The 121,896-nt window shown below is 46.0% G+C and overlaps 5 protein-coding genes and 1 non-coding gene across 7 annotated transcripts; 4 read left to right on the top strand and 2 right to left on the bottom strand.

Annotated features, from left to right (window-relative positions):
• Positions 1 to 418: 418 nt before the first annotated feature.
• On the top strand, positions 419 to 6,757 carry PRDX3 (peroxiredoxin 3). The gene is made up of 7 exons (XM_075423828.1): positions 419 to 501; positions 588 to 663; positions 801 to 942; positions 2,058 to 2,193; positions 4,115 to 4,218; positions 5,244 to 5,409; positions 5,913 to 6,757. The coding sequence occupies exons 1-7, from the start codon at positions 466 to 468 to the stop codon at positions 5,964 to 5,966; spliced, it is 714 nt and encodes a 237-aa protein (XP_075279943.1). The 5' UTR covers positions 419 to 465; the 3' UTR covers positions 5,967 to 6,757.
• A 1,582-nt stretch (positions 6,758 to 8,339) lies between these two features.
• On the top strand, positions 8,340 to 21,859 carry SFXN4 (sideroflexin 4). Its single transcript, XM_075423827.1, has 14 exons — positions 8,340 to 8,423; positions 8,504 to 8,569; positions 11,034 to 11,093; positions 12,054 to 12,080; positions 12,177 to 12,231; positions 13,032 to 13,057; positions 14,482 to 14,532; positions 14,618 to 14,683; positions 14,799 to 14,867; positions 16,139 to 16,229; positions 17,892 to 18,007; positions 18,976 to 19,061; positions 20,149 to 20,263; positions 21,456 to 21,859. Exons 1-14 carry the CDS (start codon positions 8,385 to 8,387, stop codon positions 21,531 to 21,533), a joined length of 945 nt encoding a protein of 314 aa, XP_075279942.1. The 5' UTR covers positions 8,340 to 8,384; the 3' UTR covers positions 21,534 to 21,859.
• Positions 21,860 to 27,482: 5,623 nt separating this feature from the next.
• Positions 27,483 to 37,501, bottom strand: DENND10 (DENN domain containing 10). 2 transcript variants are annotated; one of them, XM_075423824.1, is made up of 9 exons: positions 37,427 to 37,501; positions 36,709 to 36,905; positions 35,437 to 35,516; positions 33,403 to 33,551; positions 33,101 to 33,212; positions 32,652 to 32,752; positions 31,400 to 31,507; positions 30,744 to 30,838; positions 27,483 to 30,111 (listed from the first exon to the last, which is right to left on the bottom strand). In XM_075423824.1, the coding sequence occupies exons 1-9, from the start codon at positions 37,470 to 37,472 to the stop codon at positions 29,935 to 29,937; spliced, it is 1,065 nt and encodes a 354-aa protein (XP_075279939.1). In that variant the 5' UTR covers positions 37,473 to 37,501; the 3' UTR covers positions 27,483 to 29,934. The 2 variants fall into 2 exon arrangements, with proteins under 2 accessions (XP_075279939.1, XP_075279940.1); XM_075423825.1 differs by lacking the exons at positions 36,709 to 36,905; positions 37,427 to 37,501 and having other exon boundaries at positions 35,414 to 35,456.
• A 2,915-nt stretch (positions 37,502 to 40,416) lies between these two features.
• EIF3A (eukaryotic translation initiation factor 3 subunit A) lies at positions 40,417 to 74,811 on the top strand. The gene is made up of 22 exons (XM_075423823.1): positions 40,417 to 40,553; positions 44,295 to 44,485; positions 44,688 to 44,824; positions 46,300 to 46,463; positions 47,747 to 47,946; positions 48,955 to 49,163; positions 50,164 to 50,335; positions 51,658 to 51,762; positions 52,560 to 52,658; positions 53,342 to 53,458; positions 54,487 to 54,672; positions 57,439 to 57,786; positions 58,326 to 58,430; positions 60,229 to 60,342; positions 60,557 to 60,679; positions 61,683 to 61,836; positions 62,881 to 63,065; positions 64,814 to 64,902; positions 69,317 to 70,209; positions 71,544 to 71,718; positions 72,164 to 72,333; positions 73,525 to 74,811. The coding sequence occupies exons 1-22, from the start codon at positions 40,505 to 40,507 to the stop codon at positions 73,764 to 73,766; spliced, it is 4,227 nt and encodes a 1,408-aa protein (XP_075279938.1). The 5' UTR covers positions 40,417 to 40,504; the 3' UTR covers positions 73,767 to 74,811.
• Positions 53,012 to 53,144, top strand: LOC142361826 (small nucleolar RNA SNORA19). Its single transcript, XR_012764444.1, has one exon. It is a non-coding gene; the product is annotated as a small nucleolar RNA SNORA19 (small nucleolar RNA).
• A 6,581-nt stretch (positions 74,812 to 81,392) lies between the features above and the next one.
• Positions 81,393 to 82,258, bottom strand: NANOS1 (nanos C2HC-type zinc finger 1). Its single transcript, XM_075424352.1, has one exon. The coding sequence runs from the start codon at positions 82,188 to 82,190 to the stop codon at positions 81,393 to 81,395; it is 798 nt and encodes a 265-aa protein (XP_075280467.1). The 5' UTR covers positions 82,191 to 82,258.
• Between the last annotated feature and the right edge of the window lie 39,638 nt (positions 82,259 to 121,896).

Here is a 121,896-nt window from a genome sequence, read left to right as displayed (position 1 = left end):
TTCGCAGGCTCAAGCGAGTTCACTGTCACAGAGGTGACCGGACCACGCCAGCCGGGTCAGTACCAGCCACAAGCCTGCGAATTTGCTCAGCAGCAGGGATCCAGCGTCCGCCGAGCTGGGCCCGGGGTGCAGCTGGCACCGCTCTGGGCACCCCGGGTCCCAGGTGCTGACGGCAGAGCTCGTCCCGCAGCGGAGCCGGGCTTCTCCCCAGTCCACAGGCTGGGACCTCCCCTTCGCCAAGATATTTATAAACATTAAGACAAAAATCACCCAGAAGTGAAACCGGGTTCAACCCGACCGCTCAGACGAGGTGGCAGCCAGAAAGGACCCGCGGGAAGAAATGCGGCCCCTCAGGGCACCGCTCCACCTCCAGCCGAGCGCGGCCCCGGGGGCGCGCCCCCGCGCACACACCGCCCCCGGCACCGCCCCGCAGGGCCCGGCCCGCTCCCGCCCGCCGCGCTCAAGATGGCCGCCGCGCTGGGAAGACTCCTGCGGACCGTGGTGAGTGGCCCTCCCGGACCCGACCCTCTTCTTCCCCGCCCGGCCCGGCCCGGCCCGCCGGCTCTGACCCTCCCGTCCCCCCGCAGGTGCCCGCTGCCGCCGCCGCCGGGAGGGGTCTGACGGCGCGGCCCCTGCCCTGCGCCCGCCGCCCGCTCAGCCTCGGTGAGTGCGGGGACGCGCGGGCCCCGGGGCTCGCCCCCGGCCGGGCGGCGGGAGCGGGAACGGGAACGCCTCCCGCGGCCGCCCTCGGCTCGGCCCCGGGGCTGGCGGCGCGGCCCTCAGCTCTGCTCTCCCCGCAGCCGCGGCGCGGTGTGCCCCGGCGGTCACGCAGCACGCCCCGTCCTTCAGAGGCACGGCCGTGGTGAACGGAGAGTTCAAGGAGCTGAGCCTGGATGACTTCAAGGGGAAGTACCTGGTCCTCTTCTTCTACCCCCTGGACTTGTGAGTGCGGGGCCCTCTCCCCGCGGGCGGGCCGCCTTGCGGAGGGTCACCCGTCGCTGGCTGTATCTCACCCGGGCCGGGCTCGCAAGGCGGAGATGGGGGTTTGTGGAGCGTGAGGGGTGAGGCTTGGGGGCTGAAGGCCGTCGTGTGCTACAGCAACGGATCTGGTGGCTGGAGAGCATCTCCTGGCTGCTGGGACCGCTGCAGGAGGTGGACATGTGTTTCCAAGTGTGGTTCACAGAATCACAGGATGGTCGGGTTGGAAGGGACCTCTGTGGGTCACCCAGTCCAACCCCCCTGCCGAAGCAGGGTCACCCAGAGCAGGCTGCACAGGATCTTGTCCAGGCGGGTCTTGAATATCTCCAGAGAAGGAGACTCCACAACCTCCCTGGGCAGCCTGTGCCAGGGCTCCGTCACCCTCAGAGGGAAGAAGTTCTTCCTCATGTTCAGACGGAACTTCCTCTGCTTCAGTTTGTGCCCGCTGCCCCTTGTCCTGTCGCTGGGCACCACTGAAAAGAGTTTGGCCCCGTCCTCCTGACACCCACCCTTCAGATATTTATAAGTATTTATTAGGTCCCCTCTCAGCCTTCTCTTCTTGTGGTCGGCTCCCGGGGGTGAGGGCGTTGCCGTGCGGTCCGGGATCGCGCTGGGGACTGTCCCCTTTTAAGCAGCAGGGCCAGCAGAACTGCAGCAAGATGGCTCCAAAGCGAAAGGTGACCAGGTGGGGCTGAGCCCGTCCAGAAGACTTGAGTTGTCAGGGGCATCCTGGGCTGTTCTGCTGAAGTTTGGTGCTGTGGGGCAGAATGTAACCCACAGACCTTGTTGCTGGGGCTTCCAAAAGCTTTCTGTCTAGAGAGTCCCTAGCAGAGACAGTTTCTCTACCCCCGGTAAAAATCTGTTTAGAACTGGGAGCTGAAAACCAGTGTGCCAGCGAGGTGGGCATGGCCATTGCTTTGGGACTGACTGAAACCAGTCCTCAGCACAAAACGTGGTTAAAATTATCTGGCTAAAGAAAACGGCCTGCTGCATTAGAGCCTGGAAACAGACATGAGGGTCTTTTCTAAAAAACAGAAGGTTTGCAGAATCGTTACAGCCTGCTCTCTCTTCCCGCCCAGCACCTTCGTCTGCCCCACAGAAATTGTGGCCTTCAGCAACAAAGCAAATGAATTTCGGGATGTGAACTGTGAAGTGGTGGCGGTTTCTGTGGATTCTCATTTTTGCCATCTGGCCTGGATAAACACGCCACGAAAGGTATGGATTGGGCGGCTCTCCGGGGTTTTCTTTGCTGGTTTGCTTTCTTTTCACAGGCGCTCCTGAGGAGAAGAGATGAATAAAGAATTGCGCAAGCACCCGTTGCAATCGGCAGATCCCTGTAGTGATACATTAGGGGATTACCTTCTACATCTGGTGACATAATTCTGACCTCTGCCTTTGTTTTCTTGATCTTTAATAATTTTTTTTGTCATTTTTGATTTGCTCTCTTGCTAGTCCTGTAGGTTATATCCTATCCTTACACGTTTATCTCAAAAGAGAAGTACTCGGCGTACACGTCTCTGTCCTGAGTCGCGTGTTACAGCCGGTGGCCTGTGTGCACCCTCACAGAAAATAACGGTGGCTTTTGAGTCCTCATTGTTAACCAGTACCTAACAGTGGTGGCTTCAGAATGGAAGCAGAAGAACAACCAGTTTATTGGAGCACTTATAATGGTTCCACTGAAATGGTTCCACTTCTGCACTACAAACGGAGGCCCGCAGCTTTCTTCAGGGGAAGAAAGTGATAGAGCAGATGGGCTTTACTGGGGAGAGGCCTCTTTCCCGTCTGTATAAGCATGTGTGCTGTTGCTCCTGTGGACCACCTTGCTGGTTTGGTTAGTTGTGGAGTGTCAGAAGGCTCACAGGAGGGTGCAGAAGCGCCTGTGCCGTCAGTCGGTCATTACCCGTGTGGACAGCAGCCCACAGGAGCATGCGCAGGCTGGGGCGCTTGCCCGGGGCGTAGCTCTGCCTTTGTAACGTACAGGGGAGGGAGGAGAGTTTGCTGGGCTTAATACGGCTTGTCTGAGCCTGTCGAGAGTATTTGGTTTTCTGCATGCTTCGTTCTAAAATGTGATGGTGGGCTGACTTCACCACTTCGTGCGAAAGCTGGTCAGCGAGCGCCAGCTGGGCACCGCTCGCTGTAAAACGCCCTGCGGAGGGCGGAAAGAATTCTGTGGTGGTGCAGGCGGGAACCTCGTGCCCGGAGCAGCCGAGGCCTTGGTTCCTCCGACCTCGGCGTTCAGAGCTCTGCGGACGAGAACTCCGTTGCAGACAAGCGTTGGCAGGATCAGGGTCTGAGTGGCTGAAGTTACACAATGATTCACTGATGATTCCAGGAACAGAAAAGCTAACGAACTCCGGGCTTGTGTCAAGGATACAGTGCTTATCGTCCTTGCAGTTCCAGCATGTTGCAAAACTGACAGAAATCTTGGTTGACTCTTCAAATAGTACTTAAATTGATTTGGGGGAGGAAAAAAATAATACATGCACTAAATAGAGAAAGCAGCAGATGTCTTGACATACCTAGTGTGGCTGTTAGAAGCCTTGTGTTTTGTCTGTTCGTAGTACGCAGGTTTGCTTTCCCTTCCCTCTCCACCGAGTTAGAGACATAGAATGGTTTGGGTTGGAAGGGACCTTAAAGATCATCTGGTTCCAACCCCCCTGCCATGAGCAGGGAGATCTTCCACCAGACCAGGTTGCTCACAGCTCCATCCAGCCTGGCCTTAAACACTTAAATATGCTCTTCTTGTTTAATTTTGAACACTTCAATATGCAGTAAAAATTTTTGTATTCAAAGCTCCTGCACAGGTTACAGGGGAAATCATTCTGAAAGTTTCTGACCGTTGTCATAGATAGCCTTTTACCACAAAAATAAGCAATTCTGAAGTGCTCAGTGCAAAAGAAGTTTTCATGTTCCAAAGAATCAAAATGTTCCTGACCACCTAAAAAAAAACCAAACAACCAAAACAAACCAAACAAAAAACATCTCCCTGCCCCTCCCTGTGGTTCCTGTCATGGACCAAACGGCGCGAATGTGTTTTGTTGTGAGTATACCTTCGAGAGCAGTGAATCCAGCGACTCAAGAAGGAGAATCTTAAGAAGCATTTTGTAACAAACCAGAATCTTACTCTTTTCTCTAGAGCGGTGGTTTGGGCAAAATGAATATTCCAGTTCTGTCGGACCTCACAAAACAAATCTCCCGTGATTATGGTGTGCTGCTAGAAGGACCTGGGATCGCACTAAGGTAACGCGTGATGGCCGACAGTTCGGTTATGACACAGCCCAGTCTAAACCAGCGTGAGCCATACTGTCCCCTCCTGCAGGGGAAGCTGCACAAGGATCACACAGAGATGTAAGATGCTGCTTTCTCTGCAGAACTTCCGCTGGATCCCACCCTAGCAAAGGGCACGTGGCCATTATGGCCATTAAGTTGAGAACGCATGCAGGGAAAAGCCAGCTGTTCTGTTCTGAGTGAGTCAGTGGGAGAACTCCATGTCACGAAGGAAAACAAGAGTAGGATAGAAGAACACTTCACAATTTTTGACATTTTTTCACACTTTAGGTTTGTCGCTTTTGTTTTGTGTTTTCTTTCTTCTGAAGGTCGAAGAGACTGCCTTAACTTCTGTGTGAGAAGTTTCTGAAGCAGAAGTCCTAGAGGCCACTAGAGTCAATCCCATAATTATCTAGAATAAAAAAAAATGACATTTCCTTCTCCACCATGGCAATACTTACTAAAAGCAAAAAGTGGTCCTTGAGATCCACTGCATTGGGTTGGAGTCTTCTGGAGGCCTTCGGTTCCTGGTCTGTTTGGATCAGGAACTTGTGATGTTTGTTGACAAATTAAGTTAATTAATATGGTAGGACTGGGACTTTGGTTTTCTCAAATGTTCATGTGCAACAGGATTTAATTTAGTAGCTTAATGTGTAAGCAACTCTTCACTCGATAGCTCCAGATTTTCATATCAATAAGACATGTGAGGGATGCCAGCTATCAACTTTGAAATATAGGTGGAATTAGAAGTTCTGCCTTTGTTACGCATCTGTCTCGATTTAATAGACTTGAAGCATACTTTGTCATTTCACAATACCATACCAGTTGACTGGTTCTTGCCTTTTGATCGCTTCACTAACAAATAATATACCAAATGCTGTCTCCTAACTCTGATGCGTACATCTAAGAATAACTGCCTTGCTCAAATAGTTAATCCAGTTTCTTCTGCTTGGTCTCAGAGCATGATTTGCATTCCTTAAATTCTTGCTTAATTACAGAGGCCTCTTCATCATTGATCCAAACGGGATCATCAAGCATCTGAGTGTCAACGATCTCCCCGTCGGTCGTAGCGTGGAAGAGACCCTCCGCCTGGTGAAAGCATTCCAGTACGTGGAAACACATGGGGAGGTTTGCCCGGCAAACTGGACTCCAGACTCCCCTACAGTAAGCGTCTGCTAAATATCACTGTTCTAAAAATAGCCACTGGCATGCTTTTGCATGTCTGAAGGGCTGAGAACCACTTTGACATGAGGTGCTTGACTGAATCTGTGACTGTTGTATAAATCCGAGGCTTCTATCGCTTGGACCACTTTAGTCTGTTTGTGGGATGCTGAATGTGTGAGTTCTGTGAAGAAAGTCACTGATTTTCTTTTAGAAGACACAAATTATATTTAAAATGCTAAATTTGGTTTGCACTGTCCACTAGTTGTCTTCGTTTTTTTTACTTATTTAATGCCCTGCTTGATATTTACCAGGAAAAATGTGTTACATTTGCAAGTAGGAGCTTGTACGTCATTGAGGCTTTCATCTTTCAACCGAGTGCAGAAACAGGAATAACCTATTGTTTTTATAAAGTATGCATGGATTTTCTTGAATAAAAATGTCAAATCTGTATTTTCTTAATCTTGGTTATAGCATATAATAACTACACTTTCTCTTCTTGACAGATCAAGCCAAGCCCAGAAGCTTCTAAAGAATATTTTGAGAAAGTGCACACATAAACACTCAAAATATGTGGATGAAACTCTTAATTACAATGCGCTGAAGACATGAAGAAAGCAGCCATGATTATAAAAAAAAAAAAATAAAGTTGTCATTTTCTGATGCTTAAAAAAAATAAGATGTTGAAATATTTACTGACTCCCTGGCTGTGTTTTAAAAAGAAGGGTAAAAAATAAGGCACCCCCCCCCCCCCCGCCCTGCAACTTGTTTCATGAATTTGTGACCACTAGTCTTCCTCAATCTGGGAAGTACTCAAAATACAGTTGTATTCCACTGGGTTTTCTCCTCTTTCCTTAACTAATTTTGGACCAGAAAGGCTCCTGTGTTTTATTTTCTCACGTGAAAAACTGGAAAATTCTGTAACAAGTGTTTGAAACAACGCGGACAATACAGAAAACAGAATTTTGGTACGTGGTTTGTTTTCACTGAATTTTGTTGAGGAAGAGATGAGTGTAACAATAACAAAAAATCCCTGGTTTTGTCTGTAAATGCACTATAACTTGAATGTAAATATGGGCCATTTTAGTCCTGCATTAGTGAAAGATGCAGTGAAGCTACACAGGAGTGTTAACAAGCATGAAAATCTTGCATTCTGCTGGGGAGATGGTAAAAACTTCAATGCCAATAGTGTACTTACTGGAGCTTAATGACAGCTCCCCATCATCTAAAGCATTGCTTATTTGCACAGTCAACTGTGTCTCCAGGAAAAACTTCAAGGTGAAAGGCCGTGCTGCTTGAAAACAATGTAGCTGTCTCTAGCTATAATAATAAATCTTAACCTTGACTGGCAGGAGGCGTGTTGGTTTGCTTTTCCTTCACTTTTCCCCTGGAGATTCCCGTTTCTCTCATTTGAAGAAGCTGGGCGAGTCGCGTGGCCTTAGATGCGCCCTTCTCCATCTGGGTCCATGGCCAGCGGTGAAGGGCGGGCGCTGCGGTTGTGCCTGCCCCGTGGCACGCAGGGCTGTGCCGCTGAGGGCTGGCTGCGTCCACACGGCCCTGAGGGGGTTTGCACGTCCCACCTTCTGCCCTCTGGAGACGGAGAAGGGGCAGAAGGCGAAGCGTGAGGGGAGCACCGTGGCGAAGCGGCTGTGGCGTGCCAGGTCAGCTGCGTAACGGCTACCGATGCTGCAATCCAAGTGAAAGGATGAAACAACGAGCCCGAGGCGCGATGCCTGGTGACGCTCTGCATTCAGTACTTGCAAATGGGAGGAACAACCCCATGCACCAGTACAGGCTTTGGGTGGACCTGCTGGAGAGCAGCTCTGTGGAGAGGGACCTGGGAGTGCTGGTGCATGACAGGTTGACCATGAGCCAGCAGTGTGCCCTGGCTGCCAAGAAGGCCAATGGCATCCTGGGGTGCATTAGGAGGAGTGTGGCCAGCAGGTGGAGGGAGGTTCTCCTTCCCCTCTACTCTGCTCTGGTGAGGCCCCATCTGGAGTACTGTGTCCAGTGCTGGGCTCCCCAGTTCAAGAAAGATGAGGAGCTGCTGGAGAGAGTCCAGCAGAGGGCTATGAGGATGATGAGGGGACTGGAGCATCTCTCCTACGAGGAGAGGCTGAGGGAGCTGGGCTTGTTTGGCCTGGAGAAGAGAAGGCTGAGAGGGGACCTTAGAAATGCCTGTAAATATCTGCAGGGTGGGTGTCAGGAGGACGGGGCCAGACTCTTTCCAGTGGTGTCCAGTGACAGGACAAGGGGCAATGGGCACAAACTGAAGCAGAGGAAGTTCCGTCTGAACAGGAGGAAGAACTTCTTCCCTCTGAGGGTAACGGAGCCCTGGCCCAGGCTGCCCAGGGAGGTTGTGGAGTCTGCTTTTCTGGAGATATTCCAGACCCGCCTGGATGCGGTCCTGTGCAGCCTACTGTAGGTGACCCTGCTTCGGCAGGGGGGTTGGACTGGGTGACCCACAGAGGTCCCTTCCAAACCCTACTGTCCTGTGATTCTGTGAAATCTCTCTTCCGTACCAGTGTTTCAGTTCTGTTTTGTGTTTAATCCACCTGCACCCACGAGATTTCTCCAATGAACCCGATCTCCTGGGCCCACAACACGCGGAGCTGAGCCCCCACGCTGCTCGGCGATGCCCGGTAACGCAGCCGCGGTGTCGGTGGCAGCTTTCGGGCCTGCGGAACCGCCGGGCACCGACCCACGGAGCTTCTCCCTGGCTGCGTCCTTCCCTCAACTCAGTTTAAGTCAACGCGGAGGGCGCCGGGGGGGCTTCTCTGCAGCCCCGCTCCTCGGCTCTGCCCGCCCGGGTGGCGCCGGGGAAGCTGCTGGCAGGGGGAAAGGCGAGCGGCCCTTTCCTCACAGAGCTCCCGGGGGCGGGCTCGGGGCGGAACCCCGGCGCGGCGGCGCGGCGCCCGGGCGGAGCGTGCAGCAGCCGCACCGTTCCCCCACGGCGCGTTTCCGGTGGCGCTGACCCCATGGACGCCAACCTGCGGTTCTGGAGGGCGGAGGGGCAGGTGAGGGGCCGGGCGCGGGCGGGCTCGGGCGGGCTGGTGCCGACATAACGCCTCGTCTCCCTGAACCGCGTCTCCGTCAGTCTTTTTTGCAGAGGTTTCTTCTGTGGGCGGACGTGTTGGACCCGCTGCTGCTGCTGAGATCCTCCGTGAGTACCGCGGCCCGGCCCCGCGAAGGCCCTGCCGGCCCCGGCGGGATCGGCACTCGGCCTCCGGAGCTTCGGCTCTGCCCAGGTGGAAAATAATAACGTTACAGGGCTGCTGAGGAAGCGCAAAATACATACGGAGGCGTAAGAAATAGAATGATACGCGTGTGCATTCCTATGTGTCGTGTGCATTTTCTGTATGGGAACGGCTCTAAATTAAAGGAGGGCAGATTTAGATTAGATATTAGGAAGAGATTCTTCACCGTGAGGGTGGTGAAACACTGGCACAGGTTGCCCAGAGAAGCTGTGGCTGCCCCCTCCCTGGCAGTGTTCAAGGCCAGGATGGATGGAGCTCTGAGCACCCTGGGCTGGTGGAAGGGGTCCCTGCTCATGGCAGGGGGGTTGGAACCAGATGATCTTTAAGGTCCCTTCCAACCCAAACCATTCTATGATTCTATATAACCCCAAGGGCTTCCGTTTGGCTGCGGTGCCAGTGGTTTAATTAGCTGAATTAAGGATTGGGAGGGCCCCAGAGAGGGGGGAGATGGAGCGAGCAGCTGAGCACACCGTCCCCAGCAACCATCCGCGGCTGGGGAATGAGGCGCGGGGCTGTCGGGGAGCACAGGCTTGCTGGGCAACTCCCGGCAACCCGAAATGTCAGCACCCTCACCCGTCCTCGGGGAGTAGCTTAAGCCAGGGGCCATGAAGCTCGCCGGTTCTCCTCCAAGGGGCGGTGCTGGAAGGCATCCCCCCAAGAGGAGGGGGCACACCTGATTTGTAGGGCCTTTTTATGCAGGAGAATGGTTATTAGCGTTTTAACAATAATTATGAGAAGTGTGACATGAAACACTTTGTCGGCCATAAAGTCTAGCTTCTAAATCTCGGGAACGTGTCCAGAGAAGAGCAACCAGGCTGGTGAAGGGTCTGGAGAAGAAGTCCTGTGAGGAGTGGCTGAGGGAACTGGGGCTGTTTAGCCTGGAGAAGAGGAGGCTGAGAGGGGACATTATTGCTCTCTACAACTATCTGAAAGGAGGTTGTAGTGAGGCAGGTGTTAGTCTCTTCTCCCAAGCAACTAGGGATAGGATGAGAGGCAATGGCCTCAAGTTCTGTCAGGGGAGATATAGATTAGATATTAGGAAACATTTCTTTACAGAAAGAGTGGTCAGACATTGGAACAGGCTGCCCAGGGAAGTGATGGAGTCGCCATCCCTGGAGGTGTTCAAAAAGCGTGTAGATGTGGCACTTCAGGACATGGTTCAGCAGGCGTGGTAATGATGGTTGGACTTGATGATCTTAGAGGAATTTTCCAACCTTAAAGATGCTATGATTCTATCGTAACTATCATGACAGCAAACTTCTGTCAAAGATGTGTTTGTCTGTTGATCCACTTCTGAATAGTTTTGTCAGTGGTGACAGAAAGCAGCACAGCACGTTGCATGGGAGTTGGTTGGCTGATCAATATGTTAAAGGAATTTCAGGTGATCAACCATTTTTTTTAAGGGAAAGCTCCATTAAAGTGAAAGAACACTGTCAAAATGTGTGTACGTGAGCCATTTCCTGGTCACTTGCAGAGTTAGGGTGTTGTGTGTATCTATTCATCTACCTCTATGTATGGGTAGATATGGTACAAATACATATCTCTCTATATATTTACTGGTACAAGTAATATAATTTAGTAAATGTACATTGTATATATGTAAATGCCAACAAGAAAATTTTGTAGTATGTTCAGGGATTTGAAGATCTGGGATTAGTTCACACTTCCTTGAATTAAAATATGCAGTTGAAAATGGAGATTTTCGTGTTGAACAAAAGTTAAATCATCTCACAAATTCTCCTAAGAGAAGCGGCTTTGTACGTAGACTGTGGATAACTACATGAGGTTACAGTTTTATTCTCTTTGTTTTAGTGTACCTGTTTTCCATAATTAAAAGCTTAAGCCAAGTTTAAAGGAAGAGTGTACGATCTGAAACTTGATCACACATTTGTGAACATGCAGGAACATCTAGTGTTGTTGTGACTCGTTTCTGGTAATTTTATAAGTCTGGTTTGGAATTTAATTTTAAAATCGTCATCTAGGTGCCTATGGGGATATCAGATGGTTGCCTTGGCAGCATATCTTTTGAGTTTGCCCGCACACGTGGATAGCTTCAAGTAACTTTTAAGTTAGCTTTAAGTAACACTCTTGATTTCAGTGAGGTTTTCGTATGCTTAAAGTTCCAGTGCATTTGTGTAATGGGTTGAGAGGCTGATCCTGGAAGGGGCCAAGGGAGCCTGAGTAATCTAACAGTTTCTGTGACTGCAAATTGGTTGTGCGTCTAGGTGCGTTCTTGCTTTTACTGCTGCCATGCATTGTTAGCTGGCCTTTCCAGGTTTGTATTTAGAGTGTCTTACAACTGATATATTGCACTTCAGAATACTGAAACCTGAGTTATTTTTTCTGTGTTTTGTTTTTTCTCAAATACAGGATGAAATCAGAAGAGCCAGGTTACTCATACAAAACAGTGAGCCCGTACAGAATGATCAGGTATTTTGGAGTGCAGTTTATGGAAAATAGAGGTGTCTTTTTTTTTCATGGCTGAAATAGTCAATATTGGTGTAAGATCTAGCAGACAGAATACTGAGATTCAGATACAAGGGATAACACAAGAAAAACTCATTACTACAGAGATTTCTCTAATCTGTGAATCTAGTAGAAATTTCTTTGGATTACTGCTGTCTTTAATGCCCAACTGCAGTATTATCCACCTGAAGAATGCTAGGTTGTGTGTCATATAGCTGAGTTTAAAAAATGCCCTCGCATCACTCTAGGAGTCATTGCTTTAAGTTTGTCTGTCCTCAGCTGGGATGGTATAGGTAGGTGATAAATATGCAAAAAGCTTAATGAGCTCATTTTGAACCGTAGGTGTTGCATCACCATGCAGAGGGCAGGCTGGTTTTGTTTCACGTCTCATAAAATGAGCAGTAGCGGTACTTGGGTGGGAAAACTACTCCCAGAGTTGCTGGAGAGTAGTGCTGAGCCCTTGCTTCATTAGGAGGAGTCTTTCTTTTGACCCTGTGTGGGCTCAGCTCTTGCTATGGGGCATTTAGTACTTTGTGTGTCCAAGTCTGAAAGGAGAAATAAAAACTTCTGTGATTCCAGAAAATCTAAAGTCTTAACATAAGTGTTTAGGCTTTTAACCATATTTAAATTATTGTTTTCTGTTTTAAAATACCTACTAGCTTAACTTTTTAAAATTAACTTTCTGTTCTGCCATAGTGTGTGCTTTGGTGGTGTTACATAGCGCATGGGATATGAGCGAGTTATATTCAACAAGGAGTATATGCAGAGAAATTTTAGGGAAAAAAATAATTAAAGAAGTGTATACATATGTAGCACTCCATATAAAAGTTATTGGAAAAAAAAAAGATACAATAAATTTAGAAGGAAGATTTTACCCAGTCTCTTCTGAAACTTGATTACTAACTTAATTTTCATGTTGTTTAGACAAAACAAGCTTTCCTGCTAAGTCTGGTAAGTTTACAGAATATTTAGAGATCTTGTTTTTTCTTTCTTTCTTATTCAGGTATGGCAAATGTGGTCTAATTTGCCTTTTTTTTTTCTTTTAAGTCCAGTGTACATCCTGATACAGACAAGATCATTCCTGTTATATTTAGACCTCCAGGTAAGTTCCCTCAAGCGAAGTTTTCTGTATGTGACTGAAGCATCAAAGGGGAATAGCTCATAGTAAATAGCCCCTGTGATACTACAGTGATACTCTTCTCCATGTAAGAAAAGCAAGTGGACTGCTGCTTCTGTTAGTTGCATTGTCATGTGTGCTGAAGACTAATTTATTCCTACGGTTCTGCTGAAGAATTTTTCCCACAGTTCATCGGCTCAGCTAGGTGGGATGAGTCTGAGCAGTCTCTGGTTTTTGTCGCTACAGAATGAGTTCCCAAATCCCTCCACATGTAAAACAGTCTACTGTAAGCTAAGTTTTCGCTTGATGGGTGTGGCTACTGTATGAATTTACTTGCGGTGGTGGCAGATGAAGTCTGCCTGGGGTGATGATAGGGAGCCAGGACGGCACAGGTTCATCAGATATAACCATGCTTAGGCTATTTACTCATTATCTCGTGTAACCACTCACAGCTGTGGCTGCCTTTGTTGCCACCTATCTCTTTTTGAACAGAGAGCTGAATTTATGTTCAAAACTCAGCTACAGAGTTTCCGAGTAGCCACGCTGAGTGGTTTGCAAGGGCTCCTTTTGGCTACAAGCTGTGACCGGGTGTTCTGGCTTCTTGAATGAGGAATGAGAGACAAAGGTTAGATTTGAAGTCCGTGGTGATGGTGGTTTTTTGTGGGCAGTGTTTTACTTAGAGTTGCAACTAGAGGAGGGAAGTTAGGGGAATTTTTCTGCTCAAAAACACCTATCTCGACTCACAGCAGTTATTTTTACTGAAATAAAGTTTTCTTTTGTTTCAGCCTTCCTGCCCATGTGTCTTCCATTGGTGAGTAATCATGAAAGATGCTAGTGTACTGCATGGCTTACATTTTTCCAAAGCCAGGTATTAGAGGGAGGGAATAGAAAGTTTTAGGCTTCTTAGTTGTATTTTCAGCACAAGCTTTTTAAAAAATATCTATTTTATAGGAACTGCTGACTAATCTAGAAATCGAGCCCTTAAGGAGTATCATTGGAAGTCCAGACCTGTCAGCTACCTTCCTTCGGCAGTACTCAAAGAGATTGTTCATGTGTGAAGGTCAGCGTTCTGATGCAAGGTGCAGTTTGCTAGGTGTTGAGAGCAAGGCCTGGTTTTTGTGTGTTTAACCTCAAAAAATGGAACTGCAGTAGGAAGGAGTCAGACCTTGTGTTCTGTGTTTCAGACCCAGAATACGATTTTTTTTCTTGCGTAGCTTGTGCATTTGCAAATAAGAAATTATGTTGTCAAGAAATTACAGAAGATAAAAATAAGCTCTTGTTACAGTGCTCATAAATGGCATAATTTGGTTTCATGAAATTTGTAGCTGCAATTAATGCTTATTCATTTATACAGCTATGTTTGTCTTTGGTTTTGGCATAGGAGTATACACACTGAGATATGTCATTCCTTGTAGACATTACAGCATGAACTTACATGGCACTACTACAAAGTGTAACAGCCTTCACGACTTTTATTAAATTTGTTAAGAACGGTAATAGAATTAACAGAAATACTTATTGTTAATATTTACAGCTTAGTGCTCTTCCATAGATGCGGTTAGATTCAGCGCTGGCATTAATAATAGAGGTAGCTGATTCGCTAATATTAAATGGATTACTGATCCTCCTCTGAGGCTTTGGACATTCCCTGCCCTCCTCTTACTCAATATTTGTCTTATCTTGGTTGACTCTGTACTTCAAGAGCGCTCTGCACCTGGTAGGCCAGACCTCAGGAAAGGCTGTGGTTTATTAAAACTGAAGTTCTTACTCACTGTCTGAGCTGGGAAGTAAATCCTAGAAGCTTTGTTCGTAGATCAGATGGATCTGGAATTTACATCCCCGCTAGCCAAAACAATTGGACCCTTTCTCATTCACTACTTTAATTACATTTTTATTAGCTTCGTTAGTTTATTTGCATCAATTTAAGCTTCACAGGTACAAATGCATTTTTTTATTCTGGGCAAGAAACCATCCTGCCCAAATATTCTTGCACACAGTGTTTTAGTCCCTGTGTCTCTGTGTTTTATATTGGATAAAAAAAGTGACTAGGTCACATTTGTGGCAAGAAAGTGTGTTAGCCTAGAAGCAAGGCCAATGGCTTCGGGTGCTGACTGGAGCCTTTGGTGCTGCTGCAAATAGTGATATAGCAGTTCTCTCCGTGCACTAGCCCACCACTGCTCACCAAAAACTTCTAGACTCATCAAACCTAATTTTTTTGTGGGGTTTTCCTCTTAGGTTATTGTTTCATCTCTTCAGCTCCAAGCAAAGCCAACTTTTTTTTGGCAGGTAATTACCTCTTCCTTTCTACATTTACAAGTCTTCTAGTCTCAATCTCAAATTAACTTTTGCATATAATCTCTCCTTTCTGCAGTTCGTGTTTCACACATATACCACTGGATTCACCCTATTAAATGGAAATGGTACTGCAAAGGCTGAAGTATGTGTCGTTTTTTATTTTTTAAATCATCTTAATTGTGCAAGACCATTTTGAACTCGATTTACAAGTGTTTTACAAATGCACTTACGGAGTATGTTTCTTCTGTCCTGTTTAGGAGTACTCAGTTCAACAAAAGCAGATTCTCTGCGGCTTGGGAGCCATTTCCTATGCAGCATGTGTTGGTGTATGTATTTGCTCGACGATTGCTTTCCTATTAAGCTCTCCTGAGAAGGAGTAGGCACTGAGATAATCACACTGCCAGATATCCTTCAGGATTGTGCTTTAATGCTCTTCTCTGATGTCTTGCCGCAGAACTGTCGAGAATAAGAATTTTTCTGATCATCTGTCAGTCAGTACGTTGCTTGGCTCCCTCTGATGCTTCATCTTCTGTCCTTTTCTTTATTATTCTGCAAGCTTAGAAAATGGGTGGTGAGAGGAAATGCCCAGGGTTTAGAAACACAAAAGAACTCACTGGGTTGCTATAGCTGATTTTTTGATGTGGTCCTGTGGAAGAGATCTGTCTAGCTCTGAAAAAGTGGTGAAATCCGCAGGCGTCTGTACTGGCTAGCGTTAGCTCAGATCCCCGAAGCAGCATAGCCATGAAAATACTGCACTGACTGCAGGTTAATTAGCCTTCCAGGAGGGCCTGGTAGCTGAGGGCTAGCTAGCTTTGTGCTGTGCTGGAATAGGAATTCGTGGTTTCCAGAGTTTGCTACATCAGAATTGAGCTCTGGTATCCTTGTGACACTCATGGCAAGTGTAGATGCCCCTATAACACACTTCCTCACCCTCCACACTAAACAGTGATTTTTATAAGCCTTATGGCAGAAAATTGTGGCTGTTCCTGCTTTTGTTAGATGGACATTCACCTCTGTCCACTAGGCAAACCAGCTGGGCCAGCAGTGCTCAGGATCTTTACAGAGGTCCAAGGAGGCAGCTGTGCCCATGGGTGAATGTGGGAGTTCTTCCCCTTTGTCCTCCAAGGCAGACCAAGCGCTCACTGGTGTCCTGGCCGTTTATTCCTAAATGAAACTTCCTGCAAGTGTATTGTGGGAATAGAGAAACTGCAGAGAATCGGGAACAAACCCACAAGTGCACCAGGGTTTGGGGGAGAGCGGTAAGTGACACAAGGCCGTTGGACAGAAGTCCAAGGAATATTATTCAGAACTAATTGTTTTCCTTTTTCTGTCTTTGTATGGCTGTTGTCCTGTGCTTAATAATGTTTAATGCTTTTTTTTATGATAATATTTTGTATTCTTATCTAAAAGAGTGATTACAAATACTTTCAGTAAAGAAAGAACATCTGTGTTTTGTTTGTTAAACCGAGGCATTTGTTTATTTTTATAGACGGTAACTGTGTACTGAGTCACAGTTTTATTTTCCTAAACTGCTGCATGTACTGAAATACTGCACGTTTTTTTAATAGAAGGTGCCTCTTTCCTCCCAATGCCTTAGGCTCTTCCTCTTGTCTTCGTGAATCGATACGCGTTGAAGACTTCGTTAACAGAACTAGTCGTCAGAAAACTTCTACCTGCACCTCTGCTTGGTGAGTATAAAGAAACCGTACGTGGTGCAGCTGGTCCGAGGGCCATTTGCTGCCCTCCGCTGACTGCAGAATTTTCTTGCCCTCGCACAGATGTGGTCCGATTGTTTCCTAACGACTGCCTTTGCTGGGTACCGTCCTCTCTGTGGGAGGGTTACCGCTCCCTGATCGGTGCAGCTGACCTCTATTTGATCCTTGCTGGGTTTTAGTTTTAGAGCTGCAGAGCACTCTGCTGACCTTTGTCTGTGTGACTGCAGCCGTTTCTCCAAAGATATCCAGGGATGCAGTCAGCATTTTCCTGTGGCCTGCACACTCTACCCAAAACCATCGGGGCTGCCAGGACAGATCAGGAGGGCGGTAGCACTGGAACCGGCACGACCCGGTGTGGCACATACGTGACACCAGAGTGCGACACAGCTCTGGGTGTGCACTGGCACGGTTCCTCACTCAGGCTGGGGCTGCTGCCGGCTACGTAACTGCTGACAGTGTAGAAAGTGAGAGCTGCTACAACAATATTACTAACATTGCAAGGTAGTGGGACTCAGTTCATTACTGGAAGAGCTCTACTGACGTGGTGAAGTTGCACCAGGAGAAGTTTAACGATTTGGTGTCATTAACTGTTCTTCTAATGCCATTAAAGAAATTTTTGGCCTTTCCTAGGGGGAAACTGGTAAAATTAAAATAATTGTCATCATCTCCTCTGTTGCAAGTTATGCGAGATGGCTACCCAAATCTTTCCGAGGTTCTGCATAAGAGTTTTCTGACTTGTTTCCCTTGGAACAGGTGTTAAAATGTGCTTCCATTTTCTTAAATACAGAGAGAAATCTGAGGGTAATTCATTAGTATTAGTCCAGCATTTGAAGTGTGACATCTGTTACACTGATGTCTTTATTGAACAGCCCTGCCAAAAACTAATAAAAAGATAAATCCACAGTTTCAGACAAGGTCAGTTTGACAGACTGCGCTGTTACGCCTAGACCTTGGTCTAGAAGAGGGAAAGGAGAAAACCAACTAGATGCTTAACTCCCATTTGATACGGCCTTTATGTGTGTCAGTGGTTTAGGCTTGTGTTTTCAGTGGCTGACTGTGGGATGGATGTTTTCAGGTACCTTGTAAGCTGGGTCTGGAGGAGGCTGAAACATTCTCATCTAGGATCCAGCTGAAGCACTGCCACTTGTGACAGACATGCAGCTGGGCAGAGAAGTGCCATAATGCCAGAACGGAACATATTAGAGCCAGTGTTCCCCTGGCACCTTTCAAATCAAATCAGAGATGCAGCCTTTACTTGGAGTCTGTTCCCTGCAGGGTCATCTTCTCTGTGCTGGATTTTGTGCTGACCAGTACAAAACCTATCCGCAACACAAACCCCTCCCCTTTCTCTTAAGAACGAAGTACTCTTGGTTTGAGCTGGATGGCAGTGATTGAAAGCTCCGAGTCCATAACGGTAGTGTACCTTTTAGGACTGGGCCTGAAAATCTCACTCAAACTTCTGAAACAAAAATTAAGATACCAGGTAGGTTTTTATGGGGCAGTCTCTTCTTAAGCTGCCAGGTTATTCAGTTGTGAACTGTTGAACTGGAAATGTAAAATACACATAATTATGAATGTTATTACTGAGGTAGTCCTTCTGCATCTTTAAAAGCACAGTCCTCTTTAACTCTGCAGGCTTGATGTGTGCATTTACTGCGGTGGTGGTGAGAAGCCCAGAATTTGAGAATGGAATCGAAGTGATGGACAGGAATGGCAAGGTTGTAGGACTGTCACAGAAGGCTGGTGAGAAGGTAGGCGAGGGGGTGGAGGCCTCTCTTGACTTGCCTTTCATTCCCTGCTGAACACGATGCTGAGAGTAGGTCGAGTTGGATGTATTGAAATGAGAAATCCCAGATGAGGTGCTGAATCTTTGGGTAGGCTTGGCCTAGGTCCCTGGAACCAGGCTGGCACTTGTCGTGTGTCTGCAAGGGCTGGCAGCCTCCGCAGCCCCACATACTGAATGCCGGAGTGGAGCCACAGAGACACCAGCGCAGGCATTTCTGCTTTCCCTGCCCACCTCAGAAGGAGACTCTTGGACCTTCTTCTGATGGGACACCTCACAGAGGAGCCCTGCATTGTACGTATCACATGCACCTTCTGTAGTGGGAATACCAGTTAAAGGCTGTGCCTCACAAAGGGTAATGCCCCTGATCTGCAGTCCATTTTATCCTTGAGCTCCAGTTGCTGACTCTGTATTTGCTCCTTGCCTTGTTCATCAACGTCCACTGTCAATCCTGGCATAGGAACTGGAGCAACAAGTCATATTTTATGTGCTGTCAGCGACCCCCCTCCTTTTCTATGCTGCTGTCCAGAGGGGAGGAAACAGCTAGATGAGCATAAAGATTTGTGGACAGCTGGAGAGAGAACTTCAGGATAGCTAGGATACCTAGAAGGTACAACCGTTTGGAAGAAGTTCAGCACAACGTAAAAAAAGCAAGCCTCAGCAAAATTATTGTTGTGGTAAGAAAACTTGATATGGCATCAGTAGTTTCACCTCCCTTTTAAGGTATTTCTTAGTCACAAGCAGAATATTTGCCACTTCTAGGAGTTTAGTTTCCATTTAAGAAAGAATTCCTCTCACTAATGTTTTTATCCCTCACAAACCTGTTGCTTGAATCTCCAGAGTGTTTGACAAAAAAGTGCTCACAGAAGCATGCAGTATTTGAAGCTGCACTGAACACTGCTTTAACAACATTCTTTTTCCTCTCTCTCCCTGGAGGCTGTTAAAGAAACAGCATTGTCAAGAGCGGTCTTGTTTGGGACAACGTTCTTCCTGCCAGCTGTGCTTATGCCCTTTGTGGAAAGGTAGGAAGTACTGCAAAAGGGCTGGTGGTGTGTGGTCAGTGTGTATTTTGGTTCGTAGTCTGGCTGTTACCACTTGCCAATTTTTCTTGGGTTTGGGGTATCACTTGCCTTGGTGGATGCAATTATCTGGGAAGTTTCTGTTCAGCTGATTGAGATAAGTAACTTGAATCTGGTGGTGTCCACATCCATGCTTTGAGGGTTTGCAGGAGGTTGTGTAAAACTATGAGGGTTTCCTATCCGCTCCCATCCCGGAAACCCATTTCTGCTCTCCTGACAAGCTGTTTCCCAGGACTTGGGTTCCCTAACTTGATTTGAGTCCCAGTGTCCGGTGGCAAGACTGTTCACAGCACTTGGCTTAGATTTGTTATTTCAGAAGAGGAAATAGGACACTTGAATTTGCAACTAAAACGGGATCCCAACTTCCAGATGGTTTTCAATATATTGTAAAACATGTTCTTGCTTTTGCAACATTTGGAAACCCTGTATCATCAGAAAAATTCATTGTATGCTTTACGAGAGAATTCTTAGCCTGCCCTGCGCTTTTGGTAGGGATCATCTATGTCATGTGATTCGGTATTGCCTAAATCAATTCCCTGTCCCCTTTTTTAGCTTAAAGGACCCCTGTTACCAGAAGATATAAATATAGACCTAAGATAAAATTTTAAATGTATATCAAGTCATAAATGTTTGCACAAGGCAAAGTAAGACTGCCAGGAGGAAATAAATCTGAAAGGAAAGAGGGTAGTGCAAGAAAAATCTCAGTCCAAGAACTGAGACACTTTAAAGCACTAACGCACCTTCTCTGCTTTTGTCACTTTGATCTTGCTACTTATTTTCTTGATCTTGTATTGACAATCTGGTCTTGGAAAATGTTGCAGCTAAATACAGAACAAAGGGAAAGAACAGGAAGTTAGGAGTAAGAACATCGGAAATAAAGTAAGGAAGCATCTTCAGGATTTGTAAGCCTAAGTTATTACTAATTTCAGTGCAATTTCTATGACTAAGACAGTATAGTGCTCTTTGTCTCACTGTTGTAGTATTTTTTGAGCCTAAACTGACATACTTTCTTTTTCAATGTCTTGGACAGAGCCAAAATTGCAAAAACTCCACGTGCTTTGGCGACAATGAGAATGCTTGCGGTTATGTCGGTACTAGCAGGGATGCTACCAGTTTCACTTAGTATGTTCCCGCAGTGTGGGGAGGTAAGTCCTTTCACAGGAAACGATTTAGGAGTGTTGCTATGTTGAATAGTCATTTCTGTAACTATGCCCAGCAGTCTTAAGGCCACATAGAAAAAATCAATAGGATTAATGTGGCTGTGCATGTAAAATGGGGCAGCGGAGAGGCTGCTTGTGAAGGGCTGTGTACTAGGCAGAGGCTTACAGGGCTTGCTAGGTCGAAGTTGCATTTTGTGTTATTTATATTTACACTTTTCACAACAGTCTGAAGCAAGCAAGGTCAGGAGAGCTATCTTAATGATTAAAACCAAGGCTCTTCCAGCACTGTTTTCAGTCCTGCTGGAGAAAGGAAGGATGTAGATGAGAATTCTTTCTTTCATGCAAAGTCAGCATGAGCTCATGAGAGGTAAAGCAACTCGCATGCAACATCTCTTCACCCTGTGTTACTGAACTGCCAGGTTCACCCTGGGAAAGCACGCCTTCCTGGCAGGTTTTAAATGGAGGATGTAGCCCTTGAACCTTGGGCTTTGTAGAAGACCAAGTGAGAGAGGAGCCTGGGGTTCCTTTCTGCATTTATTTCCTCTCCCTTATCAGCACTGTGTGAATATTCTCAGAAAATCACAGACTGGGCTCTTGCAATTTTCAGTGGTTTCTTTTATTTGCCTAAACATTCTGGCATTGTAATCTTTTTCTTTAGACTTCTTAATCTCTTATGGCAACAAGGGTAAACTGAACATAAGTGAGGGGACTTGTGAGAAAGTATGTACTGAGAGTATGGCTGGTTGGTTCTCTTTGAGCTTCCCAATTGCTCAGTCCACAGCAGAACTTCTCCTGGGTGAGTCGCCCAAGCGTATTTACAGTTGGACTCGATGAGCTTTGAGGTCTTTTCCAACCTAAAAGATTCTATGATTCTACAGTGAATGGAGGTAACATCACTAATGTTCTGTTTAGATCTCAGGAATACCTCTAATTTTAGATAAAATGTATTTCTTCCCCTATGTGTGCACATGTAGAAAATGTCAGAGAAGCAAAAAAAGAGCCTCAAACAAACAAAAAAATCCCTTAAACCCCCAAATAAACGAAGAACCCCAAATCCCATACAGTCTTGCTTCTGTATACAGCATTTCAATCTGTGCAAAGTCCAATGCAATAAGAGGACTTCACATATATTTACCAGGATATGGTGGTGTTGATTCCCTTTTTCTCTACCTTGCAGATAAAGCGGGCAGACCTTGAACCGGAAATTCTGTCATCTACAGAAGAAACGGAGTTATTCTACAACAGGGGAATTTAGAGATTGGCTTTCACGTGTAAATGTGTGCTCTGATTGAAGTGAATTCTGAATCCATCAACAAATTCAATTGGCATATGTGACCAGCTGAATCGTGAATTTATGGTGGCCTACATACCAGATTTGGTGTGTAAGGTGTGGTCTATAAAGAGGCAGACTTTGCAAAATGATTTGGCAGGCCCCAGCCCACAGGCAGATATGCACACATAACTTAATGCTGTAAATGATATTTGTACCAGCAAGCACTGTAACACAGTGTTTGTCCCAAACCGTGTTCTGTATGCTTCCTCCTGTGATTGACTTCTTAAGTAAAAGACTACTGAATACAAGAGTTTGTTCTGCTGCTGCTGCAGCTTTTGAGATGCTGCTTTCCAGGAGCACAGCTGTTAGAGGCATGAACGTCTGCAGTCCTTTGGCTGAAGTCAAGCTGGTTCTTCCCAGAACACTTTGCACGTTTCACTGTATTTAATAACACTCATTTCAAGGATGAGCCAGGTGTGAGGTAGCCATTAAAGTGGTATTAGACAAAGCAACCCTGATGGCAATATAATATTTCGTTAAATTTAGTTGTTTAAGAGATGTTGAGGCACCGGGTGTCAAACTTGGCTACAAAACAACTCCTGGCCTTCTCAACATCCTTGAAGGAGCTGTGAGGCCTGATGCCCCTTGAGCTTTAGAACTTGTTTTTTACACTGAAGCCACTGGGAACTTTCTGACCTTCTGGTGGACAATGAGGAATCCCCACTTTTGCAAGTTGACGAGGTTCATCCAAACAAAAAAAGCTGTCTTTCGAGATGTGGCATAAGGGTTAGCCTGTTGAGCAGCGCGGGGATAAATTTTGCTGTTCATACGAAATTATTCAGGGGACCAGGGCTGTCTGTGAAGAGCTGCAGAAGGATTTTACAGTACCAGATGTAAAAACAGGTGAAATACCAAATGGATAAGTGAAAAGTAATGAGCTTGGCAGAGGGGATAATCCAGCTTCACATCTGGGCTGTGAGCTGACTGTTAACACTAGGAGCGGAATTAGAGGTGGTGGCAGATAGCCCAACGTGTAGCCGAACTTCGATGATCTTACCAAAGGGCATTACAGATACTAAAATCTGACGTGAATTTAAGAGGAGAATGAGCATTTCCATCAAAGGGAATCCACTGAAGGACACCAAATTCATGGAAATTACACCAGCAAAAGAAGTTCAGGAGCTCCACGCTACTGGAGTAGTAAGTAAATAGCTTATTTGCCTGCTCACGCTCTCTTATGTCTACTTTTGGTGGCCGCTGGGATGTGACATTTGGCTGAAGAGATCTTTGGTCTGGCCCAGTACAGCTGCTTTCCTGTGGCTTGCTGACCTGCCACAAAATCAAGATCAGACCTTCTCCCGGCGGAAGAGGGTAGACAGAAGCTCCACAAGTGTAGTAGGAGACACTGTGGTTGAGGTAACTGTAGGCAGGGGTCATAGGAGAGATGGCTCCTGAAGGTGTTATGCGAGGTGCTGCTAAGGCTGGCTGTGTGCGACAAGGATAAATATGCACTAAATGATGTAATTATCACTTTCACAGAAATAATTTTACAAGTACAGCCTCTAAAGTCTGCCAGAATTTAACTTCCGTAGGGCGCAATACCCAGGTCCCTGCTCTCCAGTTGCTGCAGGATTAAATTTCTTTTCCTGGTGTGGGGGAACCAAGGGTTTCCCAGCCCACCCCATCCCTACAGGAAGACAGCAGCACAGAGGCCTGAGCTCTTGCAGGAAAACGGCTCCTGCCGTGTGTTTGGCACTGAACAAAAGCAGGAAGTTGGGGGCCGAGTTTAGTTTCTTGTTTGAGTTCTGCCTTTTTTGAGCCTTCCTCTAACAGCTCACTGCAGGGAGGGGAAGGGTCAGGCAGGGAAAGAGGACAGGGGAGCAGCAGCCTGTCCGAAGGACCTGGACGTTGAGAGGAGCACGCTGTAATTTGTTCCAGGAAGACAGCACGGATACTGTCTGTAAGCTGCCAAACCTTAGAGTGGCAGAGAGTCTGCACTACTTCAAGGATCATTTTCACCTGCTGAACTCAACAGGGTGTCGCAAATGGCTGATTAGGTCACTTAAATGATCAAAGGTTTTGCAAGAAAACATTTTACTGAAAATTTAGAAAAAGTGATCTTACAGAGTTTGTTGGCGAGGTTCACTCTCTTTCTTCTTAAATGAATGAAATAATACAAAATCAAAGGGGGGTTTGAGTACAAAATGGTTTATACAGAGTGGAAGAAAAGTGTAAGGGGTAAGGGAGACCCTCCGTTGAGTCACCAGGTTCGGAGTGGACCCCCTGGCCTTCTGAACTCCTTCTCAGAGAGGAGCCTGGGTGCGGCCGGATCCAGAACCGGCCTTAGACCACAACGGTTTATGACTACGGGATATGCTTAGCAGCAATTCATGGTGTGTTCACAGTTTAGAGAGAGAAAAAGAATCACAGGAATTTAGCAGCTATTAACCCCTGGTTAACTTTGCACTTGCAGAGTGATTAGAAAGAATTGGCTATTGCAATCACAGTAATAGGATATTATGTTTTGAATCACCTCACACACACAATCATAAAAATTCCCCTCGAGTTCAGTGAAATACTCACTTCAAATCCAGTGATTTCTCAAGGGGTGAAGGTTGAGTCTCAAGGAGATCAGCCCAGGTAGTTTGTGAGTTACTCTGAGCGGTGTCCGACCCAGAGGGAGCTCCTGGGCGCAGCCCGCTGCGGACCAGGCGAGCTCAAAGGGCCTTCCTTGGCACCGCTGTTTGTAGGGTCTCAAGATGACTGACTTCAGGCAGCAGTAATTTTCCATCCTGGTCACGATCCACATGATGTAATCTCGATGTTCAGACAGTAATTATACAATTCCAGTACCAGCCAGAAGGCACAGTTCTGCAGGCAGGTACAACTCCAACCATCAGTGGTTCCAGGTGTGGTCAGGGGGCACCTGATCGACCCAACTCACGGCTCTTGCACAAAGACGAGGAAAGGGCCAAGTTGTCCCAAATCACTGCCTTCCTTCAAGGACATGAAAAATGGCTGGTTACACCAGCCAGCCATTCTGGCACTGCAAGCCAGAATACAATGCTGGCTAATTTTGGGGTGCCAGGCGTGACCAGTTATGCCAGCTAGCGATGCTTGTAAGGCAAGCAAGAATACAGTGCTGGCTGGTTTCGGGATCGCCAGGTGAGGGAGGGGGGGGTTGCACTGAAGGTCACACAGTCTTGTCTTTGTGGGTCATGTTCTTAAATACATAGTAAAATCCTACCAGGGTCAACACCATAAAAGCAATTGTACCGTGTCAGACCAAAGGTCTGCCTGGCCAAATGTCATCACCGACGGCAGCCGAAAGGAGACACAAGAAGACAAGGTCACATCAGACTCAGTTCTCCTGAGCTGGAGGGACACCAAGGAGAAGGAGGCTTGCCCTGCTCTTTTTCCTTAGTTACCACAGGGTCAGGTGGAACAGGCTCACAGTCTCAGCCTGCCTCTCAATGAAGTGTTTGTCTCCTTCCAAATCTCTAGTAACGGTGGCACAGCTAACATCCTGCAGTTAAATTCTCTAAAACCCTGTTTCTCTATTAATCCTATTTCAATAACATACCAAAGGCAAACTCAGATGGGGTCTAATTCCGCTCTCAGTGAACATTAATTGGCACTACAATGAAGACCTACACATCTCCCCACTCCTTTTCTAAACATTATTTAAGAATGGCTACAGTAAATGCTAGTTACATGAATGACAGTGGAAGCAAATAGAAAAAAAAAAACACCACAAAAAACAACAGTAGAGCAAAGCCAACAAATTGAAGATAACACATTTGTGAACTTTGAATCGTCATGGTAACTGGACAAGCTATAAATTCTCCGGCACCACGCTTGCATGTTTTAAGCAAATTAATGTCATTACAAGTCTGTGAGTAAGGCTTACGGAATAGGCCTGGTAATAGTGTCTGTTATTACAGCTGCCCATTATCAAACTCTACCAGTTTCTTACTGAATACTGGAGTTGAAATTCGCCATATTAAACACAGTGCTCTCAGAGTTATTAAATACCTCTTTCCTTTCCCCCATTTTCCCTATATATTCTCTCCTATATTGCCCTACCCAGAATTTTCCAGAAGAGGATGGCAAGCACCTCCCATTTAAATTGTCACCCTGGGTGATTCAGCTGCTTCCCAAACCAGGGCAGGGCAAATACATTGCTAAAAAGGCCCTGGCATCCTTGGTCTTGAAATAAAGTCATTACGAGACCAGAACTAGAACTGCCAGGACCAGACACCTGGTAGTGCAGAGGAGTAAGCGAGGGGAACAAGACTGAGACAAGCCAAAAAGCATCACGATGGGTGAAGGCCTTGGGAGCACCTATAGGACAGCCTTGCCCTTCGTAACTTGGAATAGATTAACAACACACCAGCCCAAGGCAGGTCTGTCTCCTGCCTTTAGCACCGGACGGTGTGTTACGTGACAATGCATTAGTGGTGGAACCAGTTTAAGGTGTGGTAAACTACAATAGATGGAAGCCTTCAGCTCCAAGGAAAACCTAAGTCTTGGTAGAGCACAATATGGTAGCAGTTCCCCACCTACGCAGCTTGTCATCTTGAAATTTAGGAACAGACAATGAGGCTTCCACATCCCTTTAATGTAACTTTAAAAAAAGATAATAAAATCAGCCACTCCCACACTGGGAAATACCAAGATCAAAGCATTTCCCCAGCTGGAGCTCGTGTCCTCGTGTTACCCCCAAGGCCGTAGCACAGCCACCCTGTTTCTCCCTGCAGGGGGTAGGAGCTGAGGAAGGAAGGATGCAGACAGGGAGGGAGCCCTGTGCTGTGGCTGCTTCCCTGTCAGGCAGCAAAGACCACGCCATGTGCTGCGCAGTGCCACTCTGGAAGGAGCTGCTGCCCAGTCTCTGGAGCCTCCTCCCAAGTCTCGCCTCATCTGGCAGCTGCAAGGAGTGACCTCACCCCACCAGTGATCCCTCCAACTCGGGCTCCAGCCAGGCAGCTGCCTGGGGAGGGGGGTAAGGCAGTAAGAGGCAGCTGTGAACCTCCCACACTGAGCTTTACGGCTTGTTTTTTATCTAGAAATGTAGCTGCTTCAAGCGACATCTCGCAACACACTACTAATAAATCCTCCTTAGCCCCTTTGGTAGCAGTCAGAGGTTGAAAGCAGAAGCAGCCAGCGGTTTTGAGATGGATGCTGTCAGATGGCCTGCGTCCATTTTTTCCAGGCTACGCGGCATTATACTGCTCTCAGTCAGAACATTCCCCCCAACACTTGCTGGCAGAGGAAACAAGGCAGGCCAGCTCATAACAGGGACTAAAACCCCGGGGATGAAAGCATTAAAACCAACATAGAGTCAGTCTTAAGAGACTAGCCCAATTAACTCGGCAAAATCACAGCTGAAGGGATGGGCTGTCTACCCTGCTCCCCCTTGCCAGCCTTCTCTCGGTTCGCTATCCACCCTTCCGATCCCCACAGACGCAGTGGGGCTGTTCGCTACGGCGAGCGCGCCGACTGGTCCACGTGGGCAGTGAGCAAGGCGCCGTGCTCGGGGAGTGCCTTTTGCCTCAGCTGAGGAAGGAGGAGTGCCACAATTTTCATCTGAACTCAAGGCTTTCAATGATTCTGCGTGCTGCAGGCCTTCTGGAGGCATGTCTCTTAGCAGGCCAACAGGAACCAGCATTCATCGTTTTGTATTTATCCAGGAACTGAAAGGCAGTAAGATGAGTAAGGCAGGAATGACAATTTCATCTTACACCATCTTTGCTTCTAGGAGGAAGAAGAAAGTATGTCATCTGACTGCCAAACCAGCAACTGCACACAGTCTGCTTGTATGCGTCTTGGGGAAAGGGAAGTGAGAAATAAGCAGAAATCTTCCCCGTCCTGACCTTCCAGATTTTTCTATTTTATTCCAAACCTTTCTGAGAGGAAATAGTGTCAAAAATCATGAAGAAAATGCAAGCACATTAGGACAATCCTTTGAAAGTACTGACGCTGGGGGAGGCCAATACTTCTTTCACAGTGCTGACAGAAAGATCAGCACAGATGACAAAGCTGTTTGGACATGCAGAGTACATTTCCGACCTAAACATCGAGCCGCAGCTTAATCCCAGGACTGCACAACTGAGCTAAGGCCTGTGACTCAGTGGTCAGAACTCTTCAAGCATAAATTTACATAAATTAAAGGGTAGACTGTTCAGGATTTTTTTTTTAATAGGCATAAGCATGCTATGAGTCCAAAAATGTGCAAAATTACATTTCATTTGTTTCGCATGACATCTAACACAACATTGAGATTTTCAACTTAAACGCTTCCAAAACAGAAAGCAAAAGAGGCAATCAGTATTTAGTTTGTAATGGAGCTGCTCTGCTTTTTGTGGTTCTCTCTAACACCTGCACTACCCTAATGACACACCTTAAGGCTTTTTGTTAATAAGAAACTACATGAATTTCTTCCCAGTTACAGTGTGGTGTTAAGACAGCTGACTGAAAGCGCATTCAGGCTTTTCTTCGTGAAAGACTTCAGTTTCAGTGGACTTTCAAGTAGGTCCTGAACGGAATTTTCAGCACATTTTTTCAGTTCTGCTATTCTGTCTGTTGTAAGAGTCCCAAACCAGAAGCAGCAATATTAAAGAACCATTAAGAAAAATCATTAATGGGGAAAAAAGCTGCAGAGCACTTACAGGTAAACAAAGGCAACTGCAGTATTTTTCTCAGAAGTTTTTGGTTTTTTTTTTTGTTTTTTTTTTTTTTTTTTTTTTAAATGCACATGCTTCTGTGTTCAGCATTTAAACTACAGAGTAAGTGTTTAAAGTAGAATTTTACACCCCTGAAAATAGGGGATTATCCTGAAGGGCTTTCATTTACTGACTGTAATAACTAGCCATTTTATACACAGATGCCACATTCCTTAATCACATCCTAAAATAGATTTCCTTGACATACGATACATAGCAAGAGGACAACCCTTTTTCAAACCGTTATCGCTTGCACATAGTTATTGATGAGCTCTACCAGTTTCAGAATAGCAAACATCCAATTATGTAACAATATAAATATTGATTACTAAAGTTTTAATCATAAGTATAAAATCTCTGTGTAAAACCACATGCTACAGCCTACCTGTACACAGGCCAGGAAAAAGGTTATTTTTTCTTATAACAAAGTGCTACTGCAGAATTGACTGATTTGTTGTGGACATTTCTGAAGAAATATAGATTGTTTGGCTCAGAGTATTTCCCTACAAAGACGAAATTCTTCTCAGAAGATTACAAAGCAGTTAAGTTTTAGGCTGCTCAATGAAATAAAAAAAATCTCTTGAGTTACGGCTACACAACCAAACAAGTAGGCAAAATTTAATCTTCTCTAAACTATTTCCCATTTTTCACTATTATTTGAAAAGTTTCCATCTACATTTAGTCTACACAGAGCACCATCAGATAGTACCCGTGTTACAGCTCAAGCAGTTTAAGAGGCTGATGCTCTCTCTGTGGTACTTGGCCATTTGAACATTTCTAGTCCATCCAGCTTTAATTAATCTGATTTTCTGTCAAATGGATCAGGGATGAATGGCCAGGTACCTTCTCAGCAGAGAACCCTAAGAACTTCTTAAGTGACTCCACCTGTAAAGCAGCACTTGTCCATGACCCCCCTAGAAAGCCCCATTTTAAATATAGTAAACCTGTCCTATTTTCCCTCCATCAGAGGCACGGGATGGAGTAAAAGGGGGGAAAACCTCTAAGGCAAGAGTCCAAAAGAGGTGCTCAACTCCCAGTTGAGCTTTAAAATACCTCTTCCTTTATATACTAAGGCTACCACGTCAGCTTTTCCCAGACATCCTTTTTTACACCTAGACACTTTCAAGTAGAAAGAAGAGAACTTGTCCATCTATTTGGGATTGCCAGGTATCGGGCAGTCCGGAGCAAGAGCAGTATCTGACAGGCTGACACACCTGGAAGCTGAGAACGAGCCCTCAGACCAACTGCGCATTCAACTGAGCTGGTTTTACAGCCCGTGCGCCGCAGCCCGTGCTCCAGACCCCACGCAGACAAATCAGAGCAAGAACAGAGCTGCCCAACATCCGGAACCTGCAGGACAGATGGCCGCTATAATAATGCCTGGCACAGCCTGGACGCACGGCCCCATGCTACTTGTATATACACTCACCTTGTGATATGAAATACAAAGTTATAGCTGGGGAAACATAATGACACCAGGAATGTTCCCAAATATGCCTTCGTATGTTCCCGGTCAGGCTCTGATATTCAGCACTATATATCGGTAAATACGACATTTGCTCCTATACCTTTAATTTTTCCATATAAAATATCAGGTATACCTATCTGTATGGCAAAGACACTATTTTTGAATTGGTCCATAACACTGAAGTGCATCAACATCAGATTTTGAGCATTTGTTCAGCAGCTGCTAAATGAAAAAGAAAGTTTTCTGTAGCTGGTGGAAATCGCTTTTGTTTCAGGGCCTCAGAGTTAAGGGTTGGTTTTTCATTGCCATCGGAAACTTCAGTAAGTGAGACTAAAGTAGCCAAGATTTCTTTTGTCTTCAGAGAAATATCCTTGAAGAAAAGAAAAAAAAAGCAGCCATGAATATAGTACTAGGTATTATAATGTTTTAACGTACAAAAAAACCCAAACAATACAGAAGCAAAAGAAAATAATGATAAATAACTAGTTAATTTTAACTAAAGACCCCATTTATTTTAAGGCAAACTTGCACAGCTCTTCAGCCTGCTCTTGTGCAATGCTGAATAAAGAGCCGGCCTAACTGAGCTCTCCTGACTAAGCCGCTGCGTTGCGAGATGTCTAATAATCTATTAGATAGGGGAGGAAGTGAAATAAGCATCATCATGAAAATCAGGCTTTACAGCTGAGAAGCCATATCTCAGTAGGACTTTTTCAAAGGTATTGACAATACTGTTCACAAGGTATTGAGCAAAATAAAACTGGGAAATTAATTTTACTGGAAGTCCTACAATCAATACTAGTTTCTTCAGCAATGTGGCTACCCAAGAGATAATACAAACTTTACACTTGTATGAAGAATAAAAACGCTCATTTGTAAAAAGGCAGTCAGTAGAAGAGATTGACTGACTCTCAGGGACAATCCGTCTCCTACGCCCCCACTTCCACCAAGATACAGCAATAGAAGTAATTTAGCTACATTTCAAAATAAAACTAAAATATTAACCTTAATGACTTGGCTGTCTGATTTATCTGGATCTTCTGCAGATTGAACAATTAGTTGTCCAATTTCTTTGTGAAGTTTTCCCATTGTCATTGCCTCTGAGTAAGGGGGGGGGGGAGGGAAAGAAAACACATCACATAAAATGACCATTTCTGTGATATCTAGAAATGCCTATGAATAACAAGCCAAAACAAGGAGTCCTCTTCATCACCACCACTTGAAATCAGTCACTAAAGGCAGTAACCTGACGTATCAACCACCACGCCAGCACAGGCAAATCATCTACCTCTAAAGTGGCCCTAGGCAGATGACACGGAGCAGCAAGGTGACAAGCACCATACACAGTCTCCTTTCTATCTCCAAGTATTCAGTGCAATGTTTTTCTGAAGACTCATGTGATATCTCTGCATTCAGCTGAATGTCTCTTCCATGTAATTGTCTAACATGGATATTTTGGAATCTCAGTTGTACATCTGTTGGAACACTAAGCATGTCCTTCCAAATTCCAGCTTTCACCAGTCTTCCAGAGTCTCAACACAACTGAAAGACAGAAGCTGACATTCTGACTTTTCAGCACCTGGATGGACAGCGAGGTTCAGCAATTACTATCAACTCTGGAATGAACGGGCTATAAATCCAAAACAGAAAAAGCAACCAACCTTTTACTACAGGAGAAACAGTGATCTCGCTATCTGCCAAATTCACATACACGTCGTAGAGGTCTGGTCTGCTGTTCACTTCAGAATCCGTGAATCCAGCAATGTAACCTAGAGAGCAGAATTTTGGCAAGATTAGGATCAAAACCAAAACAAAACCAAGATACTGTGGAAAAATCACACTCCTAATATCTGTTCTACGAGTATTTGACACAATACTCGTTGGATCCAGGAGGCTGCTCTCCTGGTATTATCAGTCATTTAACAAGTCTGTCCAGCAGAATGCTTCACTTCCGAGGAGCTTAAACATCAACTTCTAAACTTGCCTTGAACATGCATGAACCGCTAACACTACATGCAACATGAAAAGGTTATCGATTTGAAATTTTAAACTCTCTTCCTACCTTGCTACTAAAATTATTCATTTGCAAATGGAAAAGCCACTGAACTTCCACTTTTAAAGAATCTCCACTCCGGAGCCCCTTGTCACTAAGTCAGTATGAGACTGGAACAGAGGAATAAAACCAGCAGATTTTCTTATTTATTGCACGCCAGGTGAGCAAACTCAGAGCAGCTTTTCTCTGTGGAAGATGTTTAGTGAGCTGAAACAAGCACTGTTGGTAAAGCAGTAGAAATATTGAAGATCAGTAGTCATCTTGCTCATTATTCTGTATAGAGAAGCCTCTTAATTGCCACATTATGTGTCATGCTGACCTTCGCATCAACCGAGGGCCTCTTCCTGGGTTATGCGTTAAGTACGCCACATACACAGCAATCTGTCACGCAGATAAACTACTATATAGCTGGTAAAGTCTACCTGTGATCAGGAGCCAGAGATTTCACTGGCAGCACTCAGAATAAAAATCTGGAACTTCAGAGTTAGGAACTGGAAAAAATAAAAATCCTACAAATTCAGTTATTAGCTATGTGTAGAAGTTGGGAAAAAAATGTAGCTTATCTAAAGTGAGCTGCTTCTGCACAGCAGTAAGACTTTCAACGTCAAAGAAGTCTCAAAGCTGCGCTGTATCTGTGGTTAGGGGTAGACTGATGCGGATCCACCCAGAAACACCAGATTAAACAGCTACCTTCTCACATACTTGCTTAGTTGATTTGCTTTCTTGTAAAGAAAATGATGCTGTTTTAATAACCCTTAAGTTACCATATTTTTCCCCAAAGAGCACTGGGGCAAGACCTTGCAGCAACAGAAACCAAAATTAAATTTTCTTTATATTTTTGATGAACAAATTATCACTACCTGTGCAGGCTTTTAAGGCTTCCACTTCCTCCTCATTTAGATGTACATATGAATGAAGAATTGACCAGTCTTGTCGATGCCACACTAAGGCAGGCAAAGTCCTAGGGAAATTAGATCGGTACTTGACACACAGACACTCACACTAATTAAAGTTTCACAGTATGAAATGTATGTCATAAGAAAGAGCTTGTATGACTAGGTCTCATTTGGCATGCACACACACGAACTATAGAGATTTGTACTATCAGTGGACGCAGAGTTTATCACTCATTCTACAGCTAAATTTCTCTGAGTTGACAAACACGTAGCTAAAGCCTTAAGAGCAGGATTTCAATAAACAGGTTTAAGAAATACTTTTTTCCCTAAAATATGGGCATTTCTCTCAATGAAGGTTCAAAATTTGTTGGGACTTTTAGGGGTGGGTGGGGAGGTAGGGATTGACAAAGTACCTGGTAAACTCCTGGATAGCTTCTATTCTAGGATGGTACACTACAATTCTCTTCTTTAACATCAGTGCCGTATATAAGATAACTGTTTCCATTCCAAACTGAGACACGATATCTAGAAAAGAGGAGAAAAATATTTTACAGAAGATATGCATGCTGATATTATAATTTGTTTTTTGAAGAAGCTTAATAATAACAGCACAGATAATACCATTAACGCTATTTACTTAAGTACACATAAAAACTGGGTTGCATTTTATATTGTACAAAAGAAATTAGAATAGAGACTTCTGGTATTAACTAACCTTTGATGGAACCAGCAAGATAAGCCTTCCGAGCATCAAAATCCTTGCTGAGGAAAGACCCGTTTTCTTCGCTCTGGCAGATCCCCTTTGTAAGGACTGCAATGTAACTCTCCATCATTTTAACTGGACTTCCGTGCTTCAGGTAGATTCTGTGCGAAAAGAAGAGAGTCTGGTATTTTGACTGCAATCAGTACCACCAGACACATTAAAAAAAAAAAAAATAATCACAGCATCACATATAGCAATATTATTGGCAAGAATTCTTATTTTGGACACCAGGTTGAGGTTTTAAATATTAAACTAGAAGTCTTTCAACATGCGCACAAACACATCTGTCTTTTAGGATAAAAAACTACCTTGTATTTTTATATGGGCTTCCTATTGTATGAAAGAACCAACATAGAAACAGCACAAAGGTGTAAGCAGGTGTCCAGACTAAGGATTCTTTGCAGATTTGGAAGGTACCTGCTTTATGAAAGAGCAACTACCACAGCAACTCCTGCTATTGCGTGCAGACCATGTGACTAGTTAGTTTTTCATTTTTTGTCAAAGTATCTTTAGACATTCTCTGTGGTTTTTGTTAAATGATGAAAGAAAAACATAAACATATGTTCTTGATACTCATTTAAAAAAACAAACAAACACCCAAAACCACCAAAAAACAACCACACACCAACAAAACCCATGCACTTTTAGCTCTCTTCCAGACAGCAGAGACACCACAACCCATTTTACAGGTTAAGGCACTTCAGCAACAGCACTGAAGCTCTCAAATGTTGTCCACATTAGCTATAGTACAAAGCTATGTCACATCTGAAACTCAGTTACCATGTTTAGAAGAATCCATCCTGGATTTGAAAAGAAGTATTAGCTGATACATTAACATTAATGTGATCCACAGAAAATTTAAATATTTTGTATATTAGTGAAAAAGAACAATCGCAGGTTTTCAATACCTTGCAGAACTGGTAAGCCTGACCGCACTCCCAAGTCTGTGACAGATAACCTCACAATTGCATCCAGTTAGCTGCAAAGTCACAGAATCACAGAATGCTTTGGGTTGGAAGGGACCTTTAAAGGCCACATAATCCACCCCCCCTGCAGTGAGCAGGGACATCTTCAAATGGATCAGGTTGCTCAGAGACCCCTCCAACCTGAACTGGAAAGTTCCCAGGGATGGGGCATCAACCACCTCTCTGAAGGTGCTGAAGCACCCTCATTGTAAAAATTTCTTCATATATCCAATGTAAATCTACTGTCCTTTAGTTTAAAACCATCACCTCTTGTCCTGTCGCTACAGGGCCTGCTAAAATGTTTGTCCCCATCTTTCTTACAAGCCCCCTTTAAGTACTGAACAGCTGCAATAAGGTCTCCCTGGAGCATTCTTGAAGGGAAGAAGGGAAAATCTTAGGGAATACTCTTGGTGCCAAGAACTGGGACTCAACTAATTTGGGAACCAAAGGAAAAGCAAAGAAAGATGCAGAGAGTGATCATGAGAACGGGGCTGTGGAGGAAAGTGAATAAATAGGACAAGGGAAGGAGAAGACAGCAGTCTGGCTGGAAGAAGGCAGAGCCACAGACCTTGAGAGGCAGAGGGCTCTCATTTTTCTAGAGGAAAAGCAAAAATGTCCCTGGGTGCTGTGCTTAGTTCAGAGAATCTGTAGTAGAGTTGGTGTGGAGGGATGCAAGCTGTCCACACGGTGACATTTGACTGCACAGCACTGACCTCTTCTCAAATGTTTATACTTTAAAAAAATACGTTCTCAAGAGAAAATGAGTGGGTGAGTGGTGGTGTGTGTCTGGAGGAGATGCATTAAAACCTACTGGGCATCTGACGCTCACCCCACACTTACTGCACGAACTCAAGATAAGTTCAAATCAAGGATTTGTATAATCTGATTCACAGTTTGTAGCACGGTGTTTCCAGCATATTGTTCAACCAAATGCAAACACAACACAATGAGATTTAATCTTTTGCCTTGGCAAGATCTACACAAGCACAGAGCAGTACCTCAAAACCGCTTTTATACAGACCTACACAGTATCCTAGTGAAGGCTGCATATTTCTCTGGGTTGAAGTCTTTGGCTGTCAGAACAATGGAGAAGTGGGTCACCTGGGTGAGAGACGAGCACACAAGAATATACAGCTTATTTAATGACCCCATATGAACAGTCTTTTTCACATTAGTGAACTTATTGCAGAACTCTGACAAGGTTTTTCAATTAAAAAAAGTGAGCGATCCAGCAGCAGATCCACGTTGCTAACTGCATAAAACGCCCGGTTAACAGATTTCTGATGTGACTCAATGGAAATGAGTCTAGCTCTAGTACATACCATCTATAAGAGCTGCTTTCCTTTAATATCATCAGATTATTTTAAAAGACAAAAACATTTTTCTTCCCCATAGCAGGTAGGAAACTTCCACAATTTTCTGCCAAAGGCGGCTGTGGAGGCAGGCAGTATCAACATATTCAGAAAGAGACTGGAAAAAAATTCATGGCTAGCAAGCCCACAGACAGAAATACTCCTTAACTTCCTTAATGAGATGATTGCGGGCTGGGACAGTACAAGGCTGAAGGTCTGCAGACAATGACCAGGCTCATGTGTCCTCCTAAAAGAGCATCTCCCACTACCACTGGGACACTTTCTTTTTTTTTAAACACCTTTAAAGTTCATAGGAGACGTAAGCTTGGAGTGAGGAACGGCAAGCAACACTGTGCTGTGGGCATGCAAAATTACCACATTATCTTTCTACTAAACAATATAGCATGAAATATGAAAACCGAATAAACTTAACAGACAATTTAATGATCTTCATAACAGGGGAAGTATAGAAGATACAAGCATATTGGCAGTATCCCAGTTATCAATGCAGCATAAAAGAAAGTCCCTATATAACTCAACCCTTTGGAAAAAAACAAAAAAGCATCAAGTTCTATATGAACAAGATTTTGGACACTATGAAAGACCCTTTGCAGAGATTTTTTGACCAAAAAAATTGCTGAACTTGAGATTAAAAGTAACTAGAAATAATAGCATGAAATAGCATTTCTGTTTTAATACAGAAAATCTAAACTGGGTAATGAGTATCTCAATCCCTCTGCAATGCCATCCAATATACGCCTTGGTGAAAAACTGGTGGACTGGTTAGACAGCTGGGTAAGAGCGGCGTCCGTGAGCACAGGAAACCTGGAATCCCTTCCTTTCCTCATAGCACACAACGGGAAAACACTGCTTAAAAACTGCCACAGCTCTGCAGAAGTCTTCCCTGCACCCTACTGAAAAACCAGCCGACCAAGTCCTACCTTTTTCAAGGCTGGAGAATCTTGAACTTCCACAGTTGTGATGTAGAACCACGACCTTTTATACTGGCCAAACACAAACGTATGAAGCAATTTATTTTCATCCGTCAGGCAGCACTTTCGCAGCAACAGACTCCTCAGTTCCGCTGTCACGGACGGGTAACACCAAACCCACAAGGCATCTCCGTTGGTGTCTTTTTCTACGGTGGAAAAATGTCCACTGTGAGAATGCCAAACAGCAGCAAGGAAGTAAATCGATGGGTTTATCGGGTTTGTCTCCTGGAGTCAGATCAAAATTCCGCCTTACCCTGACCCTAGGCACCCAGTTCTGCCGCGACGGTTTAAGCTGTAGGGCAGCACTTGCGCTATGGGTTTTATTTTTTAAATGGTCATAAATATCCACTCTTCATCTGCTTTAAGAGGTCAAAACAGCACCAGGAGTTTGCATACACATCCCTACGGGCGAGCTATTGACCCACAACGCCCGGATCAGCTTTTTTATGATATTCCCTGCTTTTCCTATCCCGATTTCTTCACAGAAGCCTCAGGAGCGGTGAACTCCAGACCCCTCGGCCGAGCTGCGGGCGGCTCAGCTCTGCACCAGGCAGACCGAGCCGCCGGCCCGGCGGGCGGGAACCCCTCGGCACAACCGCGGGCTGCCAAGCGCCCGGCCGGGACCGGCCCCTAACCCACTCCCGAGCCGCGGCCCCGCAGCCCTCACCGATCAGCCCCACAGCCAGCAGCTGCTGCGGCTCCGGCTCCGCCATCTTCCGCGCCCGGCCCCGCCGCCTTCCGCCCGCCGCCAGCCCCGCCCCGCCCCGCGCCGCCGCCAGCCCCGCCCCGCCGCCGCGTGCCCCCTCACTCACGCCGGCGGCCGCCATTAGCTCCGTGCTGGCTGCCTCATGGTGCTGCCTGCCCCTGGCAGCCGGCGGGCTCTTTGCCAGCAGTCACTGGGAACGGCGGGGGGAAAAAAAGGCTTTTGAAAGAATAGAGATCGCTTAAGTGATCTGAATGCCCACAAATCCATGGGCCCCGATGGACTGCACCCACGAGTGCTGAGGGAGCTGGCGGATGTCATTGCTGAGCCACTCTCCATCATCTTTGAGAGGTCCTGGAGGACAGGAGAGGTGCCCGAGGACTGGAGAAAGGCCAATGTCACTCCAATCTTCAAAAAGGGCAAGAAGGAGGACCCAGGGAACTACAGGCCGGTCAGCCTCACCTCCATCCCGGGAAAGGTGATGGAACAGCTTATCCTGGAGGCCATCATGAAGCAAGTGGAAGAAAAGAAGGTTATCAGGAGTAGTCAGCATGGATTCACCAAGGGGAAATCATGCCTGACCAATCTGATAGCTTTCTACGATGACATGACTGGCTGGGTAGATGAGGGGAGAGCCGTGGATGTTGTCTACCTAGACTTCAGCAAGGCTTTTGACACGGTCTCCCATGACATCCTCCTAGGGAAGCTGAGGAAGTGTGGGCTGGATGAGTGGTCGGTGAGGTGGATTGAGAACTGGCTGAATGGCAGAACTCAGAGGGTTGTCATCAGCGGCGCTGAGTCTAGTTGGAGGCTGGTAACTAGTGGTGTCCTTCAGGGGTCAGTACTGGGCCCACTCTTGTTTAACTTCTTCATCAATGACCTGGATGAAGAGTTAGAATGTACCCTCAGCAAGTTTGCTGATGACACAAAACTGGGAGGAGTGGTAGATACACCAGAAGGCTGTGCTGCCATTCAGCGTGACCTGGACAGGCTGGAGAGTTGGGCAGGGAGGAACCTGATGAGATTCAGCGAGGGCAAGTGCAGGGTCCTGCACCTGGGGAGGAACAACCCCATGCACCAGTACAGGCTTGGGGCAGACCTGCTGGAGAGCAGCTCTGTGGAGAGGGACCTGGGAGTGCTGGTGGACGACAGGTTAACCATGAGCCAGCAGTGTGCCCTGGTTGTCAAGAAGGCCAATGGGATCCTGGGATGCATCAAGAGGAGTGTGGCCAGCAGGTCGAGGGAGGTTCTCCTTCCCCTCTACACTGCTCTAGTGAGGCCCCATCAGGAGTACTGTGTCCAGTTCTGGGCTCCCCAGTTCAAGAAAGATGAGGAGTTACAGGAGAGAGTCCAGAGGAGGGCTACAAGGATGATGAGGGGACTGGAGCATCTCTCCTACGAGGAGAGGCTGAAGGAGCTGGGCTTGTTCAGCCTGAAGAAGAGAAGGCTGAGAGGGAATCTAATAAATGCTTATAAATATCTTAAGGGTAGGTGTCAGGAGGATGGGGCCAGACTCTTTTCAGGGTGCCCAGCGACAGGACAAGGGGAAATGGGCACAAACTGAAGCAGAGGAAGTTCCAGCTGAACATGAGGAAGAACTTCTTCCCTCTGAGGGTGACGGAGCCCTGGAACAGGCTGCCCAGGGAGGCTGTGGAGTCTCCTTCTCTGGAGATATTCAAGACCTGCCTGGATGCGGTCCTGTGCAGCCTGCTCTGGGTGACCCTGCTTCGGCAGGGGGTTGGACTGGGTGACTCACAGAGGTCCCTTCCAACCCTTACCATTCTATAGTCATGCTATCACTTGCTACTTGGGAGAAGAGACCAACACCCACCTCACGTCAACCTCCTTTCAGGCAGTTGTAGAGAGTGGTAAGGTCCTCCCTCAGCCTCCTTTTCTCCAGACTAAACAGCCCCAGTTCCTTCAGTTGCTCCTCGTCAGACTTGTTCTCTAGACCCCTCACCATCCTCGTTGCCCTTCTCTGGACACGCTCCAGCCCCTCAATGTTCTTCTTGTAGCGAGGGGCCCAGAACTGAATACAGTACTCCAGGTGGGGTCTCACCAGTGCCGAGTACAGGGGCACGATCACTGCTCTGCTCCTGCTGGCCACACCATTCCTGATACAAGCCAGGATGCTGGTGGCCTTCTTGGCCACCTGGGCACACTGCTGGCTCATGTTCAGCCGGCTGTCGACCAGCAGTATAACCAGTGTAATGGTTATGAAGCTTCCTGGTGGCCACGCAGGATGGTTAATGCGAACAGTATGCAAAAAAAAAGAAGCAACAAGTACACAGAAGTGTGCCAGACCAGAAATTCAAAAGACAAGAACAGGCTCTCTTTAGTCCTCATCAACAGACCTCATCCCCACCTACCTAAGCATTTTTTGAAAAATCGTACTTGGACATATTTAAGAAGGCAGCGTGAGGCACCCAGGTGCGCAGAGAGTGACGCGGGGCCATCGCGATGATGATCTGGCTGTGGAGCTGCCCGCTTCTGCTCAAAGCCTGGCAAGCACACGGAGACGCGCTGCTCTGCCCTCTGCTCGTCCCAGTACACCCGTCGGTCCCGCCGTCGCTGTCCTGCGCCTTCGCTCCTGCCCTTACAGTGCTGCTGTGCGCGATGCACACGCTGCTGCACGCCTCCCGCTGTCTCTCGTACGCCAGCAGGAATGTCCACAGGCGCTGGCGCCAGCTGTGACCGCAGTGTCACTGCCCCGCACTACGGCCACGGGGGGCCGGCGACGGGCCCTGCCCCTGCGGGACACCGAACCGGGCTGCTGCGCTGCAACCCCCTCCCCTCGCCAACTCCCCGAGCCCCGCCGGCAGCCCCGGCACAGCGCGGCACGTCCCTCGGCCACCGGCACCGGGGACCAGCCCGCGGAGACGGCCGCTCCCTCACGGCGCCGCGAGGAGCTTCCGCTTCCGGCGACGTCAGCGCGCGCGCGCGGGTGAGGGACCGGCCCGCCCTTTCCGGCCTCGCAGGCTGCCTGGCTGGAGCACGGAGCGAGCAGCCGCCGCCGCCCTGTGAGGAGAGGCCGCCGCCATCATGCCGGTGTACTTCCAGCGGCCCGAGAATGCCCTGAAGCGGGCGAACGGTCAGTGCGGGCCGCCCCCCTCCGTCCCCCACCCACCGCCGGTTCCGCCGCCCGCTCCCCGCTCCTCCTCGCTCCCCTCCCCTCCCGGGCCGGGCCCTGCCCGCCCCTCGGGCCCCTCCGCCGGCCCCTCGGCCCGGCGCGGCGCGGGGCCTCGGCCGGCGCCTCCCTGGCGCTGAGGAGCGGCCGCCCGGGAGCGGGGCGCGGCGCCGCCTCGCCGCGAGGAAATGGCCGGGGCCTGCCGGCGTCGGCCGCGCCGCATGGCGGAGACGAGGCCCGGGCGGCCGTGGGGAGCGGGGCCGGCTCCGCCTCCCTCTTCTCGGCGGGGCCCCCGGCCGCCCGCCGGCGGGCAGGCTCTGGGCGAAGGGGGGGGTTGGTGACGGCCTGCTCTGCCGAGGGCTGCGCGGCCCGAGCCCCGCCGCCCCTCCGGCCCGGCCGTCGCCGGGAAGGGTCTCCCCGCTGGCCGGGGGCTCGGCCTGAGGTGTCCGGGCCCCGATCTCGCACCCAAAACCGGCCTGATGTCGGGCCCTGTTTTTCAGTGTGGGCTGCGTATTCAGTAGTCCTGTCCTTGGCGTGACTCTGGTCAGAATGCAAATGATTAAACTTCTGAGATGTCGCACAGGCTGATGCGTAAGTTTGCCCCCGGCAGAGAAGCCAAGGAGCACTGCACTGTAGCTGTCTCCTGCTGACTGCCTTGTATAAAGCCGGACTGGTTATATGTGTCAGCTGTCTGCTTTCAGGCTAAATATATGGCTTTGGCACTGCTTTTTTTACAGTACCCTATTTTAAGCACTTAGCAAGACCATTTGGATCTTCATTGTCACGGCTGATTGCCGGATGACACTTAAAGACATCCAAAAATCACAGATGATGTACAGGTCTTGAAATGACAGCTGAAGAAGCTGCGTAGTCTGGGGGCTATACACGATTAAAGTAGTTTAACAAGAAAATGTTTAATTAAGTACTGCACATCCTCAAGATTTCTAATCTAAAATTCATTGTGAAAGTCGTTCCCACAAAGATCAAAGACAAAGATACAAAGATGAAAGATAAAATCAGCTTCAGTCAAATTCCAAAGATGGAGTTGTATTTTAGCAGTCCTTTTACTGGAAAAGGTGCCTAACCATAGTATATAAACTTTAATTAAACTTCAGAATTCTTGGGTAGAGGAAGTTGTACTTACTTGATGAGCAAGTTGCATTGCTGCAATATTGACTGTTTAAATCTGACATTTTATCATGGCTTTTCTGGTATTGCAGAGCAGCTTTAAATTCACGTCTCTTGCACTGCTGCAGCTCTACTCAGTTCTAGTGAACTGAAGGCGTAGAGTTGATGTGAAGGGAGCATTCGCTAGACAAATGCTACTAATCCTCGATCTCGGATGACTGAATAGAACCATGACAAGCAGTGTCAAGTCTTGCAGACTGCAGGGGCTCAGTCTCGATGTGTCCAAGTACAGTGGAGGGTGAGAAGACGTACCCAAGGCAGGTATGCCTTGTACATCCCAGGAAGTGGTTTAATATTAAGCTGACGTTTCAAATTGGGACATTCAGTGCAGTTTCCAGAGTGTTGGTGTTTGCGTTTTATATGTAAGGCTTACGTGAGCATTTAAGAGGACTTTATGCTTCAGGTGCTCAAGTGACGTCTACATACATAGATGATGTTTGGTAATAAGAAGAGCTTGAATGATTGTAGATATGTACAGATATGTAAAAAAGGCTGGTTTTCCTTACAAATGGTAAATGTAGGTCAAAGCCAACCCTTAGCTATTGTTAATAAGCGACATTGCTTTGTAGTCAAGGATGTATGTAACTTTTGGGAGCATTTTGTTGTTGCAGATACTGAATTTGCTCTCTGTTACAGGTAGGGAAGATAGCATGACAGCTTTGTCACCTTCCGTAATGACGTACGTTTTCTCAGATCGAAAACCTAGCTTAGTGCAGGAGTTTGGGTTAGCAGTAGATGAGTTGTCAATGTGTACCAGCCAGTTCGTGTCCTCTCTGAGCTTCAGTTGCTGTTTTGAATACCTTTTGGCAGATTAAGTGGTATAACAGAAAAGAATAGAAAAAAATGTAGTTCTGACAGCTATTCAGGGGCTAAGGCTTTAGATTTTGTCTTTTACAAATCTTTGTTTCCGTAACTTACAGTTTCTACTGCAAGGCGTGGTGGTGTGTGCTGTATTTGACTCTTCGGGTTCACTTTGTGTGTGCTTTTACTACAGTGTCTGTTAAATTAGCCTTAATTATTTGACTTGCTGGTAAGAACTTGCTTAACCAGAGTTAATTAAAAGTTTCAGAACAATCTGAATTAATTTTTTGCTTTGTCCAGTTGGTTATTGACCACTGAGAGTTGTGGTTGAAATGGCCTGGCATTGTTGCAAGATTAAACTTGCCTTGCACGTTTATTTTCATAAATAAAAAATTGTAAAGCTGAGCAGTAATTGCCTCAAAAGCAGCACTGAAATAACAGTGTAAATTATGGGACGAAGGATAGTTTTATTAAAATTCCCTCTGTGACTAAAAAAAAATACTGCTGAATACTGTCACATTGTAACATTAATGATCTTAAAGTGTAACAGTATGTTTTTTCTGTCAAGTAACTTGTTGCTCTTACACAAGCTGATTATTTACATAAACTAAGCCCTAAATACATGCTATGATGGTCCTTAAATTAAAGTCCTGCTGCTTTCTAAATACATGGTTTAGTCATATTTAACTTAGATTCTAAGATTCTAAAACTTAGAAGCTCTGTCTAATGTCTGCGCATCTTGAGGTAGCCCGCTGCTTTAATCCTTTCTGCCTTTATTTAGGAATGTAGTGATTTCCAAAGTCCTTCATGGAAAGTACTGACTCCACCCCTCACCTTTAGGAATACACATATTTCCTTTTGTCTGTACTCTACTTCTCTTTATCTTTTAAACCTATTTACTCCCTATTCTCAATGTTCTTTTGGCTTGCTTTTCTGCAGTTAAGAGTGCGTTTAGTGTAGGGCCTGTGTGGATGCTGGTAGCTGGCTGTGCTGCGGTGGTATTTGCTCGTGAAGGGTTTGCTGTATTTTATACTGAGTGAACATGTGCTATATCGTAGGTGGGAGTTGCTGTGATGCTGGGAGATCCTGTTAGTAGCAGTAGCTACTTAAGGAGTGAATAAATGTGGCACTGGTTTCAGCAGCAAGGCTGGTTCAAAAAATGTCTGACCTTTCAGTTGGAGTGTAGCAGCTTTTAGTATAACTGAATCTCTAGACTACTCTGAATTAAAAAAAAAAATCCAAACAACTTTTCTGAATGAAATTTCTGTCTTTGTTTCTTGGCTTGAGGGCAGGACTTTTTTTAAAAGTCAGATTCGCTGGATGGTTTGCATCTTGTTGAATGACATTGGTAGGCGCTGTACTACAAGCCTCGTGTTGTGTATTTGTTGTCCTTCTTGATGAAACTATCTTTAAAACTCGATGTGTGTGTATTATTAATATTTGTGAAGTACCCAGTCATGCTTTGATGGAGGGAGAGACATCTCTGCCATCCTGAAATTTTCATGTTAATGGAGAGGTCTGCATTAATTTTCCAGTTGTGTCATTGAAAGACTGTCACTACAATTGCATCTGCCAGCATTTTTGATATGGCCAGCTAAATCAAACCATCAATGGATGTTGGTTAGAGTTGATTAAATTCTAAAAGTTTACAGTGTTAAGCATAAAAACATGTGTCTTCTGGTTGCAAGTCTTTGACTAATTGGATTTTACTTTCAGAATTCCTTGAGGTTGGCAAAAAGCAGCCTGCCCTTGATGTTCTCTATGATGTTATGAAAAGTAAAAAACACCGAACATGGCAGAAAATCCACGAGCCAATTATGCTGAAGTACCTGGAACTCTGTGTGGATCTCCGCAAGAGTCATCTGGCAAAAGAAGGACTCTACCAGTACAAGAACATTTGCCAGCAGGTATGACTTTTGAATTATTTTTTTTTTTTTTTATTTGTAGCAAGCATGGTATGTCAGCTGATACGATCTAAAAGTAACTGATTGATCTTGAGTTAGAATGAATGTGCCTTTTTAGATGTTCTAGTTGTGTAGCATGAATGTTTTAAGTATTTGCCACCTGTTATGAGTGGAAGCATCTTCCCATTTTCTGCCTTTAATGTAGGTGAACATCAAATCTTTGGAAGATGTTGTTCGAGCCTATTTAAAATTAGCTGAAGAAAAAACAGAAGCAGCTAAGGAAGAATCCCAGCAGATGGTATTGGACATAGAAGACTTAGATAACATTCAGACTCCAGAAAGGTGGGCAGCCTGTCTTTAAAATTGCAAAGTATCCTTGTTTTCATGAAGAATATTGGCAATTTAGAGAACTAAAGATGGTGGATTTGAAATGGAATACTAGTGGTGGTGTAGAGGTTCTAAAGGTAGGCCAAAAAAAAAGGAATTTTGCACTGAACAAAATCCTAAGTCCAAGTAAAGAAGAGTAAAGTAGGGAAGTAGTAAAGAACAGAAAACGTAGATACAGTAGAAGCGATTCTGGGAGTTGGGTCACTGCTTTCTAAGGTCTGCTTGGATCTGCATCTGTAGTGGTATTGGAGAGTTTATTATTGAAAGCTGGGCATTATAAGTTGATGTACAAATACTGTTAATTTCATAAGGCAAATTTAATTCCTGTATGTGATAACTTCCAGTCTTTCTGACCACATACAAACAAAAGGTAATGTTATTTTTTACTTGCTGGGTAACTGATACGATAATAGAAGAAAGTGCATAAAAATGAATTGAGAGTGTTATAATTAATTGGATAATGAGAACGTATAAGGAATGGAAAAAAGGTTCAGAAAATATATCTGCTTTGGGTTGTGTATAGACCTTCACTTAGACCTTGCCTAAACAAGTAGTGCCAGGTTAGGATGAAACCACTCTCCAGCTCTGCGAGAAGTCCCTGTTTTGTTGTCAGAACGTTTTGTGGGAGAACCTCCTGATCCGCTTCGGGAAAGTGAGGTTAGCTCCAACTGCATAACTATGTTCTTCAGAAGAATCCATTGATTTAGGGAGTGCTCACATTAACTCTGATAGTACAGATGTGGTGACATCTGTGGAAGACGGGTGACAAGCTAAGGGTGAAGAAATGTTTTAAACCACTCCAGCTGAGTTTGGAAGAGGCCATCTGCCCATATCCCTTAAAAAAATCAGAAAGTGTAGGGAATAAAATAAAGTTTCTACCAGTCAAACCAAATTGTAATTCCGTAAGTCAAAACTTGCAGAAGATATCTAAAGAAATAACAAAAGGACCTTCAGCTGTAAGTGGAGATTTTTAGGAAAAATGGTGGTAAAATTCTGAGGAGGTGAGTTGAGATTAGCCATCTTAGGTGTGGTCTGAAAATCAAAGCAATACTTTGATACTGATTTTTGTAAGAATGTTGATTCTGGAATAAAAGAAAGAGGCAAGTTCTAGATATTTGAAACCAACAGATGTGGACTGTGCAGCTCCCTGATAGAAGAGGGAGAGTGATGTCTCTTACCTCTGGAGCTTGTACACGTCAGTCATGTATGGAGGGGCCGAAGTTTGAAACTGAACAGCAAGAAAAGTTATCTACATCCTTTAAAGGAAAAGAGTCTGAGGGACCAATTTGAAAATAAGCAATAGACTGTTCAGCAGCAATTAGCTGTTAGATTCATCCAGTGTCATCTTAGATCTTGATAAGAAAAATTGGTGAGAATTGTGGGGAATAAAACACTTTTTCCTTACCCTCCTTCCCCGTCCCCGACTGTAGTGTTCTTTTGAGTGCTGTAAGTGGAGAAGACACTCAGGATCGTACTGACCGACTGCTTTTGACACCCTGGGTTAAATTTCTGTGGGAATCGTATAGACAGTGTTTGGATCTTCTCCGAAATAATTCTCGAGTGGAACGCCTGTACCATGATATTGCACAGCAAGGTAAGTTGAAAAGTGTAATAAGATCTAGAACTTCTCTATTGCATCCTGTAAAACTAGAAAATTAAAGGTTATTTCTACGTCGATATTGCTTCAGAGTTGGAAATACGTTAATCTCTTAGGCCTATGTATGTGCATGTGTACTAGTCTTAAAATTGCAGAGGTTCCTTAAAATTACTGAGGTTTCTGAACACTGATCTTTTCTTGTAATAGAACCTGCAAGGAAAAAGTTTTTTTTTTTCCTGGACATACTGAGAATATGAGAATTACTGATGCTGTGTGTCTATGTTTTCTAACTTACTGATCTAAATTAGTTGTGTTTTCACTTTGTTAATCAGAATGGCAAATACATCTTCCGTTAACGTATTTTGAGTTGGCTGACTTCAAAAACTAGTGTACACAAAAGGGTACTGTAAAATTCTGATGGCTATCAATTTTGACACAGATGTAACTTAGCAAAATATTATGTGGAAGGTAATAGGAAAACATCTAGTGTGATTCCTACTGGCAAAATTGAATTTATAAGAATGAATATTTACATATTAATCTTTTTTTGAGGGTTGAAGATGGGCATAAAAATGTTTTCCTTTGTATGTATAACTTAGGGCTCTGTATTTTTTAAAAAAAGAGTCTGTTAGATTTTTAACTCTGGATCCAAATTGTGCAAGTACATTAGGAGAGATGACTGTCAAGTTTTAGGTGCTTTAGTGTACCAAAGTCTTTGTGTTACAGTGTCGTGACTTGCTTTTTTGCTTGTTTCTGGTAGAGATAATTCAGAATTTTCAGAATGACAGTAGCAAAGCAAAAACAGATTTTTGAGAGAAACTACGCGATGAAAGACAACTTTTTTTCTGTGTCATTTCTAGTCATGTGAAAGCTTCATTTAGCTTTACCATATTTAGATGACTTCAGAATTGCTTCCCCCATTTTACAAAGCCAAAACCTGAATTCATGCCATCCACAGAATTATTTGTGCTTAGTTCAAAATAAAAGCTAGAATCACTGCTTAAATTAGAACATTTTTAAACAGAGTCAAAGTACCTACCCCATTTGCTCCTCAAGCTTAATTATGTAGAAGCGTCTTAATTTTTTGAGGTCAAGATGGAAGTGCTCTGCATTGTCACTTATTCATTATGCATGACAGTTAGATTGCCTCTTGTTTGATGTCTTTGGACTGTAAATGACGATTCTTTAAGTGTACTGATTTACATATTTGAATCCTATTTAGAACTACTGTGAAGTCACCATTAGTGCGCATTTTTAATTTACGTTGTTCATTTTTGCAGCTTTTAAGTTCTGCCTGCAGTACACACGTAAAGCTGAGTTCCGTAAACTCTGTGATAACCTGCGAATGCATTTGGGGCAGATCCAGCGTCATCATAACCAAAGCACAGCAATCAACCTCAACAATCCCGAGAGTCAGTCAATGCACCTGGAGACCAGGCTTGTGCAGCTGGACAGTGCTATTAGCATGGAGCTGTGGCAGGTACACAGCAGGGCTTCTGTAATCACGCTGTAGTCTAATGTCTTGCCAGAATCTGTTCCATGCAGATCGTGTTTCATGGTATCTACTCCAAGGTAAAGACAGGATAATAGCTAAAGAATAAAGTTTAATATCTACAATGCGGTGCTACACGCACGTTGACTACTTAGTCTGATGTTCCTGGGATTGCTGTTTTCACATAGCATTTCAAACCAACTTCTGCTGCTACTAGTTAAAGTGACTGAAGTCGTTTCGAGTTGTGAAAATGAGCAGTTGATGATGACACCTTCACCTCTGCCATCCTGCGTTCTCATGAGCTGGATCCCTGGGAAGTGGTTGGTAGATGTTGAAGGCTGCTATTGGGCTGAGCTGCCGACGTCGCTGCTTGGATTATGTCAGTGTCTAGCCAGTGAGGGCACTATCGAAGCAGATTTGTCAAAGAGGTGCTTTGCTTTTCCAACCTTTCTAATGTCAAATTCCTTAAAAAGCCAGGGTTGTCTTTTTTGGTTTTCCAGAGTAGCATTGGCAGAATGTTCTCTGTTGTGTTGTTTTCATTTTAGGTACGTAAGTAATTACATGTAAGGCATTTCCAATATTACATGTATTTTTAGGGAAACTATACCCATTTCTAATCATCTAGATTATTTTTACGAAAAGTGGTAAAACCAGTAAATAGTAGAATTGGTATAATAGTAAAATTGTAGGATATTTGTTACTCTGTTCCCCCCCCACCATGGTTTGTAGCTTGAAAATCTGAAAGAAACCAGTTTTCAAAAAATTACATAACCTGATCGTTAACTACCAAAAGCAGGTAGTTAATGGATTTGCTGTATGTACAAATCATGTCTTTCTCAGGAGTGAAGTATTTCATTTCACATAGCTGGCAAAACTGAAGATCACAGCTTTCAGTGGTATTAAATTAAGTCTTACAACCTGTAGGAAATGTATATTTTTCCCCTTTTTTGGGTGTTGCAAAAAACTTCCTAAAAGTAGTGTATTTGGATTTTTTAGGAAGCTTTCAAAGCAGTGGAGGATATTCATGGGCTATTTGCACTGTCTAAGAAGCCACCCAAACCACAACTGATGGCAAATTACTATCACAAAGTTTCAACTGTCTTTTGGAAATCAGGAAATGCTCTTTTTCATGCATCCACACTTCACCGACTTTATCACCTATCAAGAGAAATGCGAAAGAATCTCACGCAAGAGGAGATGCAGAGGTGGGGAAAGATATTTAATGTGATCTTAGATTCTGTTTTTAACCCCGTACGTTCAAAAATAAGCTGAATTGTACCCTAAATGAAGCAGATGATATGTATGGCTATGGGAAGCTCTGCTGAAAGTGGCCGGTACTGATTGCCTCAAAAGAAACCTAGAGCAGGAAGGGTATTCTAAAAAGCTGCAGTATAAATGATGTAAACATCAGGATCACCTTAGTTACGCTTCCTTCTCTGTTACTGACTGGGAAGCTAAGCAAGTTAATAAGCATCTGTGTTTGCTGTCTTTTTCTCTTCTGAGTGACGATATTTACTTCACATGATTTCTTTATAATTAGTATAGACTTTTCCTTAATATATAAAAGTCTGTATAGTCAAATGGCCTTTAATTTTTTGGTAACAAGTATGATTACTGGCAAGGCTTTTGAGGCATACAGAGTCGTTGACTGCATTAACCTCTGAAGTTCATGTTCAGGCCTTTACAGAATCAGAATCTGGTAGCAATAAATACTCTGTGGAAATTCTTATATTCCTTCTCATCTGGATACTAAGGTCTGAATTTAAATGTTTAATGTCATTTGTATTGTTACATCAAAAGGTACGTCTGGCTTCCACAGTAAATTTCAAAACTCAGTGCAATCAAAATGACTGGTATGGATTTGCAGCTAAAAAGTTTTTAAAGGTGCTGCTTTCTGCTGTTTCCGTTATTTTATAGTATTTTGATATTTTCAGAGGTGGCTTAAATTTCTTTATCATTTCTGTATATACACACATACGTAAGTAATGAAAAGACGTTATCAAAATCTTTCCCCTGGTTACTGAAGAAAAATGCATTCTGTGCTCTTATTGTGTAGTTGGCGTTTTTTCTGTAATTTCTGGTATTCCTACACAGTTTTGCATCATGAATGCAACTCGTTCCTACTTTTGAATTGGCACGTAAATGAAAAAGAATTAATTAGTGTGCTCTTGCAGTTCATCTTTTGCGGTTATACTTTGTCAACAGGATGTCTACCCGAGTCCTTTTGGCCACTCTGTCAATTCCTATAACTCCCGAGAGAACTGACATTGCTCGCCTTCTGGACATGGATGGCATCATTGTTGAGAAGCAGCGACGTCTGGCAACCCTGCTGGGTCTTCAGGCCCCACCTACACGTGGCAGTCTCATTAATGATATGGTACGTACTGGCATTCAGATGATCAGCTTTTAATCACTGAGTCCTCTTTTTGGACTGTTTCTTCTAGAGCACTATGCTTAGTTCACAGAATCACAGAATGTTAGGGGTTGGAAGGGATCTGTGGGTCATCTAGTCCAACCCTCCCGCCAAAGCAGGGTCACCTACAGCAGGCCGCAAAGGACCTTGTCCAGGCGGGTCTGGAATATCTCCAGAGAAGGAGACTCCAGAACCTCCCTGGGCAGCCTGTTCCAGTGCTCCGTCACCCTCAGAGTGAAGAAGTTCTTCCTCATGTTCAGCTGGAACTTCCTCTGCTTCAGTTTGTGCCCATTACCTCTTGTCCTGTCGCTGGGCACCACTGAAAAGAATTTGGACCCAAACCAATTATAGTTATGGGACAGCAGTTTATAAGTTAAACCAGCTATATGGTTAATTGTATAACTTACAGTAAAGCGTTAAAATTTCAGATTTGCAAGAAGGACTGTTAGGAAACAGCAGCCATAATGGGAGGCTCGAGTGCTGGTGTGCACTAAAGAGTCAGACTCAGTATTGTTCTTTGTCACCTAAGCAACAGATGCCATTTTGAAACTCTTCAGGGATCTTGAAAAGGCTTGTGAGCTAGAACTTTGGGGTTTTTCCCCTACTCTAAAGTGTGTGATTAACTGAACCAAGTGTTTATTTTTCTGTTTTAAATGTATTTTGGATAAGCACAGGACTGTGAGGACCTGAATGATTATGAAAACTTCCTTGTGTTTAGTTTGAAGGGAGGCTACATTTATCTATCTTCAGACCTTGCCAGGTATTCATAAACAAATTAGGCATTCAATCACAGTTACATATTTTCAGAGGATGTTTGAACTTCTTGCGGTCATTTGCTGCGTGCCTAAAACTTACATTCAATTTTTGTCTTACAATTTGTGTTAATTCTTCTTCTAGTACCTCTGCTGTTTGCCTTAAACCCAGAATTTAAAGCTGCAGAAGTTTACTTATGAACGGAGATGTGTGGTCTTAGTTTGGGTGTGGGCCTACGTTGTGCAGTAGGACTTGTGTCTTAGAAATGGCTCATAAGTTGAGGATGGTACTGCAGTCTAAATATTTATCTTGTTTGTATGTTTTTTTGTCTACCTTTCCATTTCTAAATACAGTGAAGTGGTGTAGCATAGAGTTATTGTCACAGCAGTTAAGAACGCTGTAATAAGTAGCCTCCTGTATTAAAAGGGACATGTGGTGCCTATTTAACTTCTTGAATATGAAATTCTTAAAGCATAACTATTTATTAATATTATATTTATTTTGAGATATTTGGGGTTTTTTGTTGACTGTAGGTAAGGTTCAACGTAGTGCAGTATGTTGTTCCAGAAGTGAAAGAACTTTACAATTGGCTTGAAGTAGACTTTCACCCGCTGAAGTTATGTAGCCGTGTCAGCAAGGTAAGTTTTGTAGCTCTGTGTATGTAGTAATTGGCCTTGACTAGTAGTGAGTCATTTGAATATTGGTTTGTGGTAAATACCAGCTAGCTTCTTCTATTGCCAGGATTTTCAATGGTAGGCTTTAGTTGGTCAAACTCCATTAAAATGGCATGTATGTAACATCTGATATACCTAGTGCACCGGATAATTGAAATAGAATGAAAATTCCTTCAGGTCTCTAGGGTGCTATTCAGAGGGCCCCTGTAAAGGTGCAGAGTTTTGGGAACGTATCAGAAGGTCTTGCTGGTGGAGATGATACTGAGTTAAATTCTGTTTCAAGATGCAGAAATAAGAAAACTGTGTGCACACGTGCATGTGCATGCAAGTGGGTTGTGTGGGAAGTGGAAAAATATGCCAATGACTTTTTGCTATTAAAATATAAAGTATTGGGAGATAAAATAATGTGAGAGCTGTTGATTAGGTTATGTAAATTCTGTGATTGATGAAGCACATCATCTTCTTTTTCTTTGATAGTGGGAACAAAGATACTTGAGGTGCTAAAAAGAACTTGAAGGTAAATTAGCAGTGTGGTAAATGTTGCCAGTACTGTCAGTCGCCTTCATACAAAAAATGTTACACTATCCATTATAAATAAATTATCAAAAGATACACGTCAGTAAAACAGTGTAGTATCTGGGCGGAAGTGCTGTTGTTTCATGAGCTGTAAAACAGAGGTATTTAAGAACCATGCTTTGTACTTCACTGTTGAAGTTTTTAAGGGCTGGTGCAGATGGAGTAACTTTTCAGATTTCTGATAGGTTCTGAATTGGGTGAAAGACCAAGCTGAAAAAGAACCTGAACTGCAGCTGTATGTTCCTCACCTGCAAAACAATACCATTCTTCGCCTTCTGCAGCAGGTATGAATAAAGAAAATGTATATTCATAAGTATACACAAGTTAGATAATGCTTTGGAAGAACGTAAAGTTGGAAGCTTCCATGCTGAGGTGGGTTTTTTTCCATCAAATAGAAGACCATTATGATTTTGCAATACGTTTTTCCAGTAGATAACATTTATCTTCAGGTTTGTGTATTGTTTAGGTACAGCCATAGTAGCTATACTTAATAGTGGCTGCGTACAGCAGCATAATCTCTTGCCTAGATTTTCTTCATTACGAATCTGTGGTGTCTTGTTTAAGGTAATTAAACTTTTTTTGGAGTAAGGTTTGGGTGGGATGTTTTGGGTTTTTTTGTGTTTAGGTGTTTCATAAAAGGCACATTTCATTGACCTGCTTTCGTTACAAGTGATGAGCAGTGTTATTTCTGATGTGCTAAAGAAATAGTTGAAGGCTAATTAGCAGCATAGCTGTACGTAGTTACTGCTGCCAGTCTCCTTCATACAAAGAAGCCATTCATTTAATCTTAGGTTAAGTTTGAATACAGGACAGAAATAAAATCCTGAAAGAGCACTTGTAATTGTATTCATATGTATACATTTATTTATTGATGATTTACAAAGTTAGCTTTAGAGCCCGTACAACAACTTTTATTTCTGATCTCTTTTAATGAGAGAAAATAAGTAATGTTTCTGTTCACATACAGGTGGCCCAGATTTATCAAAGCATTGAATTTTCTCGTCTGGCTACCCTGGTTCCTTTTGTTGATGCTTTCCAGCTGGAACGTAATATCGTCGATGCAGCCAGACATTGTGACTTACAAGTAAGTGCTGTAAAAGGACTTCTGTGAAGTGAGGTATGGATTCGTGTGTATTACACTCCATGAAAACTAACTGGTGTACATTGAACACGAGGAAGATGTTTCTGATAGATAGAGGTAAACTAGAGTAAATGATGCATGTGACAATCTATTAAGAACTGATGGTTATTTGCATTCTGGTGTGTATTTTTGATTTAGGTCAACAACCATTAATGCAAGTCCAGTAGAAGCAAAATTTGAAATAAAGTTCACTGAAACTTGCCCTGTGAGCCCCAGTCATTTAGTCCAGAATATCCTGAAGCAAGTCTAACAAACAAAAAAATTCTGAGTATGCTGAATTAGTTGTGCAAGGCTGAAGAGCTAGCAGTCGCTGATGTTGGGTTTTGTCAAACCAAGTGATTGAAGTAAAATGCCAATGTCTGAGATGGGCGCCAATGTATGAGATGCACACCGATGTCTGAGATGTTTCAGCTGCTCTTGAAGATTGCGTTGTTGGTAAAATTATCTGTATAGAATAAATGACAGCCTGTAATGAAATATTAAAGCTGGTGATGCGATGCAAGTAGTTTTTAGTTGAGGTTGCTCAGTAATTATCCATTTAGGTTTTTAGATAAAGGTTTGTAATGTGTTTAGATTAATACACAACTTTAGCTTATATTTTAGATGTGTTGAAATTGTCTGCATTAAAGTCAAGATTCTTGTTTCGCGTATTACTAATGCGGAGGAAGAGGCAAGAATTATTTGTCTTGCAGTACTCATTTCATAGAACCATTGAAAGTTCAGCCTCCTCCTGTGATGATTTTTTTTTTTTTTTTTAATAAGCCATGGAAATTAAAGTTTTATTCACAGTGCGATTTTTATTCTACTAATTCAGCATTTCTTATAGTCTGGTATAGCTATAACTTTTTTTAGAAAGTAATTTCTGCTTAGAGCTTCTGTTGACTCATTGGTCGTAGGCAGCGCAACAGAGAAATTATTCAAAAGTAATGAATAATACAAACCTTGTTTGGTTGTTTTTTTTTCTTGCAAAGGTTCGACTTGATCATACTACACGAACACTGAGTTTTGGCTCAGATTTGAATTACAGTACTAGAGAAGATGCTCCACTAGGCCCTCAACTACAAAGCATGCCTTCGGAGCAAATCAGAAATCAACTGACTGCTATGTCCTCAGCTCTGGCTAAGGCTCTTGCAGTCATTAAGCCTCCTCACTTACTGGTGAGTCATTTCAAGTCTTCTGAAAATGTTGACAAATTCTGACATTCCCCAAAGTGCGTTGTGTGATGCTTATCTGTTGCTCTTATGCAGCCTTTTGGTGGTTTTTGCTTGTCTGATCAACGACTTGTTCCAGTAATTTGTTTTCAGTGCCTTGATAATCAGTATTGTTACTGCTGCCCCCTCCCTTCAGAACAGAGAACTGATCCTTGAGGTGTTCATGTATACAGATGTAGTGCAGCGTTACTGTACTTATGAATGACGAAGTAGCCTTCTGCGTCTGTTACATACTCACCTGTTCTAATAGATCTAAATTTTCTGGTTTAGCAAGACAAGCTTATTTTGAAGTTGTGAGGTCATACTTGATTATTACGCCTTTCTTTGACGTAGGAAAGGCAATGAGCTATCTAATGATAAATTTAACATGAGATTGCAAGGATTTGATATTGGTGCTTGTGTGCATTTGTGTATTTTCAGAAATGTGTTGCTCTGTTTTTCAGAATATTGTGGTAACGACCTCTGATATAATTTGAGAGTAATGATAGGCTGCATTTATATACTTGTGGATTAAGTAGAAATGTAAGCTAATAACTCAACACTTTATACTAAAGCTTAATTTTAATGAATGTGTTTTCTCAGATTAGATGTACCTTTTCATTTTTTTTTTTTCAGGCTGGTGGTAGTCAGCTGTTTGTGCTTGTGAAGAAGAATAAATCATTCTTAGTGCATCCAACTAGTTAGTGTTTGGTCATAACTAAAATCATGTCAAAATGTACACGAGAGGCCTGAGGTAAAACTGCCAGTCTTGCATTTATCAGGTTTAGGATATACCAAATAATAACTTGCCTGTAGATGGGCCTAGAGAGCTAGGATTTCTTTAAAATTTTGCATGCATTTTTGAAAATCCAAGAGCCTGCTTTCTTTAGTCTTCCTGGAGAAACTGCTGTTGTGAAGAACCTGGAATGTAACTTCATAGTGGAATCCAAACACATGAACAAAAGATGGCACAGCTCAAGAACTGACCTGTCCTTCTCACTCCCTGTCCTCCTCACTGGGGCTGTTGGCTTCAAGGTCGGACTCACCAATGAGCTCACATTTCAGGTTCTCCAGAGCCCTTTGGAGCAAGGTGTAAAAGACACTCAGATTTCCAGCATGCTTTGGTTGTAGCAAGTTAAACCTTCACTTCTCTTAAAAGAGCAGTGGAAATTTTTGCTTTATGTTTATGTAAGAAAGATTCTGTAGCGAACATATAAAATAATTTTTCCATATGGAAAAAAGGCTGATAGCAAGATGTCTGTGTTACATTGTTTATCCATGTTGAAATATTAAGTAATGCTCTTAAAATATAAACACATGAAGTAGGACTGTATCACGATCCACTAATGCTAGGTTACTTATGTTAGCTTGGACATTCATTAGCTGTTCTGTAGGTTGAAGATGAAAATATTACTGTGTAGGTTTTCCCCGAAAAAGGTTTTATTATGGATTGATATTAGACAGGTGGATTGTTGGTTTGAAAGAAAAAAACATGCTTTATTTGTACATTCATAGATAGAAATGACAAATACTCTTATACTTGACGTGTTAGTACAATTAGCTGAGTAAGACGTAAATGCTAGTAATTGCGCTTGTAAAATTTGGTACTGTATCAAGGTTATTTTTGGTCTGTGTGGTTGGAGAAGCTATAGAACATGTTGATACCCTTTTTTCCTTTGCTATTCAGATAAAACTTTTCACTTTTGTCAAGTGCTGAAAAACTTTTAATTTCTGTTGGATTTGTTATAATTCACAAAATTGTTGAATTCGTCTAAAGGTTTTCCTTTTTGTGTTTCTGGCATCTCCATTTAACTTTAAGTGCTTGCAGGTCAGCAACAAAGTATGGATGTTTCAGTGTTTTTGTTGAATGCGCTAGAAGTGACAGATTGCTAAAAATACCTCTGAGCTAGTTCACATTTCAAGAGCAGCGTGACCGAGGAGTGTAGTGAGCTGACTGGGCTGCAGTGTTTTGCTGCTTGGGGGAGTGACTAAAACGGGCAGCTCCCTGAGCTGGCACAACTACACCTCTTCATGTGTGCAGCATGAATCTCTACAAAGAGCTGTGTAGGTGCTCTGGAGGAGAGTGGTGGGGTGGTTAGAAAGATGCTTAAAGAATCGCGGAGAAGAATCTGTGCAGGTGTCGAAGTCTAGTGCTTTTTGTTGTTTAATTAAAATGGTTTTCTATACAATATTTATACATAAATTGTTGAGAAACGATCATCAGTTTTTATCATCTCACAGATAGTGCTTTCTGTCAATTGGGATATTTTTCTTTTATGTTAATGTGTTTGTGAAACATAAAAACTTTAAAAACAAGGGAGCTTTGGTGAAATACAGTACGTGTGGTCCTATACTTGCTAACACATGTAGAGATAAACAAGATTGACCTCCCCACCCCCTTTCAGTTAGAGTCTTAAATATCACTAACATACAGATGTGCAATATTTTTGAACAGCAACAAGTGAGAAAACACCATACCTAAGATGTGTTGCAGAATATTGTCCGATACAGACAGCTTTCTCTATTTGCATGTGGTTCTAGTCAGTTGATACTACCTTGTTATGCCACTTGGATGAGTGATCAGGTTTGCCATTACAGTTACATTTCCATGCAGTTGGCAAGCTTGGAGAATAAAACTAACCGGGAGTTTTCTTTCAGAAGTATTTGCTGTGCTTTCTGCCTTTTTAAAGAGGTGCTGCTCACATCATTGTCTTATTCTTAATTTAATTTCAGCAAGAGAAGGAAGAACAACATCAGCTGGCAGTCACTGCCTTCCTAAAAAATTCAAGGAAGGAGCATCAGCGTATTCTTGCACGTCGTCAAACTATAGAGGAAAGAAAGGAGCGCCTTGAAAGTTTAAACATTCAGCGTGAAAAAGAAGAACTGGAACAACGCGAAGCAGAATTACAGAAAGTCCGGAAAGCTGAAGAAGAGAGACTACGCCAGGAGGCAAAGGAAAGAGAGAAGGAGCGTATCCTGCAAGAGCATGAACAAATCAAAAAGAAGACCGTTCGTGAGCGCTTGGAGCAGATTAAGAAGACTGAACTGGGAGCAAAAGCATTTAAAGATATTGATATTGAGGTAGACAACTTATTAGTGAGGTTTTGAGGGGTTTTGTACGTTTTTGGTGTTACATTGCTAGGCTGTCTGAATTTCATGTTCTTTGCTAGTTTTATACTGTAACTGGTCTTACAAACAGCATCTCTTAAAAATGAGACAGTTTGACACTGAAGTATTTAGTTTGCTCAACAGCATAAGTAAACCTTAACTCTGAGTTTAGGTAGGACCTTTCTTACCTGGAGGAATTAAGCACAGCTGTTTGGGTTTCCTCCTCCCCCCCTCCCTTGTTGCTTAAACAGTATCTGAAATATGAAGTAGACCCACAGATCCAATTTTGTAGTACCTGGACTGTCTTTATTAAAAATGAAGACCAAAATTCCATAGCAAGCTTTTTAAAAATAAAATACAAGTTACCCAGAAGAGAGGAAAAGAGTGTTCTGAAGCAAATTGGTTTAAAAGTCAAGGGGAGAACTGCAGAGAAGCTTAAATAAATAAACAAGCCACATTTGTAACAAAAAATATTTGCTTTACATTGTATTGATAACTTTACTTGGTTGTAGGACCTTGAAGAATTGGATCCTGACTTCATTATGGCTAAACAAGTTGAACAGCTTGAAAAAGAAAAGAAGGAACTTCAGGAACGTCTGAAGAATCAGGAGAAAAAGGTACAGAGTAGGAAGAGTACAAAACCATGTCTATACAATGCTTTAGTTAGTGACTGTGAATTCCTGTATTGATACATAGATACATATATAATATTGGTGTTGAAAATGTTACTGTATGAAACTAAAAAAGATAACTGGGTTAAAAACCAAGTGAGTTTCTAGTATCAGTGCACAAATCTGTTCTAATTATTAGAGTTGATTTGAAAATGGACCCTTAAGCTGTATGTGAACTGAGCCTTAGTTGGGAAGACTCATAATTGGAAAATGTTCAGAGAACATTGTCACAGAAGGTGAGACCTTTGTAGAGAAGCTAAATTTAATTAGTTGTATTAGTCCTCACTGAAACAGAGGAGATTGCACTGCTGGAGCCCTTCTAGGTGGTAGAATAGTGTCTGCCTGAAACTTGGATGACTATAAAAGTGTGAGGAACATGTTATCATAGTAAGTAGAAATATGTGATTTGGGGAAGGTGAAACTCACCCAGGACTTCCAACAGTATTGAAGAATGAAACAGAGATTATATGATACAGTTGGTGATTCAATTCACTTAAAACTTGCTTGATACTAGAAAGTGGCAAGTTACTTAAAAATGTTCCAGTGAGGATCTTCTGTGCTGCAGGCTTGTTAGCCTGATGCTTGTTACAGGGCAAAGTAGCAGAAAATTAAACAGTAGAACGAGTAGTCAGCTGGGTAAATATGATCTACCTACACAGAAAGGTCAGCACAGCTTCTATAAAAGAATTGTAAGCCAGGGCTTCCTCTTGGAGTTCTCTGAAGCTGTCAAAACAAATGTATGAGTAAGGGTGGTCTGGTTGGTGTAACTAAGTTGAATTTTCCAAAAAGCTTTTTACGAAGTTCTTCTCCAAAGAAAACTTAGCAGCTGTGGGGTAAAAGGACTAGTCTTTCTTGAAGTTCAGTTTATGTGGATATAAAATACCTTGTGTAGGGGAAAACGGGAAAAAAATATCGCCCAATCTTTACGCGTTAAATGATGGGCCCCAAACTTAACGTTCTTAGTCAGCAATGAGAAGTTGGTGGTTCTGTGTCTCGAGCACTATCTGCAGTTCTAGCCTCTTTATCCGAAAAAGGATGCGGTTGAACTGGAAGTTTGAGAGGAGGCCAACAAGGATTCTCAATGATGCGAATTGGCTTCTGTGTAAGAAATGTCGATGTAAATTAGTACCCTTCCATCTGAAAGACTTCTGGAGAGAGGATGTGGTAGCAGTCTATTAGAGCGTACCTGTTGTAACGGCTGACGATGGGGAGCAGCTGTTCTTGCACTGACTGCAAGGGATAGCAAGCTAGGAAGCGTCAAATGAAGTTAGTAGGAGACATATTCAGAACTGTTTGTAGGTAGAAGGTGGATCTTCGTGCTGTAAGCCATAGACACAGAGGAGTTCTTTGCAAAGTACGTTGTTGTATATGAAAAGCTTCTTCGAGTTCAAAAGGACAAGAGGAGAAATCTACCGATGCCTACTAAATACAAAAAAACCCCTTTGACACAGGAAATGCTGGGACCTGAAAACTGATGATGCTGAGAGAGTGTTGTATGTATGCCTGCCTCTGTTCTTGCATTCATGCCTAGGAGTGCACCTAGTTGCCAGTGGTAGAGGCAGGTTCTTGGGTAGGTGGACCTTCGATGTGGTCCAGTGTGGTTGTTCTTATGTAACAATAATATACCAGATGTATTGGAGAAGTCTCCAGATATCGGGGTTTTCTTTGGGGGATGCTGAAGATTGGGTCATCCAGATTTGGTCTTTGCATTATGACGTGCTAAAGGTGTGATGTCTTTGTTTAGATTGACTATTTTGAAAGAGCGAAGCGCTTAGAAGAAATTCCTTTAATAAAGACTGCATATGAGGAGCAAAGAGTGCATGACATGGAGCTGTGGGAGCAACAGGAGGAAGAAAGGGTAAGAATTTTTTGTTCAGATGATAAAATCCATTGGTGATGAATGAAAAATAGTGGGTTTTGCATTGGCTTTTTCCCCCAGCTCAATCAAAGGGAAGAAGGGAAAAAGTCAATGTGAAGAATGAAGTGTTAGCTTGCTAGTGGCTGAGGTAGATTGAATGCAAATATATAGTAAGATTTTACTTTGTAATACTTTTTATATTATCTGTTTTTAGATCACCACTTTGCAGTTGGAGCGCGAGAAAGCCCTTGAGCACAAGAACAGACTCTCGAGGATGTTGGAGGATAGAGATTTATTTGAAGCCAGGCTCAAAGCATCACGACGAACAGTTTATGAGGTACACAAGATATGGTATTATGATAAAATAGTCCCCTGAAGTGAGGAACTACATTTGTGACCCAGTGATTCTTCATGAAAACTAGAAACAAATTAGTATCTAGAATGGCTCAGAATTAAGGAATTGTTTATTTTATGCTTTGACAAAAAAAAAAAATTCTTGCACTCATTCCTAGATATTATCGCTCACAATTTTTGACAACTTCTGGAATAGCTTATATGGAAAATAAAAGATAACGTAAATTATTTATTTCAATGCAGCTACTAGTAAGAGATCATGGAGTAGCATATGAGCAGCCAGCTGTATCTGTACAAGTACTTGGACTTGCTGTAGAAATGGAATAATACTGACAATAATATTGAAGCCCAGAAATTTACATAAATACTTGTCTATTGCTTTCTAAATATTTTTGTTTGAATCTAGAAATTATTTTGATAGTCCAAGTATTTGGAACTTCAAGTTATATTTTATGCGTGCAAAATTTAATAAAAAATGAGACCATGAGGGCAGGGAAAGAACTGTGCCTTTCTTTCTTGATCTACATTTTTTAAATTCTACCTTTGCTGAGGCTGTTTGTAGCTTTGATTATTTGGCTATGTTGCAGTAAGGACTGGCTTAAAAAAAAAAAAGGCAAAAAAAGGTATGACGTTAAAATAAGTTCAGTAACTGCGTATGATCCTTTGCAATGGTGTAGGTGATTTTAGGTAATGTATTTTAGGTAAAGGTAAGTTATTATTCAGGCAATTCTTTTCCTGAAACAGCAGATGAAGGACTAAAATTGTGCATGCTGATTGTCTTCCTTCTAAGTAGGAGTACATTCCCTTATACGAAATTTATTGTAGAAAAAGGTTAAAATGGCAAACAGATAGTTTTTCAGTGGAGGAAAGTTACTGTGTTGCAGTTGGTTTGTGTTTCCGTGCAGCTTTGTTTAGCAATTTGTGTAACTGTCTAGCTCTTAAACATTACAGTTCTGGTGGTTTCATGTGTATTCTTCGTATTTCAGGATAAACTCAAGCAGTTCCAGGAGCGGTTAGCAGAAGAGAGGCGTAATCGTTTGGAAGAACGCAAGAAGCAACGCAAAGAGGAGAGACGCATTACTTACTACAGAGAGAAGGAGGAAGAAGAGCAAAGATTACGAGAAGAACAGCTGCTTAAAGGTACAGTTGAGAATATGATTATTGTATCTTTTGAATCCTTGACCCATTCCACATGTGTACGCAGATAACTTCTAGTTTCCCTGTTTTTCTGTATTGGAGAAGGTCTCTTTGTTTTCAGTTAGCAGTGAAGACTCTGTTCATTGCTGTTAGATACTGTACCTCTTAATGCGCCTTCTGAATGCTTGTGCGTCCAGCGTAGAGATGAAAGTAAAGCTTTATAGGAGGAAGGGAAAATGGAAACGAATGAGTGCTTCCTGCCCTCCCCTTCTCCCAGACATGAATAAAGGAGGCGATAAAGTAAGTGAGGCTAATGAAAAATTGAGTCTTTGGTTTTAGTCATTTAGTTTGAGTTCTGGCCACTTGTGTACATCTTAAAAAGAATAGAAAGGGAACATTGGTGTGAGATCAAGAACTCAAGAACTGTAAGGGACTCGCACGCCTTTCTTTGTGAATTGCTTTGTCGGGTAGCCCATTTCAAGGCTTTAGAAGAGAAGAGGTATAGGCATTCTGTAAGGTAAATTTCTGTCCTACTTGTCACTTGGTCGATGAAGATTTAAGTATCAGAGTTCATAATCGTGCAATATTTAAAAAACAAGAATAGCAAAAAAACAAGCAGTCCTGAATATCAAATTTCTGACACTGCTAGCTATGTTTTTTGTTTGACCTTTTCTAGAAAAGGGATCCTCTACCATGCTTGAGGTTGTTACTGATATTTTAACTGGCACATCTGTGGTCAGTACATCAAATTAACGTACGGGTATTGGAACATTATCTTTCCTTTCTTGCTAGCTGTTGTTCAAGATGTCACGTTAATGGATATATCAGGGTTCCTTTTCCTATTGCTTTCGAGTTAGGATGCTTCCAGAAAACAGGCTCTGTGGATAGTTAAAATGCATCCTGTGAAATGCTTGGACTTTTTTTAATTTTTATTTTCTGATAAGGAGTCAAAGAGGAGAGGCTGTACTTTGTAACGCTTTTGTGGATACAGCAAACTAATGGAATTTGTGTGGGTAATACGTTCTGTTTATGTTTCCACCTCTGCAGAGCGTGAGGAAAAAGAACGCATTGAGCGTGAGAAACGTGAGCAGGAGCAGCGTGAATACCAGGAGCGTGTCAAAAAACTAGAAGAACTGGAGAAGAAAAAACGTCAAAGAGAAATGGAGATAGAAGAAAGAGAGCGTCGTCGAGAAGAAGAAAGGAGAGGTCTGGATGACCCATTTTCGAGAAAGGTAGGTAATATCTGCGGGTTTGTTTTCTTTTTGACTGCTCCTTCTGTAGATTATTTGGGAGAAGATGGTAGCATGGAAAAACTGTAAGTTACATGTTTTTTTTAAGTTGCGGTGTAAGGGGCTTTTCAGCTCACTATCAGGATCTGGAATCTCTAGTTTGGTAATAAAGTAAAACAAAGAAACTGCTAAGATCCCCAAGCTGTTTGAAAACTAAACGAATAATGACTAAAAGAATATCAAATACAATTTTCGTTAACACAAGAGGAGGAAAGCTGTATTGGAAGCAAGTGTAGTGACTCATGCCAAAGTCAGGAATCGAAGTAGATATTGAAGAAAAATCCCAGACTAAACATAGACGCATAGTTTTATGTTTTATAGGAAATACACAGTAACATAAAACATAAAAACGAGAGATGTGTGCAGCTTCCCATTTACAAATACAGGTATTGGGGAAAATCGTTATCCCAGTCCAACAGGAAACAAATTTCCAAATAAATGTTTAATCATTTCAAAAAATGTGACTGAGTACCCCAAACCTTCTACTCTCCCACTTTTTCAGAACTTACTGGTAAGAGAACTGTTTTTAAATTTCATTCACCATAGCCGCTGTCTTTGTTTAATGCATACTTCATTGAGTACCACTATGAAGATAAGTGATCAGAGCTTGGATAAATTGTTCTGATAGTCTATCGGGTAAATAATTGTCATGGGTGTTTTTCACATTAGAAGTACCACTAGCCATGGGCACTTGATCATATGGAAAAGCTGGCTCAGGTTCTGAGAGAGATACCTGGATCGCTTGAAAAACACCATCTGCAGTTTTGGGATTCTTTCTGTGCTCACCCTTTGTGGGGGTCATTTCAAAAGCAGTTAAGCAGACAGTCATGGCGCAGTGGATATGCAAGGTCTTGTGCAACCTCTGTATTTCCCCATATTGAAGCATAGACTTTGACAAGTAAAAACACTTTTCAAAGAGCAGTTTAAAACCAAAATACCCTCATATATAGAGGTCGTGTGATTATGGGAAATCAGGTATTTTATATGGTTTACCTAATTTGCTTCTTGTGGTGGAATTAAGTGTGTTCTAACGCGTCTAATGTGTTAGAAATAGTTTAAATGGTTTGTCTTTGTCCAGCAATGGGGAGAGGCATTTTACCTTTATTAAAAAACAAAACAAAACAAATTGATTATTGCTCTGCCCTGCATTTAAGCAACGTGAGTGAACCACAATTACCTTACCTGTTCTGTGCATTGAGGTACTCGGAGCAAAATGGTCTCTGCTCCTTTCAGTTTGTTCAGTTACGTTTTCTGATCTGACTAGAAAGCACAAAAGCAAGTAATTCTTTGAATTCGTGCCTACTGTTGTTAAGCAGCGGGAAAGTGAATCTGTTAGGACCTCTCTTTTGTGTTAACAGGTGGTAGCTATGGCTCACTGTAGCTATTGTTCATACACTTGTTCATGAATTTTTTTAGTGTATTTGCATATATCCTACCCTACTAGTAAAGTATATGGCACAAAGGGAACCATATTGGTTTTTAAACTGTCACAGAAACAGTAATGTTAGTCAGTTAAGACCGTACTTAAGTTATTCATACTCATGATAGTTCAGTATTCTCTACGGTGTAACAAGCGAGTTTTTAATGGCAGAGTATACTCTGAAAGGAGTGTATGTATGTCAATTGTATGTTGAAAAATTTAATTTTTAAAGTATTTGGAGAGAATGTTCCTAATTTCTTTTGACATACAGGAGTCTCGGTGGGGAGATAGGGAGTCTGAAAGCTCCTGGAGAAGAGGTGGTGAGGCAGAATCTGAATGGCGGCGAGCACCACTGGAAAGGTAATTGTTGGGTTACCAAGTACCAGTTTATTGGGCTCAAAATATGTAGGCTTCCTGTTTGTTGTTACTGCTAAAGCCGCACTAACTGAATAATGTCTCATGTCTTAACATCTCTGAAGGTTACCTTCTATTTAAAATTGTTTTATAAGGATCTCAAAATGAGATAGAGGTTTTATCTTGGAACTGCATTCAGATAACATTCCTGTTTTATTTAGCTTAGATATGTGAAAGCTAGCAGAGGCCTGCATATGATAGACAGCATGCTTGCTTGGTTTCTTTTTTAAATCAAAAATTTCTGTCCCACTCCAACATTGGTGTCAGCTGTATAAATACAGAATGGGGAAGGATGACAAGCAAATGCAGGGTTTCCTGGATGATCAAACTGTTTAAAATTTTTTCATTTAGAAAACTGACAGTAATACATAAGAATGGTAAAGTCAAGATTCAGAGTCTTAAACTGTTCAAGTCCCAGAGTGAGTCACAGAGCAGAAAATACGGGGTGTAAACTAAAACAAAGTTCTGAAAGACTGTATTGAACAGAGAAGGAAGGATTTCTGAAGGAAGAATGTTCAAAGGTTCTTTGCACTTTTTAAAAAGAAACAAAACCAAAAAACCCACGCATTCCTTAAAAGCCTGTGCTGATGGAGATACCACTGCTTGTTCCAGTTGGCAGTGTGTTTTACTGCTCGATTAGCCTTCCAGGTAGATAGATTTTTATAAATGTCTAACCTTAATTTCCACTGCAGCAATTTAAATCCATTATGGCCTACTCTGACTCCAGTGGAAGCAAATGAATTTACTCTTTTTCTCTCTAGTAATTTCTTCCAACATGTTGGAAGAGTATGATCTCTCGATGAACAAAACAGTCTTTCAGTCTTTCCTTGAAAGCTGTGTTGCCATTCTTGGTAGGGATCTACTTTCTTGTCAGTTGCAAAATCAAAAATTGAACGAAACTCCTGGGTGAAGCCTTTAATTATTCACATATTGCAGAAGTGTTTAATGCATCTGTTTATATGCTGCAGTGTGGTACTTTTTTTTCACATAGAAAATGATACAGGTGACCCATACTCATTTTCAATGAGTAAGTACTCATTTTCTGAGTATGTGTTGTCGTAGTCATTTCTCATTCGGCTTTTGTCGAAATTGAGTTGAGTGACTGCTGAGAAGTTAAAATTAGGCATATTTTGGATTATTATGTGGCATATTTGGTAGAACTTTCCTTCTCTCTTTTAGTAAAAGGAATATACTGAGGAATACTGAAAGGAAATACTTACAGCAGACAATATCTCTATGGAATTTTAAGTAAAACAATGCTTCTCAGTTATTTTCTTTTTGCTGACCTTAGGAAATAACAAAGTAAAAGTGATGGTGCTCAGACATAATTGCAGAAGAAAGGTGTAATTCTGCATTCTTTAGTAGCCCCTAGTCTACCTTCAGCTGGATTTCAACCCTGAAGGGAAGATGTGTTGGATGCAAAGACAAGAGTGCAAACCTAGCTATGAGTGAGTAAAGTAATTCCAAAATGTATTTCTGAATTGCGTGATAAAGGCAGTAACATAGAGGGCAGAGCATCAGATTTAATTTGCAGCGTGTATCTAGCTGTAAGTACAGCTATTGGATATGTGCATTAAAAAGTCTTTATGGATGCTAGTACAAGGAGAGAAGCTGTAAAATTTGTCTCTCAGACAATTTCTCGTGGAAATGGCACAGTCCTGGCGTACACGCTGTATTGATACACGGGTCCTTACAGTCATGGAGCAACCGATTGTGCTGTGCAGCAGTCCCCAGAAAGCTGGATTCAAGGTGATCATCGTGTTCCAGTGTTCTCAGTCTTTTCCGTACCATGGTTCCAGTTACAAGAAAAAACAGATTACAGAAAGGCTGAAGAGTCCAGCAAGGGCTGTCTGTCGCTTACACAGCTAGTGGATTTATTATGTGTTATAACTAGACTGCGAGTATTTGCTTTGTTCCTTCACTGTGCGAGAAAGGTAGTTATTGTAAGAAACAAAGGAGGAAAATAAAACTAATCTCTCTGTGGTAGATGTAATAAAATTTTTTGAGGAAGAGAAGAAAGTTAATCCTGATATTAAAAAAAACCACTGCAAAAATTGCAGTTGCAGGGAAAAGAGATTAACATGAAAGTGCTATGTAGGAGTTAAATTAAAAGCCAGCTGGTTTGTTAGAAAAAGTCATTTTAAGGTGATACCTCTTGTTCTTTTTCTAGATCACAGAAAATCCATAAAGTGCTGTCAGGAGCTAGAGGCTTGCTCGTTTAAACAATGAAATGACAACTAATACAGACCCGGTGTTCACTGAAAGTGGCGGGGCAGCGCTGCAGGCTGTCATACTTAGCACAGCTCATTACAGTTGCTACTGCCACAGAGTGCTATCCCAAAGGATCAACAAATGCTTCTGTGCTTATGGTCAAGAAATACTAAAAAGCCAAAATGTATAGAAAAGGGGAGTTGGCCGCTATTTCTTGTCTTTGCTGTTTGTGCCTGAGTTAACAGATGAGCAAAAACGATTATAAATGTGTAACAGTGGTAGACACTACAGTGTGAACTTTGCTAGCAAATTTCTGCTTTGTTTGGTAAAGCTGTCTGCATGCTTTCAGCTCTCGTAGATCTGTGTGTAGGGTTTTTAGAGGTCATTGAAAAATGGGTTATATGATGGAGACTGGATTGCATTACTACCAGTGATTGCCAGTTGATAATATTCTTAATATTCGTGTATCCCTCTGTCCTTAGTCATTTATCGGATGCTGTTAAACTCTAGATTTCAGTAAATGTTTAAAGTGAGAGTTAGGATTTCTGTGAGGGAAAGGGAAAAAGCTGAAATAGGAACACTGAAGTTGTCAAACAAGGAAAAAGAAAAGTTAAAACAAGAGGCATAATTTCACCTGCAAGTAATAGTTTAAAAATTAGAGGAGTACTAGTAGTTTAAAAGTAATAGATTACAAATAGATTTAAAAATCCTAAACCCCTGAACCAGTACCTAAATGTGAATGAATGAAATCCTAGTTCACTTGATAAACCTTATGACCATTTCTCTATATGTCTCTTACATTCAAATAATCAGATTTTTCAAAGGAGAAGATGATCCCCTTTGAGTCTAAATGGAAGTTAACAATCTCCCTGTCTTGTTTTTATCTCACAGCTCAATGGTAATTGCATTCTCCCTTATTATTCCAAAACTAGGAAACAGGCCGCTCACAATTCCTTGAAATTCTTGAGATGCAGAGTTGTCACAAACTGTTGCTTCTCTGTTCTCACCTCTCGGAGTCCTACATCTGTTGTTTTGTAGCAAGTCATTGCTGTTCTTTTGTTTACATTTCAGTAGCATAGTATATTTCTAGACCTACGGGAGTTTTTTTGTTTGGTTTGTTGTTTTGGGTTTTTTGGGGGGTTTCTGTTGGGTTTTTTTTAGCCTGTGAGATTCAGCTCCAGTGCAGTTACTCTTCTCTTGCTGAGAAGCAGGTATCAGTACATCTCTATGATGTACTACTACTTGTTTCTTTTTATTGCTGAGGAACTAGCTTAGGAAGGTTAACTTCCTAAAATAAAGAAATCAATCTGGTGACAAAGCCAAGGTTTATGGTCTAAAAATATGTGGAACATCCTGTAGCCATTAAACGAAGTGGTGTGTCCAGAGAAGTGACTAGAGTGGAGGCCCTAACAGTTCTACAGTAGTGTCTGATCTCTTCAGTGTTGCAAATCTAAATCTGTTTCAAAGATGGACTGACGACTCAATAGCCCAGGGAAAATTCTCACCAGTTCTTTACTTCCCACATAACGCCCTAGCAAGGAGAGTCCCTGAAGGCGCTGGTAGCCTGCCAGAGCTTGGTGCACCCTGCTTGCCCCCGGGGAGTAGCGCTGGATGGAGTCGTGGGTTTACCATGTTGTCCTGCCGTATCTAGTTGTGGATGCTTGTCAGTGAAAGTATTGCCAGTCTGTGGGGCTGGAACCGTGCCAAAGCTTATGAAAACAGGGATTGGACTGTAGGCTTGGCATGTGCGTGAAGAAGGGGGATACTTACCTGATGGTTGTGGGGTTTTAAATACTGGTTCTTTGAGGCTTAGCTCGAGTTTGTCAGATGAGGCTTGGTGTAGAAGCCAGGCCTCTTCTCTGTTGTGTTGCGGCAGATAACCACCAAGGGACTATAGCTATCCCCTTCAAACTCTACTTTCGGTCTTCGCTGAAGCTGTAGGGATGGTGACGTACCGCTTTCCCATAGGAATGAAAGCAGTTAGGACATGCGCGTTTGAAAACTGCAAGCTCTGTACGTGTGTTTGCAACCACACATCAAGTGGGTACATTCAGAAATGTCCTTGAGGGGTTCAGTACTGTCAATCCAATATGTAAAGCTTCCCTGGATGTCAGCTTCTACTGTCTGTTCATTCCCTGTGGTTTTATAGAGATTGGCGTCGAGGAGAAGCAAGAGAAGATGAAAGACCTTTCCGACGAGGGGATGATCTTCCGCGACGAGGGGATGATCTTCCGCGACGAGGGGATGATCTTCCGCGACGAGGGGATGATCTTCCGCGACGTGGTGCTGCAGAAGAAAAGGAACGTCCTTCTGTGGAGTCAACGGAGGACAGGCCACCTAGGCATGAAGGAGATGAGGACAGGCCACCTAGGCGTGAAGGGGATGATGACAGGCCGCCCAGACGTGGATTGGATGATGACAGGCCGCCCAGACGTGGTTTAGATGATGATAGAGCGAGTTGGCGGGCTGCAGAGGACGACAGGGGTCCCAGGCGTGGAATGGATGACGACCGGCCACCAAGACGTGCTTTGGATGACGACCGGCCACCAAGACGTGCTTTGGATGACGACCGGCCACCAAGACGTGCTTTGGATGACGACCGGCCACCAAGACGTGGCTTGGATGATGACAGAGGCAGTTGGCGTGCAGCAGATGATGACAGAGGACCCAGGCGTGGGTTGGACGACGACAGACCACCCAGACGGGCTTTGGATGATGACAGGCCACCCAGGCGTGGGCTGGATGACGACCGGGGCAGCTGGCGTGCTGCAGATGACGACAGGGGTCCCAGGCGGGGGATGGATGACGACAGGGGTCCCAGGCGGGGGATGGATGACGACAGGGGTCCCAGGCGGGGGATGGATGACGACAGGGGTCCCAGGCGCGGGATGGATGACGACAGGATGTCAAGGCGTGATGATGACAGGGGACCATGGCGTAGCGCAGATGATGACAGGCTCTCCAGACGAGATGATGACAGGGGTCCGTGGCGTGGCAGCGATGACTCGAGGCCAGGTCCTTGGAGACCATTTGGCAAACCAGGTAAAATATAATAATCTTCCCTCCAAAGCATGTGCTAACCCAGTAGATAATGGGTGTAATGTACTTGGTGCCAGAGATGGGAGAATCGGCTATGAAAACGTTTGGATTAATTTGGTTAATGTGGACACTCCTTTACTCAGTATAATTAAACCTTTTAATTTGGTTAAATTAAAAAAAAAATTATAATAATGTGCTTGTCTTGAAGATACCTAAAGGTCACATAGTAATGCTGGTAATTTACGGATGTGCAAATTCCAAACCAGACAGCTTGGATGCTGTGATGGGAGAGAAACATTCTCAGGAGGTTAGAGCACCCTGGGCCCTGGCCCTGCCCCCTCCGCGCGGCTGACAGGAGCCTCCTCCTCGGGAGGATTTTGCTGCATCGTTCGAGTGGGTCTGGTTTCCATAAGCTTTTTTTACACGTACAAAGATGTTCCTGGTTTTACCATTCCTTTTTGGCTTTTCTGTCTACGTTTCTTGAAAATCCCGCTTGGAGCAGGAGTTGGGACTGGATGACCTTCTGAGGTCCCGTACAGTCTGAACTATCCTGTTCTTGTATAGTTTATTTCTACTCTGAAGTCTTGCTGGTGGTGACTGGTACAACTGTTTCTGATTCTATTCGGAACTGTTGATGATGCTTAAATGCTAGATACGATTTTGATTTCCTGGTTCTTTTTATTCAGGTTTGTGTGCCACGTCATCTTTATAAAGCAGGCAATAATTCTGTAATCCAAACGTGCAACAAAGTCATCATAAATCTCCATATTTGCACTCCAATAAGCTTTCCCATTTTGCTTATTTAAAGAAAAAGCAGGCTGCAGAATAAAGGTCTCCCATTCATAAATAACTGCATGATATTGCAGGATGCATTATAAACGGTAGTTGTATTTTAAAGTAGCAATTTAAGAAGCGGTACATTCATAAAAATTTGCTTGCCTAAATTCTCCTCACTTGCAGATGTTCACAAAGGAATCTGCTGTCAGAGCTACCCCCTTTACTTCTTCCTGCACTTGTTTTGCATAAAACTTTGAGGAGTTTGTGGTTTCTGACCGAAAGCTGCAGGGTATAATCAGCTCTGCTAAACTGTTAGAGGCAGGCAGTCCGATCTCTGAGGTCTGTCTGGTATATATTCTTATTTTTGTATTAAGCAGTTTCTAGAGTGTTTTGTCTGTGGCTCCCGCTCAACGTGCACACTTTTTACAAGCATCTTGAGTTGGATCCGCAGGGATCAAAACTAGAAGAACGAGTTTCTGTGAGGGAAGTAAAGGATTCTTTGTCTCCAGAGAGATCAGAGGTCAGGCACAAATTCCTTTGACTGTGTTTCTTGCTTACAGGGGGATGGAGAGAACGAGAAAAGGCTCGTGAGGATAGCTGGGGGCCTCCCCGAGAGTCCAGACCTCCAGGAGACCGCGAATGGGATAGAGACAAAGATCGTGATGAAAATGAGAAAGACCGTGAATTTGACAGAGAGAGAGATTTTGATCGAGATGATCGTTTCAGGCGTCCCAGGTTTGACTTCTCTTGTTTAAATACTTCTAGAATGTTTCTGTCTAAAGAGGGGGAAGAAAAAAAGGGTGCCACACTGATGAAGAAATTATGTGACATCACCTAGTGAAAGCAAGAGTGGTTGGTGTGTATGAAATGAAGCCCTTGAAGGCAGTAAATGGACAGTGGCATTTTGGGGGCTTTTTGGTTGGTTATTTTTAAGATGAGGGTAACTGTTTACAGAAGGAATCACAAAATGCTTTACTGCTTTTATTTTTTTTTAACCTGTTACCAAGAAGATTTCATTTTAGGCTCCAGAAGAACAGAAAAGGTTTTGGAAGTATGTCAGTATGTTAAGTAGAGGCCTGCTGGGCCTGAAAATACCTGTGTTGTGATTATTATTGCTTGTTTCCATAGGAGAGGTAAAACCTTAACATTTAGTCTTATTTTATGTTTTGAATGGCAAAAGGGATGATGCTGGCTGGAGAAGAGGGCCAGCTGAGGAAACTTCCAGCTGGAGAGATTCGGGTCGTCGTGAGGAGTGGGACAGAGGTGGTCGCGACCTGAGGGATCGACGTGCTGATGACAGAGATCCACCCCCCAGAAGAGGACCGCCGCTCAGATCTGACCGTGAAGAACGTATGTTTGTTTTGGCATTCCTAAAGGCTTGCATTCAGCATAGGGCCTCCGTGTTGCTCTGGCAATGCAAGGATGTGGTAAAATGGGAGTAAGCTGTATTTTCAGCCACTTAAACTCCCTGTGCATAAGCAAAGTAACAGAAAGAAGCTTTAGAGTAATTGAGAATTTTTCCTTGAATCTTAACTCTTTTTAGTTGTACCCTTTTCTGTCGTGGTAGCATTTCACATCTGCAGTAGAAGGATAACATTTGAAGCATGCAGTTTTCATAGTAGACTTATGTTCAGGGTGAAATGAAATTCTTGTACTGAAATTATCAAGCTAGGCATCCCAGAAAGTAATTTCTGGCTTGTTTCTTAAAACCATTAAAATGTGAGAGAAATACTTCCAAACAAGGCCTTGTGGGTTACACACTATTAATGGTATCGATCTTGATGGATAACCTATTTTAATTATATACATTAACATGATTTAATTATGTACATTTATTAATCCTTTGCTGTGTTCTAAAAATACAGTAACAGCAAATGCATTTAGCCTGGGATACCACGCTTTCCAATTCTGGCAGCGCCATGTTCAGCTTCTCACGTGGGCGGGCGCTGCCAGACGGGTGCTCTCGAGGACAGCCTGGGGTGGGGTTCTTGACATCCTTGTGGTGGAAATGAGCAGTTCTTCGTCCGGCAAAGGGTGGTGAATGCTCCTACCAGTGGAGTCATGTCATCCGGTGCCATTTGTATCTCTGATTGCAGTAGGCTGAACAGTAATTTGCTGTCTTCTGAGACAAGGAAAACGTAAACCAAGTGCTTTTAAGTTAGGATTTCTCTCTTTTCAGGGTTCAGTCATTTCTAAGGAGATGCTTTTGTGCTTTTAATTCTGATAATAATATGAGAATATATTTTTATATCATAAAAATGTGTACATCGATAGAACATTCTTCTTACAGCCATTGTGTTTTAAAGATGACCCTTGGGTGGCTCACAACAATCCTGAACCTGAAGAGAGGCTTGAGTAGTTCCTGCCCGTTACTTCACTGTAAAATTAAACTCTGCGTTTGGCTGTCAGCATCGTACTGCCTCTTGGCGAGACGGAGAGTCAGTAAATCAGGCTGTTGGTGCTGGGCAGATTTGTTTAAACCCTGGCAGGCTGCTGGTGGAGCATGACAAAGGTGGTTTTAATGTCTTTCTGTATTTGTAGCAAGCTCATGGCGGCGTGCTGATGATAGGAAGGAAGAGCGTGGAGAAGAACGTGAAGCAGTTCGGCGCTCAGCTCCTGCTCCTGCTGCTCCTCCAGCTTCTGCTCCCCCACCAGCATCGAAAGATCGAGAAAGAGATGGGGAGAAGGAGAAGGGCTCCTGGAAAACGGAAAAGGAGCGTGAGCCCCTTCGCCGTACTAAGAATGAGACAGATGAAGAGGGGTGGACCACTGTACGACGTTAAGTGAAAATCACAGTTTAACCAATGTTTTAGCTTTGATTTGATCGAATCCACGGATTATATTTGTGCTTATAAACATTCTGAATTGGAATTCTTTAACAAATGTTTTGAGGTAACATGAAAGCATGAGCTTGAATTACTTACTCGTATAGATTGATCATGCACAAAACTCACAGCAGAAGGTTGGAAATTGAATGCCAGTTTTTGAAATTTCAAATGATGCTTATTTCATGGGTCATTTGTTGCTAAAATAAAAAGAAGCAAGCCCAACAGCTGTCTTGAGAAATGCTTCTGTCTCGCACCGAAACAGGCTGACCTTTTTATTTTTAGTCCTTCTTAATTTGGAATGGGGTATTATCGTCACAGAACATGCATTTGAAAACACCTCTGTTCACACAGTGGAATTACTGAAAAAGCAGAGATAAATCAATTTCCATAATCAGCTGAAAAACTAGAAAAAAATATAAAAGCCCTCTTTTACATAAGTATCTTTGAGGGCAGGCAGTTTCCGAGAGATATATTTTATCACTGTCTAAATTCAGTAAATTGTTTAAATTGGAATTAAATACAGTAAGCATTATGAGCATTAGCTACACTGGGATATTTTCGGTAGATTTACTTGAACACGTAACGCCTATGAGGCCATTTTGCAGTCATTGTTCCAGTAATGTATACTGCTGCAGTGTACAACCACAGAACTTCAAGCTTTTACGATTTAAGTGTTTTGGTAAGCACATGGCTCTGTATTTTCTGTTGCAAATATCACAGCTGCTTTTTCCATTACTGGATAATTCATGCCTTTCAAGGATTTATAAATATTGTCATATTTAAAATGTGTGGTTTTGGAGAAATTGTTGACTTTTCCCCCCGGTTCTTTGTCTTCAGGGTCAATTCTTTCCCTTTCCAAAAAAGTGATTTGTAGTAATGGCTGTGTTGACTTCAATTTTGGGGTGCGGTAACAACTATTAACTATCTGGTCATACCGAAGCCAACACAGAACTTGCTGCTGTGTGTTTCTTCAACGATAAATAAACAACTTAAGGAATTAGCTGCTACAGCGTCTTGACTTTTTAGTAACTTCCTGCGAGGTACGTTAATGCAGAACAGCTCTTCTCTGTGCGGGTACCTGTGTCTGTGCCAGCTGAAGGAGAGTGTGACACATGGGACTGTTTCTTCCTGAGAAACATGGTTCAGTTCTAAACTCGTAACACTCCTCTTGGTCTCCTCCTGTCCTCTTCTGGGCTTTCCAGGTCCCGTTCACTTCTCACAAAAAACTTTCTCTCAGAGTCATCTTCTTTGTGCTTCTGGAGCCTGTCACGTCATTGCTTGTTGAGTGACAGAATTCCCTGAGAACAGTGGTGTTTTCTAAACAAATAAACAAAAATGTTTGTGTGCCTCCTGCAGAGGCTGGAACGAGGGCATGGCAGCTCTCCAGTAAGGGACCGCTTCCTCGATTTGGGTAGCAGGTGCTGCTGCTGTTCAGCTGCCTGCTGCCGTCCTTACATTCTGCGTCACAGGATCATTCCTGTTACAAGAGATGCTGGGAGCTCGCCAGCCCCCCCTACTGCTGTGAAGTCAGACTGTGTTACTCTGAACCATGTTTCTCCAGTGTGGTCTTGAAAACCTCCAAGGGTGCAGACTGGGCAACCTCTTTCGATGCTCAGCTGCTCCCACAGCAAAAAAGCGTAACCCTCTCTTTTTGGCTCCTACCTGTTGTCTCATGCTGTGAAAAGCCTGAAAACTTCCTGGTGGGTGCTGGCTGGCTGCTGTTGGTCTCCTCACAGTCTTCCCTTCTCCAGGCTGAACCAGCCCCGTTCCCTCAGCCTCTCCTGCCAGGCAGGTGCTCCGGCCCCTGACCATCCTGCTGGCCGCCTGCTGAACCTGCTCCAGTTTGGCCATGTCCTCCATGTGGGGGGCGGAAATGGGACCTACAACTGCACACACAAGTCAAGATGAGGTCTGCTGAGTGCTGAGCGGAGGGGGATGCTCCCCTCATCCGCAGGCAACGGTCCTGTTCAAGCAGCCCGAGATCTGCTGCGTGATGTGCTCAGCTGCTGCCTGCCAGGGCCCCGGCAGCGTTTGAGCCAGCCCCCAGTCTGTCATTGCAAGGGCTGCTTCTTCCCTGGCAGCGCAAAGCTCTGCCCCTCTCCTTGTCGGCTCCTGCCCAGCCTGCCTCAGTCCCTCCGGGCAGCAGCCTTGCCCCCGGTGTGCTGGCTGGTCCTCCCAGTTTGGCACGACCCACAAACCTGCCGGTGGGGCACCCTGCTGCTGCCGCCAGGTCCTTGGGGAAGACATCGGGCCGGGTGCCAGGACAGCCCCCGTGATGCCCCAACTCCAGGCGCTGCCTGGCCATCGCCCACAACGCTGAGCCCGGACAGCCGACTGCCGCTTCTGCCCACCCGGTTGGCCCGCTGTCGGGGCTGTAACGTCCTGACCTGGGCACGAGAACATGGTGTGAGACAGCGCTGAACGCCTCGCTAAAGCTGAGATGAAGAGCATCCACTGCTTCGTAGAAGGCAGGCGAGTCAGGCATGATTTACCCTCAGTAAATCCATGCCGACTGCTCCCAGTCACCTTCTCCTCCACATGCCCAAAACCACGCTCCGAGAAGACTTCCTCCATGACTTTCCTGGGGACTGAAGAGACACCATCTGGCCGGTAGTTTCTCAGAAGATGGGTGCAACATTTGCCTTTCTCCAGTCATCAGGGAGACGTAAAGAGTGATTATACTTCCAGTTACATATTTTTAACTTTATCCAAACAAAGCCATTTTTACATGGGGATAAATGCTGCTGATCATTGCACCGGCTAAATCTCTGTTCCCAAACCGGCGTTCTCAGCTTCCACTACTGGAGTTTGTTGCCAGTGTATGTAAAATTCTCAGGACTGGGCAGCTTGAGAAAAGATCTGCAGGATGTGAGCTTTACAGACACACCAGTGTGTTTTATTTTACTGCTTAGTGATTTTAGACAGAAGACTGACTACAGTGATAAAAAACCACTACTGACCAACACCCAAATCCTCCATCTACTGCCATAATTACACATCAGCACAGAGCCTGGTTACCTGCAAATACTGATGAAGTCAAATGAATCCTCTGTCAAGCATTGCTGTGTCTGATTGCTTCACGTTCCGTTAACCATCTAAAATTTCCAGTGAACCTTAGAAGAATACAAACTGCCACACGCTGTGTTTAGAAAGCAGAACTTAAGGCTGCTGCTGGTTAAATGGGTGCAAACGTTGCTCGATTAAAGCCAATCTCCCAGAGCAGAGCAAGGCAGGTGATGGGGTGCGAACAGCTCAGTCTCCTTCCCACCCCAAGAGCCACCCAGGGACTGACGCCTGCCTGGCGGGCAGGGCTGAGGACCATCAGGGTGCTCAGCAGAAGTAGGGTGCAGGCATTTTAATTATGCTTTCACTGGAGTGCCTTTGTTGTAGAAAATAGATTTATTTTTTTTTTTTAAATCAGTATTTTATGAGAACTGTCAGAGCATGGTGCCACTCCAGCCTGGGCACAACCACCTCTGTGTCTCGGGACACGTCGTGACCGTGGTTACAGGGGCCTCGGCGCAGCCGTGAGTGGGATCAGGAGATACCGGGGAGCTGCAGTGCAGGTGGGCTGGTGGACAGCCAGGAGGCCATCTCCAGCAGGAAGAGCACTGGAGCTCCCGTCGTGCTGTAAACGAAACGTATCCTTGTTGGGTTGACATCCGTCGGCTGCAGTCATTGACAGGAAGCGCGACGAGTAAGCAGGATTCCCTTCGGCGACTAAAAGGTGCTGTTAATTGTGCAAGCCCACGAAGTGAAGGCGTTCGGTCAGTGAAATGAGAGATCCAAGGTTTACCTGTTACTCGGAACCAGTGCCCACCTGTGTAGTTCACTGCAGAACTGCAAGAAGTTGGCGTAACAGCAGCACCTGATCCTGCCTATTTGCCATGGCAGGACCAGCCCGAACTGAAGCGCTCCACGCTTTGGCTGGTCCTGCTCTTAAAATGAATTATTAACGCATTTAATTATGGTAGGATGGAGACTCTGCAAACTATTCCACTGCTTTTTGCTAATCAAAATCTCCCATGCTGCAAGTCAAGCTTTGTTAGTCCCATCGCTCTTGGGTGGGAGGACACCTTACTGGCTTTGCTAGGTCCTTTCCCACAGGTGAAGATTTAGCGTATCACAGAATCACAGAATGTTCGGGGTTGGAAGGGACCTGTGGGTCATCTGGTCCAACCACCCTGCCGAAGCAGGGTCACCCAGAGCAGGCTGCACAGGACCTTGTCCAGGCAGGTCTTGAATATCTCCAGAGAAGGAGACTCCACAGTCTCAGTCTTCTGCTTTGCCCATCAACAGGCATATTAGAAGCAATTCTCATCCTCCCCACGTGGCTGTTAGCAGACTATCTCCAGTACATATTAACCTATCCATTTGGTGGGTCTGGCTGGCACATCTACGGGAAGTAAAGACATCTTGTAGCCACCGTGGTTTAGTCCTGTGGCAGCTGCCTGCGGCACTGGGTCAGCAGTAAGACCGAGAGCAAACTCTGTCCAGACAGGGATTCCACTATGGCCAGGAACAGACTTACCTGACATCAGCCGGATCCAGTTATCTACGCATCGAAAAGCGTTTTTTAATCGGAAGTAGCTTGCTTTTTGCCAAGACAAGTGTCAACTGAGGGTGATCACAGGCTATCCAATACTCTGTGTTCATTTCTCTCACCAAAATATCACTATGGAAGAGACTCCATCGCTCACATGCGAATAAAGTGATTCTCTGAAGAGAAAATATTTGGTTTTGATGAGTGGCTAGAATCTTTTCATTTGCAGATGCCTGTAGAATAAACAAAAACAGTACCAGGCTTTTCTTAGACGTCTTCTGTGGAGCACATAACAGCTTCCAACCTGGGCCGCTTCCGGATTAAGCTATTTGCTGTTCCTGGGATCCAAGTTACCAATGTAAATTGCTTCCATTAGTTAAGGAATCACAGTAACACTACAAGCACGATCTATTGTAATCAGCCTTCCAGAGTGACCAAGAACAAGCAACTTTCTGCTCACTCAGTGCCACAAGGCTGGTGTGCAGGGAATTGCAGAAGCTTACTTAAAAAAACCCCAAGATGTCCTTAAAGGTTCAGCCTTTGTAAGCCACCGACTTGCAAAAGTTTAAAGGGCAAGTTGTCCCGTTGAAGCAACCGCGGAGCCTTGCTCTCAGGCTGCCTTTTGCCCATTCTGAATCTTGTCATCTCCTCCCTGGAATAGCTGGGTTTTATTTTTTTGCCCCAACCTAACTGGTCCTTTGAAGCTGTTACCCTACCACCTTACCTGTCGGGCTTTAATCAGGTGCCTGGTGTAGCGGCGACGAGAGGCAGCTCTCGGCCCTTCCACAGCAGGGCTGCGAGCGCAGGGTAGGACGAGGGAGGAAGCGGGAGCGAGAGGCAGCAGCAGAGGCCGTTGCAGATGCGACAGTTCTCCTCTCGCCCAGGCAGAGGGGAGACACAGGCTCGGCAGGAGGCCCGTGCCACCCAAGGCCCGGGATCTTCTGGCGTCTTGACCCATTTCCAGGTGTTGCAGTCGGGCTGTTACTACGCAGTAGCTCAACGTACAGACCAGAGACCGACACCGCGAGCAGCACCTCGGATCCAGCCCTGCCAGAACGACCCCCCGGAAAACACCTGAGAAAGCTCTTCTTACATCTTTCTCGCTTCTGTGTCCAGCCACAGCCAACTGCATTAAAACGTGCGTACTGATCTTCAAACTTCCCACCACGAGGTCACAAAAGTACAGAAGAAAACTCTTCCCACGGCATCACGCTGGAGCTCGATTCTGACGTCTGGCGGATACAGACTGGACCTTAGCGGACCAGGCATCACAGAACCACAGAATGGTAGGGGTTGGAAGGGACCTCTGTGGGTCATCTAGTCCAAAAACCAAGCGCACCCAAATTCCAGTGGCGTGGAAGCACCCACGGTGCAGTTAGCCCGAGGGGAGGGCAGCTGCCCCGAGGTCAGCTGCTATGAAGCGTCGGTTAAAGCAAACCCCTTTGAATCCCTGGTAATGAGACCTAACGCCATCTTTGGAAACCCCTTTGAATCTGGTAATTAGACCTAACGCCATCTTCGGAGCCCTTCAGTGAAGGTTTCAGAGAACATTTCCACACAGAATCAGTTTCTCCCTCCTAAGTCAAGAGCAGCGATGAGTAAGGAGCTCCGGGCCCTCCTCCCCAGCCCACCCTGCACGTGTTTTGGCTCCTCTCTTGAGCGTCCTGCTCTCCCCCTCTCCTGCCCCCATCTCCCACCCCACTGAGCAGCTTCTCCCAAGGAATCCACACAAACCTGTGTCACCCCTCACTTCCCTAGCTCCCTTTTTCCATCACGACCCATCTCCTGTCTCTTCCTCCTGGTGATGCCCCAAGGCTCTCTTCGCCTCCCTGCTTTCGGCAGGGCCACCCCCATGGACCGAGCACCCCAGGCGTTGGTAAAGCAGCGTAACCCTCTCTGTGCCGAGAGCCTGGGCGCCCGCCTTTCTGCTCCGGAGGACTCCTCAGCAAACTACAGACCTGCTGCTGCTCCCCGTCCTGCCTCCAAGACACAAGAAGAGCCATCTCTCATCTTTTGAGGGTTAGAAGCAACATAGCCCCGTCTGATACTTGCTACCAAGGAACTGCTGTCACCTAGGGTCCAGGTCTTCAGCAACGATCTTAGCTTTTGTAAAGTCAATGCAGCGCTAAGGGTATTTGTTAACCACACGGGTAGGTCCCTCCCAGCTCGCAATGAGTTAAAGCCACACTGTCTCAATGCTTGGAGAGACGCAGCCTCCCCTTCCACTGCTCTCCTGCAGCCAGGGCTTTCCGCCTCCTCCAGGTCTCTCCTCTCCGAAGGCTCCCCATCACCTCCCCATTCTCCACCACAAACAAACAGAAGCTGCACCAACGCTCACTCCCTGCCGTACCGCCCGTCCTTCCGCAGCAAGGGCTCGGTTTGCGCCTCGGCCCGGAGTCCTCACGTTTCCAAACAAGGACTTTGGTGCCTTCTCCTCTCGGACCCTCCCTGAAGCCGCGTACCAGGCACGGGGGCCGGCGAGGCCGTCCACGCTGACCAGTGGAAGGGCGGAAGGGTGACCGCGGGGCACGGCACCGCTCTCGGCCGCGCTGGGTGGGATGCTGCTGCCGTCCGGGCAGGAGGCCTGAATTACCAAGCGAGTACTCGATCACGGTTTGCACCCCAGTTTTAAGAACGGCCAAGAAAACCGCTCAGCTCTTTACTTTCAGACCCGAAGCGCGGGGTGCCGTACCCCAATTAACCGCGCTGCTGTTAACGGGCGAGATGACAGCTCTCCCGCCCGGCTCCCTCCGTGCTGCCCCGGGGAGGGGGCAGAGCCGGGCCTGGGGACAGCCCCCCCACCCCGCCACCTCCCAGTCACATCTCTCCGTGAGTCCGCTTCCGTAAAAATCACATATATATATATATATTTTCTTACAATAAACCATACAGGCGCGCCCCGGGACAGCGTCCCGGCGCTCCCGCTCGCCGCCTTTAACAGAGGGAACGCGTGAGAGCACGACACCGCTCCCCAGCCCCCCACAAACCGCCCCCAGCCCCCTTCCCCCGGGCGGGGGGGGCGGTCCGGACCCCCGCCGCTAGCGTCCCTTCCTCCCCGGGGCGGGCCGGGCGGGCCGGAGCTGCCCGGCCGCCGGCCCTCTGGAGAGCGGACAGTACTTGATGGTGTGGGCGTTGTCGCCGCTGGCCCCGCAGAGCGGGCAGGTGTACCGCCGCAGCACCGGGCAGAGGACGCGGCCGTCGGGTCCCTTGAGGATGTGCGTGGTGTAGAGGGCCACCGCCTCCTTGTTGTTCCGGCAGAAGACGCAGACCTGCAGCTCGGGCTTCAGCAGGCGGGAGGAGGAGGAGGAGGAGGGGACCCGCGGGTGGGCCGGCAGCCGCCCCCCCGCCGCCATCACCACGCCGCCCCACGCCGGGGGGGAGCCCGCCCGCCCCGGGTGCTCCCCCGAGCAGCCCAAGACGGCGGCGGCGCCGGGGAAGGGGCTGAAGTCGGCGAAGCGCTCCTCCAGCAGCCCCTCGCCGTGGTGGTGGTGGTGATGATGGTGGTGATGCCCGCACAGGTCCAGGTCGTGAAAGTCCAGCGCGCCCTCGAAGTACGGCCCCGCCGCCTCCTCTTCCTCCTCCTCCTCCTCCTCCTCTTCGTCCTCCTCCTCCTCCTCGGCCGGCGGCACCACCACCGAGGGCGGCTCGGCGCCGAAGCCCCTGCCGGGCCGCACGGCTTTGGTGATGAGCGTGGCCAGCCCCAGGTAGTCGTTCCAGGAGTTGAAAACGTTCCCGCAGCCGCCGTTGCTCCGGCCGCCGTAGCGGGAGCCCGGCAGGCGCTCTACGGCCGGGAGGTGCCGGTGCTGCTCCAGCTTGCCGCCGGGGAAAGCCTCCATGGGGCCGCTGCGGCCGCCCGGGACCGCCCGCTCCCCCGGCCCAGCCGCCGCTCCCCGGCCCCGCACAGCGCCCGCGCCCGCCTCTGCCCGCGGCCGGCCCCGCGCCGCGCCTCAAATAGTGGGCGGTGGCGGTAGGGAGGGGGGCCGGGCGCCGCGCGCCTATTGGCCGCCGGGCAGAGCCCCCTCCCGCTGATTGGCTGGTGGCGGGCGGCGGGGCGGGGCGGGGCCGTGCCGCTCGGGTGTGAGGAGCGCGGTGCGGGAGAGCGGCCCCGGCGGCGCGGACTGAGGAGCCCCGCGCGTCCGGCGTTGGCCCCGCGGCTGCCCCTGCCCGCTCCCGCCCCGCCCCGCCCTGCCCTGCCCTGCCCTGCCCTGCCCTGCCCTGCCCGGCCCCTCAGAAACCAGATCCCGCTCCGGGAGGTATCACCTCCGCGCTCCTTCTTTGGGGCAAGAGCACTTGGAAACGCAGCCGCAATTAAGACCGCCGCTGATTTCCAGCCCCCGGTCCGAGCCGTGAGCGGCGAGGGGAGTTTGGGCAGCGGTGAATCCGTCTGCCCCGCGCAGGGCCGTGGTTTGCAGCTCCGACAGGCCCTGGTGAGGCCGCATCCGCAGCACTGTGTCCAGTGCTGGGCTCCCCAGTTCAAGAAAGATGAGGAGCTGCTGGAGAGAGTCCAGCGGAGGGCTACGAGGATGGTGAGGGGACTGGAGCATCTCTCCTACGAGGAGAGGCTGAGGGAGCTGGGCTTGTTCAGCCTGAAGAAGAGAAGGCTGAGAGGGGACCTAATAAATGCTTATAAATATCTCAAGGGTGGGTGTCAGGAGGACGGGGCCAGACTCTTTTCAGTGGTGCCCAGGGACAGGACAAGGGGCAATGGGCACAAACTGAAGCAGAGGAAGCTCCATCTGAACATGAGGAAGAACTTCTTCCCTCTGAGGGTGACGGAGCCCGGGAACAGGCTGCCCAGGGAGGCTGTGGAGTCTCCTTCTCTGGAGATATTCAAGACCCACCTGGACAATGTCCTGTGCAGCCTGCTCTGGGTGACCCTGCTTCGGCAGGGGGTTGGACTAGATGACCCACAGAGGTCCCTTCCAACCCCTACCATTCTGTGACTCTGTGACTCTGTGACAGGTGCCCTGCTGGCATGTAACGCAGCGGGACGGCGCGCCTGGCTGGAGCTGAAACCAGAGGGTACCGTCAGTGGTACGAAACACAGACACTTTAAGTAACATGAAACACAGATTCGTATTTCAGCAGTACCGCCCGAGGGGCTGGCTCCCCGCTCCTCGAGGCCTTGATGCGCTTCTCCGGCCTGGACTCGCTTGTCCAGCAGCAGGGCAGCAGATGTGCTGAGGACCGAGGAGCAGTGCTGGGCTGCAGGGAGCGGGGCCGGCTGGAAGCAGCGTTTCAGGGCATGAAAGCTCCGGTTGGAAAACGGGGCTCCTTTCTGTACCGAGAACGCTTGCTGAAGAAGTCCTGTTGCGGAGCTGCGCTCATGGTGGGACGTGGCCCTGCAGCATCACATCCCAGAGCGATTGTTGTCGCTCATCTTCTTTACACATTTTACGAGGAAATCTTGGAGAGTGAATAACTGCAAATCACTTCATGTGGTAGCAGTGCGAGTAGCACAGGCAGAGAGGAAAACAGTCCCGTTCCCCTCGCTGCTAATGCAGGGAGTGATGGAGAACACGGAGCAGCTTTAAAAATACCCGCAGCAGAAGAAGGCTGTGAAGGATAGATACCCATCACCAGCACGGTGGCGACAGCACCCTCTCTTTGACTGACAGCTCTGGCAGAGCTCGTGTGTGTCGGCAACCCAAGCGTACAAATTGCGTTGCAAAAGTTATTCCGCTGCTTCCCCTGTCCAGATTTTCACAAATGGCCTCTCACGTTCCAGATGTTGAGCAAAGGCTCAGTGGCTGGACTCGGGCGTTGGGGCTCTGCAGAGCTGTCGGGTGTCATCAGACTTCAACAGACCTCGCTCGCTGGGTGGCACGTCGCAGCGCTGGGGCGGGAGGAGGGGGTGCCTCGGTTGACATTGGAACAAACTGACGCCTCGCTGAAACCCTTTCCTCAGACAGTTGCGAACAGTAAACAAGAAGTATGGTCACAAACAGCTAGTGGAGAAGTAGCTGCTTCTAGGAAGGATGCAGCATTGGTGTGTTGGTGTTCTTTGAAAACGTTTTTCATTTGAAACCTTGAGAACTGCATGAAAAACATCTGCTCTGTCCTCAACTGGAGGATGGGACTATTTCTGACTCTACCCCAAACGACCCTTTTGGCAACAGATTCACAGAATCACAGAATGTTTGGGGTTGGAAGGGACCTTTGTGGGTCATCTGGTCCAACCCCCCTGCCGAAGCAGGGTCACCCAGAGCAGGCTGCACAGGACCATGTCCAGGCGGGTCTGGAATATCTCCAGAGAAGGAGACTCCACAACCTCCCTGGGCAGCCTGTGCCAGTGCTCCGTCACCCTCAGAGTGAAGAAGTTCTTCCTCCTGATCAGTCGGAACTTCCTGTGCTTCAGTTTGTGCCCGTTGCCCCTTGCCCTGTCGCTGGGCACCACTGGAAAGAGTCTGGCCCCGTCCTCCTGACACCCACCCTGCAGATATTTATAGGCATTTATAAGGTCCCCTCTCAGCCTTCTCTTCTCCAGGCTGAACAAGCCCAGCTCCCTCAGCCTCTCCTCGTAGGAGAGATGCTCTAGTCCCCTCATCATCCTCGTAGCCCTTGTCAGGACTTTGACAGTGCAAGACCACAGCTGCCTTGGTAGTGTCTTACATGAATTTTCGTGACCAGGCTGCACAGCAACCCTGGAGAACTACCGGCTGGAGCAGAGGTGACAAACAGCTGTTGGCACCGTGAATTCAACACCGCGGGCCAAACCCTGCCCAGCAAAGGGGAAAGTTCTCTGCAGCCCCTCAGAGCCGCGAGAAGCCATGCCACAGACTGGGGCAGCTCTGAGCGCAGGAAGCCATCAGATCTGCTGGGGGTGAGTCATCTGCTCAGGGGTCCGGTATGGGAGCACCTGCTGGCCACAGAAGTTTGCTAAGCCCAGGATTGCTCCTGGGAATATATATATATATTTCACAGACACGTGTGTGTGTGAAGCCCATAGAGCCATGGTAGTGGATGCCAGTGTCCGTGCCCCCCTGCTCCCAAGGGCCGGAGCTGCGGAGCTCTGGGTCACCAAACCCCGGCATGGGGAGAGCCTGTCTGGGCCGTGCTCCCCTGCGTGCCACGGCTGCGGTGTCCCCGGGCACCGCTGCCTCCTGGGAAGCCTCCCGAACCCGGGGGGCCAAAGCAACGTGGTGCTGCTCTCCTGCACGCCAACAGCAAGTCAGCGAAGTGTTTGCATGGGGTCAGAGGAAAGATTGCTTTCTTCATATTAAAGGAGAAAATGATCTAACAAGTCATTTAACAAGAACGATAGAAGGATTTAAGCACAGGGGTTTCTGAGCGCATGCAGGACAGCTGTCAAGTTTAGAGAGGAGATTAGCGGTTCATTTGAGAGATACATTAGGAAAAAGAGCTTACTCCGGGGGGCTGTTAACTCCCTTGAGGCTGGGGAGGATTTAGTGTCTGTAAGTGTGGATGTATCGTGCACGTTACGAAGTTTGCCATCCCAGCAGCTTTGATATGTTCCAGCTTTTCTTTAAAACCCCTGTGGATGTTAAAGTGACTTTTATTTAACGTGGGAGATGTTGACAAGCTCCCCCAGGAGGCTGGCGAGTTCTCGAAACGGTCTTATAAAATATTAGCTTCACCGCCGCTTTTAGATGATTTTTTTTTTCCCTCTCTGGAATATCAAGGAGTGGTTTCTTTCTGACAGCGCTAAAAATACGTTAGGTGTCTGCTGACACAGGAGAGATATGTCCGGTGCGGGCTGGACTCCCAGCCTAGCGTCTGGGGGTCCTGTCTAAAGCTTTGGGCTTAACAGACGATGCTTGTGTTTGGAAAGATGAAGTTTACGGCACAGAGCAATCCTGCTGTCTGGAAGATTGGAAGCAGCTGGTGGAGCTAACAGGGGCGAGTTAGGTTTCAGCAGAGGATGCAAACACAAGTCGTGAAAGCAGAGCTTCGGCTCGGAGCCTGCTCGGAAGCACCGGTGCCGGTGCTCGATGCGCCTGCGGGCTCACCGCTTTCCCCAGCGTTTCCCTGGTGCGAAGGGAGAGGTGCAGGAGGGCTCGCGCTGTCGGTGCGTGTGGGGCGGCCGTGCTGGCGGGGGGCTCTGGGGAGGAAGCCCCTGCTCTGTGCTGCTGGCGTGGGGAAGGTGGGTGGCCCTGGGCATGGCAGCCTCTGGGCTGCAGGGAAAGGAGGGCTTGAGCTGGCAGAGGATGTCGGTGAGAAATGCAAATGAAAGGACTCTAGCCCTTTTTACTGGCAAAAATACACCAGGATGGAGGATTATGGAAGTAAAAGCCAGCTGTGAAATGCAACTTTGGTTTTGGGAAGCTTTCTTTGAAGATGTGCTTTTGCTTTCGTGGAAGCAGCTGATCCTTCAAGGAGGTGGAAACCTGTTGGACTGCAAAGGAGGCAGTGGTGGACTCGTTGTCCTCCGATCCGTGCGGAGCCTGGCGCGCTGTTTCTGCGCAGCCAGCCACGTTGGGTGTTTCTGTACCAGGGTGTCAAACTTCTCCATGGTGTAGACCACAACTTTCACGCTGTCTTTGGCCGCTTTGGAGTTACATGACAGTCCTCAGGCAACTGCAGCAAATGTTTACCCAGGCAAACAGAGCTGGTGGGGAATGTCATGTATTTTTAGCCGTCTTTTAATTCGATTCAGCCATCAAAAATGCAGAGCAGCACGCAGCAGCAGCCAGATCTCTAAGAACTGCTGCTCTGCCTCTTTGCATGCAGACAACTGGAAAGAGCTGAGGGGAAAAAGTAAAGGTGCTTCCAAGAGTACATCATTACCTGCTGAAGAGACAGAACGATGTGAGTCTCCATTTCATGGGCGAGAAGCCAGAGGCAGCTGTGGGTCCCCAGTGAAGCAGAACTTGACCGGTGGCTGCCAGGTCTTGGCACCTAGCAAAACCTCCCCAGTTCTCCGTGACTGCAGTGGTATCTGTTCAAGGTTCAGGTGAGGAACTGGGCTGCAAGAACAGGAGCTGTGATCCCAGACCTGCTCCTAGAGAACCACGCAGAAACAAATAATCCTGTTTAACTGCAGACTTTGACAAATGCCCCCCGTTGAAAGCCCTGGAGTGAAATACTGAAGAGCTAGCTCAGAACCTGGGCGCTGGACAAGCTGGGCCTTGGATGGCATGGAGAATCCAAGTAGTGAACATGTAAGTAACGTGCACATCATAGCAGAAAGTTATGTGGGCAGGCTAAACATAGCTCTGCTTGACTGTCGAGTGCTTGATTTTCCAGCAAAATGACATCCTTTTCCCTATTTAATTTTACCTCTAGCAATGGCATCTTCTGCATCCCTTATGGTTTAACCTGAGCCGGTGGGCGTGCATGGGGGCTGCCAAGGTGACAGCCGACCCCTCTCCAGGGCTGACAGCAAATAGGCAGAGAATAGACTTCATGTTTCGGGGTCTGACAGTACAGAGAGAAGAGAAAATGATTTTCCTCTCCCCCAGAAAAGTCTGTCAGCTGAAGCTGAGCTAGTTTTCAGGAGGCAAAGTGTTTTCTGGACACTGATCTTTTTAAATCTTCAAATTCAGAGCACTGCTGAAAGTGTCGGAAATTGTAGCTTTTAAAAAAAATCCATTACAAGACTATTTCTACAATCAAAAATGTATCCACTCTAATTACTGTGGCTGATAAGCAGTAGACACTATCGGCTCTTCCATCATCTCTTGCAAATGCATGGAATTTGAAGGAGAACGCAAAGGTCGTGGATGGTTTTGACTTGCCCATCCAACCTACTGCAGAACACAAATACAAGCACAGAATCAAATGTTTATCAGCAGAAGCATATTTTTCCTGAGGATATAGTAACTCACATTAATATCTCATGGAGAAGAATGCCAAAGTAGCACAGAATTTCATATATACTGTTTATGAGAAAACCAAACCGTTTTTATGAAAACTGAAAGGCTTTTTGTTTAAGAACCATTTGTGTTTATGCTTTTTATGAATACCTCAGGGAAGCATAATAAATGCTATCAGCATTTTGGTTTCTAAATGTCGAATGAGGTTTCCTTCTTACAGCAAATCAGATTTCTGTTGAAACTGAAAGCCAGGCTCTTCTGTAAAGATCCTGTGAGCTTGAAATAGCACAGAAAACATGTTAATTTTACTGTTTTATAATGAATGAAATAAAACTCGATATTATTGGACTTCTTTTTTATTATCAGATATCTCAAACTCCGAGGGAGGATAGGTGTTTGGGGACTGACAGCTGCCTGATCCCTGCTGAGCTGCTCGACCGCAGCCGATGCGGCTGCGCCCGCGGACACCAGCCTGCGACCTGGCCTGCGCGTTTCAAAACGTCGAGGCTGAAATCCAGGCTCGCCGGCCTCTGCTGCAGCCAGGGCTTCACCTTCGGAGCTCATCGGGGCTGGCAGGTCGTTATCGTGCGCCCCTGCCAGAGTCTGCCCCAGCAGCTCTGTGTCAGAGGTTCGTGCTGGCAGTGCCTCTCGGAGAGTCTGGTATTTTGGAGGTTTCACACATCTAAATTTGCAGCCTTGGTCAGCTTTGCTTGCATGTAATGCTGTTTCACGCTTTCTTTTAACTCCAGGGTAATAATAAATGAAAACCCAGTTCAGCAAACACTTAAGTACATGCTTACCATTGCAGGCCTTGCTACAGCACTTGCAGTTTTTCTCAGAGTTGGCAGTTTCTGTTAAATTTCAGGAGACCGCAGAGTTTTTAAAGCACAGAGAGATGTCACCATGACTTGCAGTGCAGAGTAAAATCCCGTTCAGTCGATACCAGCAATGAAATTCCTGCTTAAAGGGGGTGGCTGAGAGCTGATGTACCGACTGCACCACGTGCTGCCCATGCTTTCTTGTCTCCTGTGCAAGCTCACGGAAGGGGAAGGCCAAGCCAACGCGAGTGGGAAAAAGCAGAGGCTTTCAGTTTTGGACAAGTCTTTGGATTCATTGAAAAGAATATTTCACAGAAAATTTTGGCTAGGCACTCTACATTCCTTTATGTATTCCTCTTCACCAAAAATTGCTGCTCCAGGATATACTTGTGAGTGCTTGATACTCGCATGAAGATTTATTGCTTTTAGTTTCAGAATCGGTTCTGAACCTGAATTAGCAAATGCTCGTGCATATTTCTAAGAGCGACAAGAATTCCAGCAGAATTTCTGAGGTCTGCCTGGCTGATTAAATCCAGCAAAGGCTCCTGCTAAGCTCCTAGGCAGAGCCAGACATATCAAGGACTTTAAGACAACCACAAATTCAGTTCTGAAGACTTTTTGTTGTGTGAAATTTTACTAGGCAGAAGACATATGTGTTAGTTGGTCCGTATAAATGTCATACACACATGCAAGACAGTAGATAAGTTCCTGATATATTAATTTCACATGGTGAGGGTAATAGTATTTCTTCTGACAACGTGATTAGATTTGTAAGAAAATTCCTAGTGAAAAACAGTGGTCACATTTTTTGTCAAGCTGATAAGTATGATTGAACTGTAAGAGAAAAACAACTGAAAAAATCAGGCTTGCGCTTGAAAACTACCACTCTTTTTTTCGGTTTTGTTGTTTGGTAAAAGGAGTAAACAGAGGGTTCTTCATTGTTCTGCTTGCTTGGTGGTGCTGGTGTTATTAATCTGAAATTGAAGTTGTCTCTATTGGGAACAACAGTGACGACCAAGAAATCAGCAAAACGACTGAAGAATACTGAAGGCAAGAAAACAACAGGAAAGAATTTTTAATCAGTCTGAATGTTCTATGCTTCCAGTGTATTCTGGGGTCTTTTCTCAGAAGTCGTAGTTAACTTTTAGACTTAAGATTTTTGGGAAAGGAGGCCTTCACCAAAGACTGAACACCTCCACCCTGAGATTTCCAGCAAACACGTCTGGAGACACTGGGTGTATCCTCCAGCGGAACAGAGGAGGTCGGGTTTTAGAGTCTGCCCTCCTCTGAGCTTACGGGAAAAGAGACACCATCTCAGCGAGTCGTCTCTCAGAGCGTCCTGTGCTGTGCAGGAAGGCGAAAGCCCCTTGGCCGGTCGGTGTCAGCATCTCGGGTGGAACGCAGCTTGGTTGGGGAGGGCTCCTGGGGATCTCTGAGGGTCAGGGCCTGGGCAGCACTGCTGTGGGCCCTGTGGGTCCTGCTGCCCTGAGTCTTGGTGCCCGTGTCGGGTGAGGAGGGGGTCCCTGGGCAGACCTCTCTCCGCTGGGGAGGCCCTGGGGTGGTGGAGAGGCTGGTGTTCCCTTGAGGTACCATGGTGCCCGTGCAACTGGCAGCCAACCGGGTGCCTGGCTAGGGCCACATGTGGGGTGGCTGCATGGAGAGGAGGTGTTGTCCTCCTCTCATGGCTCTCCACCATGGTGTGTGCCTCAAAAAGGCTTCTCCCTCATTCCTCGGCTGTGCCCTGCTCCCAGCTCGTCTCACACTCGTGCTCACAGCTTAGGCTGGGGTGCAAACCCCGTCTGCCCCAAGGCTCTCCCTTGCTCCCGGGACTGTGGGGTCCCTCCTCGTGGCGTAGCTGGCTCTGTCCCATCCCTGCTCCTTACCCCATGGCCGCCCACAGATGAGATGTGCGGCCGGGTGCTCCCGTGCACGCATCTCGGTGTGCAGCAGCGCGTGTGGGTCGCAGGCTGCGCTTCGGCGTTGCACGTCTGCTGGGAGCCTGCGTGAAGTTCCCAAATTCTTGTGCTCCTGTTTTCTCGCAAATCCCATTCTGAGTCTGACCCTGAGAGCACGACTTCGTTTGTGCTTTCAGTAAGAACTATTTTGTTCAAACCTTTGGGTGCTTTTGATTTTTTTTTTCTTGAAGGGATAAACCACTAATTATACATGGAAATTGTACCTCAAAGATCCATCTTAATAATATAATTGTAGTAACAAAGCAACTGGTATGATTATGTGCATCATTGCACTTTTCAGCTATTAACCAGCTTTTCTTGGTTAATGAAGTTAGTAAAACCTAGAATGTGCTTTGCTGGAATATATCCAGTGGAATCTCATTATCACCTACAGGCCTTCATAATTCGGGTGATAATATGCAAAACGTTATATTGCTGATGAACGAGATGGGATTAAAAGAGGGCGAAGTTCTGCTCTCAGACTCACGTGGCAGAGCTTGGGATTTTGGTGTATGTTTGTGGAACGCCTGCAGCCCCGCGTCGAGTTTGGGGGGGGTCACATTTCAAGCAAGAGGAGGTGCAGTTGGAGCGAGTCCAGCGGCAGGATTAACGAGAGCTGTGACCTCTCAGGAAAGGTAGAAAGGATTGGTGCTGTCGAGTCAGGAGGAGACTGCAGTGAGGCATGAAAATGGTCTTAAACGCCTTCAAAGAAGGGAATAATCTGTTCTCCATGATCCTGTTGGATAGGACACAGAGGAATGGGCTTAAAGCACAGCGAGGGGGTTGACATCGGGTGTTAGGGAAACACAGAGCGGATAATTAAGGGCTGGTTGAAGTCGTGTCGTCCGGGGTGCATCGAGGGGTTCTCCGCTGCCGGCAGGCACCAGGAGGAGGTGAGGGGGGCACTGGCGAGGTGCGGTGGCTCCTGGCTTCAGGCAGCGCAGGGCTGAAGCGCCGGTGCCACCACTGCCATGGTGCTCTGTGGTTCAGGGCACGAGCAGGTGAGAGACTGCTAGCAGAGAGACCGGAGAGCTGCCCGGTGCTTGCACAAACACAGCCCAGATCGGCCGGGAGGGTCTGTGATCAGGGTTATACGCACACCCGCTGCACGCTTGGAATTACTCTCGGGGCTGCCGGTGGAAGGGAGAGAAAACTATCAGTGTTATAAAAGCAAAAGGGAGCTCGACGGTTTGTTTCCTTGGATGACAGAGGTCACAAGGCTGCTTCTGTTTGCCCTTGTTCGAATTTCAGCATGTCTTTTTCAGAAAAAAAGTCCAATGTTATTCAAAAAAACCTGTAATGAAGAATCATCCTCTCTGCTCCAGCTCCGACTTCGGTAATAAATTCATTGTTTGCACTGTTAAACGTGTGCCCCGTCTTTCCAGTCAGAACTTGTCTGTTTTCAGTGTCAAGGTTTTCCTATGCTAATTGAGGACCCTGATCTCAAAATTTCATTCTCCCTGTAAACATTGATAGTCTTTAACCAAGCCATCCCTTAACCTCCTCTCTTCATAAGCTAAATAGATTGAGCTCCTGGATCTGTAAGTGAAAAAAGCTGTTTTTCCATCCTTCGTATTGCTCCCTCAACTCTCTGCAACTTGTCAACATCCTTTAGGAATTGTGGGCTCTAAATTGAACATGACCCTCCGGCAGGAATTACACCAGTAATGCCAGGAGCACAGCAAGATTTGCATTCTTTGCTACAGTACTATACTCAAATATTGTGTATGGCTGAGTAGGAATATAAAAATAGGTTGAGATCAAAGGTTCATCTAGCTCAGTATTTTGTTTCTGACAGTAGCTTGTAGTGGGTGGATACTGAAGGGTGATATTTCCCTGAAAAACCCTCCCTTTATCTTTTTAAAATAAAGACACAATCTGAAATTCCATGCAAAGCCCTTGGTATTTCTATGTTTTTGGTGTCTAAACAGTCTCCTATGCCTGTCGATTTTCAGCATTCGTATCATGTGCTGCCCAAGGAGTTAAACTGTAAACCAGAAGGTTTGTGTCTTTGCTACCAGTCTGAGAAAGGATATTTTTAAATCACAGCAGGGCCCCGAGAAGGCAGGGCGAGAGCCGGAGGGACAGAGCGTTCCCGCTCCCAGGGACGGTGCTCGTCAGCGGGCCGGCTCGCCAGAGGCTGCCCTGGCACCCTCCTGCCCGACAGCCATGCTGCTGTGCCGGGTGCTGACACCCCAAAACGGCAGCGGGAGCAAACCTGGGGCCGTGCCACCCTGGCAGCCACAGATCCTCTCCCTCAGCTGTCACTCTGCCGCGTTGTGACTTCCGCAGCTTCGCTGCAGCACCATTTCATGTCTCTTCCAGTAAAGATGTTACACAGCTGAGAACAGATCACCGGGGAGCTTCCCGGAAACTACCGGGTGATGGTTCCGTGTTGGCGGTTACCCTCGGGGCGTCGTCAGACGGTTTGCAGGTTACTCAGCTGTGTGCCAGCTTAGTTCCGTGCTGTTCTAGTTTCTCCGTCAGCGAAGTCTGTCAGGTTGGGTGCCATGCAGCAGTCTGTGACATTGACGTTCGTACACATGTAATCAAACTACACCTTCTTACGGTTAAAAGACACCAGGCTAGTTCAGGCGGATGTCCTTGCTGTGAACACGTGCCCCGTGTTCGGGCACTGTTGTCTCGGGCTGCCGGAAGGATGGCAGGGTGGTGTGCTGGGCCATTCCAGTAGCAGACCAACTAAAATAAAGTGTAATCCAGTGTCACGGAATTTTGTTTATGAAACTTCCCTGAAAAAAGCAAGATTTCCAAAGACAGAGTCAGTGCTAGAGGGAGAAATGGATATATTTGCGTTTCAAGCCGTTGCTGGCGTGCAGATGACCAAAGACCCATGCTAGCGGTGGGCAAGGCTGGTGACGAGGAAACGTGTTTTACTGCTGGGGAAGGAGATCAGGAAAGGCCCCTGCTTTGAGGACCTTAAAGTGAGAGCAGAGCCAGGACAGTAGAGATAAGACATGGAGAAAAAACAGTTTAAAAATGCTTAAATCCTGTTCTCTGAATAGGCAGAACAATCAGTGCTACAGGGCACTTAGCAGATGTAAATGCATACGCACAAATGTAAATGCAGGTTACCAGTATGTCCGTGGATCTCGAAAGACTAACTCAAACTCCGGCCCCGCTGAAAGTAACGGGAAGAATCCTGCTAATTTTATCCTTATTTATTCATTTATTGTAATCACATTATTGAGATAATTGAGACACGAAGAGCCACAGTGACAACATACTCCACTTTTTTGTCTCGTTACTCAGACAAAAAGGGCAAGAATCACAGTCATATCTTCCTGCTGCCAGGGAAGGGCGAGTGCCATGCACTCCAGTCCTGCATTTTTTCCCCTGGTGCAAGAAAGGAAGGTGGGGACCCCCAGGGTGGGGGACCTCTCCTGGGATTTTATTACATTTGAGGGGGTTTTCTGTGTTTTTTGTGTAAATATTTTATCCATTTGTTACTATTTTTCTTGAATTTTTGTTCGAGTAGCTGAGGAAAGCAAAAATATTTGTTCATGAGTATATTTAGTTGTCAGAAGAATCCTCCACAATTCAAATTTCTTGACTTTCTCAGCAGCTTTGTCCTGGTACCAAATTGTTATAGCTTTTCAGAGAAATATGAATGCTCTTCCCGTTTGAAAAAGAGAATGCCAATAAACACCATTGTTTCCCAAACTAATAACCAACTTCCCTCCAAGTTTAACACCCCGACGTTATGAAAATTGAAAGTGCGTGCTGCTGAAAGCTGATCTTCTTGAACTGGTTTTATGGAAGGTTATAAAAGAGCAATGATAATAAAAAATGAACAGTGCTGAGATTTGGTTGGATTTTCCTTCGAATTTATGATGCTCCCGAGAGGCTAGATACGCATGACGTGTATTGGAACTGAAGTGTACCCCTTTGAAAACAGCCTGCTTGTAAGCTCTTGCTGAAGTGGAAGCTTTTCATACATGTGGAATTCATCAGTATTTGAACAACAGTTTTAAAACCTTATGGTTCGTTCAAAATGCTTCTTAGTGTTGTTTCAGCATCCGTAGCTGTCAGAACTGTGAAGCTGGAGTGTCTTGGCCTTGCTGAAATAAAACATTTAAAAACGCTAAATTAACATTGCTGATTTTTTCCTGGAAATTGTGAGAAATTTTTTTAAATTTCACTGTTTCATTCTGACACATGCCAGGCTTCACCCGGCTCTTGATACGTTATGCTGCCACTCACGAAAGCCTCACCACTTCTACTCACCCGCGCAGAATCCAGATGGTGTCGTTCAGATCGTTATTGCAGTCGTGGCCGTCGCTATGGCGTGGAGGAAGGCTGTTGAAATGACAGCGTCTGCAAAAGAGGGAGCAGCAACGCGAGAGGTTTTCATTCATCTGCAGATGAAGAGAGAGGTGAAATCCTTCCCAGAACAGGGTTGCTTCTTATTAATGGAGTTTTAACAAGTGCCAGGAGCCCTTCTTTTTTACTGTTCCCGGTTAAGGCAGCGGACAGAGCCGCTGTGTTGTTGTTCAGCAATGTCACGAAACATCACAACGCCAGAATTCAAAGATGTTCAGCGTGCTTTGAAATATGAAATATATGTGCGAGGGTCATAGTCACTATGAAATGAAACAAACAGAAATTGAATTAATTGCTCTTAAATTCTGGGACTCCTGTGAATGCGGTTCTGGCATCTTTGACGTACCTTGAACCAACTTTGCCAGCAACACCACGCTAATGTTTTAATGTATGCAGGATCTGTGTACATCCGCAACTGAGCTGTATTTACCTGTGCTGGACTGTCTAAGTGGTGGTGACTGGTTTTCTCCGTGGTACTTGCTGGCTCACTCCATCCCTCCCCCTGTTTCTGTTTCCTCTTGGGCTCACATCATGTTGAACACAACCACGCTTTCAGTCTTCAAGCTTTTTAGACAGGACAGAGATGTTTTAAAAAAATCCAGCCCATCTTTAATCTGCTATTTGGAGAGATCCGCTCCTGTAAACACTATATGGTGTGGCAAAACACACCCAAATCTTTGCAATTTTGTTAAATGCTGCCTGAAATGCTGTCTGAGGGCAGGCTTTATACCCCTTGCTCACTAGCTACAGATGGCTGCATCTACTTGAAGGAGGTTGGTTGCTCTGTAAAATATTCTTCATAATGAGAAGAGAGATTGTGGGTTGGATCTTTAAGATGTGTAATACGGAATTTTTTATATCAGTGATTTGTATATCTTTGCAAAACAGCTAAAATATTGTCTCATGTAGGCTTCTGTTGTTTTCCTTCACTGTTTGCCAACATGTTAGGAAGAGATCAGACACGTTCTTATCTCATTGGAAAGAGGAGACTTCCATGGAGACCACAGTGGATACTCCAGGGAAGCCTGTCAAGTAGTTTAGGGTCAGAAATCAACGCGCATTTAGGGACGTGGGACGGTGAGAGCCTTGCCAGCGAGCCTGCCAGCGCAGTCGGGTGGTCTGGCTGCCCGTCCGGCCGCGCCGCCCACGTCGGTCCGGGGCAGCTGCCCATCTGCTCCATCTGCTGACAGCCATTCTGTAACGACCTGTCGTGACTGAAGCAATTTTTCTGCAGCCATAACTTCGCTGTTAAGTCGCTGTCGCTACAGACGGCGAATGCGGAGGCTGCCCATGTTGGCAGTGGTCGAGTGGGGTTTGAGCATGGCGGCGGTGCTGGCTGCGGCCCAGCCGGGCTCTGCCCTCCTCCCTTCCCATAGCCCACCCTGGGTTTGTACGTAGCCATAATATTTTTGTTCTGTGTTGCAGAAAGAGCCCGAGTTATCTAGCAGGGCTAATCCCAGGACAGCGGGAGTCCTGAAGTAGTTACTCACTCTGTGGAAATGTGTAAAAAGGAAGGAGAGAGATATGTGAGAAGAAGCCAGAAAAAAAATACAGTTTGAAGGAATATTTAAATCAGAGAGGATAATCTTTCTGTACCAGGATGGTGGGAGGACAGTGAAAACTTTAACACAAAAGGCGTTTGAAGGACACACTTGGTACGCTGCGCCTTCGACTGCGGCATCGTGTGGACCAGACTGGGTTGGTTCTGTGTTGATGGCACCGAAGTAGCGCAGCCTGCTCAAGGGGCTGGGGCTGCAGCAGGGCATCTCCTCCTGAGCCCCTCCAGGGTTTGTTTTATGTTCACACTGCCGAAATGTGTTTTTTAAAAAATCTGACAGCTCAAGGCAGGGGCTGGAGGCTGGCAAATTATTCAGAGGGGAAGAAAAGGCACTCAGCAGTGTTCTACCTACTGCTGTTGGAGGTGAGCCCCATGACGAGGGCTGTTGGAGGCGAAGAGAGGAGAAACACCCAACTCCAGCCGCCATCTCCTCAGCCTGGCTACTGTCTTGGTTTTTCTAATTTCTAGTTAGTTACTCACTTGCTCTTCTTGTTTATTTGTGACTTTCTCCTGGAAACAGCAGAGAGAAAGTGTTATTTCGCTGTTTCTTTCAGAGGCAAACGACACAAAGGTGATGCAAACTGTCAGGACTGTCCTGCGGATTGAGCGGTGCCTGACCCTGCTCGTCCGGCGGGACGGAAGGGGCTCGGCAGCTGCCTGCCTGCTGCCAGAGTCCGAGGAAATCCCTGCTGCCATGGGGCTATCTCCCATCTTGGGGCAAAGCAGCATCTTGAGCTGCTGGAGGGAAGAATTAAAACCTTGTCTGATCTGCCTGGCCTGGGGTGAGCTGTGGAGCACCGCGATGTCCTGCCTCCTTCCGAGGCTGTGATTTCATTCTCATCACAGCCTGTCAAGAGAACAGCCTTGCGGGAGACTTGTGGAGTTAAGCTGCAGCTTAACGAGGCTCACGAGCACACGCGAGTCACCGAGCGGCTGGGAGGGCTCTGGCCATGCCCTGGCCCTGAGCAGGGCAGCTGGGACAGGGTGCTGGGGAGCGGGGGGGTCCCCTGTCCTGCTGCACGGGAGCCGTAGCCTTGGCAGGGAGAGTGAAGGGACCCCTGTCCCTTGGTGCCCTGCGTGGGCACGGAACGCTTATTGCCATCCAGCCGTGCCGTGCCTGGGACAGCTGCTGTTCTTGCTGGCTTCTCCTCGGTGAGCTTTTCCAGGCGGAGTGCTGCTGGGCAGGACGGCAGGGCGGAGGGACGCGATGGAGCTGCGTTTGCTGCGGGTGCTGCCGAGAGACCCAACAGACCTCTGCGATCCAGCCATTCCGCGCAGGCTGTTAAAGGTAGCGCAGCTGGGCTTTCTCCATTTTAGTCCTTACATTTTGCAAGCATTACTGTGACATTCATCCCACCAACACCTGAACCCGCTGCACCCTCCTGTGAGAAAGGGCATTTTTATCTCCTTTTAATGGTGGGGGACACCTAAGGTAGAACACAGTTATAGAATTTGCCCGTAGTCACCTACTAGGGCTGTGAAAGAGCCAGGGATAGGTTTGTTTCTCCATTGTGGGCCTTAATCACAAAAAAAAATCCTTCCACTCTAGTGAAGCAAGCCATGTCGGGTAGCTGCTTTTGTGCCTGTGTGCATTAGTCCCGCAGTTCATAGACCTCCCTCATTAAATGGTCACATGCTGCAGACTGAACGCCAGGCCGAGCTTCCAGCCTTGTGTTGGCAGGCTGGAAAGGCGACTGCTGGCATGGAAAAACTCAGCTTTCAGTAGGTGCTGTCTGAAATCAGCTGATCTCATTTGAGCGAATGTAGAAACTGTGGTACCGTACGCAGAGGGGTTCGGTGCTTGGGGTGTGCCGGGGGACGCGGCCACATCAGAGACTGTCCCGGCTCCACCGAAGCCAGCAGCGGGCTCTCACTGCCTGGGAAACTATTTAAGCAAAGCCAAGAAAGAGCTGAAACTGCCGAGTGCCCAGCTACTGACAGCTGGTAAATAACAGTCCTGTTTGGAAACAGTAAATGAATAAAATACACTTGACCTTTGGGATCTCCGGGGAGCTTTGTGGTCCCCAGGTAGCAGGAGTTCAGGTGTCACTGCCAAAGCAGGGTGGGTTATGAAAAATGATGAGCTGGACCTGGTTTTCCACTGCTTTGGGAATTGTGCCCGCGTTTGTGTCTGTACTCGTGTGTGTGTTTCTTCATGCCAGCAACTCTCTTTCCGCTGGGTTTGTCAACAGCGCTGAGCACAGCGGGGCCTCCTCCCTGCTCCGGAGCGGAGTGAGAACTGCTGACAGCGACCTGTGCCTCTGCAGGGGAGCTGCAAGGAGGTATAAGCTGGCTCACATCAGCCCAGGAGGTCTTTGCAGCCCTTGGGCTCGCTGGTGGTTACAGGGTATATGACAGAGGGCCGGAATCATCTCAGTATCTCACGTCTTCCATCCGCTACGTGGCAGCAATAACTCTGAACGGTGCTCGGTTTACAGCGGTTCTTTTACAGTCCAATTCAGGCCTTGCTGTAACGAGGGATGTTCTTCTAGAGGTTTCCAGTGACCTTTCATTGCTTCCCACCGTGTTGTTGGAGCTGATGTCGGTTGCTCCCTGCTTGTCTGGCAGCACGACATCAGGGGAGGTAGCGCGGGGGTCCTGCCTGGTCGTTGGTGTGCCCGGGGAGGGTGGGGACGGCAGGCTGGGGTGGCTCAGATGTACCCGGTGCCGTAGATGTGGGACCGGCGTGTCACTAGGAGTCTAATTACATTTGGGGTGTAGAGGAAAATAAGTGTGAAAGGAAAGTGTCTTAAAACGAGCATTTTGGTAAATGGATTTGCTCCTCTGATTCATTGCTCCAGCGCAGGCTTTCAGCCTCCCCAGAGCAGCTCATTGTTCACTCGTTTTTGCTCTATTAATAAACATGCACAAGCGCTTAAATGGAAGAATGTGCCTCGTGAAAAAAAAATAAGGCAACACGACTTGGTGGACGTACGGGGGAAAAAAAACTGCACAGAGAAAACCAGTACCATTCTGGTAGGTTTTTGTTTACTGAAATAGATCTGTTGCTTAGGCTGAGCTCTTGGGCCTGTGCTGTGTGGGGCGAGGGCAGTTTAACTGCTCCTCTTGTTTAAGGTGCACGGCATCTCTTTTACCCAGATCTTTCCTTTACTCTCTCCCTTCATACGTTGTTATATTTCATATTGAAGTCAAATCTGGTACTAATTTTCTGAGGTTTTTTTTGAGATGAGGTTAAATCAGTGTTTAACAGGGAAGCTGCGTTGGGATCAGTCTCACAACATTCACTGTGAGCAGTGGGAGATAAAATAATGTTGGAGCAGATTGTAGTTTGGAGTGAAAGAACAGGCTATGTGACATCATGAAAAAGCTTATTTCTGAGGTCTATGTTTTGTAGAGGAGGTTTCCTTTCCTGGAGTGGCTCTAACGTGCGCAGTCACATCACTTGCAGATGTGTTTGGGCGTCACCTCCCCTTTTCTTTTCTCCTTGAGTTGCTCCTCGGATATTGCAGGTTTGCCAGGATTTGTCTTCCACGCTGCAAGAAGTCTCACGGCAGCTCTGAAGTTGCCTCACCCTGGGGAGTCATTACAGGAGGTTTTTACCTGGGCAGATAACAGGTCTCAAGGGACCGATCTCTGAGCTCCTAGGTAGAGGTCGTATTTTATACTAATATTGGATTATGGCAATGATGCCACTTTCGAGGAGTTTTCCCATTAAGCCCTGCTTTGTTTCCAGGCCCCCGCGTGTGTGCTGGTGTAGGACAGAGCGGCACTGAAGCACTGACGTCCCTGCTGCCCTGCCAGGCCGCTCCCGGGGGCTCCGAAGGGTGGAGGGCACCCGTGGCTTACCCTCTCCCCCTCGGAGAGCCCAAGCTGCCCTCCGCCCACCGCCCTCATTGCTGGGGGTCTCCTGTGCCGACAAAGGGCACGTCCCTCCTCTTCCTCCCCTGCAGCAGCCCGGGCAGCCTGCAGCTCCTCCACCTCTGCCTTCCAGCCCCGTCCTCTCCGGTGCCTTCCCAGGGTGGTGGGCAGGAGGCTCTGGCCGCCGGGAGAAGCGGCTGCCTGCCCCGGGCGCCCCTCGCAGCGGGTAAAGCCGAGGATCTCTGACCGGGTCCGGAGTGTTGATAAGCCGGGCTGCCCCACATCGCAGGAGCGAAAGTGGGACAGTCAGCACACTGCTAATTTTACACAGGCCCAGGGGGATTATTTTTTTTTCCAGGGAGGGTGTTATCACTATTTTGTGTCCTAAGGGGCCGAAAATTAGTGCTTGTCGGAAGCAAGCTGCCGTTGGAGGCTTCATCCCAGGCAGTCCAGGGTGGGGAGAGCAGGTCTCCTGCACTCGCCCCGTCCCAGCAGCCAGGAGCAGAGGCGCAGAGGGGTGCTGGCTGCCGGTCCCTGTCCGCAGCCCCCACGACATCTCCCCGTCTGGCAGCGAGGGTGGCCGGCTCCCCACCGGACCCCGGAGCGGGGCTCGCCTGCTCCTTCTCTTTCCCCGAGTCGGGCTGCGGCTGCAGAGTGGGAGTTGTGGCCAACGCTAGATGAGCGATGTGCTTTTGAGCGTGAAGGCTTTCGGTTCAGTTAATTACAGAGAACATTTGCAGCTTCTCGTTAAATCCCAGAGCTGTCTCTCCGCACCCTCTTCCCCAGGCAAACGCACCAGGGAAGGGAAGGGAAGGGAAGGGAAGGGAAGGGAAGGGAAGGGAAGGGAAGGGAAGGGAAGGGAAGGGAAGGGAAGGGAAGGGAAGGGAAGGGAAGGGAAGGGAAGGGAAGGGAAGGGAAGGGAAGGGAAGGGAAGGGAAGGGAAGGGAAAGAAAGGGAAGGGAAGGGAAGGGAAGGGAGGGGAAGGGAAGGGAGGGGAAGGGGATTGGTGGATCCTCAGCTCTCACCACCCACCCCGCTGGGCAGCACCCGGCATGCCCCGAGGTGCCAGTGCCCTGCATGGGCAGCTGCGGGCAGCCCGGGGGTTTGAGTCCCGCTCCCCAACCTCAGTTATGTTACCCCCAAACCCCAGGCTGCAGGGTCTTCCATCCTGCAAGGGGAAGAGTGTGCTGACCCAAGGAACGCAGCATTTAGTCAATGGGCGTATTCACATGCTTAAAGTTAAACACTTCGTTAAGTGTTTTTGCTTAATTAGGCCAGATGTCGCTGTTCCTTGTGGGATTGAGCGCAAAGTGAGGCACGCTAGATTAAAACTGATGTTTTCAAGCAAAAAGCTAAAAATGAAGCACATAGCCCCCAGTTCTGCAAATAATTAAGGACATGGGTAATTACTGATTTAATTCCATTCATCAGTTTTGTTGATTTCAGTTGGGCCGTGTGATGCTGGCAGTTACTCGAGTGTGTAAGCGTATGCGAGGTCGGGCCCCCAGGTTAAAAGATCGCAGGCTGGGGAAATAGAGATGTGGAGAGCATCTAGCACACGGGGTCTGCAGTGCCTGTCACGCATCCCTGGGTAGTACCATAAGAATAATAATGCCATATTTAAGTACTACTGATTTTTAAAGATGCTGATCACTGGCCTTCTCTCCAGAAATGTGGCTTGGGCTTTCTGTGTCAAGCAAGCCTCATCCTTAATGGTGCAAAAGAAGCAGCGTATGATATCTGGACAAGGAAACCTGTGGCATTGTGTCCACCTGTGCTAGTCTTCTCCTAAATGCGAACGTTAAAATACTGTCTTCACTACTGCAGCCCCTAATCACAGAATCGTAGAATCATAGATTCTAATCCAAAAAGAACAAAGTGAAATCCAGGCTGCAGTAGATTTTATCTCAAAGGTCAGCGAGAAACTCTTTTGCCGCTGTTCTTTTGTCTTCGCTTTTTCCTGGGTATGTTTTGTTTTGCTTTGCTTTTTTTTTTTAATTCCCTTTAAAAACAGACACAGCCCTTATCTGCTAGACTTAATTCGCAATATCTTTTTGTTCCCTGCAGATGATTTGACAGTGATGTTTACAGAACTCATGACTTAGAAAAAACGAGAAGGGAGGAAAGAATAGGAGCGAACGGCGCTGAGCTGACCCAGGAGAGGCTCCCGCCACTCCACGAAGCAGCTGTTAATGATGCCTTTGATAACGTGCCATGCTGAAGGGAACGATACATGATTTCTTTGCTGTACCCAGACGGGCCGTGTTTTTAAGCTGATTGTATGTACCCTCAGGGGGGTTACAATACCGTGTTTTCAAACAGAGCCACCATGAAGCACCTTGTGTCACAAACAAGGCTCATTAGCATAGCTCAGCAATTAAACCCCACTCGGTCTGCTGTCCTGAGATAAAGGACTCCCAATTTATGGCCCGGGTGACTTTCGCTGGAGATGAATTGGCTGACAGCTTGGAGTGGTGACGTTTTGTCTCAGGAGTACGGCTGTTCGCAAGGGTGATCTTTCAGAATGTGACTTTTCCACAGACTAACCAAGGGTATTAGCGCTGACTAATTATGGCGAGAAGCCAGGGGCGATGGTTTTCTAGGACTGGGAACATCACAGGCCCCAAACAGCTGGGTAGTGCTGGTGCTTTTCTCTCGTCGGAAATGACAGCCCTGCTGGAGGAGAGCTCCCCAGCTGGCAAGCTCTTCTAATTCGTGTAATAAATGCAAATGATATTTATCTTATGTGCGTTTTACTAGACTTTAATGAAGTTTAAAAGGGACTGGATGCGCGTGGCAAGAGGTGTGCCTTCCCTTCGGAGCAAGCGTGTTGTAGCACTTGATTAGTGATACTGTATGACAGGAGCTGTCTCCACCTTAGTGTGTTTTAAATTTTATGAACATTGTTTTTAGGAAAGAAGTTTCCTCCTGTTCGCTTCTCAGTCCAGTGATTGTTGCTGTTTGATTTTGGTTCTTTTGGGTTGAGTTTATGTAAGAAGACTTTTAATGGTTTTAGGTATTGGCGTTGCTGGTTAAAAACTGTTCATCTTCGCACAATATTGCACTTGCTGCTCTTAAAGAATCCCAAAGCAACTTTAACCCAGGGATTCTTTGCGTAAATCAGGAGATAGAGTATGCTCTCCAGGACCCAGCAGAGAGGGAGACACAAAGAAAAAGCTACTGATGAAGCAGTGGAAAATGAGTCACTCCAGGAGCTCAGGGCGGAAAAGGGCAACTGTCAGGGTCAGGTCCTGCCTCAGACGGGAATCGCACTGCAGAGAAGCAGGCTCCCAGGCCCTGCTGTTTAGGCAAATACAGTAGCACATTTGAGTTGTAGCCTTGCCATCAACATCTACTTTATAACAGTCGCAGATCCATGCGAACCGCTTACCTCCGGTGCTGTCAAAAGTGCAAGAAAATTGCACCTTATAGTGATAGACCCAGTGGGATTGCCGTAGGAGTGAACCAGTGTAGGTTTTTGGGTGCAAACGAGCTTGGAAGCATGACCATCAGCTTGTTCCAGGAGTTTGTGGTTGGGATTTGGGGCTTCTGAAATGTTAAATAGAAGCTGTTGCTGCCTGAGACCCCTTGTAATACATATATATATATATATATATATATATATATATATATATATATACACACACAAAGCTGGGTGTGGTAAAGCAAGAAATGAGTCCAGAGTTGAGGATCTGAATGAGCATTGTGCTAGCTTTCTGCAGCCCCTAGGGTGAGAACACCTGGAGACCTCCCCTCCGCATCACGTCGAGCTAGCTGCAACGGAGCTCAGCTGCTTGGTCCATAAAAGGCACTTTTGCGGCCGTGATGGTCTCTTCCGTCTCTGTCGGCGTGCTCTCTGTGTAGCTGTGGGCATGAAGAGTCAGACACAAAACTCGGCGCTCTGTTTTTTGACAAAGGTCGAGGATCCAGCAGTAAGAGGCTGAAGATGTGGTAGGTGAGCGTGGCGAGAGGTCGTCAGATACTAAGGTGAGTACAGACGCAGTACCCGGAGGGTGTGCTGTTTGTGGGAGAGGGGCTTAGGGCCAAGAAGGTGTCTCCAGCTGACTTCTGTCAAACTTGGAGTATCAGTTCTTTTGTGCAGTGAGTATCTCTATAAACCTTTTTTTCTTATTAAAAAAACTTTTCAGTGGGCATGTGGATCCCCATAGAGCTAATTTAAGCCCATTAACAATAGACTCGCTCTTCTTAATTACCCTTTGCAGCATCATCCTAGGATTCCTGAGTGTCCATGGGCCACGGATTGAAAACTATCTATACATTGAAGGAGAAGGTGTTTGGTGACGATGGTTAGGAATATGGAGCACAGTTTGTGATTTAAGGAGGACATACTGGTGTTTGTTGGGTGGTAATCCCTCTCATTTACTCCAGCTTGTAACTCTTTAGGAAACATTGTGTTCTGAGTCAGGGCCAGTAATGGGTCCACAGACCAGGTGGCCACAAGTACAGTTTAGCCCTGTGTTTGCTGCAGATGACATTGGTTTTGAGCCTGGGCCAAGCAATGAGCAAACCTGAGGTACCTAATGGTGAGGAATGAGGGCAGGAGGCTCTGGTCTCTGCTGCTGAGTAAATGGCAGCAGGAGGCCTGGTGCGTCTGGGGCTGTAAGATCAGCTGTGTTGACTCTTCTGCAGCCAACATAAATGCTGGTTAATCTGCGTGCGGCTACTTTGAAATGTCACTGGTTTCTTGGCAGCAGTGACTCAAAGGCTTCTCTGGGTGCATGGTGGTGGGGAGGGAATAAGCTGTGCGCATTGATGGTTAACTGCCCGGTGTGTCCCTTCCCAAGCACGCAGGATGTACCAATTTCTGTCTCTTTCCGTAGCTTGCTGCTCCCTGACACAGGTGCTGGTAAGTGCCTGAGGAGCCCTTAGCTCCATGTTCATGCACGTGTTCAGGTGTACCCGTATGAAGCAGGGACGTGGCCAGTGTGAACACCAAGGACCAGGACTGCCAGGTCCACTACAGCATCTCCTGTTGCTGCTGTGCAGACACAGATGCTGGGTTTTCTTCTTTTGTTAGAAAGAGATTTTTGTCCGATAGTATGTTTGTGCTGGACAGGACTTGCAAAGAGCACTGTAGTTGGCCCATCCAGGAACAGGGAAATCTTGGTGAAAGGAAGAGAACAAGAGACAGAATATGAGAAGAAAGCCTGGTCTCTTTCTTTGTGATTATGGTACTGATGGCTTGGATGATCCTTAGGACCATTCACATGGTTAGCAGTGGCTGTTTCTTATGGCTTCTTAGTGATTTATTTGTGCTATCTAGGTGAAGGCATTTGCTGCTGCTAAACCCATTTTTATTGAATCTCTGAGAAATAAGTGAAGTTGCAATGCTAGGTTTGCACACAAGCCTACAGAGAGCCCACACCACCTGAAGGCGTGAGGAGCCATCGCAACCGTTGATCAGCACAGATGTGTAGGGGAGTGTAACCATCGCACGAGCTCACTGAGGAGCTCTGGTTGCCTCCACAGAGGTCTCTGCAGGGTGTCCTCACAGGTCACATCTGTGGGAACCTGGTCTCCTGGGAAGCGCTCCTGGCTCCAGCTTTGGCTGACTTGTGTGCTGACTGGTTTTTCAGATCTGTGTCACTTGGTATTTGGTGGTGTCCATGCTTTGTACTCTTAGTTGCTGCTTTAGTGACTAATGAAATCAGTGTCATAGCTTCCACGGGAGATTGTTATTAATAGTGCCGTTCTGGTGTGTGTTTGCTGTGCTACCAGCATGGCGTCAGCTGAACACAGACCACTCACGCCAACCTCGATACGTGCGGGAAACGAGACCATTCACGCTGTGCGAGTGTCCTGGGGCCATGACCAGGGCTACAGTCTGGGCAGGGCCCCCTTGAAGTGCTGCCTTAGCACCTCAGTGTTGAAGCCCTCAGTGCTGTGAGACAGGAAAGCGCTGCCGTTCTCTTGGGGAAGAATTGAGGAACAGGAGTCAGACCCAGATGTAAAAGCAGACTTAAGTGGGTGCGACTGAGGTGCTGAGATCCCCGAAGGTCTCTCCTGCAGCAAGGCAGAGGTGGGGGCTCAGGAGCTGTGGTAGCTGTCTGGGGGCCAGGAGCTGCAGGGATTCCTCAGGCTGACAGGGCAGGATCCGTCCCACTGACCCCAGCCAGGGAGCAGGGCAGCCGGGGCAGCCCCCCACCCAGAGCACCGGGCACCTCTGCGGGGACAGGGATGGGTCGAGGCCAGGCTGGGATGTCAGCCCGTGGGTTGGAGTCAGGACCAGACCTGTTTGACCCAAAGCACCATTAGCTAAGCCTCCAGGAGAGGGGAGAATGCTCTCATGGCCCTTACCGTGTCCTACTCACTGTACTGCTTCTCACAGGTCCTTAACTTCTCTGCAGACATCTCCAGCAAGGATCTTTTTCCTCAAAGAATTTGCCAAACACAAAGGAAATGAGGAAAATCTCCGTGTTTGTTTTGCTGAGGAGAAGATGGGTAACCTCTAATCAGTTGGGGGAAGGATATTTGTCATCCCAGATGGTGTATTTCCACAGGGAATCCAGGTACTGCGTATTGATATTGCTACTTCATGCTGCAGGGTAAGTAGTGCCTGGCAGAAAAGTTTCAGGAATGAACAAAAAGCAAACTGGGGACGAGCAAAGCAAGTGGTCTCAGCAAACTCTGTCAGATGTACATTTTTCTTCATTATTTTCTCACTGGAGCGTGATGATGTCTGATGGAGCATTATGGATGGGGAGAAGGAAGGAAGTGTTAGCAACGCCTGAGAACAACAAGCTACTGCTCTGGCTAATGAGCCAAAAAGGAAATTCTGGCTGTAGCGGCAGTGAAGTCCAACGAGAGAGAACTGGGCTTAAGCTGGAGTGAGGGAGTGGAACTTGCAGAAAGATCCTTACTAGGTCAAACATATAAAGCCTTTCATTTTGCAGTTTCTCTCCATCTTCTTATCTAGAAAGTGAACATTCACATGGGCACACAACTCAGACCCACCCACCGCATGGATGACACGCACATTCAGCTCTGGTGAAGGTGACTGCTATAATTTGTTGTGGTTTTGATCCAAGGATCTTTGTACTCTTTGGAAGATGAGGGACACTAGGAATCAGCCCCTTACTGCACACCCTGTAAGAGCTGGAGACAGGCTAGTCACCCCACGCACCAGACAGAAATACATAATTTTTCACTCAAACCAGTGTTGTGAGGAGATGTCTCAACCTTTTTGGTGTAATTGTGAGATCACAAAACAGTAAATGAAGGCTAAGATGCTCTGCCCCTGTGGCAGTAGTTTCTTAACGGTGTTTCGGACAGATATGGTCAAATTTTCTTTAGGGTGTCCCAGACATCACTGTTGGAGAATGATTCCCTGGGGCAGGACGTGCCCCGTAGCATACCCAGGTGTTGGGCCCGCAGCCCCAGGCGGTGAGGCTCACATCTACTGCCCTGCTGCAGGCTGCAGCGTCGTGTGGATCTTACGGTGTGAGCTTCAGAACGGCCCCGTCTGGGCACACTCAGCACAGGCTGCACAAGTGCCTGGAGATGTGTACAGCTTGAAAACTGTCCCAGTTCTTCTCCAGTGGCTCAGAAATCACGCCGGTCCCCAGGGTGTTGGCTCTCTGGCTGGTTTAAAACACGGCAGGTCAGAGGTGTGCCTCTGCTTGGTGGGCTGTGAGGTCGCGGTGCCTGGTTGGGAGCTGGTCGCGGGTGCAGTAAGACAGAACATGTCGCTCTGTCTGACAGCTTTTCTTTCTGAAAGCACAGAGAGAGAGACAGCCCTGCGTGACTATGATCACATAGTGATGAGCTGAGCGTTTAGTGCTGGTTGTTTGTGGATGAGAGGTGAGGAAGCACTCGTATCACCATCGGCCAAATCAGGTAAAACAGGAGTAAAGAAATAGTATGGCTCTGGCGCTGCTGAGTTGCCAGGTCTCCTTGCTGGCCGATGCTGTGGCACTGCGGGGAGAGGGCTGTGCTGCCAGCCCGCCGTTCTTCCAGGGAACCAAATTCATCTGCTAAATGGGACAGAGCAGCTTGCGTGGACGCGGTCATAAGCCGGGCAAAGTCTTACTCGGAACTTAGCGTGTGTGAGCAGCCCAGGCCTCCTCCCCGCAGCTCTCGTGCTCCGTGACTGTGGAATTCCACACCAGAAAGTGGCTGAAGAGGTAAACACCAGCTGGGTGTCATGTGGAACGGAGGGAGCTTACTGCAACTCGCCGGAGCCTGGACACAACCGGCAGTTTGGGATTTCATATTCCTTTAGAATGAGGAGATCAAAGAGCCGTGCTTTGGAAACAGCCAGCAGCCTGTCACGGTGCATTAGGAGCGAACAACAGCCCTGTGTCCAGGTGAAAACGGCTTTTGTGTGGCTTGGTATGTGGTTTGAGGTTGGGAATCCCCAGATGCCCAAGGATTAGGCACACAATACACAAGTCCTTTGTGGGCTTGACGAGTGCTCTGCAGCCGGGTGGAATTTGCCACCCTGGGTTACATTCCCCACAACAGAGAAGGAGGAGAGAGGGGCCTGGGGCTCCGGCGGGGACAGATGGGGATGGCCAGGGCCGTGCTGAGGTGCAGTCGGCACCTCTGTGCCAGAGGCAGGTGCTTCGTTTGGGATCACATCTGTTTTGAGCTTACAGCTGTGAGCTGTCTGCGGGAGCTGGAAAAGGCAGGGCTGGCCTGAGACCGTGCGAGAAGAGGAGGAGGAAGAGCCGCAAAGCTGCTCACCAGTCGCCAGCCACGCAGCAGCCGTGTTGGGGCTGTCCTCCGCCTGGACGGCTGGGCTGGGCTGCAGGTAAAGACGACTGCGCAGCTGTTGTGCCCACCTACGCACGGGCTGCTTTCCAAAAGTCTCTGCAGGTTTCTTCTCCACGTGTTTATGCGGTCTCTTTTTGAACCCATGCACACGCTTTGCGTTCACATCCGTGGGATTATACGTGCTGACAGCGTGCTGAAGTCTTTTGGAGGGACTAGCATCGAGTGCCAGACTTTATGAGATTTCTGTGCTTGTTACCTCTGGCAGGATGCTCAGAAGTGCTTAGCACAAAGTCTGAGCTCTGCTTTTATTAGATCTGCAGGTGCTGATGTGGCCGTTGAACAGGAGTAAAAATAACTTAAGCGAAAGATGTCCTTTTATTAAGCCATCACTGTATCTAAGGTAAAGTGTTCTTATTCTATAAACAGATGTCACTTTGCCCTAGGAACATCCTGGCATTTTATTAACATTGTCTCTTTACTAGCACCTACCCCCTATTCTGTAGTGCTAAACCGGGGAAAGCTCTTAACTTTTATACCCTATCTCAGGTCTTTTGCTTTCAAGTGCCTGTAACAGCATTGCATTTGGTACAAGGTCCAGTTATGATTTCTTTTTAAGGGACACTTTTCTGTTTTGTTTCGACTTTTTCTCTCCCATTGACTTGCACTGCTACAGAAAATAGCAGCTGAATTACATTTGGCTTCTCCTGCTTCCTTTCTCTTTGAGATGAGGTTACGACGACCTCATCTACCTAAATCAATAATCTGCACCTAAATCTAATAAAGATCTAGCAGGGCCTGTAAAATAGCATGCAGCCCAGATGGAAAGGGAGGTCCTAATGTCCAATCCACCCATTAGCTATTTATCATCCACTAATGATGAGAATAGGAGTGGCGTGTGGGGAAAAGGACGCAAAAGCGAGACAGCGGAGAACCTTCCTGAATACGAGGAGGAGACAAAGACTACAAACCACATGTGCACAGGTTACAGCATGACACTGGCTGGGGAGAGGGAAGTACCTAAAAAGTGGAATTTCCATGGGAGTTTATTGCAGAATCCAGATTTTTACACACAAAACCTGTGTGTCTTCAAGATACTGTATGAGAGAACATAATGAAAGGCTGAAATACATTTTGCTTCCCATCAGCTGACCCTGCATCCCTTTACAGATGTGAAAGCACTAAACCAAAAAGCAGTATGTCCTGAAGCTGAGTATTATATCCCATTTTTTTCAGTAAAAGAGAAATTGCCTGTGTGATAATGGACCTGTCTCTTGATCTGTGGCAGCTGGGGAAAAAATGCATCTTCCCGGTTCTTTGCTTTAATTCCAAGACTTTTCTTTCAGCTGAAGGAAATGAACATGTGAACTGGCCATCAATATTTTTTTTTCACCAAATTGCTGGAGCACAGAATTAGGCAGGCAGCTAGTGTAAGTAGAGAAATACCATTTTTCATCACTGTTTGTTGGACAGAAACTGGCTTTGTGACAAAATGGGTCTTTTCAATACTGTCAACAACATGTTATTTTGTATTTGAAAATGGAAGCCACTCTTTTTTATTTTTTCTTCTAGCTTTAAATGAAAACAGTTAATGTTTTAGTTGTTAAACCTTTTTATACAAGTTTGAAAGTTTCACGCTTTTTTTGGGGAGGAGTGTTAATATTTGTTGGAAGTGATGGGAAATATTTTTTCAAAAGCTGGAGCAGTAGAACAAAAAGGAATTCAACATCTCTGGAGTTTGTGGTATGTGTAAATACAATAATGTTCCATGAAACAATAATTCAGATTCCAGCAATGCAGAACACAGTAGCAAAGAAAACAGGAAACAGAAGTAATTAGTCAGACAGGAGGAAGAATCCCAAACATTACTAGGATACCAAATGCTTTACAAATCAGCAGCCAAAAACCTGTCTTTAGACCTTCTTTGAATATTCTTTGACTCTTGCTCTGCAGGTGGAAAGTCAAAATCAGTTGCAGTGAATTTGTATTCTCTTTAACGAGTGCTGACCTCAAATCTATCTATTAAATAGTCGCAATCAATATTTTCCCCTTCTGTAGAAGGAACTATTCTGCTCTCCGTATATCTCCTCTAGACACCCTGCCCTGAAGGGGGCACGGCTACAGCCCGGGGCTCCTCTGCAAGGCGGGTGTGGAAGGTCAAGTCCCTCTCCCTCCTCCTCCGCATCTCCCGCAGCTCCAGCTCTGCCATGCGTGGAGGGGACGGTTCTCAGCAGTGCTCCTTGCAGGGCTGGCCCTGGCTGCAAACGGAGGCAGCTGTGCAGCGCTTTTCAATATGGGCTGAGGAATCCACGGCCTCCTTTGCCAGTTTGCTCTTACTGTTTTAAATCCGAACTGTATTTTCTATTTGAAGTTGTCTGACTTTAGCTTCTAGCCATGGGTTCTTGTTAAGCCTTTCTCTGCTAGATTAAAGAGCCCTTTACAGCTGGCATTTTCTCTCCATGGAGGTGCTTAATACCCTGTAATCAAGTCAACCTTGGTCTTCTCTTTGATAAGTCAAACAAATCCTGCCGGTCAAATTTCTCACTGGAAGCAGTTTCTCCTCCCCAGGCTTTAAACAATTTTGGTGGCAGTTTTCTTCAGACTCTCAAATTTTTCAATTTCTTCTAAGACAGTGCAGATCCCAGAGTTGTGCATGGTCTTTCTGCATTAATCCCACCACAGTTTATGGAGAAACACAACTGCAGGCCCACAGCAGTGCCTGGGAACACGTACTCTGAACTCTGTGACTATGACTGCAGAGATGCTAGCAGAGGCATTTTGTTCCCATGTTGCAAGGCTGTGGGCATCACCTGTATTCCTTGTCCCTTGCTGTTTAACTGTAATGAAAGCATTTTTATGAATGACCTCATTTACCAGATGAGTCATTTAACTGTATGATTTCCTGCATTTCTCCAGGCAGGAGTGGGGCAGCAGACTGTTCTGCTCAGCCATTAGCTTTCATTTCTCCTTTTTGGATTCCTTCTCCAGTTGGGTTTCCTTATATTTGTCTTCCCCAGTGCCAATCCTGTGTTTAGATTTTCTGGACAAGGACTAGTGAAGATGAGCTGCTTCTGACTGTACTCCTGGGATAGCCATGGATTGTCCATAGCTATGAGGACCACTTCTGCAGAGCTGTGGAAATAGCGTCTTTAAAGGAGAGACTTGAGGAAGGTAGAGATCTCCAAGAGCATGGCTGGATATGGTTTGGCAGAGGAAGGTGTTGGACATGGAAGGGAGAGCTTGGCAGTCATCCCATGACACACCAACCTTTCCTCTGTATTAGTTAAACTGTCTTGCGGTTGTAGAACCGGAGGTTCTCCAGGTGGTGCTCAATGAGGAAGGCTCCCGCCATGTGCTCTGCAAGTTCTGCTGTTCTGTTCTGGTGAAACACGTCCTCTGCTTTGGCTTAGTGCAACCAGCTGTGCTGGTGGCCGCTCTGTACCTAGCAGGGTTGGCATGCCTCATAGGAGAGGTTTTGGATAAAATGTATTCACTTCCTTCTGCAAATACGCTCACGTTTGTATGATAAGTTATCTTCAGTTGTCTTTCTCCATAAGGGCTGCAAATGTTGGGTTTGTTCTGTTTGTTTTTCTTTTTTTTTTTTTCTCCCCAGAGCAGTGAATCAACAGGCTGTGATTAAAGAATTTAAGAAGCTCCTTCATTTGCCAGTCCAAAATTTAATTTACTGAAGCATCTCTAACTAGCTGGCAGCTGAATCACACATTTTGTATTTCTCTTCTCCTTTATGGAGTGGGACAGAAAACCAGACACCATGTTCAAAGAGTTGCAGCACTGCTGAGTTTATACATCAGCCAAAGCCGTGTGTGGTTGTTCCCCCTCCTTCTTTCAGAGGAAGGTCTTTTTCATTACATAGCTCTAGACCTGTATTTTTCCATTCACTAGTTGCTACTGTTGTTCTCCTTTTGTTTCTAAAAAGAAAAAAAAGAAAAAAACAGATGGCTTTGGTGTTGTTTACCCCAGGAAACATTTTGAGCATTCAGTAATAAAACTGGGAGGAAATCCTTCACTTCCTTTATGCCTCCTAGCAAGTAACCACATCAATATGAAATGAAGATGTTTTTGGGTACTGACCCAGTGTCGCCGATGAAAACACAGCCATAAATACTTTCAAGATGCAGTCTTGAATCAGGCTGGTGGATGAGGAAAAGCCGCTTCTGTTTTGGAAAGGAATTCTTTCCTTCTGCAACCACTTTCTAAATTGCATTGACATTTAGCAATTAACATACAAAAGCTTTTGTATCCGCAGGATCATTTTTCATGTCAATAAACACATTCCTTTGCTTTTCAGTGCAATGTTTAATAATTCTCATTTCCTATAATGGAAAATAACCCTTGTACTTTATTTGTATTACACAAATTACATGGAAGAAACAAAGCCATATCTGATCACAGTTATTAAATTAAGAACATTTGCATAAATCCCTTTTTTTTTGCCCCCTAATCTAGTTTGCTGTTGGTAAACAGCGCGTTATCTAGGTTTAGCAAAGCATTTGGTTTCTAGCCAGATTTTTGCTTTCCCCCTGTCCTTTTTGAAGTTCACTTGGCAGGCAAGGTCTGCTTCTCCTAAGCTATCTGTCATCATGCAAAGTGGATTCCAGCTTCAGACAATAAACGAGTTGCTATTCTAGATTCACGGGCTGAACTGTCATTAAGTCTCCGCACCCCGCTCTGGGGTTTTTGGACCTGTATCTGTTCCAGCCTAAGGTTTTTCTCTGGGAGCTCCTTCGGGGGCTCGTCAGAAATTGCAGAAAGTTCAGCGGAAGGTCCGGTGGTGCTCCCCGTCTCTGCATGAGTCGCGGGGCCGGGGGTGCGAGGGATGTCTTGCTGTGCAGGATGGCTGCTTGGCATTGTCCTGATGGAAAAATGACTGCCTTCTCTCTGTGAGGGCCCCTCAAGCTTTCAAACTGAAGCGACACTATTGCAGTTGGGATTGAAGAGAGGAGAGAAGAATAAATGAACAACGATTTTTTTCCCCCTGTCTGGAAGGGAGCATGTGTGTTGGGAGAAATGATCCTTCAAGAACGTGGAGACTTGGTGCTGTGGAACAGGAAATATTAGAAATACCTGAACTATCCATGAAATTTGTGCGCCTGGCAAAGTAGAGCCCTGCTCCACAGCTTGCTCTCTCAGTACCATGAGACTTGTGCTGTGCTCACAGCACAGCAGCCCGTGGTGGCACCGTGCAATTTAAGCAGTGAATGCTGGTGTCTGGTAAGCTTCTTAGCTGGAACCTGCAGGTGCACACAGAGCATTGATGGGAGTCTCCAGTTACATATTTTCCTTTCAGGTGTCCCTGGCTTGCTCGAGATGCTGAAGGGGTTGTGGATTTGGGTGGATGAAATAGAAAGGCTGGGGCCGTGTCAGGGCTGGTGCTGTGAGCAGGGTTAGTTAGAGTTTCTGGAAGGTTACGTGTGAGAGGCTCTGACGCCTCTGTGTGAGGGAGTAGGGACTTCTTTCCATTCCTGGGGCAATCTGCCTTGAGACAACCAGAGTTCATTCCTCTGCAACCACTTTCTGCTGTTCTCCTCCCTTCTTGGAGAAGTCCTTTTTCCCTCCCCAGCTCTGATGTTGGTTATTAGTTTTCAGTATTATTTCTTTCTTTAGAGAGGAGGGAATTCAACAGGGATGGCTTCGAGTCCTGAGTGACAGAGGTTTTCTAAGGAATGAAAAGACCCCTGCTGAGATGTGCACATCCTGTGTGAGTTATACTCGCATCGCTTTGGCCTTGAGCTTGCTCCCAGGCTTGTGTGTCTGCAGGGCTGTGCCGGCCGTAGCTCCGGGCTCTGACTGCTCTGCGGTGCCTGGTGCTGGGGTGATGGGCTGTGCTGCCCTACAGCCCCTCACCCAGCCAGGGCTGGGTCTCTCATGTGTCCCTTCCCTGCCCTGTGACGTGGAGCTCTGCCTCGCTGCCCGGGGGAGAAGGAGGAAGTTAGACACGAGTGAAATTGCTCAGTTCAGGGAGATGAATTTACCTGGACAACACTACCTCCAGCCTTGCAGGTAGGGCTCGTGCACCGCTGGTGTCCCACAGTCTGGGGCCGGATCCCAGAAGCACAGCCAGCTGGGGGACAGCCTGCGTCCCGAGGGCTCAGCGTGCTTAGAGAGCAACCTTGGAGGCTGCCGCAGCGCATCCTGACTGCCTGGTGAATCTGTGACACGAGCAGGAATGGTCACCACGAGGGACTTGACGCATCCTGGAGAGAAGGGTTTAAGCAGTGTGTGTGAAAGGAGAGATCCTACATTTGTGGGGTCCGATCTAACTGCCTTTAAAGGCAACAGGCTCACATTGATTTAAATGGAATCTGGACTGGCTCTTCATAAATGAGATCATTAAACCCAGCTTTTATCCCCCTTTTAATCAAACATGAAGCAAAACTGAAGCCTTTATTTATCTGCCGCGATGGAGCCTAACTGTTGGTGGGGTCCCAGAGACAGAGAGCCAGGCACTTCACTTGAAAATGACTACTGCAATAATGTCATTATGTTTTATTCATCAAGCATTTCCACAAGTGGTGAAAGGGGATTATTGGGAAATTAGGATGAATGTGCATTATGTCACTTCTGAATCATATCCCGTATCTGTGGAAGATGTGAGCCCCGACGAAGTGACCCACCAGGCAGAGGGGGTTTGTCTGTAGTAGCTGACTACTGCATGCATGGGAGCTGAGGGCTGCCGTGCTGAAGGATTTCAGTGGGAAACTACAAAGCCGTATTAGAGGAAATGCTTTCAGCATATCTAAATCAAGATGTAGGGGGTTTTGTTTCTGCCTGTGTTACGTACCCCTGAGCTCTTTTTGGCCAACTGACAGTCATTAGACAAAAGAGTATTACTTTGCAATTTACCTATTGCAGGGCTGTGACTTAACTGCTAACAGAATAATGTTTTTCCTCATATGAAACTTATAATTTGTTGGCTGTGCATTCAGCTCCTGTCATGGATTCAACTTCCAGAGAGGTGTGCCACTGCTCTCCAGGCACTTACGGCCTTCAAATGGCTGTTGAGCACAGCCAGATGCAAAGTATTAGCACAATTGCTTGCAAAGGCCTTTTCTCTTGCATCCACACTCAGCTAGGAAATGAAATACAAGATCACTGTGAAATCAATAAAAACATGCTGTCAGCAAGACGTGTAAGTTACCTGGAAGCTGAATTCCATTTACAGGTGGCAGCGGAGTATACTTTATGGGGTTTTTTTTCCCCCCAAGAATCAGTTTCTGTGATTGATTGCATTTGTGTTACGTGAATCTTGTTTCCATTTCTGGCATTTTTATAAGGCTTATGAAAGTGAGAGAAGTTAAACTGGGAGGTTTAGGAGAATGGTTTTCAGGCAGAAACAATAAGACTGGAAAAGATTTCCTGTGTTAATATTCAGCTGGGCTTGGGCCTTTAGGTCCTAATACTCTACATTGGAGGCTATTCCAGAGCTTGTCATGATAGGAAAGTCTTTTGGTATATATGTTGAAATATACCAAAATATTTCTCATCAAAACCACCTAAATGACTTTTCCCACACTTTTGTGACTCTGATTGTGCTGAATGTGCCCAACTTCAGTGATTCTTCTACACAGAAATTGCTGGTGTGGTCATCATAAGACATATGCCCTGCTCCTCCAAGACTTGTGAAACAACCAGTGTGAGGATCTAAGGGAGAGCTCGGGGCCAGAGCAGAGAGCTGTGGAGGAATAGCCTTGCAGTAAGTAATGCTAGCTTTCTCATTTCAGCCAAATTTGTTATTCAGTGCCAGAAGGGATTCTCTTGGATGTTGTCATTGCAAAGTAGCACCATATTCTCATCTTCATCTGAAGTTTGTAAAGCAGAGGCAGATACCTCCCACTGACTGTCTGGGGGCAGCAGAAGAGTATGACTGACAATCAAGTACCTTTTATTCAGATACTTGGAATATGGGTTAAATATCATGCTTTAGGTAGTGCAAATAAAGCTAAGGGTTAGTAAGATGATTGGTTTTCTCCTCATAGGTTGTGATTAATAAATAGTGGTGTGCTTCTGTTTCTTCTGCACCCAATCTCCTCCTCGAGACCAGCAGTGATCTCCTCCCCTGCCCACGTGAACTGTCCCCAGGCGACGCGGCAGCGGAGGCCCCATCCCTGTGTCAGCCCGTGTTTCCCGCCCGGGCTCTGCCCATCCCCACCCATCGGGGCCACTGGGCTTGGGCGAGCACCCTGTTTGTGTTTGGCTCGCGAGGGGCCCCTTGCCAACCAGCCCGGGCAGCCCAATCGGCGCTTGCGGCAGGATGTCACACCTCTCCCAAAGTGATGTCTTCTCTAATCCCTTTCTGGGTTTAAGCAGATTATCAATTTCTTTCACTGAGTTTCTGTTTTTGGAGAAATAAAAGGAGGCTCATAGAGGAGTTTGCTGCTAAGGTTTGTGTGTGTGTGTGCATTGAGGATTTATTTATTGGACTTCTAACCACAAACGGTTTAATGTTTTTGAATTACTACTCGGTCTCATTTAGTTTGGTTGTGACCTTGAGCCATGCATTGCCAGGGCGCTTGCTAATGGACCTTTTAAATGACGACAATGAAATATGCCAGGCCCTTTGATAAGGGGGCTGCTGCTACGTTGCATATTATTTTAATGTTATTCTACAAAATAACCATTATAATATCGTTATAATTTTTTCACTCTGGTTTCATTTTGTCACACCAACATTACAACAATCTACATCTAAAATATTTCCTCATTTGTGCAAAGCACATTTCTCTGCCAGGGGTAATGAAATGACCAAGCAGTGACCCTCATTTTTATGTTTCTCCCACTGTGAAGAGGAATTGAAGATGAAATGTAGAAGCTAATAGCTGTGCAGCCCCAGTGAATCTAGCAAATCTAAAGAGCCCAGCCATGGGATACATTTAAATATTAAAGCAGTTTTTATGTGCTCTAAACAATATTTGATGCAGATCTCAGTATGCTTTAATCTGGCTAAATGGTTATTGTGTTATGTGTCCTAGCTGTAAAACTGTCTAGCCCTTTTCTGGTCAGGATACTTTTCCCCACTGCAATTTAGATTGGACGTGGATAAACATAAAGGACCGTTCTCCAAAATGTATCTTGTACAGGTGTATCCTGCATGGAGCATGGTGCTTAGAAACCATTCGCATGTATTTAATACATTCTTCCCGGTGTGCACCATGACAATTGCTTGTAGGGTAGGGAGGGTGCTTTTTTTCTGAGGGGAAATCATAAGAGGAACCAGATACAGTTCAGTCCCACAGGGACTGGCAAGATGCTTGTTGTCTGACATTTCCAAGCATAGGAAGTTCCGTCTGAACACGAGGAAGAACTTCTTCCCTCTGAGGGTGACGGAGCACTGGAACAGGCTGCCCAGGGAGGTTGTGGAGTCTCCTTCTCTGGAGATATTCAAAACCCACCTGGACAAGATCCTGTGCAACCTGCTCTGGGTGACCCTGCTTCAGCAGGGGCGTTGGACAAGATGATCCACAGAAGTCCCTTCCAGCCCTTACTATTCCGTGATTCTGTGATTCTGTGATTTTCCTGGCTACAGTGGGAAATGTGTGTTTCCATGTTTGAAATGTCTTCTTGCTGGCTTCATTGCTGAACATCAGAAAATACCTTTGTTTTTGGGTGAGATCCTTCCATCTCTCTTGACAGTTTTTTGGGGTGCAGGAGCTCCTGCTGTGCCAGCGGTCAGTGCTCGGGGCTGTTGCAGTGCAGTGATGCCCTCGGTGAGGAGGCAGTGTGCCTGCTCCCACCAAACAGCAGCCAAATGTCGGGGCTGAGGCAGGATGACCTTGACGGGTGGCTTTTTCTTGATTGCTGGCTTGTACAGAAACAAACAAACACAAAACTCTTCATTTCCTCTATGCCTCAGTCCATTTTGGCTGGCACATGTGCTCTGAAAAGTAAAATGCCTGCTGGAAGCTGTCTGCTTCAGCTGATGGAGCATCTCCAGGTAGAGGCATCAGATTAGAAGAAGTCATTTGCATGCATCAGGACTGTGACTGAATTTCCCCCAGGTCTGTGTCTTTTGTGGGGGTCATCCAAGGCTTAAAAAGGCACAGATGGAATTTTTCCTGGTTTTGCAGTGTTCCTAACAGAGCTGTACATGTCCATTCATGACTGAGCTCAGCGTGTATTGTTTTTCTGAGAGGCACCAATAGTTTCTTGCCTCCTTTCCAGCTGCCTAATTCATGTTCATGAGATGTGTAGGAAACCCTTTGCCATTTCTCTCTCCTAAATGTGGTTGGAATAGGCTAGTGACCTCAAAAGTGAAAAGGATGCATATAAAGCCTTATTATTCCTTATTTCTTTAGGAAACCAGGCTAAATAAGGGGAATATACACATTCTGCTTTTTTCGCTCCTAATTATTCTAGTAAAAAACCCACCACCACTTCCCCTCCTGTCCCTTCTACCCCTAAAGAAAAAAATCCAACCCCCAGTGTAGTATGGTTGTACTAGTAATAAGGGGACAGAGGGCTTTATAACCACTGGGAACAGGGTTTCTGAATTATCTTGAAGTCCTGAAATTACTTTAGCGATCTCCTTTCAATCCCGAGGAGGCAGTGATCCATATTGTAAACCCTTCACACATAATTTGACACAATTAGTGAATTCTGCTTCTGAGACCGTCTTGTGACTTGGGCTGAAAGTGTTTCCTACGAGGAGCTGTGGGCTCTCCAGGTCCGGGCGGAGGTAAACGAACCAGCCGTGCGGGAAAGCTGATGCTGTCCAGCTTACCCTGGGCCCGGATGATGCTGATTAAAGAAAGCCTAGTTTATCCACTGTCAAAGGAAATATTTCCCTGTTTGTGTTCCAAAAATGAAGCAGAGCATTGCGCACAGCTCCAGCGCAGGTCTTTTCTGGACGCTGAGTTTCTTTGGGTCTAACCTGTTTTCCTTAAACAAAGCGATTTCCCAGTTCTGTAACTGACCTCCCTAGCGCCAAGTCGAATGATCTTTGTCAGTATGACTCTTTTATGATCTTGCTAATGAACTTTCCATTTTATGCTTCTTGTCTGATTAGTAATGCCAGAGATTTAACCAAGCAGAGATAATTCATTAGTCTGAGCCATAGCTCTGAGGGCACGGTGTCAGACCCTCCCTTCCCGCTCCCTGCACTCCATTAGTTTCTCTGGGTTCTGAGATCTCCATTTGTTTCTGAGGCAAAATGCTGAAGTCTTCTCCTGCTGCAGATTCTTTATATATTGGTCATTCTTGACTCATTGACAGAGAAATTCACAAGATCATTTTGGAAACTCTTAGGCAGTTATTATTTTTTTTTTAAATCCATATTGACTTTCATGCAAATCAGTGGAAACAGAAAAAAACATTCATATTCTGACTTGCAGTGTAAAACCCCAAGTGATTAACTGCAGTTTGTGGATGCAGCTATGATTATTTATGCTACAGTTCCTTTCCTTTTTTGATGTTGCTTTAATTTGCAGCCCTTGAAATTCAGAAATGAAATATTTAATCTGTTACTAAGTGTTGAAGTCAGCGTAGTGTAGAGGAGAGAGATTTCTATGAGAATGACTCTGTGTATGACTCAGTGCATTGGTTTGATCTTGTGCTTCTTGTCTGCTGATCCCAGGGGGTTGTGTCCTTTCTAGATGTGCTTCCTGGGGTTGGTAAGTAGATACTCTATGGACTAACATACATGCATGCTGCTGCCATGTCTGCACTGGGTTAGTGGGCTGTCATGACCTTGACTGTTGCTTGGCCACAGTTTACAGCAGGTTGTATCAATTCGAGATTAGAAACCTTGTTCTGCCAAATAGGCAGCAGCTGGTATGTTGGGGGGGGGAATTCACCTGACAGGAGTTAAAAGCATGGGAGGATAGCTCTTTTCTCTAGTGACACGGTGGGCTGCTGAGGTGAAACAGGCTGCACTAGGGAGAAGAGCTGGAGGAAGGAGGAAGGACTCCCTGACAAAGCGAAGTCATGAGCAGGAGCAATTGTAAGGGAGAGACCTTGGAGTAGTGTGGGCAAGGCCTGTAGACCATTATTATTTGAAAGTTATGGATCACACTGTTCATATATACTCCTGTGGATCATGCCACTTTTCAGGCTAAAGCAAAGGAAGACATCTTTCACTCCACACCGCTTGCAAGAACTGTGTCTGCCTCTGCAGAGTGGCTGCTGTTGCAGCAAAAATCAGCTTAAGCTTCTGGGAGATGTGGGAAAAAGATGGAGGTCTGGGACCTTTGGCAGTGGGGCTTCTTCCTTCTGGAAAGAGAAGCAGAGCCAGACTTTGTACGAACTATGCCTGGAGCCAGAGCAAGTGGGACTTTGCAGGGAGCAAGCATAGATACGGGCATGCAGGTCCTCCATGTCTGAGCCCGTTGCAACAGCCAGGTGAGTTTTTGGCTGGAAAATCTCTACCAAGGCAGTCTGGCTGCTGTAGTACCTTTCTTTAGACCTTTTTATTAGCTTCTGCCCAGTTTCATAATTGCTGCAAATTGGATAGATTCACTAGATTTGCTCAAGTAGTACCAGATTGTGCCAATGATTATTTTAAAGTTATTTCCTCATAAGCAGTGAGT

The sequence above is a fragment of the Opisthocomus hoazin genome, chromosome 6 (assembly GCF_030867145.1).
Source record: "Opisthocomus hoazin isolate bOpiHoa1 chromosome 6, bOpiHoa1.hap1, whole genome shotgun sequence".
Lineage (NCBI taxonomy): Eukaryota > Metazoa > Chordata > Aves > Opisthocomiformes > Opisthocomidae > Opisthocomus > Opisthocomus hoazin.
This window is presented reverse-complemented; position numbering and strand designations above follow the sequence as displayed.

Excerpts from the sequence above, each read along its gene's own strand:
- DENND10 (XM_075423824.1), bottom strand. The coding sequence starts at position 37,472 with ATGGCGGAGCCGGAGCCGCAGCAGCTGCTGGCTGTGGGGCTGATCG. Across the intron at positions 33,213-33,402 it reads TCTTGCTGGTTCCATCAAAG|ATATCGTGTCTCAGTTTGGA; the intron begins GTTAGTTAATAC and ends CCTCTTTTCTAG. Across the intron at positions 31,508-32,651 it reads AGCCTTAAAAGCCTGCACAG|GTTACATTGCTGGATTCACG; the intron begins GTAGTGATAATT and ends TCTGCTCTCTAG.
- EIF3A (XM_075423823.1), top strand. The coding sequence starts at position 40,505 with ATGCCGGTGTACTTCCAGCGGCCCGAGAATGCCCTGAAGCGGGCGAAC. Across the intron at positions 44,486-44,687 it reads ACAAGAACATTTGCCAGCAG|GTGAACATCAAATCTTTGGA; the intron begins GTATGACTTTTG and ends CCTTTAATGTAG. Across the intron at positions 54,673-57,438 it reads TTAAGCCTCCTCACTTACTG|CAAGAGAAGGAAGAACAACA; the intron begins GTGAGTCATTTC and ends ATTTAATTTCAG.
- SFXN4 (XM_075423827.1), top strand. The coding sequence starts at position 8,385 with ATGGACGCCAACCTGCGGTTCTGGAGGGCGGAGGGGCAG. Across the intron at positions 12,081-12,176 it reads AAGCTTTCCTGCTAAGTCTG|TCCAGTGTACATCCTGATAC; the intron begins GTAAGTTTACAG and ends TTTTCTTTTAAG. Across the intron at positions 13,058-14,481 it reads TGCCCATGTGTCTTCCATTG|GTTATTGTTTCATCTCTTCA; the intron begins GTGAGTAATCAT and ends TTTTCCTCTTAG.
- PRDX3 (XM_075423828.1), top strand. The coding sequence starts at position 466 with ATGGCCGCCGCGCTGGGAAGACTCCTGCGGACCGTG. Across the intron at positions 2,194-4,114 it reads GGATAAACACGCCACGAAAG|AGCGGTGGTTTGGGCAAAAT; the intron begins GTATGGATTGGG and ends TCTTTTCTCTAG. Across the intron at positions 5,410-5,912 it reads GGACTCCAGACTCCCCTACA|ATCAAGCCAAGCCCAGAAGC; the intron begins GTAAGCGTCTGC and ends TCTTCTTGACAG.
- NANOS1 (XM_075424352.1), bottom strand. The coding sequence starts at position 82,190 with ATGGAGGCTTTCCCCGGCGGCAAGCTGGAGCAGCACCGGCACCTCCCG.